Raw genomic sequence first — 144,179 nt, 5'->3', positions numbered from 1 at the left:
ATATGAAAAAATTAATGTTAAATGTTAAAAATAAAAAATTTGATTAAATTATTTTTAAGTGACATCATGTATTGAATTTTATTTTTAATAGATTAAATTTTATTAATCAATTAAAATATATTAAAATATAAGTTACTAAAAGATATAACGAGTAAATGCTTTTTTATTAAGTCAATTAGATAAACAATTAAATAAATTATTGTTAAAAATATAATTCAACGTATGTATCGATGCTTTGGGAGTAGGGTATAGCACAAGCTAACAATAAAATTTTAATATAATTCAGTTTCCTCGTGATTTCAAAGAAGACATGCATGGTCTTGTGGATCTGGCATAATGTTTATTAGGGTATTAGATCCATGTCTCCATTTTTTTTTTACTGTTTGTAATTTCTTTTCTTTATTTAACTTTGTCAGGTATTTAATTTTGAATATATATATATATATATATATATATATATATATTTTGCATTTTGATAATTATTAAAATTGATATCTACTGGATGTTATGATTTGCAGCATAGTATTAATCAACGTGGGGAAGAGGTATCTTTGGGAATATTTTTTTATTTAAATTTCTTTTAAAAGAGTAGTATTAAGAGATTAGTTTTTAAATCTTAATTAGGATGCACGTTGAATCACGTTTTCAATGATATCTTAAAAAAATTGAAGATTTTTAAAAAGTTAGTTTGACCAAGTTATTCATGGAGATACACTTTTAATTGAATATTGCGGAATATTACACTGAATTAAAGTTATGTTTAATTCAAGAACAAATGATAGAAAATTGCATAATATGGTATGGTGAGATGAGAAGAGAATTAATAGAAGCTTCGGTAAAAGAATTAAATAAAACAAAAGTTAATAAAAATAGGCAACAGAACTTTGAATTAAATACATAAGAAGTCTTTTTTTAGGTATTGAAAGAAAGGTTTTAATAAAAAAATATTTTGAACTATATAAATTAATTCAAACGTTCATTTTCTAGCTAATGGCTGAATGGGCACTCCTCAAACAACTCTCAAGAATTTTGGTCTCATATATCTCATTGTACCTAATTAATTAATTGATTGTTATTTTGAAAACGACCAACAAATGGGTAAGTGAGTCCGTCGTCAAAATGACAATATTAATATATCAGAATCTAAACTGAAGAAGCTTAGAACAAAGGCTCGATGCCATATATTAGGAGTTGACTTTAATTACACCAAACGTTGTTTTTGTTTCTATCAAATATATAATACGTTTAGTAACAACTAATTCAGAAACAAACCCATGCATATTGCAGCAGTTGAAAGAGATTTAATATCGTTTCTGGTTTATAAATTTTAAATATTAAAAATAGTGAAAATAAGAATTTATATTGTTAATATATATTACTAGCAGTCTTTTTCACTTTTCCTTTTTTATCTCCAAAATCTTCACACACAAAACAGATAAATTAAGATTGAATTAATTTTCAAAATACAATGAAGCATAAAAGGCGAAAATCCTTCTATAACAATACTGATATATGATGAGTTACTTCTTTTTTTTTTGTCGTTCTCTCCCTAATATTATTCTTGATAATTGCATTTGAAGAAGTAGACAAAATTTCAAATGAAATAAATCAATTGACTCTTGAAGGGTTTTTTTTTTATATCATCCAATCATTATATTGGTGTTCATTGTTTGCGACTCAAAATTTGAGCATAGCTGAAGTTTTTTACTATTTTCTGTGGGTATTTTTTAGTGAACATTTAGTTCTTTCAACAATTTCAACCTGTATTGCCAACTAAATCACGCCTCATGGGTGAAGAACTTGTTTTTTAATTTAAAAATTATGTCATTATATATATATATATCTGTGTGTGTACACACATTTAAATACAAAGTTTATAACTAACATTATTTTTAACAGAAATCTCAAATGTATTATTAATTATTAAACCTTATTATAAATAGTCATCAGTTTTTTTAAAAGTTATTACATAATTTTAAAAAAATTTAATTTTAATTATTAGTCTACAATTTTATGATATATATATGTATATCCTTCTTTATTTATTTTTTATTACCTTTAATTTTAAAATTATTTTCTCTTTTCATCTCTCCAAAGGGGTATACACTTAGTTGGAATGTCAAATTGTCTTTTTCCTATGTTAAATTCTTCAATTTGGTTTTAGTTTCACTAACCCACGTGAGCTACACGCGCGTCCCTGTGCGCTTTGGCCAACCAATTTTCACTTGAAGGAATGGAAACATTAGTACATTACCAACTAGGTTATTGGCCCTGCTAGTAGTACTAGTACTACATCGTCTGCAATGATAGCTTTTTGGACCATTAAAATGGTCCTCAATTTTATCTTAGGGTACAGATTTTGGATTATAATAATTGTCTATCATGTCAGCAATTTGTGAAAAACAAAAAAAAGGGGAGCTGAAAAATAAGTGCACAAAGGATATACTTTCGGCTCTTTTTTAAAAATATTGCACTGTTTTTAAAATAAATAAATTACAAACAAAATAATAAAAATATTTAATTTTTATTATTTAATTTATTTGTCGTAGCATTTAAAATAAAGTATATACTTTAAAATGAAGTATTAAAATGGACTTCATGACGCTAAATGTCACGAAGGGAGAAAATGATAAATCATTTAATTTTTTGATAAAGATAAAAAAAAGATAAAACATTTAATAAATTATATGATTAAATTTATTATTTATTATTTTTCTAAATTCAGTTTTTCATATCGAATTCACACTTGACTGAAGAGAAATTGAAACAATATTTTAAGAACTTTTCTGAAAGATAATGTAAAAAAAAAAGGTTGCTCCTCTAAAATAAATTAATTTTTTTAACAATTTATTTATTTTTTACTCAAGAACTTCAACCGTATCGTTCTATACAAATCATGACATGGCTGGAAAGGAGATCAAATCTCATCAAATGAATATCATTATACTCACATCCCTTCACACATAAGGAACATAAATTTTCCACTAGAAAGGTATTTTAAAACACAAACTTTGGGATATAACTATAATTTAACACAAAACGGCCAAGGAAGCTGATCACAGAAATAAACTCACTGCCATGTAATATATACACACACATGTATATATATATATATATATATACACACACACACATACAAAGAAGAATTGGAATATGATTCAAAATTCTCTCTCTCATTTGTCCAATCATCGCGTTGTAATGTCAACCGGATTCCGGTTATCTCCATTTTCCGTACCCTTCCAACCGCTTCATATATAAAAATCACTCAACCTTCAACCCTTTCTGCCAACAAGCCTATATTGTGTGATACCATTTTTATAGAGCACGTAACTCAGGAAGCAAATTTCAAAGATACAAACATATCAGCAATCTCAGAAGAGTAAATAAAAGCTTGCTATGGCTGAGGAGTTTCAAGCTAGGATTTGTGGTGAAAACTGGTGGAGTAGTATTGATTCAACAAGAAGTGTTTTCCCTCTAGGCTCAACTTCACCTTGTTCTGTTGCAGCTAATGATATAGGAAACTATAGCACTCGGCAAACTTCTGATATCATGGATTTGAAGGCAATAAAGTGTTCTGCTGAAGAGACTAACAATAATTTGGTTTCTGATAGTTACCTGGGTTTTGTTGATGCACAGAAGCCACAAAAGAGTGAATCAGCCAGTGAAAGTGGTAGCATATTGATAGATTCCACCATACAGATGATGGGTTTTGGCCTCACATCTCCATCTTCAGCGAATTGGAATCAGCCTCCATTATTGTAAGTTTCACATATATGGCCATCACAAAAAAAATATGATACTTTATTATGTTGGCTAATATTTTCTTTTGAGAGAAATTTCAATTTTAATTATATGTAACTTGTGTGTGAGTGGAAAGTTTATAGTATATGGTCCAAAGCTTCCACTAGGATGAAAAAGGTTTAGTTTTCTTAACTTTTTCCCATTGATTTCATTGAAAAAGGGAACTTCATCTTATCAAAGCATATATGGCGTATACTATAGCTCTTAACTGTTTCTTTCCCTATTGGATTCCTTCCCATGTCCTTATATTTTGTCATTTTATTTTTTATCCTATAGTCGTTGTAATGGAAGGTCAGAGAGCAATTTCCATTCCATGCTTCAAGAAGAAACGGGTATAGATTCTTCTAATTCACAAATTCAAAGGGATTGGATCCCAAAGAGCTTCTCATCAACTAGTGGTGGAACCCAAGTTTCCACCGTTGATACTTTCAAACCAATGAACCAAGACTTTTCCATATATCAACGAAGTCTAAGTTCTTTAACCAGCACTGAGATATCAGATCGTAGTTTCCCAATTGGATCAGCCTCGTATGGTAGCCCTTCAACGTTGATGCAAAGCTTATATGATGAACCTCAACCACAACTACAGCACCCACTTTTCACCAACCGTCCCATGTCCTATTCATCAAAAGCAAGTTATGGGACACCCTCCAATGAAATACCGCCAATATGGTCTAAAGTTTCCACTTTTTTGAAGCCCACACCAATTGCAAAGCAACACCCTATTGGACTTCACTTTTCTAACAATACTCCTTTCTGGAATGCTTCGGCCGAGGCACTTAACGACATAAGAGCAGGTACTTCTGCTTCATCACAATCACAGTATCAAACTCCAACTTTTGAAGAGAAACCCAATTGCCCAAGCTCTCTATTAAACAAGGTATATATTTGTGTGAATAAAATTTCGAGTTCATAATTATAATATATTCACGTCTAGGGTTTTCTATGTGGGACTATAATTTATACATATTGAAGTGCAGCTTAAGAGTGAAGAAACTCTAGATTCGGCATCAATGGAGAAGCAAAATGTTTGTGAAGCAGCATTAAAGAGGCCAAGAATTGAAACTCCATCCCCATTACCAACTTTTAAGGTATTGTACCGTTATTATACGTATACATATTTTTATCTCAAACCTTTTTCACTATGCAAGATTGTTCAACCTTCATAATAATTACACTTTAGATTTTAATCAAATTGATATACGTGTGGACAGGTTCGGAAAGAGAAGCTAGGGGACCGGGTCACTGCTCTTCAGCAATTGGTTTCACCTTTCGGAAAGGTGAATTTTTCGGATATGTCTCTTTCAACTTTTTATTTTAAAAAAAAATCACAGCGGCTACGACTATGATAAAATTGAAACATTTACTATCTTTAGACGTTGAAAGGTAAAAAAAGTTAAAGCTAACCCAGATGTCAAATTCTTGTTGATCTTAAACAGACCGACACTGCATCCGTTCTTCATGAAGCCATTGAGTACATCAAGTTTCTTCACGATCAAGTCAATGTATGTTTCCTTTAAGGAACCTTGTTTTGAAAGAAAACCCTAACTGTTTGGTTACCATATATAAATTCTTAAAAAATATAGTTTTATCATAAGCCTTTTCTTATGTTGTGTGTTTAAAATTAAATCTCCACGCCTTGAATTCCAGGTTTTGAGTACTTCATATATGAAAAGTGGAGCTCCCATTCAACAGCAGCAGGTACTCCAAAATGTTTATATCTAGCTGTAGGATTCTTCGTTAAGGATTCAGTATAACGAATAAAAATGATACATAGTAACGGTAGGAAATTAGCTCATAAAAAAATAGTAGTAGTTAATTTTACCTCCATTGATATATCTTACGTTGGTTAGGAATAGAATAAAAATACTACTTAAAAGATTTGGATAATCCTCTCCTTTAAACTAACTTTGGAAATGAGTTAAACCCAATTTTTTAATAAGCTCTGTTAATATAGACTAATTTTCTTTATCATAGGTTAATTTAATGCATTATACTGTATCTAAACTTTTGATATTCATGTTGATAATTAACATATATTTATTTTTAGACAAAGACTGTACTGATTTAGATAATATTAACGATAAATATGTTTATGCTTTTTTTAAGCAAGTTCTTGGAAGGGAGAATATTTTCAAACATTTATAAGTATCTTTGTTTGAAGGGCTGTGATGATGTGAACGAATCAGAAGGACCAAAACAAGATTTGAAAAGCCGAGGGCTGTGTTTGGTACCGATTTCAAGCACATTTCCGGTGGCAACAGAAACCACTGCTGATTTCAGCTGGACGCCTACATTCAGAGGCGCACTTCCAAGGTAGAGAAGATAAAGCCAAAGAGACTCGTCCAGTGGAGAAGTGATGACGTATTATGTAACTATTTGCATGTGTAAAAGGAGGATGAAGCAAATGTGAAGGCACAGTGGTGAATAGAAAAGCTGAAGAAAACAAAGGATGAAAAGAAGGAAAAGTGAGAAAAGAAACAAACGAAGTGACCCTTCAAAGTTGAGCTGGGAATGCTGGGCCAGGCACAAGCAGAATGAAGTGCGCTAGCAAATGATTAATTAGTGACCATTGGAAGAGAAAATATATAACTTGTAGATTATTAATCAGGTGCTTCAACATTAATTAATAACCCCAAATTGTTAATTTATTTGAGCTTGATGAGACTAGGAACAAATACTAAATTCAGCGACATTTGACATTAGATAATTTGTTGCTGTTTTTGTTAGCGAATACATGGAAGAATTCAGCGGATATGGGACTACTTAAATGCCTTTTGTTCCTGACAATGATTTTGTTGATGTAGTAATATATTTTATACCATTGTAAGCTTGATATAAGCCAAAGGCGAAGTGAAAAAGAAAATAAAAGAGGTACTATATTCACTTTTTCTTTTGTTTAATGTAATTTACACTCCACTTTTATTTGTAAACGACGTTAGCTGTTTTGATTTTTCGTCTTTCAGCTTGTCAATTTTCAGGTTACATATCGTGGTTTTTAATTTTTAAAAATTATATTTTAAAAAATATTTTTAAGAAAAAATAAAAATAAAACTTTTGTTAACAACCATTTTATGTTTTTTTTTTTTTTTGGCAATAAAGTGAGTGAGAGCAGGTTTATTATCAAATCGAATGTGCACTTTGTACCCTTAAAATGAAAGCTTAATTAAATCCGTCCTTAAAAATATTGAAGGGATATGTTCATTAAAATGCTAATTAAACCCGTAAAGATAACTTATAGTTTGTAAAAATGGATTACTTAGTATGAATAGATATACAAAATATAATGTGTTATAAACAATAAAATTACAAAATGAAAATTATTTTATTCTCATCATAATGCTCATGTTTATATTATTCTCTATCTTAGACGTACAGTTTTATTATTTAAACAATTTGAAATTATACAAAAATTATTTCCATAGCTACAAGATATATAATTGACTAATAGTGTATTTGGAATAAGGAACATTAAATACAACAAAAAGTAGAGCTTCTATATCGTGGAGCTAAGCATCCCCACAAATCGGGATGAAATTAACGTACGTACTCAAGTTGAGTGTTTACAAGTGATTGCACGCGAGCATGGCTTTTCAAGCAAGCATAAACATATCATATCTTATCATTTATTTCTGGCACATATTGAATTATTTTGCTTAATATATAGAGGCAACATTGTAGTGCATTTGCATCCTTATAAATTTGGATGGGACCCATGGTAGTTTAAATTATTGGATTATATAACCAAAAATATTGACCACACACACAGATATTAAAGGGTTTGATAGTTTATATATATATATATATATATATATAACAAAAAGGTTATATATCAGGAATACAAATGATACTATAATTAAGGATGTAACTAATCCAGTAAAGTTAAATAATTAAAGGTTATATATATAGATTTTACATGAAAAACATGAAAATTTATTTAAATTTAACTAATTTATTTGAATGAGTTAAATTTAAATTTTAAACTTAAAGTACGTAAAATTTGTTAATTTCAGCTTAGTTTATAGCTTGTTACGACTTGTTTATTTTTATTAAATATTTATTTGAATAAAATTATGTTTATTAATTTAATATTTAATAAATATATTTAAACTAAAAAGCAAAGTAAAATAATGATAAAATATAATTTTATTCATAAAGATGACTTTAAATTCAAAGTGAAATATGTACCGATAAAAATAGTAATTTATTTAAAAATTATTATTTATTTGTTTAAAATATAACTTTTAAAAAATTAAAATACATTGAACAATACACAAGAATGACGATTTAAAAATGAAGCCATCAAAAACGGAATATTTATTTCCCCGCACCATCAATATTTTTCAAGCAACTTCGATAAGAGCTGAGAGAAAGCTCACTGAGATTTATACAAACTAGAATGCCCAAATATTTAAAAGGAAGGCATCCAACCTTACAATTTACCAAAGAATGCCCAAAAATTAGTAAGTATATTTTTAGTTTAAGTGGCTTATTTGTTTAAAGTTGTATAGATCCTTAAGAATTTAAGATACATGGCCTATTTCTTTTTTATAAATACTTTTTTTGTTTGTTTTTAACTTGTTAATGTGAGAATTGTTCTCTAAAAAAAAATAAAGAGTTCTATTTAAAGCAAAAGTAATTTTTTTATCATTTTTAATTAAAATATACTAAAATTTTATTACAACTTTGTAAGTTTTTTTATTTGGTAAAAGGCAGAAAATTAAAACAAGATAAATTTAATGTTTTTTTTTTGCAAAAGTTAAAATTGGTTGCTAGTTTCTTTAAAAAATATCCTCAAAAGGAATACTATAGAATGACTTTTTATATGTTTGAATAAATGGGATATCGAAAGGTAGAGAAATCAATCCCAGCAACAAGTCAAGCGACTATCAGTCACAATTTTGCGAATTTTGAAAATTTCAAGCTTTCGTTTTGGAAGAATTTAAAGATAAAAACATTTCGCGCTATTTTCAAAAAAAAAAAAAAAGGAAATGTGGACCACTGGGGTCAAACCATTGTATTAGTTGAATCAAACATTACTCAAATGTGTTGAACTGTAACGGATCAATTTGATTGGGCCAATTCGGTCATTTAACTTTTATATATTCTAATGATGACAAATTTTGCTTGATTCTGTATATGAACTTAGAGATCTTTATAAAACTTGGTGTTTTGATAATATATCTTTTGTTTTTTTATAAACATCTTGAATTTTTATCTAAAATCTTAAAAACCAAAAAATATATTGATCTAAAATCTTCAAAAAGACATCAAAATTTTTATAAAAATAATTTATTTAAAATCCAGATAAAATCAACTGCGTAAAGCAAAATAAAAAATAAAATATATCAATTGCGTGTACAATTTTATTACACGCATTGACGTTTATTTCTCTTTTGTATGGCTTACTATAATAATAAGGGTGGTCCAATTTGAGGGTTCAACAATCAATTAACTAAACAGAAATAAGCTTAAAGCTGAAGAATTCCTCTATGAGAATTGAGAAGTGACTAATCTTGAAAAGGGATCACTTTAGTAATTAAAAATCTAATTGATAGTTATGTATTGGGACTCCTCTTTTCACTTCTATTTATGACATTTTAAATTGATCTGACGATAGGTACTACACAGAATAACTTTCATTCATATCGAGCTCATTAACATTCTCTCTCGATCTGGCGTAAATCTTAATTAGTTTCTTCATAAAAAGTATGGTTGATCACTTAATATAAGATACATAAAAGGAATTCCATAAAGTTGAGGAACGAAAAGGCATGAGGCATCAATGTTGTATTATTAAAGTATGCGTATCATAGAGTCCTCACACATCTTTCTTTGATATAAAACTTTCTCTTTTTCTTGTTTTGGCTAATCAATGACAATCTGTTTCTATCTTCTAATACAAGTTTTTCTTCCCACCTGAAAAGGGTTTCTTCTTTTCACCAAAGAAAAAGGTTATTCCTTCTTTGTTGGTACCTTTGAATCTGATTTTGCAAGCCCTTTACACTCCAAAATACCGCTTCAGAGCTTCTGAAGAACGTTGATGTATCAATATTATATTCTTCCGTGGCGGGGATGACAACCCTCCATTTAAAACTTTTTGTTGGGTAATATGAATATTTGAATGTTAGGAAGCAAATGATATAGAATACAAGTATATATTTCATACAAACAAAAAAAAGGATGGACGACAAATAATGAGGGCAAAGCAATTTTTTCTCTCTCAGAATTAAAAGAACTATGAAATGCTCCTTTTCTTTGGTTCTCTTCCATCAAAACATATATGTACCTAATCTTTTTGGTCCGTAACATATATACCTTTCAGTGCTGTCAAGTTGCAAGTTTGACATAAATGAGATGGTTACATTTGTAAAGGAGACAAAAAGGATTTTACTATTTTAGGGTGAAAGACGTACAGATACTGACTTAAGCATAATGCTAGTTGACATTGGTTATTCCCAAAGTTACAATAATAGGAAGAATATAATGTGGAATGTTGGTGTCTTTTTGTGCCACTTGGCGCTAAAATGAAAGAGAAATTGTACTTAGCAATAAACTGTTGAGCTTCTTTATTTTTAGGCCATTTCAACACTAAATTGTTGAGCTAGCCTGTATGAAGTTGCATATTGGGTTTGGGCTGACATCACTATGCTTTTTTGTGTTTTAGCCCAGAGAACATTTTAACCTATTAAGCATTAACAAAGAGGGTCTTGTTTATTGGTCTGAACAAATAGGTTTCGTGTTGCCCAAAAAACATAAATAGGTCTTCGTAAACATCAGTAATTCAAGCCCAGAAAAAGTGTTAAAAAAAAAAGGACACTTTATGTCTATTGAACTTTGCTATGCGTGAAGGGCTCAAGAATTAAGGCCCAAAGATTACGCGAGCCACAGCAACAAGTTACTTAAAACTTGACGTTATTTGACCTTAAAAAAAAATACTTAAAACTTAGAGCATATTTTGTTTCTCTTTTTAAAAATAAATTTTTAAAAATAAAATATAATTATTGTATTATATTTTATTTTTAAAAATAGAAAACTATTTTTAAAAAGGAAAATAAATATACTTTTAATGTTGACCCAAAAACAACTTAAAATTTAAGAGTTTTGAAAAAAAGAATAAAATACTTAAGAGCCAACTACATGTAAAATGTCCATGCACACAATACGTTTAATTGTCATTTTAAAACTAGTGACACTAATATTTTATGTGTATCATTTAAGATAATAATATATTGAACAATAAACAACCTAATAAACTAGCACTTAGTATATGGATTGATTGACGTAAATTATTTTAACTTAACTTATAGTCTGAGTCCTGCTTTCACTCAAACTTTTGCATGATAATTTTTTAAAAAATTGAGACCATAATCTACCCAATTATATAACGTTATTATACTGTTTTTACTTTTTTCTGTCTTATTTTTTTATTATTATTACATAATATTATTCATCGCATTTTCATTTTTCCTTTCTTTTATAATCTCTCATTTCTTTCTATCTTATACACCTCAAAAATGGGGTATATGACGTTTAATTGAAAAATCAATAATCATTCGGAATGTTGTGCATGAATGTGAAAAAAACAACAGTAAGAAAATATTTCATAAGAATAGTCATTTTAAATTATATGTTATGCCAAGTCTTTTTATTGTCTTTCAGTAATTTATAATATAAATTTTGTATTAATTTAGGTGATAACATGACAATTCAGTTTTAGAAGAATAATTGGGTCTATAATAACCAACATCTATTTAAATTGGCTAATCAACCATTCTTGAGAATGATTTAAGAGAACATGTCTTCCTCTTTTTCAACAAGATAGCTAGATAAGAATAAGGAACTTGCTCTCTATAACTATTTGTGACCTCATTGCTAACATAAAATCTGTCTACAATTTTTTATCTAATATTGGCTAAACCAATCTAGATCATGGAAAGATTTTTACTCTAGTTTAGGATTGGGAGACTCTCCCCAGAGTATTCACCTTCTTATATTGCCCACAGTAAGCTCCTTACTAATGAAGAAAGGTATAATCAGAAAATGGCTATTAATCCTGTTTGTACCAGGTGCATGGAGACTCCTAAAACTGTTATTCATGTACTCAGGAATTACTAGACACCAACAACATCTTGAATCATATTGTCCCTCCCAATAAATAGGCTACTTTTTTCAGTTTGGGTTTATCCAACTTGTTAGAGTTTAATATTTTCAAACAAAACTTTCCTTTTTATCCCATTTCTAGCACTTTTTTGGCATTGTGTCTTGGAATTTATGAATAAATAGAAATAAGGTTATTTTCCACAATCAACCTCTAGATAATAAGGGTTTGTTGAATAAAATCTTTCTTGATATTGATTATTTTCTCTATTATTGTAGGAACAAGGAAAAGATCACTGCTAAGTGGAGAAATCTTGACTTGGTAAAGTGGAATCCTTCGAATAGGTACTTAAAGCTCAACACTGTGGGGCTGTGTCCTTATTCTTGGGTTCAGCTAGCTGCGGTGGCTTAATTTGTGATACAAATGAAAATTCTATTGTTAGATTCTACAATTCTTTGGACCCTTGTCATCCAACTGTTGCTGAGCTTTGAAGTTTATATTGGGATATCCATCTGGTTATTGTCAAGAAAATTCATTTTGTTTATATTGAATGTGATTACAAAATAGTCATTTCTTAATAACGAAAATTCAGCATTGTAACTGCCCATTTTATTTTGTTATTATCAAAATCAAGTTGCTTGTTAGGAATGTTAAATTTGTTAAGTTTAATTATGTTTTTAGAGAAGCCAACCAATATGCAGATTAGTAAGCCAAGATAGAGCCTAAAATTGATGAGCCTTCTGCTCTTTTTAATGAGGTCCTTTCGTCTCTTCTCCCTTTCTTAAATTTGGATGCTATAGGTACTTTGTGGCCTAAGTTTGTATTTGTTTGGGCTTTAAACCTTGTTTACTAGAAAAAAAATTTTTAACAATCTATTCTTTTAAAAACATTTTTTAACACATTTATGACATGTCAAGTTTTTAAAATAATCTCATAAACAAATACTTGAACCCTTAACTAATTAATATATTTTGTCAACCAAAAATTGAGTCTTTTAATAAATAAAAGTAATGTAAAATCAAAATTTGTATTTATAAGATGTAGCAGTTTTTAAAATATATTAGTAACATTATTAACCATTTTGCTTATTTACATTGCATTATATTTTTAATAAATAAATTATTAAAATTATTTAATATCAATTTGGGTATTACAAAATTATGATGTCAAACAACTCTCTTGAATGGCGTCAAAATTATTATTCTATTTAGTTTTAAAAATAAGAATTACTTTTAATATTTTAAGGATTTAATATCATAAATGTTTTGAATGCTAAACTAATGAAGAGTATTAAAATAAGTTATATTTACCTATTTTTACGAAAGAATCAATATATAATATATATTAGGTTCATATTGATGCACGAAATCAATATTAAAACCACTTTTTTTTTATAGTTGTAGTCACGCATGAAAAATTAAAATAATTTAAAATAGATATTATTATTTTAATTATTTCTATTTATAATTTTTAAAACTTTAATTAAAAAAATTATAGTAAATTTTTATTCACTGCTTAGTACCGTTTTGATTGTAACTCATAATTATACAAATCTTTAATTCATAATTTTTTTTGGATAACAATCCGATTGATAAAATCTTGACTTGATTAATAAAATATAAAAATAAATTAAATAAATTTTATTTTAATTAATAAAAAATATCACTAAACACATGAATTAATTCATTAAAAGTTTTCTGGTTTAATTTATTTTCGAGTGTAAATTTTAGTAAATCTAAATATATTAAATGCTAAAAAAATGTAATCATTTTTAGTAGTTTTACTGTACTCGAACATGTTACTTCTAATATACACGTGGTTAAAAAAAATTAGAGAAATGTTAACAGAATTTTAATAATAAATTACTGAATATTATTGCTAACAGCTAGACCATTTATAATATAAATATCCTTGCCATCAATATAAAAGTGATTCATGATCTGATTTCAAGACAATGACAGAATAAAAATTTTCAAAAGTGTTGGAAAATAGATCATCACTTACTTACACTCATTCAATGTTTCTTATTTTTTAATTTAAAATTAATTCAAAAGTGTCCGTCAATAATACAATATTTACCGACAAAATTTTGTCCCTCAATTACGTAAATTTGTTATGAATCTTACGTAAAGACCATAGATAGATGTCAAAATTGTTATGAATCTTACGTAAATTTCATCCAATATAAAAGTGCTTTTAAAAAAATAGAGTAAAATTTAATTCTTAAAATATGTTAGGTTAAATAAGTTCTTTAACTTTTAATTTTAAAATATTAATTTTATAATTAATAATCATCAATCACATTAAAAATAAGCAATAAAGTGTTAATTTATCATATTAAATAGTGACATGTAAACTCTAAATGATCTCATATTTATGTATCATGTAATGTTTTATTTTCGTCTCTAAAATTAATCTTTCACGTTATAGTTAACAAATTATGTTTTACTCTAACTTCACTTTCTTTGATTTCTCTCTTTGAATTCAATTACAATTTCAAAATTTATAGTACTACATGTTGCTTTAACATCACCAACCAAAATAACATTCTTCTCTCTTACTTTCTTTAACTTGTTTTGGATTAAATTTTATCCCATTAAATGCATCTTCTTCTTTTCTTTTCATTCAGAATCATAACCAAAATACACTTTCTTCAACTTATTTTGGGTTAGATTACATCTCATTAAATACATCTTCTTTTTCTCCTTTCATTCATAATCACATTCGAAATATATTATTCACAGTTACTAAAGATTAAAGACAATAGTTGGATTCACTATGTTGAAGTTGAGTTAGTTTATTGCATATTTGCAATGATGTGTTCATTAAGTCTTTTAGTTGAAACTTTGTTCCATTTAGGTTAATGCTCAAACACTTGACATAGTTGTGGATTCATGTGTTCAACCATGAGATTGAATATTCATGTACAATAAACTCTTCATTCAGCTACTTCAGAGATGAATAATCTTAAAAGAAGAAATAAGAAACTTATATAATGTGAAAAAAATTAGAATTTGTTAACTTTAAGTTTTTGAGAAAAAGAAACTTATCCTATAAAAAAAGTTGTAAAACAATATTATTTGAATTGTATGTGAATATCTATATATCACTCAATATGACAAATTAAAAATCTGTTATTTATTTTTAACGTCTCTTAGTATAAAAGACTAAAGTGATTCACATTATTTATTATTTTCAAAGACTAGATTTTTAAATTTATAATTTTGAAAACTATTTTCTGTTTCATTAAATGTTTTAGAAATTAAAGTAAGAATATACTAAAAAAATATTAAAAGATAAGTTGAAAAATAATTATTTAATAATTAAATTAACCTTTGATCCACTACAAGGTCTAAAATTTCATTTCATTTAGTGAACTTTATTTATAACTCTCTCTCACACACACACAAGAGATTGTTTGGGAAAGGAAGGTGGACATAATTGATATTTTTTTTTAAAAATAAAATATATAATTTAATATATTAACAAAAATTTAATGTATTAATAATATATTTATCATTATAAATAATATGTAACTTTTTAATTTAAAATTAAAAAATATGTCCTCTCTCCTCTTTTTCTTTAAAAACTTCCTCCCAAACATATCCTAAGAAATTGATTAAGAAATTAAAAATATTTTTATTAAAAAACATAAAAATACATTCAGTCACATAATTTTAAAATATTTAAACAGTTTTTAATAAAAAATTACAAATTATTATTAATGTTTTATCCAGTGGCCAACACTCATACTTTTTATTCATTGAAAAAGAAAGGTAACTCTTTGAAAGCTCAACCATAATCTCTAATGTCAGGTTCCTTTATAAAATCCAACCATGCAATGATCGATTAAAAAATAATGTTTCCGTGTGAGGCGATCCATCAGCTATTAACAGGTAATAAGATGGATAGACAAGAACAAAGGCCAAGAGATGTTGGCACAGCGTTTGTGTAATCTAACGATAGTTTGCATGGTATCTATTCAGTGCCGACATGTTATCTGCTTGGAAGTGTATTGTCTAATTTCCATGTGAAAATATTTGAGCGGTTCCTTTTGCAGTTTCAACTTGATTTGATATCCTAACTTCCATTGCCAATAGGTAAAGAAGAATGGGCCACTTTATCAAGAAATTAAAAAAGTTGAGTGAAGTTGCTTCAAATGAGATGCAGCAGCATTAACAATTTGTAAGTAACATGGTAACTTTGGGTGGATTTTCATTAGGTGTGAGGTCATCTCTTACTAAAATATAGCCATCACCTTTTAAAGGAACAAGTGTTACTTCTTCTTGAACTTTATTGTTAAAAATATAGCAATATAGGTATTACTTTTGCGAATCATAATCTAGCTAGAGCTTCTTTGGATGCTAGTGTAGTCAAGCTGGGAGGGTGTAGCTCCAGGCCTAAGTCTCTTTCTCAAAGCGTACAAAAGAGGAACCTACAAAAACATGTACCCTCGTGGGTGTTGTTGATCTTTTTCCTTGTATTCTTTTACTTTCTTACTTAACCAAGAACGAAATAAAACAAAAACGAATCTCCACATTAACTCTTCATCCACTGGTGATTGCTCTTCTAATGACGACTAATGCTATTATTAGTTTCTAAATAACTAATCGGATGTTATTAAGGCCCAACTTGAAGATAAATATATTAGATTTTTTTGTATATATGATACTTTTAAAATAATATATACTGAAATATGAGATTTAAAAAAATTATAAAAATATAGAAACTCAAAAATTATTATTGGCTATTTTTTTTTATAAAGTTAGTTAATTTGTTTGGTTGAATTTAGTAATCGTCAATGATAATTTTTATTTTTATTTTTTTGAAAAATCGCCAAGTTTCATATTTTTGTATTTTTTTTCTAAAATCTCATATTTCAATATATAATATTTTTAAATTTTATATTTAAATTAATTTCCCAATACATTGAATGACCATTTTTATATAGTTTAATAAATTTTCAGAGGATTAAGTTTTTATGTTTATAAATGAAAAGCTAAATGTCAGATGAAATGTAACCTACAATGTATTGCTTATTCTAATTCTTCCCTTTCTTAAAATCTGTCTTTTTCAAATGAAAATTCAACATTTTCATCCAAGGTTTTTTTTTCTTGGTAATTTAATACAAAAAAAAATTCCGAGTCCATTTGAATTTTAAAAAAATATTATTTGAAAATTTTAATTTTAATTCTAACCACGTCAAAGGATCAATAATTCATCGACCATTGATGAGATTTGTTGTTGTTGTTGATTAAGTTTGGCCTGGATTAATCTTGAGAGAAAAGTCGCATTTTTTAAAATCACTTTTGATCAAAACAAAAAATGTAATTGCAATAAGTATGAAACCTCTTGCACAGTAAGCATGCATATATCTACTTACACCTAAAGTATTAACAAAATCAGAGTGAATATGTATAAGAAAAACATATTATAATTAAATGATAAAAATAAACAATGAGATTATGTGTATGCAACGTTTTAGCAGCAGCAGCATTCTTGAAACTAAGCTAAGTTAGTTCTTTTACTCATCAAGATAAAATGCAGTTAAAATGAGAAAGACTTATTTTTAATAGAAACGAATGAGGATGTCATTGTCAAATTAGTTTGATAATCAAGGTCATGGACTCATGTCTTGTCAATTTTATCATATTGAAATGACAGAATATACTTTCATCGTGATTGATTAGCATCATCTTACCGATATTATGCAAAACACTTTAATCTCAATGAAAATGGTAACAATTGCCAAATTCCTGTTATTGACAATAAAATTGTATTTCAGGATACACTATGATAAGTGACAACACAACTGTATTCAACCCAAGTATTAATTATTTTCTCTCTCACTCTCACTCTCTCTCTTATTAACATCTTATTGTGTTCAACATAATGAGAAATAGAAACTGAATAATATGATGCACATCACTCTTTTTTGCTTGAGCTGTATAGAGAATAAAAATCACTGAGATCCCTTGAGCTTCTTTGCAATGCCAGCAAAGTACTTGCCCTGATGAAAAGCTTGAGCCAATTCTAACTCAGAAGGTTGTCTGGAGCCATCCCCAGCATAGGTACCTGCACCATAAGGGGAACCACCCTTCACCTTCTCCATCTCAAACATCCCAGCACCAAATGTGTAACCAATGGGCACAAAAATCATCCCATGGTGAACAAGCTGAGTAATAGATGTCAACCTGCAGATTTTCAAAATCAGAAAAAGCAAATAAGGATCACTGGAATACACCCAAGAGAAATTACAACAACAACATCAACCAAGTTTATCTCACTAAGTTAGATCGGCTATGTGGATCACTAAAAGCCATGTAGCTTGGTCAAAAACATGCCTAAGAGAAACTGTTGAAAACAAATTTGAGCGAGATTTGGTAACTCACGGAGTAGTCTCTTGTCCACCTCCTTGAGAACCAGTGCTGTAAAAGATTCCTGCAGGCTTTCCTGCTAGTGCCTGTGTACGCCATAGGCCTCCAGTTGCATCCAGAAAAGCTTTAAATTGAGCAGCCATAAGTCCAAATCTTGTGGGAAAACCAAACAATAAACCATCAGCCTCAGGTAGCTCATTGGGTGTAATAATTGGCACATCACTCTTTGGAGGTGCTCCCATCTTCCCAAGGACTTCTTCAGGTAGTGTTTCAGGTACCTGTATGAATATAATCAATGAATAATGAAAATTCCAAAATTGTTCTGAATTACAAGTTATAATGGATTGTGGAAGACTGAAGGAAATATCTTCATTAGAGGAGTACTGACGACATATATTTATTGGGTGAAATTACTGTAATTAAAAGGGGAAGTGGCAAACATTTTTTAGTGGGCTCATATGAATGTTATTTAGTAGTAGATAGTGTGCCAAAAAATATGTATGGTTAAAGCATCTAAAAGATATAGAATGGTTATTTGAACATTTTAATTACTAGAGCCCAATCTTTGGAAGATAGATTGAAGACAGACTTTAACACATCTACAAATGTGCGGAATAACTTGAAATACTAGCCATTACAAACCTGCCATAGCTTTGCTTCTACTCCTTCCACGGAAGCTGCCCCTTTTTTAATCTCCTCAGCTAGCTTCTCAACATGTCCGTACATAGAATAGTAACTAAACAGTTAACATGTAATGCAAATTTTAATTAGATTCAAGCCAAAGCATTATGATAAACATTAAGTACAACTTCGGAAGGACGATATCATAAGGTACTGAATAATTATTCAAAGAGGAACCCAAAACAAAAAAGTGTTGAGACTTGAGACACTCTTTTTTACAAATGGATAGACAAAAGAACTCAGCAGTAAATGTCGAATTTTGGGTCAATAACACTAAAGCTCAAAGTCATCATTAAAATAAGGCGTGATTCACTTAGTCAGGAAAAATTACTATACCTACCACTAATGCATCAACAGAGGGTTATGGTGGCACTATGCTATCATCAAGGACAACTATAAGCATTTTAGTACCAGACAAGACATGATGACATTGACAACACATTCTCTACAGTGATAAACCATTTAATTTGGCTTGCCTCGTTTGCATTTGCATAAGAAATAATAGAAATGGTTGGGGCCTAAGAAACACTCTCAATACTAAAGTTAGATCAGAATTGCAAGCCAATAATGATGAATGTCAGGACCACACTCTATCCAAGTGCGTGGGGCTTACACTCTCTTCTCCATGGATATTGCCTTTACAACCTTCTTATGAAAAGGTAGCCTTAGGGGTCTTCACCATCATCATATTTTTCTTGCAAATTTCGCTTGTGAGCCCCTTCCTCCCCCATCAAGAAAAAACAAAACTCAACATCAAAACTCTCTCTCTCTTACTTATATACCCCCATTTCCTTCCAAAGAGGAACAAGAGACTGGAGAAATGACCAATCAAAAGAGAATCGAAAAATAGATCTGTGTCAAAAATTTTCCTTGGGGGAACCATAAGAAGGGCTGAACAATACATTAATTTATCCTAAAAATATTTATGGGTTAATTAATTGATTTGATTTGATTCTCAAATTTGACTCGATGGGATTCTACATAGGCACAGCAGATATAAGATACTGATTACAAAAGGCTAATTGATGACAAGCAGCACAATCCCCCAATTTTTGAAGATGGTAAAGGAACAGCATGAAATTCCGAGAACTGCTATTTATCAACACAAAAACTGAACAGCTTCAAATTACCAAAAATGAAATGATTAAAAGGTACTAACATGCAGAGTTGACTTTTAACCCAATGAAAATCGTACAATAAGAAAGACAAATAGTCAAATCGACAAACCGAGAAGAGGAGATTGATTCGATAACCAGCGAATAACATATACCGATCAACAAAGGGGAAAAACATATAAACAAAAAATCAAATCCTACTATCATTCATTATTATATGTATGTGGAAAAAATAAAGCAAATCTAAAATTCAGAAACAGAGAAATTAACAATCTTTAACTCAAATAAGTGAAAAGCATGGGGAGAAAAAGAAAAAGAAAAAGAAAAAGAAAAAGAAAAAGAAGAAGAAAAATGACTCAATGAAATTAGAGTGATGTTGGAAACTTGTCTAAGGGAGAGAAAAAAAAATGAAGAAAGAGGAAGAATGGCTTACACAATGTAAACTTTAGTGGTAGCCATTGATGGTGTCTGTTGCTGAGTGGCTTTCTCTCTCTAATGGAAACGGAAGCAAGGTATTTGTGATGGTGTAGGTGGATGGAAACGTTGACAAGGGTAGCTTGTGCTTTTATAGTGCATGCCCCCGGATGATAAGCTGTAATATCTCTTCATTTTATTTGTTTATTTTATTTTTGCCAAAAGCTGTACCCAATTAACAATTAAAAAAAATTAATCGTATAGATTATTGAAACTCACTTTGTGTTTTTTTTTTCTTTTCTGCAACTTTGCGTTTTAAATATATAAAATTTTCTTATTCGTAAATTGAAATTTTAACTTAGGTTTATGTAACATGATTATTTTATTTCCGTTGATTGTCGATTATTAAGATAGGATATCATTGATTTTATTTCTTTTTTGGTCAGTTATTATGTCCTATTTTATTATTATAATTTAAATTTTTTATTTAAAAATTGTATTTATTAAAATATAATGACACATGTCAACAACATGTAAGAGTGTTTCACCTCTATTATAACATGTGATACTATTTAAAAAAAAAAAAAAAAAAAAAAAAAGAGTGTCAACTATATTTCCTAAATCATGATACATGTCAAAATTCTAGAGATTCTTGCCTTTGTAGCCGTTAGACAAGTATTGCAGAGACAAGACTCTGTATCTATAGGCTTCTGATACGTGACATTACTTTCCAGATAATTTTATGCAATTCTAGTTTGTTCTTTGACCAAATTTTGCTATATAAACACAATTAAGTTTGTATTTCTACCAACATTAACAACAATAATTTATGAAAAACTTCGATGGCTTGGTAAAACCTATAATTATCTTTTAATTAAAATTTATATTATATTAGTAAGTTTTTATAGTATAATTAAAATAAATTACAATAATTATATGTAATAAATTTATAAATTATTTTATGTATATATATTATTTAATTTATAAAAAAAATATAATTAATTTTAATTTCAATAATAATAAAAATACTAATATTTATTATAATCATTATAACTAATTATTTTATAAATATAAGCAACCATTTTCTAATCAAATAAATATCAACTATAAAATATATTTTTAATTTATATGTACAAATAAACTTAATTAAATTTTATTTTAAATATTAATATTTTATTAATAATAAGAGATATAACACGATGACATTATAAGAGCTCACTCATTCTAATACTACTCAATAATTGCAAAATGTAAAATTTTGAGATTTGATGTATTAATAATGGTATTATCACACTTCCTTCTGAACATTATGGTATAAGAACATTAGAGCTTCCTATCATTTAATACTCTAGAATGTCCCAGTAGATTTTGTAGACTAAATGCCCTAGTACACATTCAGCGGACCATATATGAATAGCTACTTCCTATTATTCAATATTCTAAAATGTTCTAACAGACTTTGGGGACCAAATGCCCTAGTACATACTTAGCGAACCATATATAAATAATTCCAACAATGTAATGCTCTTGCTTGGGTCATGAGCTAATGCCACTTAGCTCGACATTTGATAATTATTATTATAATTATTTTCTATAATAATGTTATTATTTTCTAAATAAAAACTACTATTTTTTAGTTAAATAAACATCAACTATGCAATAAATTTATAAATTCAAACAAACGAACAATTAATAATTAAGTAATAGTATTATATATTTCATAATAATAATTTTTTCTATAATTATCTTCATTATAATAATAATATGATAATGTTAAAAAACCCTAATTATATTATTTTCTATATGCAAACTATTAATTTCTAAATACAAATAAACTAATAATTGTTAATTAATTAATAAAAATATGAAATTAATTACAATATTTAAACAAAAACAATAATCATAATCATAATAATTAAAATTAAAATTAATCCATTTTTAAATCAAAACTATTAATTTTAAATTAAATAAAAATACAGTAATTATTTTAAAATTTAATAAGTTTAAACTATCTAATATTTACTAACTCACATTTTATAATTTTATTATTAATAAATTAAAATATAAATTAATAATACAGAAGAAAAAAATTCATCCCTCACACAAAATATAAAATCAAGTATATTAATATGAATCTTTTTAAGATGTGCAACGTTACAAAAGGATAGAAGTTATTGTGTTATTCAATACATTTAAATAAAATTCAATGTTATTTAATGTATTTATAGTATTAAATGTTACAAATTTTCTATAAAATTTTACTTTATATAACTTTATATCTTGTGAAATGTTACGGAGGTTAAAAAAATTTATATTAATATAATCACAAAAATTTATACAAATAATGGAGTTGGAAGAAGAAGAGAAAAAGAAATTAAAATAATAAAAAAGAGAAGTAGAACGGCAAACTTAGCAGGGATTAATTGAGTAAGCGTTAACTGTGACAAATATAATTTAGATTATAATCTGTTGCAAGATGCCCATAGCAGGAGAGACACGTTAGGACTTACTCGGGTCAAAATCACATCAGTCTCATCTTTATTGTGAGACTGATTTAAAAAAAATAAATATTTTAATAAATAGCTTTTTTAAAAAAAGAATTAGTGATAATTTTTTTTAATTATATATATTGGAAATTAAAAATTCTAAATAAAATTATTTTTAAAATTTTATATTAATTTTAATAAAAGAGTAATATAAAATATTACAAAAATAACATAATATTATATATTTTATTATATTGATGTAATTAAACACAGGTAAAATCAGAGTTTATATTTCTTTTATCACATTCTCTACTTAAATATTTCTCTGTCTTATCATTTTTTATTTTATCATGTTCACAAATAAATTTAAAAATTTTAACTATTTTATAAAGGTCGAATTTTAAGAGTTTACTTCTTAATTTTCTTCGTTATACTCGTCAAATACTAATATTAATATTATTTACCCATACTATTATTATAAAGTTATTTTCATTATTTTACTATTCTTTCTTTTTCTAATTGAATTAAACATAAATAAAAAATAATAATTTTTGAATTTTTTTATAATTCAGTTTCATTATTTATACAATTGTCTAGTTATTTTTGTTTCTTATTTATTTTAATTTTTTTATGTAAATATAAAAAAATTTAATTTAAAAACACAGAGTGTCAATATTTTTTACATTATTTAATCAAATATTTTAGAAAATTTTGTTATTTTTTAACAATAATAATAAAAAAGTTATATCTAAAGTTATATTTTAACTAATTAATAACTCGTACAATATACATTTTATATATATATATATATATATATATATATATATATATATATATTATTAAACTCTTTCTAATTGAAGAAAAATACTTATTACACTAGCTCACAAGAGTGGACACGAGAGAAGTCCCGAATCGCCTATTCTATTAGTCTTTCTATTATCACTATAATTGACTTGACTAGCTAGCCTGTGAAATACTTAAATATTTTATTTTAAAATAAATGTGTTTTAATAATTAAAAATAAAATTTTATTTTTTTAAATAATTATATATATGTACAATAAAATTATATTTAAAAATATATTTTTAATTTATTTTAACTTTACTTTGTAACCTTCTCATAAAGCAATAAAAAGTTTTTACAAATGTAAATAAAAGTATATATGAAAAATCTAAAAGTTTATATAAAGTAATTGAAAAAATTAAATAATAATTCTCATTTTAAAAATTAGAATAAAATTAACAAAAAATACAAGTAAAAATTAAATCAGATGCAATAAGAAAAAATGTAGTTCACATATATTTTTGGACAATTTTAATTATATAAAATACATGTGACTAAATATGAAAAAATAAATTTATTAAATGTCTCACTTTGCAGTAAGAGTATTCTTATTTATAACATAAAAGTTGATTGATTACTTTGACATTTTATACATTATTATTTCTTTTTCTTTTAATTGAGAAAACAATAACTAATATCATCTTAAGGACCTAAAACAAAAGATAAATAGATTTATTTTCTTAAAAAAATACAAATAGAAAAATAAGAGTAGTTATTTCAAAGTTAAATACCTGACCTTGGTACAAACCATCATGCAAGTTAAAATTAAGGTTAACAAATAGTACCCTAACAAGATTCTTCATTTTTTTTTGTATACAAAGCAATAATAAACAATAAAGTCAAGCTGAATTAAAATGAGGAATTTATATAAAATAAAAAGGTAAAATAAATACTTGATAAAGCAAATAAAGGTAAAGGGACTGATGTTAATGAAATTTAATTGATCGGTGCTAATTGAACTATGAATCTATAATATTTGTATTATCACTATTATAAATTCAGGTTTTGCTTTTAATTAGTGCAAGGTGATGGTGAAAGATGCATTATTGGTGGGTCAATCCGTAAAATATCGCATCGTATAGTCAGTGGGAGTAGTTGAAGCCATGTCCATTATATCATTGATCAGCCATTGACTAATTGTTACATAAAACTGGTTTATAATTTCTTATAATAATTACTTTTATTTTAATACTCCATAATTATATCAAGGATACTTCTCTAATTACTTTGTTTGAACATTTAATCGCAAAACATGGGTCTATCCAACGCACAACAATCTTCTTAAATCTTAAGCAAGTTATTTAGTGGAGTTCAGTATGAAGTTTCCATTAATTTAATTTTTTTTTAACTTCAACAACGTTTTCTAATTAATTCATAAACAAAATTGAATATGTGTCCTATTCAATAATACAATTATTTCAATATTATGTGTTATTATTTTCTATTCAGATAAAATAACAATAAAAAAAATGTTTGAATTTTGAATTAAAATTATGCTTTGAAGTTGAAAAGTATTTGAGGACAATTATAATCTAAAACCAATATATTAATGATTTATTTTTTTATATTTAAAAAAATCATCAGATGCAAGTACGGGTAATACATACCACGACAAACACAAATAATCACTGTTTCGTGTACTCCAAGTTGTGCATCATAATTCACAATGTCCTAAATCTAGCTAAATTATGTCTTTATCTAAGTTATTAATGAACTTTAGAGCCTTCGTCTTCAAGCATGTTTCTTACTTCATGGAAATAAAATTGACGCATATATATATATATATATATATATACATACTAAAATGTATGGTGAGTAAATGGTAATCCACTCATACAATTAAAAATAAATAAATTCATAATTTGTAGCCACATGCCTGGCTTTATCAATATTTAAATGGATTATTTTAAATCAATCATCATTAAATGTAACATTGTATTTTATTCTATCTACCAAAAATGTATTTTACTCGATAATGAAGTATTCTTAAAGCATACAAAAGCTTTTATCTTCGCAATATTTTAGCATTGCTTTTCTGCCCTTGCATACGAACATCATTCAACGATAAGATTTGAAATCGCAATCATCAGATTAATTAAGTACAGTAATTTGATAATTAAAGCTTTGATAAATTTATGGCTTCTTAGCTGTATTAATTAATTTATGGATACGATTTGTGACAAAATCGTTCAGTGTATATCACATAAAATTCTTTTATTCAAACCATTCAAATTTTATATCGACCTGTATACAATTTTTTTTAACAAAAACTGTTTTCACATTTTAGAAAATCTTTTACACAAAAATATTTTTAAAATTTGATTTCTTATCATTATCTTAAGTAATTTTTTATATTTTTAATTTAATGTTAAATTAAAATTTTGAATTTTTATTTTTATTTTTATTTAAAATATATCTTTTATTTAATGTTATTTAACATAATAGACTATTTATCAATTCCTATATATAATTTGAGTATAAAATGTTAAACCATAAAAGTTTTCATAATTTATTTCTTTATTTAATTTAATAGATTTTTTATTTTTAATCATTATATACCCGCCTCATTTTTTTACAAGTCTGTTAAACGATTTTTTTAAATAAATTTATTTTTATTCGTAAATATTTATGAATATTTGTAGATATTTATAAAAAAGAGTTAGGAAAATTCATTCAAATTAATTTAATTTAATATAATTCATATATAACATTATAATTAACAAAGAAAAATAAATTATAAAATAATACAACATTTATTGCAACACACAATATTCATTTAACGACATATCAAAATTACCGTAAATAATAAAGTTAGAAACCGGTTTACTGCGACATTTTAATAATTGTATTACTTTACTGTTCACCTCATTAACAAGTGGATAAAAAAATAGTTGATTATATTTGTGAATGTTTACCGCTACAAATGGGTAAATGATTACTCAATTTTTTATTTTTTATTTTTTAGTTTTTTGATTAATTTCGTCCTTGTAAACGAAATTGTATTTCTTTTAAAGGTGACATTTCTATAGTTATCACACATGGCATAATCCTACAAATTTATTGAACATTACTGATGAATATCAAGATAATATTTGACATTCGTGAAGGGGTAGAGCTGGAATTAAAACTTAAAAGCGTCGAATATATTCATATCATTATAGATTTACTAACTAACTATAAGACAATTCTTAAAAATATAAATATATAATTTTTAGGCTTTATAGTGTGGATGGTTCCAGCGTTTCATACACTCTTCTGCTTTTATTTCATGGGAGTAATTATAATTATGATCGATAATTAATTTCCTTTCTTTTATTACGTACGCATGTGAATGTGTGTAACCAAGTCTGAGGCCGTACTTTGAAAATGCGTAGTGATGGATATAACGGTGGAACTTCAATGATTTTGGGACACTTTGGTCAAAGGTCAAACTAGTTCCAGACGGCAATCGTAATTGTTGAATAATGGAACGATTAGTTTAACTGAGAAATTAATGAAGCAAGTCAGATGGCACCCTCTTCCCATAAATGAAATAGAAAATTTAAGGGCATGTCTGCGCATAGCATCATATCAAATAGATTATTGCTTGCTTGTTTGGAGGGGAAAGAAGAAAGTCTTCTCCTATGCTCTTTTCGCATCTTTATGTTTCTTTCTTTTCCCTTTAATTTGTGAATGGTGGATGGACCACTCAACACTCTGCAGATCTAATTCGCAATCATAACCCCTGAATGCGTTTTGGTGCCTTTCATGGGCCTTTCACTGGATTCATGATATCACACTGTATACGCATTCTTCATATGTTAATTTCCGTAGTTCATCGCTCTCACACTGCATTTAAGAGTAAATGTTGTTAATTTACTTATTAATAATTTGTATCAATTTTAAATTTTACTAATTTAACTATTAAATCTATTTATACTAGATGCTACAATTGCTTCCTTGTATTAGTTTATATAGTGGAAAATTCATTAATCTAACTGTTAAATTGAATATGTTTATAAGATCAATTTGTAAATTTTTATACAAAACTATAATTAATAAAAAAACTTATTATATTATTTCATTTTAATGTATGATATTAATTAAAGTATAAGCAGATATCAAATATTGAATAACATATTTATAAATCTCTAAATTACATAAATTTGCTAGACATTATTATTAAAACATAATACATTATTTTATTTTTTTTTATTTATAGTAAACAAGGTCAAAAGACTCAGCAAAAACAAAACTCAAACCACGGTTCTAGAATATCAAGCACTATTAGCATCTAGATTCAAAAAGGGGAGAAGGGAAATAGGTGCAACAAAAAACTCAGTATATGGAGACATCTCCAAGCTTAGCTATTATTCAATTCTTAGATTGATATATTTTACATGTTATTAAATAGCGTAAGTATTTAAATTTAATACTTATTTTGAATAAATCTAAATAAATATTATTAAAACTATTATTTATTTATTTATATTTGTTTATCTTTTTATTAATTAATTATTTTTTAGTTTAAATGAAAGTGGTATTTAATATTGTATTAAATTTTTAAAATTGAAAAATAAATAGCATAAAAATTAAAGAAAAATATATATGGTTATACATAATTTGTGAGCTTTAATTTTTAAAAGTGAATTTTTTAGATATTAATTTTATTTTTATCATGTTGTGTAACTTTTTATATATTAAATATTTTATTTTTTAAATTTATTAATTTTAAATATATTTAAATTTTTATTATAAAATATTTTAATTTAATAATACCCATATAATGTGTAAGAAACTTATTAATGGGTATAATAAAATAAAAAGAGTACTTTAAATAATGTCAAAGTAGGTTTTCCCGAAAAGAGTGTTGAATTAAAAATAAACCAGTAATTTATATATAAAACAGCATTAGTTCAAATAAAGAAAATAGCATTACATCGTTATTAAAAAAAATTACTAGCCCCATTGATATTTAACAGTATAAGAAGTAGTAAACACCTTTTTATTTATGTCAACAATAATAATGAAACCAAATAACCATTCATTAAAATCCACCGATTCAATCTCATATTGATGGACCTAGCTGCAGTTGAATATTTTTTTTTTAAGGTTGATAGTCATATCTTCAATTGAAAAATTTTAGAAAAATAATAATCTAGCTAATAACTATTTAACTAACTTATTAAGTAAAAAAATTTGATAAAATTAGCCATTAATCTAACTAACAAATATAAAATTAAATAAAAATAATTTTATAATTTTTTTAGACTAGAAGTATCATCTACGAGAAGTAAATTTATTCGACTAAATATAACTATTGAAATTCTCCCTATGAATATTTAACATAGTTATGTTAAATATTTAAAGAATTTTTTTTATCGCCTATAGTAGTCTTATTTAGCTTAACAATATAGTCATGTTAAATTTAAATTTTTTAAATTAAAAAATAATATATCTTATCTCATCTCATTATTTCTCATTAGAAATATCTTTATCATTATCTATCTCTTATTTATTGCTATTCTTTTTATCTTAAAGGTCATTCTAGAATATATTCCTCAATTTCTATTTGTCTCTTTCCTCTTTTGCACAATTATAAAATCTATGTATATGATTTTGGTTTCTAGTTATTTCTAAACAAGAATATAAATTATTTATGTGATTTAGTTTGATTTTACATTTTTACGTGTTTGTCTCATTTTTTTATTTTTTTATTAAAATTAATCATCTTTAATATTTCTTAATTAATTAAAAAAGAGATGATTGTACTAAGAAGTATAAATGAGTTGAGTTACATGTAAATTACTTGAACTTGACTCATTAAATTCTAATTAGTTTATTTAATTAAATAAATAAATAAATTTAAATATAAAATTAGACTCAATTATTTAAATAAATAAAATTTAAACTTTGGAAGTTTGACATTAATAGCTTGTGAATAACTCGCATTTATATATGCATTTGGATAATTATAATTTTATTTATTATAGTTACTTAAAAATTATATTTTATTAAAGAAATATACTATTTTTATAATATTTTTTATTTTTAATCTTAAATCATCTTCATGTTGATAAAATTATATTTTATTATCATTTTACTTTATTTTTTAGTATAAAAATATTTATTAAATACTAAATTAATAAAAAATTGAAAAATTAAAAAATTTATGAACAAATTAACTTAGTTAAGTCTAAGCTTTAAAATTATTTATCAAATGAATCAAGTTTGGTATTTTTTTTTCGAAGTCAAGTTTGAATTTTAAATATTAAATTCAGCTCAACTCATTTACACTCCTATTTATACCATTAACTAGTTAGTGAATTGTTAAAATACATTAAACTTAAAGTTTTAAACAACCAATTAGAATTTTAAATTTTTTGGTCAGTTATTAAATTAACAAATTCGTTTATTCTTCATGATTTCTTTATTATTAGTTGTATTGCACGACTATTAAGTATATTAATAAAGAAAATAATATGATTACTGCATAATCATTAAAAAATAGTAAAATTAGAATAAATAATTAGCTATATGGTCATCTATGATGAAATGATAAAAACGAAAGAATATCAAAATGTTTATAAGTAAAACTAAAGCTCTTGGCCATTGATAATTAATTAATCTTTTAAATATTCGTGAAATTTATCCCTCTTCTTTGTCGGTTCATCCATTTTCAATTTTAATACATCTAATACTTGTTGCAATAGTCTGATTAAGAATTTTGAATACTTATTCTATTATTCTCAACAAGTATACTTGTCTAGAGGTAATTTGTTAATTTAGAAATCTCATTTTTTAAAATTTAAAAATCGATTATTTATTTATAAAAAATAAATAATGATCAAAATATAATAATTAAAATAACTAGCAAAATATCACATAAAAATTATTAAAATAAAAATATAATATAAGGAAAGAGGATTAAAAAATTAAAATATGAAAGATAAAAATAAAACGATAATAGTTTATAATCTTAACTATTACTTCACGTTACACTTGAAAAAAGCTATAAACCAATAAAATACTCGTTAAGTAAATATTTATATCTTGATCAACAAGCTTTTAAACTGGGTAAATAAATTATAACCTATCTAAACTGACTGGACAAAAACATTTTAATCAATGAATATACACACACAAATAAGAAATTACCAAATTAAAATTTAGTAGCAATAGTAGTTCTTGTGAAGTCCAATAGAAGCAACCCTTTCAATTAACTGTTTGGAAATGTACATTCTCCATCGATAAGTTATAAACTGCATAATAATTTTCTAATCGGGGAAGCATCTGAGAAGTAACACGAATACACGATAATGTAAAAAATTTTGATAGAAAATTCTAGGAACGCTGTTAAGCACACTGCACACGGTTCACGAGATTCGTGAGTGAGAGACATTGTAAATTATAAATGCAATCAGACTCGAACCAATTATTTAATAATCATTGCAATCATAATCCGATAATACCTGCTAACGTGTTAGAACTGTTAAACTTGAAATCATGCATGTAAACATTTTTTATGTACCTAAAATAAAACAAATCTAAGTCAACTTCCCAAATGAAACAACTCTTTTAATTTAATAATTTTATCAACTCCCACTGCCTTCTTATGTAGGCAAGGAATCGTTCAACTATAAATAATAATTATAATTATTTAAAGAAAAAAAAAACAGGGTTGGGAAGAATAAAAAGATATCAAGAAAGCTATCAAATGCTATAAAAAGTATGTTGACCAATCCACTCTCGTGACAGATACACTACTACAGTAAAACTCTTCGAGTGAATCAAAACTGAATTCATTGAGAATCATATGCTCTGCAATTTAAGTATTTATCAGACCATGTACTAAATTCGGCATCAATATTGTTAATCACACGGACAATGTACATTAAACAACCTGCAGTAACGACCTTCGGAGGCCTAACCAAATTACCTGCCAAATACCACCACAGAAAACACACAAAACAATTGCTTTGCTATCTACTATAAAACCATACAAAGTAGCAACTTGTCTCTTGAAAAATTGAGACATATACCGGGTGTTATCTGTGATGATGTTTAAGAATTGGACAACATCCTCAACATGTCAAGAAACAAGTATTTTATATGCAAAAAAATCAACAGAAAAATTTATGATTGCATTTCTCTATTATATCTGGCAACTAAATTTAAGAGCAGAATGGGATGCATAGTGGAAATCACTGAGAATAGCTCATACTTTTTAAACCACAAGCCAGACGACAACTGCATAAGCTATATATCCTGAGCACATCCTCAATCTTCAGTTAGAATCTCCTAGAAACTTTTAACAATATCACAATAGATAGACTATTTACACTTACTTAAACTGTACAGAAGCCTTTCAAATAAGACTGGGATTGTATACTCGCATTATTAGTAATTAAAACTTGCCACATGGCATGTGCACAAACCACTGAAACTCGTATGAATGTACTTCAATGGCCAAGCAAAGAGTTGGTCGTACTACTAAAGTATTATAGAAAGTAAATTTTTTGTTACAATCCTGAACCGAGTTGTGCAAGGACCAATTATTAATAACTCTTCCCCTACCCCCAAGACAACACATTTATTAGTAGATAAAAGCAATTATATTACATGGATGAAGTTCTTTATGCTACAAGCCAACCACCTATCCAAACACTTAAATATGCATAAAGCAGTACTGATCACATGATGCAGGGTCCTGTACCCCATTTGTCAAACATATCTTGTGAAGGATTAGCAAAATGCAGAAAATGCTTCAGACTAAACAATTCGTCCCCTCCATTTTCAAGTAGCACCATGTCAAAAGTAAACAATCAATCAAAAGTTCCTTACAAGCCACAACCCTAACAGTAACGCAAAAGGTCAAATATTAAAATAAAATAAAATAAAATAAAGAGGAGGGGAGAGGAAGAAACTAAGAAACCCTAAATATGGATGCCTATCTTAAAAAACACTCAGCATTACATTCTTAAATATCAAACAACAGCCATGGTAAAACCATTTAAAAAGAAAAAAGATTGATAGAAAATTGGAGTAAAATGTCAACCAGCGTATAAAACCATCAAAACATAAATCGGGAGTTTGAAGTATCTTCCAACCAGTGTATTTGAGTATAAAAGATGTTTCCAAGCGACCTTTTTATGTTCAGATCCAACAAAAGAGGTTACTAGTATACTTGCACAATGGTTCTTTCAATTTTAGTATTTTGTTTGTAGCCATCTAAAAATTCTTTGGTCAAAACTTTCGCTGATTAACTAAATATTTACTTATATCATGATATATTAAACATGTCTTTTTCCCAAAACGGTAGACCAACATAATTATTTGTTCATGAAAATTAATCTAAAATTTCATTCATTTGAAATTTATTCCACACATGCTTATATGCAAGAACAACTCAGTCCAGACGTAGAAATATTGTTGTAACACTGTAGCACAATGATGGATATAAAACTAACTGCTCAAATTGTACGCGTCTCACAATTCGAGAAAATGAGAGGTTGAACACGTGTCACAATTCAGGAGAACAAGCGGTTTTACTAATGAATTTTGTGGGAACATATATATATATATATATATATATATATATATATATATATAGGAAAGAAAATTTCAAGTGTTTGAAATTTTCTCTTGTCTGGTTTAAGAGAAAAGAAGGACGAAACAAAGATATAGAAACAAAACATTCAAAATTATATCTCTTCATTTCAAGCTTACTTTCAACCATTCTTTTTCTTTCATCTGAAGGGTAGTAGTGACACTACACTTCAGTTCACTACTACCCTTCAGTTTTTACCAGGACATATACACATTGACATTAAAATTTCGATCACAACATACTAAAAGTACTGCCCATATATAAAGGAAAGACTTGTCTGGAAAACAGCTTGGAAGTTGGAAATTTGTAATCAAGACGTTTAATTGTTAACCCACTATAGCAGAATTGAGAGGAAGCCAGTAGAAACTATCGAACTATGACACTACATTTCAAAGGATCAATCATAACCTTTCCCATTAGAAAAGCTAAACTAACACCAGAGAGCTAGCCCATCATCATTATTCAATATACAAGATACAAAAGAACCCTATCACATTCACAACCAAAAAATTGATCTTTTTTATCCATTTTGTACAGAGGACCCACCCAACAAGGCAGAATCAACAAACCCCAAAAAAAAAAAAATTAATAACTCACCTCCACAGAGGATACAATCAAATCTTTCTTCTCATCAAAACTGAGACTTTTCGGTTTCCACCATCATCACTTCAGCCGGTGGTGATTGTTGCCACGCAGAACCCGAATCAAATTAGAGGAATTCCTCCTCACTTTCTCATTATCATCTTCCAACAACCCAAAAGAAACTTCCAGAACCCCTTCTTCAAGAGCCACCAAAACCATTCGCTGGCTATAAAAACAAAGCGAAGTGAGTGCCAACAGTGCATACTGAATCCCCCTTGAGCTACCATTCCTCAAAACACGACCCAGAATCTGCACGCATCCATCATAACCTTCCATCTGTTCCCTCCCTTCCTTACACTTTGCCAAAACGCCAATAACCTCAACACCCCTTTCAAGCCCACAATCCACATTCCTCAGCAAAATTGGCACAGCCCCGCAATCCACCGCTCGTCTCCGGTTATCGGTAAAAGAGCAGAGCGCGTAGAGCGCCGTCGCCGCCTCCTTCTTCTCCCTCCCCTTGCCTTCCCGGAGAATCGCCACCAGTGCTCCGATCGCCGCCGGGAACGCGCCGATCGTCGCCTTGTTCACCTCCACCACGGCGAGGCTCGTGACGATCGTCGCCGCGACTGCGCGGCAATCGGGCGACGCGCCGCAGAGGAGTACGGCGACGATGCGCGCCACGACGCCCTCGGCGACGAGGCCGACTTTGGAGTCGTCGTCGAGAGTGAGGTTGAGGAGAAGCGGGAGCGCCTTCTCCTGCAAGAGGGGATCGTCGACGGCGGCTAGGACGGCGGAGACGGCGCCGAAGTCTGTTAATCGGCGGCGGAAGACAAAGTCGCGCTTGGAGAGGCGCGTGAGGTGGCGCAGCGCGTCGATTTTGGAATCGAGGGTTGAAGAGGGAGAAGCCAGGGTGGAAATTAGGGTTTCGGGGTGGGAAAGGGAAATGTTTTGGTGAAGGGGTGAGAGCAAGGTGTAGTTGGAGATTAGGCTTCGGAGAGCGTGGTTGGGGATGAGGGAAGGTTGGTCTGGGAGGGGTAGTTTGGTAATTGGACATGTGCGGTGGCCAGCGTCGAGCCACCGTTGGATTGAGGAACGGTCGAAGGTGTGACCCGAAGAGAGGATGACAGGGTCCGACATTATTTCTAGCGAAATTGGACACTTGAAGTGGTCGGGAAGATGAGTTGCCATTAATGAACGAAATGAATGATTATGCTGTCCCTCTGAGAAGCTTCGAGGTTCTTGTTTGTGCCTTTGCGCGTGCGCGTGCGCGTGAGTGTGTGACAGAGAGAAGAGGGTTTATGAGGTTTTTGGAGGCTCTTCCATTTCTTTTGGTTCCGCCATTGTTCCTTTTTAGCTTCACCAGGAATTGTGTTTCTCGGACGATTATGCCCTCCGTCAAACACTGTAATCTCCACCAAGTGAATTTCATGATTTCCGGATTGCTTTTTCATATTTTTAAATCATTTATTCCTGCTGTTATTTTAATACTTTTATGATGAAATAACCTTAATTAAATATTTGCATACTGTGCTGAATTCCAAAATATAGAAATAGGATAATGAATAAAAATATATTATTTTATTCAATTTAACCTTGAGACAATTATAAAAAAAAAAACACACGTTAATATTTTATATTGCTTTAATATATTAATTTATTTAAATCATTACGCATAGGACAATATTTAAATGATTAAAAATATTCTTTTATTAAAATATGTAATATTTCATATTATTAATCTGTCATCATAAATTTTCAAAAATATATTTTATATTAACTTCTTATATGTTACCTTCAAGATATTAGTTTAAAAAGTATTGCTTCTAAAGGTATTGGTTAACTAATAAATTGACAAATTTTAGTAAAAAATGGATTAAAAATTATTAAGAAAGCCTGATAATAATTTTAATAAAAATAATTTTATCCTTTAATTAGTATCTTTTGAGTATTAATTAACATTTTTTTAATAAAATTATTGTTATGATCTCTATTTCTTCTTCTTTTTTTTTCTAAAAGAGAAAAGAAAATTATTATTCTTACATATAGTAGTTAAACATAATATTAATTATTTTCTGAAATTATATTTTTATGTAATTTTTTCTTTCTCTTTACAAATAAATAAAAAATAAATATAATATTTTTAAAAATAGCTTATAGACACTTTGATACAGATGTTAATCGTAAAATATAGTGTATAATTAAAATATGAAATAGATAGAGTATAATAAAAATATTAAAATTATATCTTCATAAAAATAATAACAGTAACTTCATATTTAAATTTTAAATTTTTTTATCTTAGTACAAATAATAAATATAGTGTAATATATAAAGGGAGCGTTCATCCACTAATTCAATTTAATATAAATCGTAAAAAGCGAACCAGAAATTAAAATCTGAATTAATAAGAAAAAAATTGAACAAGCTAAAAACTTGTAAAACGTAAATATTTTTTATTAGATCAAATTGAATTTGAGATCTTATTTTGAAACTTTATTTAATTGAAACTAAATTTATATGTCTATATAAAATTTTATTTATGAATTTAACATTTCACTCATATGTTTAAATTATAAATTAATAAGAATAATATTTAAAATTTTTATTTTAATTTTAAATTTATTATTTATTTTTATTTTTAAAATATAATTATTATATTTATGATTATATTAAATATATTTATTAGAATAATTTAAAATTATTATATATATTATTTTTATATAAGTTTTATATAAAAAATAATTTTATTTTAAAGCAGTGTAGAAAAAATTATAAAATAATTTATTTTTTATTTTTAAATAAATTCAAAATAATTTTTTATTGAATAAAATTAAATTATTTTAAAATATAAAAGAATATTACTTTTATTTTCAGAGATTTAGACAAATATGCATTAATATTAGAAGATAATTTTTGACCGATTAAATTTTATATTATAAATTATCATATTTTATTTTAAAAATAAGACATATGATTACTTTCTTTTATAGTTAAATACTTTTTAATTGAAATTGATTGAAAATTATATATAAAATATTTTATTTCTCGTCGTAATTAGTTTAATATTTATTTGTTATTTTTATTAATTTTTTCAAATTTTAGAAATAAAAGTTATTATTATTTTGTTATGCATAAACTTTTAAATTTTTTATGAACATTTATATTGATAATTATTTTTATTGTTTTGTATTTTGGAAATAATTTTAAAAAATTGTTATTTTATATTATATATAATTATTTAAAAAACTTATAAAATTTATCTTTCTATTATTGAAATATATTTTATTTTAAAATAAAATTCGTGTGAATTACAAACTTTACTTTAAAAAGTAAATTTACTTTTTGCTGATGTTAAAAAAAACCAAATTCATTAGATATGTTTATGACTCAATTAATACTTTTAAAATTTAACAATAATTACATTAACCACACTTTAATGGTGATTATATACTCTTTTATTGAAAAAAATATGTTTATTTTTTTTTTTAATTATACACATATCCCCTATTTTGATATATGGGCTAAATACTCTTAAAATGACAAGTTAATAAAATGTAAAAAATATATAATTTTAATGAAAACATTATTATGATTAGAAATGATAGTACTATGATTACTATCTTTGTTATAACATTCGTTTCTTTTATCTGTCTTAGTGAAATTCATATTATCTCTGTTCATTTGTCTTTTTAAGTATACAAAACAACATTAATTTTTGTATTCCTAATTATAATATTGTTACATAATTATTGAATATTTTACACATTTACCCAAAATAAAAATGGTAAGAGTTCAATCGATAAAATATATAAAAAATATAATAAAAAGTTACAAATATATATATTTTTAGTCAAATTACATATATTCTTCTTTATAAAACTATATTTATTCAAATTTAAACTCAAAAAATAATCATGTATTAATTAATTTATGTGATTAATAATAAAGTTTAAAAACAATTTTATTATAAATAAATATATTAATAATATTTTTTAATTTATATACCCTAATTTTAAAAGACATGCAGTGTGAATATCAAAATTTAAATATTTTGTATAAATTGTTTTTTTTTTCTAATAAAGAGGACTTTATTAAGAGAGAGAAAAAAAGAAATGATATTTTGTTTTCAATTCGCAAGACACCGTATAAAAAAAATTCCTTAAATAGAAGTTTATCTTTGGTGTAACTAAATTCATTAAAAATAAATATCTACTGTAGCTAATAATCACTATTGGATAACATCGAAAAATAAGTGTATGTAAAATGCAATAACGAATTAACATTCTTTATAAATATTTTTTTAATATTTTAAAAGATTAAATACATAGTAATATTATTTACTTTATATGTTTAAAAAAATTATTTTAAAAATATTTTAATGAATTTATAATAATATTACTTCCTTTATTTATCAAAGATACTTGCTTTTTATTTTAAATTTTATTTAAAAATTTAGAGAAAGAAAAAATAAAAGAGTTTAAGAAACGAGAAAAAAAATAAAAATTAATAAAATAAATTATAATTTTTAAAAAAATTAAATTTTGAATTTATACAAATTTTAAAGAATTTATAAAAACTTTTCACATTCAAAAACTCTCAAGTAAAAATTATTGTCAAATCCTTTTTTCCTTAAAATCAACATATAAACAAAAGTTTTATGCAATTAAAAGTATATATATATAGAATTTGTAATTAACTAAAATGCTCCAAATAAATGAATTATTTAGACTAACAAACATTATTATATAATATAAATTTATGTTTTATTTTAAAGTACTCTTTATATTAAATGAATATATTGATGTCTTATATATTAAATAATTAAATATATTTATTTGTATAAAAAATAATAAATACTCAAATAATAATTTTTTAATAAAATAAAAAGTTAAAAAATTTATTAATCAATAATATAAAAACGTGTATATTTTACATTTTATTGTAATTTAAAAAATATTTTTCAACAATTTTTTAATAAATATATAACATCTACACTGTAAGCAAAACTTAAACTATCTTAACAAGTAATAATTCTCCTCTGGAGTAAAAAACTGAAGGTCTATTTATCATTGATTCAAAATTAATTATTTTTATAAAATAATCAAATTCAAATTGATAAATAAATTTGATTTTTCTATTATATATATTTTCTCTGTCTTATATTCAATATTACATAAACATACAATAGAACCTAGCAACAAATTGGTCATGGTCATCCTTGATTAGACTCTCGCATGCAGCTTTCTACATTTAACGTCAACTAATTATTGAAAGGAAAGAGTCATTTAATCTAAATTTAATAATTAATAAGCCTTAAGAGTGATAAATAATTACCCCTATAATAAACATAAAATAACTTTAAATCACAAATAGCGTAAGAGCCTGAACGGAGAAATTTTGAGATATAAAAGCATATCTTATTAAATATAAGTTTTTATTGTACAATCTTGTGTAATATTCCACAAGTTAGACACATATGTATTAAAATAAATTTAAAATTAATTATTACTTAACTAATTTAATAACTCCAACACTTTTAATAAAAGACATTTTAGTAAAACTATTTTATTTTATGATAGTGTATTAATAAAATGAGTATTTTCTTAAAACAAGTGTATTATAATGACATTTAATATGAAAGTAATAAGTATATATATCTTTTACATCTTAAAATAGCTAAAATATATTATATTTTAAAGATAATTTTTTTTAACTACATATCCAAAGGCACATAAAAAATGTTAATCAAAGTCTCAAGGGCATTAATTAAAGGATACAGAATAAAAATATTTTGTTAAAAAACATAAAATACATTCACTTTTATATTCTTTTTAATGCCTTTCAACTTGGTTAGTAAAGATTAATAAAATAAATCAATAAATAGTATATTTGAAAAATTAAAATTTTAAATTTTGTAATTTCAATAAAAAAATTGGTGTCTAGATAAACAAGTTAATTAGTTGTATATTTAACAAACATTTTTTATATGTGTTGACATACAATTTTATTAAAAATAATAAAAATTTTATTTTTTAATAAATATTTACTATTTTAAATATTTAATTCCAATCTTAATGATTCTAGCTAATAAAATTTTAAATTATATAACAAATGTAATAAAAAAATTATAGAAATGTTTCTTTTAAACACAATAAATGATTAAAAAATTAATAAATAATACACTTATAAAAAATTAAATTATTTAATATTATTAATATATTCAATTTAGTAATATCATGTACTTTACAATAAAAATCACTATATATAAATTTTTTTATCACTTTTGTTAAAAAAAATATTTTCTAAATTACTCATAAATATTTAAAATAAAAATTTTCACTGTGTGTATTAAATATATTTAAAGACATTGTTAAGAAATGTATTTATTGAGTCAAACCTGTAGCTATTTGGTTCATCTTGTGTGTTAAAAGTCTAGATAGCATTAAAGATTGATAATTGCAGGATGATTAGAGAAGGGCATTTGGGGCATTCCAAGGATGCTGTGCTATCGCGTTTTCAACGTTCTTTTGTTGTGTCGGTTACTTTGCCGGAAACAGGAGGGAAAGAGAATGGCTTTTCTTTTCAAAGGACTAAAGTATTTCCATTATCCTTTTTCATTGTTGACAACAATGCCCAACTTTTTCATTGTTGACACGCAAGAGTTTTTGTGTGTGAATATTATGAGAATAATACGTATTTTATCATCAATTTTATTTCCAATTATTAAAATTAATATTGTAATTAATATCAAATATAATTTTAGAACTTTTTTTTCATATATATATATACATATATAACATTTATCATTTTGTCACTAAATTATATATATATATATATATATTACATATTTTTTAGATAATTTTTAATTATTAAATTATTTGATTTATACAAATAGTTGAAATTTGATGTAAGTTATTTAGACTTATACCTGATGTTAATAAATTTTATTTCATATATATATATATTGAAAAGTATCATTTTTTTAATATAGTTAAAATTATTAATTTTAATTTTATTAAAAATCATTCAAATCATACTATTTTGTTTTATTCACAGGAAAACTTTAATTTGAAATTAATTTTGTAATATTAAAAAGCAAAAACATAACAAACTTCACCTAAAATCAAATTTAGGAACAAGAAATCTGGAGAGTAAATATTTCCAAAAACTATCTGAACTTGGTTGATGATCAATATAAATAGATTTTGAGTTTCTAATTTGATTCTAGACCCTTTAGAATTGAAAGGAAACGAGCGCACACGAGCACTGTGTTTACCTCACGAAAATTTTGTTACCTTTTTAGGTAAATGAAATAACTATATTCAAATGTGCATTTATAATATTTATTTAATTCATGATTATTTTTTACATTAATTTTTTTTCACAAGTTTACTCAGAAAAGTTAATGTAAAAAATATATAATTTTTTTGAGTAAACTTGTGAAAAAAAATTAATGTAAAAAAAAAATATATATACATATATAATTTTTATTTTTATTTAAGATTAGACTAATATATAATAAAAGGCATGATGATTTTTATATATGTTAAAACTTCAGTGCTATTATTATGTAAAAATTATTTAAAGGAAATATAAAATAAAAAAAATTGATTCAACTCTTGCCCACTGTATCGTAATTATGAATGGCATATAAGAAGAGACTAACGTGTTAAAGGAAGGCATAAACGAAGATATCAGACCCCTAGTAACTTTAATCAAATCATTTTTAAATGATTAAATTATAAAAAAATTAAAATTTATTTAAACTAAAAATAAAAAATTACATTTGGTTCAATTTTTATTATTTTTTAAATTAATTATTTTCAACATTTTAAAATTAATTCTTTTTATACAAATATAGGTAGATTTATTTGAATTAATTATTCATATTTTTCTTGTAAATTAAAAAATATTATTTTAATTTGTATCAACGCCTATATTATATATTTGATTTTTTATTCTTAAAAATCGGAAAATTTATTATTGAACTTTTTATTCCTCACAACACACGAATTGACCATTATTCATCACTTATTTTATATTCTTTTATATAATTTTTCAAATTTTTTACTGTTTAAAATTTTTCTTTCTCAAATCTCAGCCTATTTTAATGCATTAACATTTTTATTTTTGGTTCAGATGTTGTATAACTAGCCTATTTTTGTTTTAGCTTTACATGTTTTAATTATATTTTGTTAATATATATAACTATAACGGGCTGGTATCCACAATTCTAATGTTAACGAAAATAAAGCAAGTTCTTAATAATCTCCTATTGACACTGGTTACAATCTTAAAAATAATTTTTTTCAAAAATATATTAATACATCTTTCATATATTTTTATTAATATACCTAAAGAAAAAAAGTACATTTATTCATTTATTGGGGAGAAATATAAAGAAATGTTAATAATGTCTTTGTAGTGAAAGTGGAATGGTATGCATGGCTGTGCGGGCCAGGAGTGAGTGATTGAGTGAGTGGCGGGTAACTGCAGGGGTGGTAGTCATCAATTAAAATTTGACCCAAAAACAAAATAACAATTATAAAATTCCAAATTTGCGAGCCAATCTCGCATGCTCTCTTTCTACTTTTTTTTTTTTGTTTGGATCATTAATTGTCTCTTTCTCTCATTATTCACCTATATACACAGCACAACTATATCTGTCCCAAAAATCTGGATGTAGATCCCCTTTCTTACTAAAGAAAATTAATTTTAAACTCTTTTACCATTTTTTCTATTACAAATTAGTGCCCTAAGATTTAGATTACATGCAATTTAGAGCATATTTGTTTATATTTAGAAACCTAAGTCTTCACGCTTTTCAAGACTAATATTTTAGTTCCATCAGACATTTATCAAAAGGAAGAAATTTTCAATTATAATGAAATTCTATTATGTTGATATCTTATGTATAAAAAAACTTTTTGAGGTGTTTAATATATGTAGAATATTTTTAAAATTTTTCCTAAAAATACAAATTAACATCTTAAAGTTTAATTTATACAATTTTTTTAAGTCTATACAAATTAACAGAATAGTTAATCAACAATTCTTGAAAAACCAATTCCATAAACATTTCTTCAAATAAGGAGAGGAAGAGAGGGGAAATTTAGACTAAACAATTATTTGATACATTAATTAATAAATAAATTAGCACATCTATTAACCTCTTTTACTAATGACAAAGACAACTTATTCTACAATATTGCATTAAGCTTTTGATTTCTCCAACTAGATAAATATATTTTTTAATTCAATCTGATTAAGTCTGATGCAAATTAAACTCGTAAAAAGCTATTAAAAATTAGCTTATTTTAAACACTATTTTTGTAAACTTAAATTAGATCTGATTTTTTTCTTGACTGGCTAAAGCTTTATCGTATTTAAGATTCGTCATCAAATGAAAATTTAATAAAAGAGTCCATAACTCAACCCTGACATAAAAATTAGTGTTTTAAAAGTATTTATATTTAATTATTTTCTTATAAAATTTTAAAAATATTATTAAAAAGATACTGAAAAAAAATATATTTATCACATGTATTATTAGCATTTTCCTATGCGTTAAATAATATATAGGGAATAATATAAAAAATAGGGCGAGGCATAATATGATGAAAAGCTAACGAATTTAATTTTAGAAACTATTTTTCCATTTTTATTATAAAATGTTCACATTATTTTTATTTTATTGTTAAAGATCTATACAAAATATAGTAAAAGTAATTTTTTCTGTTTTCACTATTATTTGTTAAAAATTTAAAAAAATAGAAAAGTTGATAATTTTATATTAGAAATGAACATAAAAATATTTCTAAAATTAATAATAATTTAATTTAATCTTTAAAAAATTGTGTGTCCAATCAAAGGGTAAAATTACTAAAATAAAATAAATGAATGTTAAAATATTAAATAAATTAAAATACTAATTTAATCCATCAGATATGATTTGGTGCTACCAACTTTCAACGTGATCATGCATGAAATGGTAGAGGAGTATAAGGAGACGTGCGGGGTACGGTGCTCTTGGTGGTTGGCCTGAAAGGGAGCAAAATTAGAGGCATTGTCAAGAGCTTTAGAACTATCGCCCATTCATGCACAAGCTTACTCTGCAGTGGGGCATTATTATTTCGTCACCCTTTTCAAAATTCATGCACTGCTTTACATAATATCACATCAAAATATTATATAAATAAATATTTAATGCAATCATTATTATTATTTACTTTAATAAGTTTGGCTTAAGAGGATTTTTTTATTGGTTTTTAAATTGAAAAAACCAATGAAAAGTTTTGTCATAACTTAGTTTCTGAATAGGTATAGCTTGACGTACATTTAATATGGGGTAGGCCAGACCAAATTGTCTGCATGTTCCCATCTCTATCTGTGGTATCAAGGGTAACAATGTCTATTACACTCAATAGCTTAATAAATGTTTATATAATAAACTGATAAGAAACTCATGCTATCTTTTTTATTTAATAAAAAAAGACTTCGACTATTTTAATAATTTCTATACTTTTAAAAGAATAAATATTATATTTAATTGTCGTCTAGAAGATATACTTGATACTAAAAAATTAAGGATACTGCTACGACAGGAGTTAGATATTCCCAAGTAGGGTCCAGAACAATTTTTTTTAATAGAGCGTCACACATAGTGGGCGTTTAAATTTGCCTGATAGACCATTCTTTTGAATAAAGTGGTAAGTTAAGAGCTCATATGTGTCTTTTTTAATTTTGAAAGCCTAATTATAAATAAAAAAGTTAAAAGGTACATGTAGTCTAATTATAAACCTTCAGCAATATATATATATATATATATATATATATATATATATATATATATATATTATTTAATTATTTTTTATAAAATAAAAATTAATTAATCTAACCGTTAAATTATTTATATTATTTTCTTATCAAATTTAATGTAATTTTAACCGGAGTATGTTATTTAAAATTAATATTTATTCATATTTTAAAATTATATTATTTATTAAAATAAAATAATGTGATAAAGTATTAACTTATTTTATTTATTTATAAAATTTATAAAGTTCATTTACTTAATAAAATTTCTAAATTAATGATTAAATTAATTAATTTCATATTTTATAAAAAATTTATTAAGTAATATAAGGGTGTAAGTTTAATATCTCAATATTAATTTGTATAGATTTTTATCAGGTATGAAATTATGGTCTTCTCTTTGATTATCTGAACATTTCTACAACATTTAATCGTTATTGATAAAATATATTTATTTTAGAAAAATATTAAAATTTAAGGGAAGTTTTCTTTAGTCAAAGATGGATGGATTAAAACTAATAAATAGCCAAACAATAAGAGTAATACTGCAATAATGTTACAAAATAAAATATTACAAATATACTTGTTTAAAGATAGTTGAACAAACTTAAGAAAAATAAAAATAAAAATTCCTAATCTCCATCATGAGTGAAGTTGTCTCTAAATTGTATCTCTAACTCAAAGTGAATGTTTGAGTTTCTTTTGTTTTTTCATTTCTTCTTTCTTCGGCCTAATCAACTCTGCTAGAGCTTCAACTCCATTCAAGTTTAGAATATGCCAACAAGCATCAATACAATGTTGCTATTAACGCAAGAGAAGAGAGGAGAGGTAATGAAAAAGTAAAGTATCATCTCAAATTAATTTTCCGTGGTAAATTAATAATCAGTAATGCAAAAATATAATTTTTAATATTTTTTTTATCTCTATATTTTAAAAAAACTTAATTTTAGTTTATCAATTTTTTATTTTAGTTTTTATTTTTTAATGATAACGTGACTCAATAAAAAAATCAACATATTGTGTAAAATATTAAAATAAAAAACTCATAAAAAGATAAAAGTGAAAAACATATTTAAATAAATAAAAAATCATCTCCCGGTGTCATTATTTGCAGGAGAACACGTTCAAACAGGACAAACAGTTTTTGTTCACAATGGACCATCGGCACAAGTTCAAACAAAAGTATGTTTCCACTTGTACGATTGTATCAGTTACCAAGCAACAAAGAATGCTGTTAACATAGCCAATAATATGTTAAATATTGAAAAGGACATGTCCAATATAGAAAGGGATATAGGGATTATTGAATATGAATCAGCATCCAAGTACCAAAGAAGATTCTCATCTTTTGCCAAAATTGCATATCTTTGTCGATATATTTGTTGCCACGAAATGTGAGAATACATAAAAAAACCTAACATTAGAAGATGATAAGGGAATATGATATTTTAGAAGGTCGTTTTTCTATTAATTTGGTACATAATATATAGTTAAATTAATTTAAACGGAGCTAATCAATCATATAGGAGGACCTAATCAAGTATTTGCTTATGAAAGCAAAAACTTGAAGCGGAAATCAAATGTTTTTGTTATCCACATTAATATTTTTTAACACCTCTACCCAATACATGTGTTTTTTAATTATTGTCTTTGCAAATCGGATGTTTAGCGCATGAAATGGATAGATGTACTTGGTAATGAATAATTTAAACCAAAACGTTTCAAGTACCCTTTGTAATTTCAAGCTAAAGATATGTACCATTAATGAAGCTGTAATTTGATGGCTTCATAATCTAAATAAAAATTTAATTAAATTAGTTATTCTCATAAGTAATTATTTGCATCAAAATGAATTTTTTAAAGTATAATTTTGGACATATTCAATTAGTGAAGTCATGATTTAAAAATTAATACACTTCTTTGATTTAATCAATTAGGTGATTTGAAAATCTTTCTACTACAATGTCATTTTTAACTTTGTTTTGAACACCAATTTAGAGTTTATGATGCTATTTTGCCTTTAACAATGTACCAAAGTCCATGTTTCATTTAGCATCAACACATTAAATTCTAACAATATGACTGCTTTCCATTATAATTTTTCTAGTACTTCTTTTATATTTTTAGGTTCATGCTCTTTTTTTTTTCTTTTATGTTGGACTTAAAAATATCAGCTTTGCTCTTGATTATCATCTGCTGTTGATTTCTTAATTTTGTATTGGTATTACTAATGTCATGACTTAAGTATGTAGTAGACTAAGGATCTTGATATGAATTATTACTGCATTTGTTGTTTGAATCATTATTGTTATGACTATCATTTATGATAATAGACCTTGAAATTGTCTCAACAACTGCCTCACTAATTTTTGTAGTAACTTCTCTATCATCTAATCTCTCATTAGTTGCTTCAAATTAAGCAGTAGTAATGTAATACAAAAGACTAATGATATTAGTAGCTATTTCAGTTGCCCTCTTTATTGTTTAGGAAACCATCATGAAAGGGAAAATATTTTTCATTAAACACTACATATTGTGAGATGAATATCTTTTCTGTTGAGGTTAAACATTTATACCCTTTATGAGATGTGTTGTATAAAAAAAAAATATTTTGAAGTGTGAAATTGTAGTTTGTGCTAGTTGTAGAATTTTAGACACAAATAACAAGCACAATCAAATGTTTTCATAGCATTGTAATCTAGTGTCTTACTAAATAATAGTTTATATAGTGATTTATTTTTCAAAGTTTAACTTGACAACTTATTAATGAAATATATTGTAGTACCAAAAGCTTCCCACCAATAGTGCAAAGGCATATTGGCATGTGCTAAGAGAGTCTAAGTTTATGTTTTCTCTTAACTCTTCCATTTTGGATAGAAGTATATGGACAAGATTTCCTTAATTGAATTCTAACCTTTTTTAATAGTTTGTGCAATGCCTTAAATTCACTTCCACCACATTGAAGGATTTTAATTTTATTATTAAATTGATTTTCCCAAGATTTTTAAATTAGTAAAGGCTTGAAACATTTCAGATTTTTGCTTGAGTGGATAAATACATGTAGATATACTATAATTATTAATAAAATAAACATAATATTTGAAACTAAACACAATATTTATTGGTGTTAGATCTCATACACCAAAGTATATCAAGTAAAGGGGCTCTAAGGCACGAGAATCATGATTTTTAAATGGCAAAATATAGGCTTTTCTAAGTTGATAAGCTTCACATAAATCAAAAATTATTTTGTGTTGGAATTTTAATATTGCAACTTTTAAACACTTCACTAATTGCTTTGTTGTAAGGATGTCTAAGTTTCCTTTATTGCTAAGAGGACATAAGAATGTTCATTTGCCAACTCCAAAGTACTAAGTAGCTAATAGAGACCATCCTTAATTGTCCCTTCCATTAGGACCTTCCTTGTCAATTTTCCCTCTTACAAAGCAATATGAATAGTGAAACTCAATATAAATGTCATTGTCACATGTCATATAAGATATACTTAAAAGATTCTTTGTGATCTTGGTTACATATAAAATGTTCTTAAGATTTAGGAGTCTTTGAGAATTATTAAGAGCATTATTATCAATAGGATGGATTTTAAGACTTGCACTACTACCAATAGTCAAGTGATTCTTACCATCATGTTCACTCAATCCTTATAATTTGTTTGAATCAAGTGTAACATGATTGCAAGCTCTACTGTCAAAATCTAGGCTAGATCTTGAATGGTATTGGGTGAGGCTATACAAGTATTGTAGATGTGGTTCTAGCCTTATTAACCTTCCTTAATTTGATTGGTGATCTATGTAATTCTTATCAAATATGTAATAACAATAAGATGCAACATGACCAACTTTGTAGTAGATCTGACAAATAATGTCGTCTTTATAGGATCTGTCACATCCTCTTCTTCCTTTTAGAGCTTTCTAACTTGTTCCTTTCCATCCTCCATGCTTCTTCTAATGTCTCCTTTGGTTGCCATGTTAGCCAGAAGATTCAAGGTGAAATAGGATAGCCTTTTATATGCTTTAATCTATTTTTAAATGCAAGAAGTTAAGCATGCATTTCAACCTCGGTGAGGTGTTCCTTGTCTAACAGTTGAATAACGATTAGATTGTATTCATTGTCCAAACCTGAAAGTGTTAGAGATATTAGTTATTAGATCCACTTTTGAGACAAAGCTTATAACATGTGAAAGATCATTTGCTATGCATTTCATTTTAGTCAAATAATCTTTCATTTTCAAGCTTCTTTTTCGGGGGTTCTATAGCATTCAATTATGAGGAATGCAATCTTGGACCTTGTATGCTCTCTAACCAAGTTTTGAGCTTCTTCCCAAAACTTCTTTAATGATTAATAGTGAAATAATTGAGTTATAATCTCTTGAGTCATAGAGTTGAATAGCCATTCAAGTTAAAGTTGATTTGTTGAAGTCCACTTTTCAAAGGTTGAATTTGACTATTAGCCAATCTCATTTAGTTTCATGTTATTTTTTTTTCTATAATAATAACGATGATAATACAAAAATTAATGAATACAAAACCTATATAAATAATACAAATTCAAATTTAAAACCATCATTTTTATTTTAGTGTTTATTCTATTATTATTATTATTATTATTAGTTTTATTTTGTATAATATAAATTATATTTGATCTAGATTTTTTATATTGTCTCTTTATTTCATATGAGTTAATTATATATTTTTTCTAAAATTATATAACAAATATAATAAAAAATAAATAAAATCAAAATAATAATTTAATAATATTAATGTAATTTTTTTTATCATCACATATTATAAATTATTGAGACCTATATATACTTATATTATGTTCTCATGCAATATTAATTTATTTTAAACTAAATTATATCTTAAACTTTAATTTTAACATATTTTTATAATTAATTTGAATTAATCATTATTTAAATATATATATATATATATATATATATTATATTATATGATGCCATTATATTTCTTACATGTAAATATTTTTTAATTCATATTTAATTTCAAAGATTATATTTTTTTAAAAAAAATTTAATTTTTTAAATAAACATGAATGGATATTCTCTAATTTATTAATTTTTTTTATTTTTATAACTCACTTGTCATCTCATCACAACCTTGTTATCACGTATAAACAAAAATATTATTCACTAATCAAGTTAAAATATTTAGGCTCTAAATTAGATACTATGATAATTAAATATTTTTATTTTTCAATTAATCACTGAATAACAAACTTATATAGTTGCGAATTAAGTTATTAAGTCAGAAGACTTTATATGTATTAAATAAGATGACTTCAGAAAAATAAATTTTAACTATTAAATTTAATTATGAATAATTAAAATTAAAGTTTTAAGTCATATAATGTTTTAAAATAATCATATATTTGTAATCGTAACACGTTATACTTAGTTATTAGGTAAAGATTTATAATTCTCATTCTCACACACATGCATATAATTCTCCCCTTAGATAAATTTGTTATCAATTAATTAAATTGATTTTATAATCATTTAATCTTTAAAAATTAAATTTGAGGTATAGTTAACTTTGTTTAAGTTAAAAATAAAATAAATTTTACTATATGGAATAAGAAAAATTTAATTACTCCAAGTATTAAAATTTTAAAAATTATTACATCAATAAATAAGAACATAAACATTTAAACTCCAATTGAAACTTTCTCCCCGAAAAAAGTGTTTGCTGTGATTTGAACTTGTATTATCTTTCAAAGGGTGAGGTGACGTAGCATATATGAGTGAAATCAACGTTGTTTCTTATGTGTTTTTTTAAGAAAATGAAGACACGTGTTTCGTACAATGATAGTGTAACAGCTGTTCAGAGGGCGATGGCTTTGAAACTAAATATAATAAAAAGGAGTCTGACATAAAGAGAGGTGCTCTGTTTGAATGGATAAGAAGAGCCCTTAAGTCTCAGCCTCAAAGGCAAAGGTTGAAAAAGACGGATCCGGTCAGTGCAGTAAATGCGTCATCTCGTTACGTTATTTTATATATTTTTTTAAATTTACATATTTTTATTCGAGTAAAAGTATAAAATTTTACCTTCAATTTCTGCGTTAAATGCACTGAATCCGGATATACTCCACTTAGTACCCTGAATGTGTCGATCTTAATGCCAAAAGATTAGTGTAAATAACACATGTTTACGTATAATTTATGAGCAATGGTGAATTGCTAAAAATGAGATAAGTTAAACGTGCATTTTTAGTTTAGCTTATTTAATTAATCAAATAAATAAATTTAGATTTAAAGTTAAACTTAATTATTTAAATGAGATAAATTAAAATTTAGTAAGTTTAATATTAATTTTTGGGAGTGATATTTAAAATAAACAATCATGATTTCTAAAATATATTATTTTTATAATTATTTGTTCTGATCTTAAGGCATCTTATTCTTAACGTAAGTATAATTATATTTTATTGTTATTTTACTTTACATTTTAGTATAAAAATATTTATTAAATATTAAATTAATATACAGTTGATTTAGATAAAAATATAAAATTTTGCTTAACTGAATTATCTAATTCGCGGCAAAATGGGTGAGAATTCTTGTCCGTGTTTAGACAAAACAAACGATGCTTCATTTTTTCCGCCTTTTTTTAAAAATTGCTCTTTGATTCCATTTTTGGTCAGGCTTTCAGCAATGGATTCATTTCTATTTTAGACAAAGGGCGTCACGCGAAATTGGTATGAATATGGTATTCTTTTCTATTTTATTTTTGAAAACAAATAAAATAAAATAAAATCAAAGTCAATTTTCTCCCCACTTGGGTCTTTTCTTAACACTTTGATTCCATTTTAATGTTCTTTTATAAACAGTTCTAATATGAGATTAGAAAAAAAAATAAAGAACAATTCTAATGTTTTATACAAGAGAAGTTACACGAAATTGGTATGAATTATGTGGCGTGCATTTCTATTTTAATTTTCTCAAAACTTAAACCAAAATCAAAACCATTCATCACGCAGACAAATTCGTGAAGATTTCGCACCGAAATCATTCGTGCAATTTATCACTAATCACGAATGGTTTTAGTTTCATCTTTAACAATTTTTTGCAATGTTCTTTTTTTTCATATAAAAGGAATATTATTAACACTTTCGTCTATACATTTTTTAGTATTTTATTATTGGCTTTATAAATCAGTGAGTTTTTCAATTGGAATGGGGACCATTGGCATGTTTTTGGACTACTTGTTTCAGTCAGTGTACTCGTTATACATAGCCAGCCATGGGCCTACTATCTTAACTACCACAGAAAGGCCGGTCGCTTCAAAGACGTTGTTGGTTTACACAAACTTACCCTTTTTAGAATGACGCTTTGGACCACAAAAAAGATAATGATCCACTTCTATATCTAGGATAAGATTATAAGATCTAGCTAACCAACTCCTTCAACTAGATCTTATGTATATAAAAAGAAGTAATTAGTTTACCAAAACAAAAATAAAGTTCAAGGAATTGAAGTTACTCATTCTTATTTGGATTAAATATTTAATTTAGTTTTTGAGATGAATAGCATTAAGTATTTAAGTTTCAAAATTTTAAATTATCTTCAATAATTTTAGACATTTTACCTCTGTTAATTAATTTAATTTTAATTATTGGATACAATAATGAAACAATAATATCATATTAAATGATATATATGATTGATTTATGATAAAAACAAAGTTATATATAATGTGATATATGTTTTTCTTCTATTTTAGTTATCAAGTTTTTAAAAATTTTCATCAAATCTATATTCTTTTTTAACACTACTATTATTATTTGTTATAATTTTTTTCTTCTCCCAACCAACTCAATGTTATTAATTCTTTATTACTACAATCTCATTTTGCCTTCTTTCTCTTCCTTTTTTCTCATTCTCTCTCTAAGAATTTTTTTTTTCCTTTCCATTCTCAAAATCCAAATAGAGCTTTGGTGGTCTTCAATGGATTGGAGGTAGCAACATAAAACTGAAACCTTTCAACAATGACAATAGAGTGTGAAGGCCAAAGATATAGTGACGAAAAATAAAGAAAAATAATGTCTTGTTCAGTATATAGTTAATATTAAGATGAATGAAGATGACAAATAAGTCATAGAAGAGAATGTCTTCTTAGGAATAGCTTAGATTATACTTACTTAAGTACTATCGAATATAAGGCAAATCATACTAACTTCTAAAAGTTTAGTCACTTATTTTCTAACTTCTTTTATAGATGGAATTTAGTCTTCTTTGTGGTTGTATCATATACTTAAATTTATTGTTTGAATTAATTTCATGCATATAAAATGAGGGCTAATCCCTTTCAAATCATTTATGGATCAACCTATTACTTTCTTATACAATTTTAGAATTTCAAGCAACTTAATCTTTTGTTTGCTTTCTAAATTACCACTTATAATTACAAGTTTTTGTATTTCTTCATCTAAATAAATATATTTCAAATGTGAAGGTAGTTTTGTTAATTCTAACTTGACTTTTTCCATTTTTGTTTTTTAAGTCTATGTTTAAATTTGCTACCTTCAAATTTTGGTTATATAAAATATATTTTTTTACTCAACTTTAGCTTAATCATTTAACTCATATTTAACTTATTTTTTTACATATTTCAATTCTTTTGGATCTTCAAACACTTCCTCAGCTTTGAGGAATTTTTTAATAATCACATTTTCAATTTTTTTTTTCATTTCAAAACAATCATAAACAAAATTAATATTTTTAAAACCTTCTTTTGTATCAAATACAATTTTCAATGCGTCTATGTTGTAATACTATGCATTTTCATTAAGATGTTGCATTACTTTAAAAACATAAAACGTTACCTCTTTTTTATTTTGTACTCTTAAGCACTAATTTACCTTGCTGCATATCAAATTGTGTTGAATCAGTGACTAGAAATGGTCAACTAAGTATTAAAAGTACTTCAACATCTTCTATATTTAAAATCACAAAGTCTATTAAAAAAATAAATTTGTTAAGTTTGACTAGCACATTCTCGGTGATTCCATAAGGATGCTTGATTGATTTATCAACAAGTTGTAATGTCATCTTGGTTTGTTTTATTTCTCTTCCACCTAGTTTTTTCAAAATAAAGACATTATATTAATATTAGCTCCCAAGTCATATAATACTTTACTTATAATCACTATTGTAAAATTTTCTAGATCTTTTAGCTTTGAAAGAAGTTTCTTTTGTAGAATTACACTGGTTTCTTTAGTAAATGTAATGATTTCATTTTCATTTAGTTTTCTTTTCTTAGTTAGAAACTCCTTTATAATTTTACATATGCTAGTATTTGCTCTAAAACTTTTATAAAGAGAATGTTAATATAAAATTATTTAAATTTTTTATATACTACTCATCATTTTCTTTTTTCTTCACATCTTAACCTACATGTTAGCAAATTATTGAGTAAGATTAGTCAATTCTTGATTAATTAACTTATTCTTAGTCAACAATGCAACAATATTATTCAATTCTAAAAAAATATAAACGCACTTCAGTTTAATTCAAAATTAATAAATACATATTCAAATTATCTTATTTTGAGAAAATGTTGGAAAAAGGGAAATTTGGGCATCATTAATTAAAAATTAATTTTGAAAAGAAAAATTCAATCTCTCATAAAAAAATATTAGTTAAAAAAATCAGACGTAAAAATTTAAATAATTTTAACTTCTGCAATTTTTTATTAATCTCATACCCAAAACTTATTTATCTAAAAGTTGGCCCAAAAAAAAACAAGATTTTTGGAGAAACATTTAAAACAAAAAATTCCTTTTTTAAAAATCAACACAAATTATTTATCCAATATCGTAAATAAGTAATTACTTAAAACTTGTTTTTTAGCATCTTTGTCTTTTAAACCCACATCACTCACCAACATAATCTCAGACACGAGGGATTGAATTTTGCGCGCAGCCACTCACGCTAAGAAGTCAGAGAAAGGTTGAGAGAAAGAGAACTCATAAACCTCAATTGTGCTTGATTGGAAGTAGGAGTGTTCAAGAAACGAACTTCCTTCATCTCCGCTCACGCTCAGTGCTTACCCCTGCATCTTCGTTCCCTGCTAAGTCTTTGCTTTTGAGATCTGTTTTTTCAAAGGTTTGTATTGTCTTAGTTTACTATTCACTATTCCTTCATATTCAAGATTTATTTGGTGTACTGCTTTGTGCTTTGATATTAGGCGATGATTGTTTTCTAGGAGAATAATTAATTATGAGTTGTCATCAAAATTCCAGCTTGATGTGATTTCTTTATCTGATTTTGGTTAATACTATTGAGTATGATGTTGTTACTGTTCTTAATTTCAGTGTAGTTGCTGAGAATATACATGCATTCTTTATCAATTAGAGATACACTATCTAATTTCTAGATTGGAGACAAATATACATGCATGTATTTCAGTTGACACCTTTCTCTTTCTTCCTTTGTAACATAAATATGTGTTGATACTAACTTGTTATAAAACTTTATGCTGAGGTGGCACAATTAGTTGCAACAGAATCATAATGTGCAGTATGGTGGTGGTCTTAGAGAGAGAATTTTGTAAATAAGGTGTGAGAATGGGGGGTGAAGAATTAAGAGGAACTTATATTTCTCTCTGTATCTTTCTCTCTTCCTCTTCTATTGTATATTCCTTCTTCCTTGAAATCATTTCTAGTGTTCATTGTTAGTCACCATTGTACTGAGCTAATTTCTCTTGTTTGATTAATAGAAGTATCGTTATATATCAGTAATGGGCACGGCTAACCATTACACTTATGTAATGAAGCTTCTTTTCAAATATGCTTATCTCCTTAACAAATGAGCTTTTATTAATTTAAAATTTGTTTAGCTTATTCGTATAGTTTGTGTTTATTTTTGTTGATGAAAGTTAGGCCGAAAATGACTTCTTCAATGTAAGTCAAACCATTTTGGCTCACATATATATAATTTGATAAGGATAATGCATGAGTGAAAAGGATGAGAATTTAGAAAGGGTTGTGAAAATATAGTTAGTTAATAATGTCTCTTAATTTCATGTGCTGATTTTCCACCAGAATTTCCACTTTCCACATTCCTGCATAGCAGGAGGCATTTACAGTGTATAGGAATTAAGTGAAAAATAATATATGCTTTACAAAGCCAAGACACTAAATAAGAGACAAACTTTTTGCTCCTCAAGACATTCTCATGAGCTATCTTTTATTCCTTTGAAGCAAACAGGAGTGATTCATTCCTCGAATCTTTCTAAAAAGACAAAGAGAAAAATATAATAATCCTGAAAAACCACATCACAAATGCTAATTATTTCAGTTTAAAGGCACCTTAGGCATGACAAAGATGGAAGGTGAGATATCAGTAGCACATCTTCTAGGGGCTGTAAATGGAGTGAAAAGATGATGTTTTTAAAAAAAAATAGAAAATGACTCTTCAAAGTTTAAGGTTTCACTTAACATATGAACGTACCAATACTTTTCACTAATTATTGTCATAAATGCCATAGTTAAAACTCAAACCATTTTTTTGAATTGATATTCCCTCACAATGAATGGAAGCTATAAATTTGGCAATATTGACTTTAGGTCCAATTTAAAGGGAATGGATATGATCAAAATAAAATAGTTGGCTCAAATTATGGGCAACCATGGCTTTCTCTATTGCGGCTCATCTACTCATCTTAGCTGGTTAGCTGGATTGACCTAACTCTGGTACTACTGTTGGGCAGAGGAGTTTTAGGCAGGGAACCAGACAATGAGTAGGACATCATAATGCAATCCTAAAATCTTAAGGTAAAGGGTGCATGAGTCCATCCCCTTATAGACTCTTAACTTGTTTATATCCCCATATGAGACTCAATTCACACTTGATTCCAACACTTCCCGAGTATCCATGGTCTACACTAAAGCAACCCTTGCTTTCTTCCGCGTAGGGTATCGTCCACTTAACGACATTTTTTGGACTTACACTCTCTGCACATGGGTGTCATTGGCTTTTTGTTAGGGCTCATCTAGTGTCACTGTTTCCTCTATGGTGTATTCTCACACTGACCATCGGTGCCTTGGGGTAGAGAACTCTTAGGTAGGGAGCCTTACAATGAGTAGGACATCACAATGCAACCCCAAAATCTTAAGGCAATATGTACATGGGTCTATCTCCTTATAGACCCCTAACTTGCTCATATACTATTTCATGTGAGACTAATTCACATTTGACTCCACATAACTGGATTGGCTCTACTTCATTGGCTAGGTCTGTCTCCAAATAATTTGCTAGAGCAAGGTGGTTTGCCTTTTGTTTTGCACTTCTGTTAGCAGAACCCTTACCTACTCTTGCATGTTGATATAAATCATTATATTTGTAATCGTGTTTTCTCTTCCAAGCACATGTTGGAAATGATGATAAAAATAAAAAAGAGGATTTGTCTAAGGGAGTGATAGGAAAACCTCTGGGCTATATAGAATTTATGATTCGCTCATGTTTCCAAAAGAAATATATTGAAAAAAAGTCTTTTCATTCAAAAGAGATATTACCTATTTTTTAAATTGATAGAATGCATGTCTAATTATGTATATAGGCATGGTTAAAAGCCTTGACTAAAGTTTGTGTGTCCTAATCTTGGAAAATACTTGGAGTCCAAGCTTCTTGTCAAATACTTTACTGATTCTCTATTTTGAATTTATCTTTGATTTTTCTTAGTTCTTGCACATTTTTGAAACTTGCAATGTTACTATGCCTCAGTGAACAATTCGTACAGGACCATGCTCTACTCTATCAATACATGTTTTTCATTTTTACTGATACTTAGAGCTAACATATTTCTAGTCCATGCATTTAAATTTTCTATTAGGTATAAAAAATTACAATGTTCTACCTCTAAATTCTAGTGTTTATTTTATCAAGCTCAGTGTGATGCTGTTGGCCTAAGCTGGAGTTTGATCAACTGCACCTAATTTACTTTGAAGAATGAGTGAGCTTCTTTTTTATGAGATCTTTAAGGTTGAGGATGTAAACCCTGATGGTAAAAAGTATGACAAAGGTATGTGCACCTTATTTTTCTTTTACTATTTTTTTAAACTGGATTTGAGTATGGGTGCTTTGGATATGCAAAGTTGTGGGAGCGACATCTTATGACTTGAAGGTTGTTTTAGTATAATAAATCATTGATTATTAGGTGCTATGGCTCTATACTCTCTACTTTTAGCGCTGTAGTAGTTTTGACTAGAATTTTATTTTATTTTTATTTGAAGTCATAAATGGGTTTGCAAATGAATAAATAAAAGGTTAAGCTTTGTTGGTTGAGGAATTATAACGTATGAGTAAATTAGAGCAGATGTTGAGTTAATGTTATATAAGCAAATTAAGAAAAAATTATGTTGTGCTTCGGCTCCAAGAGTTAATTGCACTTATATAAAAAATTATGAAAAGAAAAGTCAAGTATTTGACTATGAAACATCCACTACATTGGATGCAGATTTAGTAGTCCATTATAAAAATCTACAATTCAATTCAATTTAGTTTTATCAATGTTGTGTTATACAAATCGCAGTATCTATTTTGTTCTTCAAATGCCCTTTAAAAAGATATTAAATCCCTTGCTTGATTACATTTAGTGTGATATAACTTTGTCATATTGTGTTTGTATGTATGCTTTTTCCCTTTTCAGATTCCTTTGAAAACTATAAGAATCCTCAAAAACAGATCAAAAGGTATTCTGAAGTTGTCTCAAGAGAAATATATCAAAAAATTACTTGATAGATTTAATGTTGAAGATATCAAGACCAGAAATACCCCTTTAGGAACTCATTTAAAGTTTTTGAAAAAGCAATCTTCACAGACAGATAAAGAAGAAAGTTACATATAAAGAGTACAATATGCATCAACTGTAGAGAGCTTAATGTATGTGATGGTGTGTACTAGACCTGACATAGCACATGCAGTGGGAGTTGTCAGTAAGTTCCTATCAAATCCTAGAAAGGAGCATTGGGAAGGTGTGAAGTGGATACTTAGATATTGAAGGGCACTTCATAAATGTGTTTGTGCTTTGACAAAAGTAATTTCACTTTACAAGGATTCTCTGATGTAGATTTGAGAGGAGATTTGGATGGTAAAAAAAGTACCACATGTTAAATTTTTACTTTATGTGGTACTGCTGTGAGCTATAAGTCTAAACTTCAAAATAGAGTTGCTCTCTCAACTACTGAAGTCGAGTATGTGGCTATCTCAGAAGTAGCAAAAGAGATGCGATGGCTAAAAAATTTTCTCAAAGAATTGAGAAAAGAACAGGAAGATTCTCCTTTATTCAATGACAGTCACAGGGTTATATGTCTTGCTAAAAATTCAATTTTTCATTCAAGATGCAAGCATATTAATATGAAGTATCATTTTATCAAAGACTTGATAAGTGTTGGAGACTTGTCTTTGTTGAAGATCTCAGGATCAAAAAATTCAGCTGATATATTGACCAAGACTATTACAATTGATAAGTTGAGGCTTTGCATTGCCTCAACTGGCCTTCGAGGATAATTGATGATGAAGGCGCTACATTAGGTGAAGAGCACATAAGCTCATTGTTTACAAGGACCTAATTAGACTCCAAGTGAGAGAATTGCTAAGATTATATAGTCTTATTTAGTCCCACATAATATTACATAAAAATCAAATACTTAACAAATTTTTAATTATTTAGTCCCACATAATTAAAATATAGCTTATTTTTAATTCACCTGTATATCATATAATATTACATAAAAATCAAATAATTTTCTTTAATTGATAAACATAACAAATTTTAAAAACCACAAATACTTATATAAAATTAGAAGTCATACATAAAGATCTCATAATACACACTTATAATAATATCCTAATTAAAATAAAACATGTCATGTCTTTCATTCATAGATGAACTACTACTATAATCCATAAGATAACTACTCTTCAGCTGGAGAATTTGAAGGAGAATAATCAGTCACATTAGTTGGTTGTGCACTTCCTTGATCAGATACCTGAAATGTAGTAATTAAGAACAAGTTAAAAATTTGAATTATCATGTAATTTTTATAATATATTATTAAAATAATTAAATTTAAAAGGATTACTGGTGAGGTTTGACACATAGCTAAGTCTGGAGGTAGTTGACCTTGAAAGTTCTGAATGAAAAAATTCATCATTACATCAAATTTTTTATTTTGTTCATCCATTTGTGACTTAAAAACATTTACTTGATTCCGCAATTCCCTATAAGAAGAAAGAGATGAGGACATTCCATTATATGAACGAGAAGGATATCCAAAGACTTGAGATGGATAAGGACCCAATCCCAAACCTCAGACACGACCACAATGCTCTTTACTTCCTAAAACATGAGCTAATGAATCTTGAGTAGATATTTCTTGGAATAAAGATATGCTTGATTCATATTCTTGAATTTTTTCCTATAAAAGCACCATTAAAATAGTCAAGCTCAAATTACACAAACAAGCAAATGTTAATGTTAACATACTTGTGTTTTGTGTTTAAAGATAAAAGTAACATAAAACATAACATACACTAATTTCCTTGGCCTCCTGACTAATAAAATCAATACCATTTACTTGTTTAATGTGTTAATATTTCTCTTCTCAAATAGATAGGAAAAGCAAATGATTTTATTGCTACCACTCTTGTACGTTAGCTGATAAATCAATAATGTATCAGTAATATATAAGGAATGTTAGTTATAAGTAAACAAGAAATATATATTTACTAATTTTTAAGATTAAATTAAATTTAATATATAAGGAACCTTATGGGAGGATATAGAGCCATCTTATGGTAAACGAGAGAAATTTATAATTTTATCACAATATCTTATCATTCTTTCTGAACTGAGGATAGTTGGTCTGATTAAAAAACCTTAACAAATCAGATTCTCCAAAAGAATAGTACATAAAGATTCTCACACTTTGTTTTTCCAAATCCTGGTGTCCATAATGAAGGCATTTTCACAAGGCCATTGACATTATCTGCCTGAATATTATCTATATATTGGTCAGCCTTAAAACCTATAATTCAGTCCTTAATTTAAAGAGGTTAGCAACAAGAAGTAGCCCCACCTACTAAGCAAATTTATTTTCTCAACCCCTAAGTAATGGGCAATTTTTGTCTATAAATTTTCATGGTACAGTTCTCATGCCTTGCTTAATTTATTATTTTAAGATTAAATTAAATTTACTTGAAATTATAAAGTTTCCTTATTTAATATATATTATATACTCGTTATTGCTCACTTTCAACAGTGGAGTAGATGATTGTCAATCTGTATAGCAATAACCTTTCCTCTCTCTATTCGCAGCCATAACTTTCAGATGATCAATACAAGGGTCTTTAATGGCATTATTTCTATCACATTAAAATTGCAACCAAAACAATTATAAAAGTTCATCTAAAACCCTAAACATAAAATCTCAAACATAAAATAGAAATCATACCTTTGCACGACAACGAGAGCAAAAACAATAGCACCAAATTGATTCAAAGAGAAAGGATTTGTGAGCGCAGGAAAGGTTAGGCAATAGTCGGAGTTGAGAAAGAGGGCTTTTGCTTCATGTTTTTGGGAGAAGATTTCTGAGGCTTCTTAGAGAGGGCTTTGGCAACAGTGGATGTTCAAATAGATTCAATCAATGATATTGGGAGAGAAGGATTTGTGAGCGCAGGAAAGGTTAGGCAATGGTCAGAATTGAAAAAGAGAACTCTGTTTCACATTTTTGAGAGAGAGGGATTTCTGAGCACGCGAATGTTAATTACATACCAAACTGCGATAAATATTTAAATTTAACTACGGTTACTTAAACTGCGGGTAAAATTCAAACTTAACTACAATTATATAAACCGCAAGGAAAAAACCATGGAAGAAATAAAAAATTCTAGTAGTGTGGTTACGCACAGTAACAGTTGTTTCCTGCGCCTATAGAGTCTTTCATTGTTGAAAGTGTCTATGTGTAACAATTTTCTCTATTATGTGTCTTTGGAGTGATCACTCTTACTCTTCAAAGTGGCTACGCACATTGAATGTGATCACTTTAAGAGAGAAAGGTGATTACATAGGGGGTCTTCTTCATTCTTTAGGCCTCAAATTCATGCATTTTTGCAATTAAAATAGGGTCAAAATAACCAAAATGCTACAAAACTGAACTAAGACTCAATTAAGATCTAATCAAGGGAAAGTAGTCCAAACCAAATCAATTAAGCAAAAATGAGGATTAATGAACAAAATATAAAGAACAAAAATTGTAGAAAAATCCAATTCATCAGTTAATGATGTGCATATATTCATTTATTATTTGATTTATTCAAGCTAATTATGTCATAGAAAATGGAATAGTAAGGTAAAGTTTCAATTATTGATTTTATTGACAGAATCCTCATAATATGAGGGGTCATTACCATGAGTTCTAGTTTTTTTTTTCTTTTTGCATACAACTAGCTAGTCACAATGTGGTACAAATATTTCATCGATAATTATATCCAAGAAATTTACTACTCGTTTGTTTTTAACTGCTGTTGGCAATGCCATCTTCCATCATCAAGGGAACCATAGGATTTGCACAAGTTGTTGCATCTAAAAACATGATTGAATAGCATGGCCATATTTGTAACGTTTTATTTTTCCTTTTCTTAAATACATGATATTTTTATAAAAGAATCAAGAAAATAAAGCTAATTCCTTTGAACATTCTTGTAAGTGAGAAAGAAGTGTGAAAATAATATAAACCATTGTGTAAAAGTTCCATAAATTCATAAGTACTTTAGAAAACAAATATTCTAAACTTTCATCTACAACAAAGAAAATAGTAGTTTTATAATTGTTTCAAAAGAATGTTATAGAACTGAAAATATTCATTACATAACTAAAAATAACTAAATTTTTTAGCAGTTCTCATCCATCTATACACTGTGAGCTTGGTACTACTCATCTTGGTTTCCTGAAGATGTTGTGTAAGGGTGAGTCTCTACCTTACCTCTCATACATAGCATATATTCATCATAACACACATCATATTACAATTTAAGAAAAGATCATGGTATTATCTATCACAATATCATATAAAGCAAGTTCTCATCTCAACACATATTACATTCCATAGATTCACAATTTCTCTTTCTTTTATCTTCCCTCACCGCGCTTTGTGGCCACAATTATCCAATGCCTCTATCCTGAGGTCTTACACATCCATGTAAATAGTTGTCAAATGACCCAATGCAATACAAATACAACACATGCAATAGGCAGCCTCTTAGCAAAGGTAATGGTCAGGAGTCAAGTCGGGAAATAAGTGTGCGGCCATGTGGTGCATTCGTACACAATATTCCATGCATAACTCCGAATGTCACTCACTACCCTGTATTTCCCAATATATCCTATATTGTTTTCGTCTTCCACCCACTAGTATATCTTTGTAACTATTTACATTATATCTATTTCTATCTCATACTTTTTTTTTAGTATATTCACATGTTCACATATATCATTTTTCATGTTCACACATACTTTTAATCATATACATCAAACCATGGCATATTCACAATACACATCATTTTTACATAAATCACAATATATTCAAATATGAAACATCCATCTCTTTGTACATTTCATATCACAAAATCACAACATCATATCAGCCATCCTCAATTTACCTTATCATGCACTATTTGGACATAATAACATGTTTTCACCATACAACTTCATTTATTCATCATATAATCACATAAACAAACAATTGTTCTTACTTTTCACTGATTATTTTCACAAAACAACTATTATTCCACATATAATCACACATATAACAAGATCTATGAGAACACATGTAATAAACATAATAAAATGATAAAGTAGAGCTCCCTTATCTTAAGATAAGAATTTCTCAAAGATTTAACTGAAGATTTTACTCTAAAATCAAAGTTTATCCTAAAAACCATAAGATACCTATAAGAAATTTGAGATGAAGAGAAATGAACGGTAAATCTAGATTCAAACTTAGAGAAACTTTGAATTGCTTAAAATGAACGTACGATCGCAGATCTAAAGAGAAATCTAAGTTTAAGATGTTTAGTATGAGAGAAAGTAGTAGTATATGGCCTTAGGTCTCTCTAGAACCTTTGAGAAATGTGAAGAATGAAAAATTTCATGCAAGACCTCCTATTTATAAGCAAAAATTTTGGGTACTATTTACGTCGGAATCACTGTTCACACTGGAATCATTGTTCATGACCGACTTACTGTTCACTTTTTTTATAAATAATTTCAAACTCCATCTAAATCTATTCCAATCACACTTAATATCAAATAATTATTTACTTAATATTTAAAAATACTGGATGTTAAAATATTGGCTACAATGAAGGTATGCCATATGTAATCCTTCACACTTGATATGGAACCAATGATGTCTTAGTTAATTTGTTATAACAATTGCCTTGAAATTTCTATAGGCACTCTTGCAAACTTTCCTTTATCTACTTTTAGTATGTTCATGTTTATTTTAATAGGTTTGTCTACCACCAAAGCTAGCGCTATAATAACACTTTCTTAATAGATTTCTAAACTTAAGCTCAAAATGGAAACCCAAATCAAGGTCTTATTAATCTTCTCTCTCAAGAAAATGTATCATATAACTCATGAACTTATAGTAAAGTAGTGATCATATATCATCCATGGACCTCTAGAACCAACCTTCTCGTGATCTTCTACCATAAAAAGCTTCACAAAAGTAACTATAACCCACATCGAATATGTCAAATTCATACGAGAATGACCATAAATTATGAAGGTTCTCTTATAGTTTCATGTAATTTATGCTCTTCCCTAGTATATTAATGATCAATGCTTCCTTCTATGATCTATAAAGTTTTTATTAGACTCTATCATCAATGAAACACTTTGTTAAAATCTTATTGCAACCCTTGTTTAACTTTAAAAAGTTTATTCTTTATCAAATTGACCTTCCTTTTACTTTCCATGTTTCTTTTACCTAAAAGCATGTCTTTGAACAAATGTTTTTATTTTAAATAGATTATTTCTTTTATAAAAATATCAACTTTTATATATAATTTGAGTATTGATTCTTGAACAAGAATATTTTAAGATTATTATCAAATTAAAGAATTTTTAAGAGTTTATTATTTTTTCATCATGTTAAATAATTTTATTTCTATATTCTTTATTTTTTTTAATTTTATATTAATTTAAATTCTGATTTATTAATAATTATTTTTTATTTATCATAATGAATTTTTTTATTAATAATTATAATATTTACTTTCTTTAAAATTTATTAAATTCAAAAATAGTTCTATATTATAATTTTAATTATTTATTTTAAATAATTTAATTTAATGATACTTATGCTATGTAGTGATAAACAAATAATTAGTTGTTTAAAATTTATAAACTAATATTAATCTCTTCAAAATAATGTAAATAATACTTGTTACATTTTTTTATTTTTAAATAACTACAAGAAATAATATTTTGCAAACACACTAAGCGAAGATGTGTTACTTTTTAATGAATAGATTTGTATTTTAATTAAATAAGGAATCAAGCTAAAATAAGTTTATAATTTCATTAATATAACTTAATTCTAATGATTTACAAAAATGTCTATATTATTAATTGAATAATTGTATGAAATACATGTCACATACCTATTCAAAATGGCTTATATAATTAGATGCATAGAGTATGTTTAGCAAAACATTTCACCTGTTTGAAAAATTATTTTAAACTTAAATAGCATTTTAATTCCTAAAATTATGTCTTTTAATTTAATTTCCAATAAAATCAAATAAATTTTTTATAGAAACTAAAACTAGAAAATATGATATTTTTAGGCACTAAAATATTATTTAAGCTTTTATTTTATTAATTAAAAAATTTATTTAATAAAAAATATTATTTGATAAAATAGCTTAAAATAGTTAGTTGTTAGCATTATTTTAATGCTACTAATGTTATTATTTTTTATTTTCAGCTACTAGCTGAAACTAACTTTATTATTTTTAATTATTTTTAAATAATATTTTTTACCTGTTTAATTTCTTAAATCATATTTTCTTTACTGAAAAGGAAGAAAATATGTCATAAATAAAAAAAATCACAACATTCTTTATTTAAAAAATAATAAATTGTTAATGCCTTAAAAAATTATTCATTTGTTCTTTTACAGTTTTACCTACTCTGTTTTCTGAACAAAAAATATAGTAATATTATAGTTCATTTTGTTTAACCCATTTAGCTCTTTTTGTCTATCTCTTATCTCCAGCAACTATTGTTGCCTCCAACAAGTCTTTTGTAAGTATTTTTGATTCTTACTCTTCTCTTTTCTCTCAAATCAGCACCTCTGTTTTTTGAATACAAAAAGAAAATAGGGGGTAGACTTGCAAATTTAGCTCTTATTAATCAGTTTGTTGAGTGCTTGAATATTTGTGGTCTTCAGGACTTGAGATTTAAAGAAAATCCCTTTACCTGGCAGAGAGGTGATATTAAGGAAAGAATTGATAAGGTAGTTGTTAATGACCTTTGGCATATAACTTTCCAAAATAGCTCCCTTATTCACCTTCCCCTCCTAAAATCTAATCATGCAGGCCTTTGATTAAAAATTAGAAATAAGGATTATTTTTGACCCCACCATAGGAATTTTAAATTTCTGGCCCCATGGGTATCCCATAAGAATTTTTGTAATCGGGTTAGAACAGCTTGGTTGGATTCTAGATCTTCGTTTGAAAATATTTCTAACTTTCAGAATAGTATTTCTAGTTAAAATCTCAATATTTTTGGACATATTTTTAAAAAGAAAAGATGCATGTTAAATAAAATTAGAGATATTTCTTGTAAATTAGGTTCCTTAGAGAACCTGTTCCTTAGCCAACATTATTAAACAAAAAAGGAACCCATTTATTACTATAAACATGATCCTGTATTAAATGAGACAATCTTTCAATACACATAACAAAGATATAGGGGGAAATGAGATCCCTTTGCCTAATTTCCCTAGAGGGGTTAAAGCACTTAGTTCTATTATTATTCCAATTTATAGACATGAAAAATGTGGAAATACAGTTAACTAAAATATCAGAAAATTTATGGCTTAAACCAATTAATTGAAGAGTTTCAAAAATAAAATTTCATCTAATTTTATCATAAACTTTTTCCAAATCAAGTTTAGCAATCATATAAATAGACTTATTTTTAATCTTATCAAAAGAATGAATAAGTTCTTGGATGATCAGAATGTTATCAACTAATATTGCTCCCGACGAGCCCCCAACGTGCACTGTTGTCGTCGGCGAGTATAGTAGACAACAACTACTACTGCAATTTTCTCTTTTTTTATTTTTCGTAGTATGACAAGTGAATAATCTTCAAGTCCTTCAAGTGTTGGTGCTAAGATTGACCCCAAATGGAAATATTGTCATCCAGCACAAGAAAATGACACCAATATTATGTTTATAATTTTTGTGGTAAGGTCACGAAAGGAGGAATTACTTGAGCCAAATAACAGTTGATGGAAAAAAAAAGATAATGTTGCAGCTTGCACCAAATGTCCAAAAGAGGTTAAAGAAGAATTGTGGGGATATTTTAAAGATAAGAAGAAGCAAGATAGTAAAGCATTTCAAAGGATGCACAATGATTTTGATGAATTTGGTGATAGTGATGAAGAACGTGCTTTTGATGAAGGGTTTAGAGAAATAGTGTATAATAATGCTATTGGAAAGAATAGTACTTTTAAGGGCCCTATTGATCTTTATTACGAAAGGCTTAAAACTGCAATTGAGAAAAAGCAAAAGGATAAACTAAGGCAAGCAAGCATAAGGGAAGCATGTGACAAGGAGGCTACTATAAGAGTTCATCAATACATTATCAATTTTGGTATCAAGCTGGCTTATCCTTCAACATGATTAAGTTGCAAAGTTTTCATGACATGCTTACAACTATTGGAAGCTTTGGGCCAAATTTAAAGCCTCCTTCTTACCATGATATAAGAGTTTCACTCCTCAATAAAGAGTTGGGATACACTGAAGATTTGTTGAAGGGTCAAAAGGAGTAATGAAGAAGATTTGGATGCTCTATCATGTTTGATGCATGGACAGATAGAAAACAAAGATCTTTAATAAACTTCTTAGTGAATTGTCCTTCAAGCACTATATTCATTAAATCTATTGATGCGTCAGATATTGTGAAGATTAGTCAGAAATTTTTTGACTTACTTGACTCTATTATTGAAGAAATTGGGGAAGAAAAGATTGTCCAAGTAATAACGGATAATGGAAGCAATTATGTTCTTACTGGTAAGTTACTAAAAGAAAAAAGACCTCGTTTGTATTAGACTCTTTGTACAGCCCATTGTATAGATTTGATGTTAGAAAACATTGAAAAGCTATCTACGATAAAGAAGACAATTCAAAGGGCTTGACTTGATTTCTTTATTATAGGTAGCTTTAACTGTTCACTACTTAATACCTTAAACTTCATTTTATTAACTTCAACACTTAAAACTAGACTTAAGTGTGTAAAAGTGATAAGATTTCATTAAAAATTATTTATTATATTAAAGTTATAAAAGAGTATTAAATTTTTTATTTTAATAAAATTTTACTAGTTTTTATTCTTTAAATTTAATCTTCAAGACTAATATTAATATTTTTTATAACTTATAAAAAAATAAATAAAATTTGAAATTTAATTAAATAAAACTCAATTTTAAAATTTATTTTAATTAAATAAAAAATAAATTAAAATATGTAGTTTTTTTATAAATCAAGCTTAGACTTAAAATATTCCATTCAATTCATAATAACATAAAGAAGTCGATGCTACAGAATAACAGAGCGAAGAATAACTCTTTGTAAATATTTTGGAGCCAACGTCCCAGTTCAAAAGGGTGATTGGATAGTCCAGAGGAGAAAAACCCCACAAATGATGAAATAAGTTTAGTATCAACTTTTGAGTTTAGAAAGTTGCCCACAACTTCATTAGTTTCATTAAGCTGCTCCTAAACCATTGGCTGTTATACCTAATTCATTATACTAAGCTTTCTTACCTTTATCCACCGCCTTTTCAATTTTCAATAATTCAAGCTATATTTTGCAGAAAATTAATTTAAATATGACATTTGAAAATATTATCTATAAAAATATCAGATTTTTAATAAACTATGGAAAAATGTAAAACTTCACAATTTTTAAATAAAATAAGTTATTTTTAAATTCTAATAAATTCATTAATTTTATTACAAATTACTATTCTTATATTTTCATGATTTTTATATTTATTATACATTTTTAAATATTATATTTAAAAAATATTTAACTTTGTAAAAAAATTAATAATCCGATTATCCGAATAATAAAAAATGACACATATACGATTTCTTTTCAAAAATTAAAACATATCTTAATCATGAATGGCTGGATTACATGGTCCCCGATAAAATAATTTATCCAACTCTGCCGTTTATTTTTTCAATTGCTCAGCGTGACTTTCCTACTTTCTAGATGACTTTAGGTGATTTGATGCATACTAAGGTTGCTTTTAATTTTTTTATTTATGTTTCTTTGCTATATTTGGAAGAAGATTTTTGGAGAAAAAAATAAAAGAAAGATATATTTTTTAAGTTTAAATAAAAAAGTATATATTATTTATTATGATAAATATATTATTAATAAATTAATTTTTTTGTTAATATATTAATTTATATATTTTATTTTTAAATATAATTTTTTTTTCTAAAACTCTCGTTCCTAAACTTTTAAAGCTTGCAATGCCAATTGAGTTGTAAGCTGCCAAGCTCTTTGATTTCAAAATGTATATTTATTAGTAAAAGTATTATAATCATTAGAAATTAATATATTTTTAATTGAAATAATCGTAGTAGCAGGAAATAGTCATTTCTTTGGGGGGGGGGGGGGGGGGGGGAGGGCCTTCAGTGACGGGCCTGTCCGTACATGATCCAATCACATAGGGCCAAATCTAACCCAAAAACCCACTTGCTCTGTTACTCTGCTCCAAATCCTCGATTCTGCTTCGCCATCTACGCGAACACATAGCTGTTTCAGTTGCCGTTTACGCTCGCTCTTTACCTCTCACACACCGTGTGAACACAAGGTTCGTCATTTTCACGTCTTTTCATTTTTTTTAAATTTCATTTCTGTTGTTTTAGTTGAATTATTTCAATGTTCGAGGATCCATTTTCTTTGTTTCGTTTCGATTCTCGCTGAAATTTTGTTATTTATACATCAGATTAAGAACGGCTTTATTTACACCTGGAAACACCTTTACTGATTTGCAATTCTGCATTATATATCGATTAGGGATTTAAATTAGAAATACACGTGATTTGATTTGCTGCCACTGTATCTTCTTATCCATAGTTGCATCAAATTTGTTTCCGTTATTAGATTTGTAGAACTTCATTATTGGCTTTAATAATTCTTTTGATTGGTCATTTAATCCTTTTTATTACCGTAGGAAATTAATCCTTATGCACTAGTACAAAAAACAATTTTTACAACAGGATTTTACATCTATTTTTTATAAAACAAGGTAGAAAAAGATGCGGTGAGATTTTAAAAATTTTTGCAAACTTTTCTACATCTTTCTTAAAAACTGATGTGAAAAAAGTACTTTTTACATCGGTTATAAAAATAAATAACCGATGTAAAAAAAAATGTGGTGTCATTTTTAAAATTTATGCTAACTTTTCTACATCGGTTGTTTTTACAACCGATGTAAAATGTATATTTTACGTCAGTTATTTCTGAAAATCGATGTAGAATCAATTCAAATTTTAAATTTTTAGATAAGCACTAGCGAAATAGCATAAATTGTATTTTCTTATCCATAGTTGCATCAAATTTGTTTCTGTTATTAGATTTATAGAACTTCATTATTGGCTTTAATAATTCTTTTGATTGGTCATTTAATCCTTTTTATTATCGTAGGAAATTAATCTTTATGCACTAGTACAAAAAACAATTTTTACAACAGGATTTTACATCTATTTTTTAGAAAATGAGGTAGAAAAAGATGCGGTGATATTTTTGAAATTTTTGCAAATTTTTCTACATTAGTTCTTTCTGGAAATCGATGTAAAATCAATTCAAATTTCAAATATGCGGTAACTAAATAGCATAAATTGGAGACTCAAACACATATTCTTTTTTTTAATTTTCTGAAACTTCTGTTTTATTAGCTAGGTGAACAACAAACATGCAAAGATTTTTCAAGTACATCAATTATTTTAATTTTTTTTATTTTTTTGTTGATGACAGATTTTGGGTCCAGCATTATTAAACAAAAAAGGAACCCAGTTATTACGATTAACATGATCCTATGAACATTTATTAGGCAAGTTGGAGCTTGTTTGGGTTCAATGCTTAAAGTTGATTTCTATACTTCTTTACTATCTAGAGGAAAGTTTGCTAGGATTTGTGTTGAAATTGATCTTAGGAGGGAACTAGTTCCAGCTTTTAGAGTACTAGGACATGAATTTAAAGTTGAATATGATGGGCTTCATTTAATCTGTTTTAAATGCGGAAAATATGGACATAGGCTAGAGCACTATGGAACTACTGAGACATATACCCCAGCTGATATGGAACATAAAAGTTCCCAATCCAAAAATCCTAAGTGCATTGAGGGAGAGCAACCTGATTCTGGTAGGATAAGCAAGGATAATTTGGGTGAAGCTCTAGGTGGGGAGAATAGTTATAAGGATGATCCTTTTGGTCCTTGGATGCTAGCAAAAAAGCAATTTAGGAAAAATCCTAGCCGTAGTCAATACTCTGGACCCTTCCCTAAACCTGGAAAATCTAAAGATAGTAATTTGGGATCTTGATATGACATTTTAGGGGATATGGATAAGGAGATGGATCAGTTAAAACCTGTAGGACAGAAGGCCATATTACTGATAGGAATTACACTGATTCGCAGAAGGTTGGTAGCTATACTAAAATGGATAAGAAAACCTTTAGTAACCCTAGATTGGGTGAGCCTACTAAAAAGAATCCTAAGGTTAAGGTTACATCTAAACCTATGAAGTCTGGAAAGGATAAAGTTCATTTGCATCAGGCTGAAATCATTAGTAGTGACAATTGCCACCTTGATGTAAGAAATCATAGCCAAGAGCAGGAAAAGAAGTTCTAAAACTTACGTCTTATTTTCAGGAAAATATTCAAGAAAACTGTAAGGGAAACCATAGCATCCTTGATCTTCTGGGTGTCAATGGTGATGCCGTAGGGAATTCTAACACTTCTCGAGTATCCATAGTCTACACTAAAGCAACCCTCCATGTGGGTTGCTTTCTTCCGCGTGGGGTGTTGTCCCCTTAACAATATTTTTTGGACTTACACCCTCTGCACGTAGGTGTCATCGGCTCTCTGCTAGGGTTCATCTAGTGTCACCATTTCTTTTATGGTGTATTCTCACAGACCATCGGTGCCTTGGGGTAGAGAAATTTTAGGTAGGAAGCCTCACAATGAGTAGAACATCACAATGCAACTCTAAAATCTTAAGGCAATATGTACATGAGTTTATCTCCTTATAGACCCCTAACTTGCTCATATACTATTTCATGTGAAACTAATTCACATTTGACTCCACACAACTGGATTGGCTCTGCTTCATTGGCTAGGTCTGTCTCCAAATAATTTGTTAGAGTAAGGTGGTTTGCCTTTTGTTTTGCACTTCTGTTAGCAGAACCCTTACCTACTCCTACATGTTGATATAACTCCTTATATTTATAATCGTGTTTTCTCTTCTCAGCACAGGAAGGACATCTATGAGTGCCATTCAAAGTTTTAAGTTTAACCTTATGTTTTCTGGCCCTTAACTGTTCATATGGTTTCTCTGACAAGTCATCAATTTCAGATTCACTGAAGTCTTCTTCAGAGCTATAGTCCATTGGAGCTCAGCATACAAATACAAAATCAGTTTAGAAAGAAGGGTTGTGTACAATTTGAGAGGGTCAAAAAGCTCAAAGCGAGTCAGCCAAAACGTGCATAAAAAACCAAGGGACATGTTGATTAATAGTATTACACCCACAATATGATGCCCCAGTTTTTTTATAAAACAAACAAAAGAGAAGTACCACCATATAGGTAAATAATATATACTGACTGGATATTCAGAATTTGAGTAAAAGAAGAGAATCCAACTGTACTGGGTATGTAAATGGGCATCTTATACATGTACTGTATATGTACTATGTACATGTATGGCTTGCAGGTTAGTTTAGTTATACTGCATAAGCTGCCTTATTATCGTCCGGATTAAATACATAATTTTCAATACTTTTTACAAAGAGATAAAAATAAAAAACAGGATTTGTCTAAGGGAGTGATAAGAAAACCTCTGGGCTATATAGAATTGATGATTCGCTCATGTTTCCAAATGAAATATGTTGGAAAAAAGTCTTTTCATTCAAAAGAGATATTGCCTATTTTTTAAATTGATAGAATGCATGTCTAATTATGTATATCAGCTTATCAGATGCCAATGGGGGTTGGTTCAACTAGTAAAGACTACTGATCATGAAAGGGCATGGTTAAAAGCCCTGACTAAAGTTTGTGTGTGTCCTAATCTTGAAAAATACTTGGATTCCAAGCTTCTTGTCAAATACTTTACTGATTCTCTATTTTGAATTTATCTTTGGTTTTTCTTAGTTCTTGCACATTTTTGGAACCTGCAATGTTACTTTGCCTTAGTGAACAATTCGTACAAGACCATGCTCTACTCTATCAACACATGTTTTTCATTTTTACTGATACTTTGAGCTAACATATTTCTAGTCCATGCATTTAAATTTTCTGTTAGGTATAAATAATTACAATGTTCTACCTCTAAATTCTAGTGTTTATTTTATCAAGTTCAGTGTGACGCTGCTGCCCTGAGCTGGAGTTTAATCAACTGCACCTAATTGACTTTGAAGAATGAGTGAGCTTCTTTTTGATGAGATCTTTAAGGTTGAGGATGTAGACCCTGATGGTAAAAAGTATGACAAAGGTATGTGCATCTCATTTTTCTTTTACTGTTTTTTTAAACTGGATTTGAGTATGAGTGCTTTGGATATGCAAAGTTGTGGGAGCGGCACCTTATGACTTGAAGGTTGTTTTAGTATAATAAATCATTGATTATTAGGTGCTATGGCTTTATATTCTCTACTTTTAGTGCTGTAATAGTTTTGACTAGAATTTTATTTTATTTTTATTTGAAGTCATAAATGGGTTTGCAAATGAATAAATAAAATGTTAAGTTTTGTTGGTTGAGGAATTATATCGTATGAGTAAATTAGAGCAGATGTTGAGTTAATGTTATATAAGTAAATTAAGGAAAAATTAAGTTGTGCTTCGTCTCCAAGAGTTAATTGCACTTATATAAAAAATTATAAAAAGAAAAGTCAAGTATTTGACTATGAAGCATCCACTACATTGGATGCAGATTTGGTAATCCATTATAGAAATCTACAATTCAATTCAATTTAGTTTTATCAATGTTGTGTTATACAAATCGCAGTATCTATTTTGTTCTTCAAATGCCCTTTAAAAAGATATTAAATCCCTTGATTGATTACATCTAGTGTGATATAACTTTGTCATATTGTGTTTGTATGTGTGCTTTTCCCCTCTTCAGATTCCTTTGAATTAATCAAGTGGTCAGTGGGCATGAACTTTACAGTTTCATGGCTTTCCTCTTGTAGTTTCACGGATTGTTGCACGGAGTGAGAAGCGTGACATGTACATGCTTCTAGATGTAAATACTGAGATTTATCCTATGAGAAAAAATGAAAGATTCTTGATGGCTTTGTCTCCTTCACTTGTTTTGAAGACTAAGGTAAACTTAATTCATATATGGTTTCATTCTTTACTGTGGCTGTAGACAATATGATTCCTTTAACTCTAATATAATATAAAACTTTATTGTCTGCTTGAGTTATCTGCTTGATCATTTGTGGGCTGGGCAAAAATAAACCATGCTAGCAGTCACTTGCTCCTTACACTATGTAGCTGTTGCTTTCTAATGTTCCTAAGTAAACAGTTTTTTGTCTCACTTATTGTTGATACATTGGATTTGACAATTCGGAAAACTCTTACCAGCATGTAGCTTGCTTTTATTTAGTAGCATGGATTGGCATTGGTAAATTTGTCTTCCATACATTGATATATAGAAGTTTATTTTGTAGTTGACAATTTGAAGAAAGATCCAAAAGACTATGTATGTCACAGTTGGGACCTAGGATAATATTTGTTGTGTTATCTATGATAAAGATATCTGCTGAAGTAGTTTGAACTTTGGATGAATTATATTTATCTCAAAACTAGTGGATATTGCTTTTACACTGAGTTTATTTCTCTCCAGGATGGCTTAGTGTCTATTCAAGACAAGTTTGAATACATCATGCATGGAAGATTATATAACATTACGAATGAGGGAAGTTCAAAATCTCAGCTTGAAGTGTACGTAAACATTTCCCATCTTTTACTCCATTTTGTTCTCATGAGAAGTATCACCTGGGATTCTAGGATGTTTAACCGAACCCTATTTTACATGACAAATTAAGCTACCGGACAAGTAGCTTAGGCATTTGCAAGTGTTATGTTTCTCTGCTTATTTCATGGATCTTGGGTAGAAAGAATATAGTTTACATTTTGCTTAATGGAATCATATCTTTGCAAAGCAATATGGTGCACATTGAGGGTTCCTCAGGGATAGGGATAATCTATGTGCAATTTCTATGATATTGGAAATAAATATAGGCTAAATTAGTAGATTGACTCCTTAGCTTAAATTTTTTCAGTTTGGTCCTTTAACTTTTTTTATTTTGTTTTGGTCCTTTCATTTTCAAAAATATTTCAAATAGGTCAGTTTTTGTTCAAAAACATTAATTCCATTAAGAATTGTTGTTCGGCTTCTTTCTGTGACTTTCTTGCTCCTCTTTTCCTCTTAAACATTAACCTTCTTGGCTCAACTGCATCCCCTACACTTCCCCCGCAGCTGCATGCTGTAGATCTCAAGTATCCCTTGCAGAAGACAACTTTCAAACACCGTTGGGGGATCCCCTGGCTTGACCCTTTGCCACACCCACACCCACTTCCAATACCACAGTGTGGATTGTGGAGAACCAGCACAAACCGACCATGAAATAAATATCCAAACACAAATCCAAAAGCATCAATGGCGTCAGCAACAAGGAAATCAACGGGAGAACAGCTCAAAAGAAGGGAAACAACTCTAGGAGACTCAACAGGGAACAAAACAGTGTTGTCGCCATTGTTTGTGTTCAAAGGTGGACACTGTCAAAGGATGTCACAGTAGCGCTGATGGAGGCAATCAGAACTTGCGGTCATCCAAGTTCTCAACCATGGAAAAGAAAAAGAGAGGCTGGAAAAAATTCAAAGAAGAGATTTTTGTTGGTTGAGGAAAGGGAAAGAGAGTGAAGAAATTTTAATGGTGGGGAGTGGGGAGGATATGGCGTGTGTATGCTGAGGGTGAAGGAGAAAAGGAAAAGGAGTATAAAGAAGAATAGTTGCAGGAAAAGAAAAAGATTTATTTGAAACACTTGAAACTTAAAAAGATTATAATGAAACAAAAGAAAAATATTCAGATAAAGGACCAATCTATTAAATCAGTCATAAATATACATTTATTTTGATGTCAATAAGATTTTGTCTTCCACAGCTCTTCTTTTAAGTTTATACTTTTGTTCTTGAGATTGGTCAATTCTTTGGCTAAGTTCTTGTCTTTGTCCAGGGAGGTATATGCATCATTTGGTGGGCTTCAGTTGATGCTGAGAGGACATGCTTCCCATTGTGTTCAGTTTGTAGTCGATCAAAAGTTGTTTTTGCTACTAAGGAAGGTTGAAAGTTGAAACTGCTGATTATGTTGGCGATGGGCTGAAAAGATAAAGATTCTATCATTTAGTTTCAAGTAATTACTTATTTATGATATTGGATAAATAATCTGTGTTGATTTTTTGGACAAATGAGTTTTTTGTTTTAAACGTTTTCTCAAAATTCTTTTTTTGGGCCAATTATTTAGATAAATAAGTTTTGGGTATGAGATTAATCAAAATTTGCAGAAGTCAAAATTATTTATATTCACATCTGTTTATTAAACTAATATTTTTTCATAAGAGATTGAATTTTTCTTTTCAAAATTAATTTTTAATTAATTGTGCAACCAAATTCTCTTTTTTCCCTTTGGTTCAGGGTTTTCTGGAGAAATAATTATAAATGACATAAAAAAACATTTTCTCAAAATCGGATAATTTGAATATGTATTTATTAGTTTTGAATTAAACTGAAGTGCGTTTATATATATTTTTTTTTTCAATTTTATAACTAATTAGTTTCTGTCAACTTAATTCTTAAATCTTAATTTATGATAGTTTAGTGTTTGAATATATCAATTTTATGATAAATTTAGTCATCAAGTGTGGTTAACTTTTCAAAGGGATTATTATGAAGTTGATAAGTTTGTAAATTAAAGTATATACTTTTATATTTTTAAAAAATAATTTGAGATGTAATTTTTAAAGTTGATTGTGCATATTAATTCTCGCAATGTCAGACAGTTTATTTGGGCAAACGGATGTTTTTCCACATTTTAAAAATAGTCTAATATGTGGTGGAATTTTAAGCCTTCCTTTCACTACACTTGTTGCAAGATTTATTGTTCCCATGATTTTTCGTACCTGAAGGTGGATGTTTCACCGAGTGAATATCTGTATAAAACTTAGACAATTTATGGTACATGGAGGAGTTATTTTGTTCAGAACACAATCACACCAAAATTATATTATGTATTGCTAGATACGTTGCAGATGACCTATAAAATAAGTAAATTATTACTTTAATTGTTGAAATTATAAATAATTTTTTTATTTTAATTCTTAATTTTATAAAATGTTATAAAAAAACTTCCCTATAGTCTTTATTATTAACCATAAAATGTAATAAAAAATTAAATAAAAAATATAATGTTTTATAAAAACGATTATTAATATAAATTTGTTATAAAATTAAAGATTAAAATAAATAACACTTACAATCTGAGAATTTTTTATCCAAATAAAATAAAATACATATTACATACATCTGCAAAGCTAATTTGTTTACATACATATTTTGTTCCGTATATATGATAAAAGTTGGTTGAAATAATTTTTCATACAAAATAAAAGTAAATTTTACTCGACTGTAATTCCAACCTTCCTTGTTGCTCCTTTACTTACATGTCTCTCTGTGTCAAGCCATGAGAGAAATTAATTACAATAGACTTTGATGTGTGTTAGCATTTGTGAGAAGTTAATGTAATTAACTTTAATTTATGTAAGAAAAATTGATTATAATTAACTTTAAAACTTAAGTTTAATCGACTTATGTGTCTATTTATTTCTCAACTTGAGTCATCAAAAAGGGTGAGAGCTCCTTTGTATTTGAATCCTGTCGCACCATGAGGCGCTATCCAGGAGTTAGGTCGTTTGAAAATATAGTCTAAATAGAACAGTAAATCTGTATAAGGCTAAATATTAGTAAGAGACTGATAGCAAAATTTTTTTGGAGAGAGGCTCAAACATAATATATTCATGTCTACAAAATTTTATAATTTTTTTTCAAAGGATGATTTTATTATGAATTTTTGAATTGACAAATTCTGAAATACTAGAAAATAGAAAAAAGATATCTAGAAATTGAATTTTGAGACGAAGTAAAACTCACTCGGGAAGAGACCTAGTACAAACAAATGCAAAGAGAGGAGGTGGAGCAGATATTTTCAAACACAGGTGATAGCACGAAATGCTATTATGTGATTGACACGGAGATGAATTTATTATTTATATCAAATTAATTTTGTTAGTTATACTGCAACTAAACAGACAACATAGGTAATTTATTTTTTGTTTTAAAATTTTTATTGTATTTTATTTTAATATTTAATTTGATGTGTCATTAAATTTTTATTTGATAGTTTAGAAAGATTTGTAAACGTTAATTTAATTATTTGTATATTTAATCAATTGTATGTTATATATTTATTTTTTATGGCAATGTATATGTACTGTTTAGTTTTATTGTAATTTTAAAATTAGGTAGCATATGTTAGTTGATTTGAGAAAAAGTAATAAGTAAGCTGGAATTTTTTTAATTGCTTGTTAAAAAAAATGTTGTAATGCATATAATTAGGTCAATTTAGTAATAGTAACTGGGATAAAATTTTACTATCAGTGTATCAAATAGTAGTTTTTTTTATGTAATTTAATATTTGTTAAAATAAATTAAATATTCTAGTTTTAGCTAAGCAAATATTTAAACTGTAATTTGGTGAATTTTAATAATTTTAAATTTAGTTACTGTTAAATTTATTTTGAGAAATTTTTAATTTATTTTCTTATTGTTGTAATTTTATTTATTTATTGCAATGAAACTTTATACATTAATACAATTTTATTTTAGTATATTGTTTGATGTAAGGTTAACTTTTGATATAATTTTAACTTTACAACTTTGGGAGTACTTTGTTATAATTCACAAAATTTAATAAATTCAATTATAGTTTTGGTTAAATTTATTTTGTGAGGAATTTGATTCAAGTCTAATTTTATTAACTTGTAACCAATTTGTTATAATTTTTAGGCATAAATATATATACTTTTCCTAACATTTTAGCAATTTTTTAGTTTTTGGTTTAGTCCTTTTAAATATATTTTTTTAATTTCTACTTTTCTATAAATTTTCATTTGTAATCTCTGACATTGAACTAGTTAAACTAAAAAGTAAACATAATAATATCTCAATAGATCGACTAAAAATAAAAATTTATAAGAAAGTGAAGACAAAATAATAATATTTATTTAAAAATACTAAGCTTAAAAATTTGTTAAAATATGACAATAAAAAACATATTTAAGCTAACTTTTAATAGTTCTTTATGTAAAATTTAGATTCAATTAATGCGAAAATTGAATATTTAATTCTATTTTTGTTTAAGTAAAAATAGACTTGTTTAAGTGAAAATATAAAAAAAGACAAAAATATTTTATACAAAATTATCTTAAGCAAATTTTTTAAACTTAAACAATTTTGCATATTAGTTTAAACAAACTATGTTGACTTAAACAAATTTTGCATCTTTATTTTTAATTTTCTTAACTCTTTTTTCTCGTATTTAATACTCTTTTTTCAACTTTTATATTCAATCTTTTTTAAATTTTATATTTAATCTTCTTTATTCTCTATTAGCCGACTTCTCTTTTTTTTCTCCTAAATTCTTTTTCCTTCCACCCATACCCAACTCTTTCCTTTTTCATTTCATTCTTACCTTACCTCGTACCTATATTTCCATTCCCAACTTTTCACCCTCCTCTCCCTCTACCATCACTCTTATAACAGTCTTTTCTTCCTCCCACACCTAGCTTCCTCCTACGCCACTCTCCTTAAGCTAAAAAAAAATGTGCACTGTATTACTACTGTTTTATCAATCCAAGTAAGGTTTTATACTGTTCTGGGGTAAACCACAAGTTCCAGAACTTATTATCCATTTTTTAATTCAATGACTCTGACATAATTTTCATCATCTATTCTACTAACCACATTATTAACCTTGTTTCTTGTATGAAACTTATGGCCTGAAGGATATCCGTGTTTCTTCTAGCAAACACTAACTATATGTCCATTTCTTCCACAATATGTGTACAACTTCATAGTTCCTTTGCCTCCGCTTCCACGATAGGAATTTCTACGTGCATCAATAGCATTCCCTGTTATTCTGCCTTCATCAAAAGTGTTATAACCAATTTGCCTTTCTTGTTGGGGCACCATGGAAAGCACCTTATTCAGGTTCGGCAATGGATCTAATAGAATTTGTGAATGCACTTCTGCAAATTCTTCAAACCTGTAAAAGATATAATAATATAATGTTGTTGACGAAATAATGGTGCATTCCTCATTGCTAAACAAGTGAACTACTCTGAACAAAAAATTGTGGCATTAGTCTATAATTTTCCAATTCCTCCCAAAGCGTTTTGAGCTCAGTGAAATAATCAGTAACATTCAATGAACCTTGCTTAATGCTGGAATTCTTCTGTTGTAGTTCACAAACTTTGATCAGGATCCCCTAGTGAAAACCTCTCTCTCAGATCTTTCCACACATTGATAGCATTGTCTATGTATATTATACTCTGAGCTATTGATTCAGAGAAAAATTAATCAACTAGGAATAAATCAAGTTGTTATAGTGTTCCTATGTTCCAAAGCTCGGATAAAAATTAGAAGGAATATGTATTGAATCATCAAGAAATCGAAATTTGTTCTTGGAGATCAATGCTCTTTTCATTGATCTTGCCCAAGAATGATGATTGTTACCTGTCAATGCAGGTGAGACCATAGCCAGTGATGGATTTTCACTAGGATGAATGAAATAGAGACTTGCAAGATTTTGTGAAGGATCAGAATGCTATTTATTCCTCATTACATGACGCCATTTTACAGGCTAGATTACATGAGAGGGTAGAAACACAAACTTCTCGTACTAACCAACTTAAGAGAATTAATGATCGAGTTGGTTGTAATAGACTTCTCCTGGTAATTGAAAACTAACATTCTAACAATATCCTCCATTGAAGACTCCACTGTTGGACTAATTCGAATTCATGTTTCTCAACATTAATGTTTTCTGCGCAGCAGAGCTCTAATACCATCAAACAACCACCGAGATGGTTATCCACTGTTGAACTTTAGAGAGCAACACGTAGAGAATGAGAAAGATAGAATGCAAAGAAAAGAGTTATTTTATTCATACTAAAAAATGTGATCACATAGCTTTATATAATCGTACTAACTCTGACTACCTAAAACGCTACATATATGTGTATTACATCAGATTATAACGCTTTACTAACTAACTAAATAAATGCTGACTAACTCTTTGCATTAAAATTGATTTGTTCACTTCCAATTTAAAGAGTGTGATTTTAGAGGAATAAGAAAGAAATAGGAAGAAAAGAAAAAGAAAGTAAATAATATAATAGATGGTACGATATAAAAGGATAAAAAAATAGAGACAAATAATAAATGCAAGAGAAAGTGAGCTTAAAATATAATTATATATCTATAAAGAATATTCACTCGTACACTTAACCCCCTAGTTATGCTTCGTTGTTTATTTTCGTCAAGGTGTATGCTAGTGATATAACTATAAAAGTAACAGGACATTGTTTATCTTTTGAAGAGAAAATAAACCTTGTGTCCCATCCCGGAAATCCAGGCTCTATAGTTACTAGCTAATTAAATACTACGAACACTATATACACATTACTCGTATCGACGTGCATTAACAAAGTGAAAGGAAAAATTATTTAGATAAGGCAATTTTGACTAATCCTGAAGTATCTGATCTGTCTATCTATCGTCTAAGCAAGCCGCATGGAAAACCCCAGTTTTAATGTCAAGCAACTACCAATAATTCAATTTTTAGTTGTGTGTCTTAATCACACTCCCTTTACATGCAGGACCTGACAATAACAACTCATGAAAATCAATGATCACCTAAAAATATCAGCACCCTCATAAATAACATGTATCAGAAACTCAGTCGGTCATTTCCACGTCCAATCTTTTTATAAGCTTTATCCGAATGCCATTCACATAACTGACAGACACCATGAAAATATTTTCCGCTACAGAGCTTCTGATCTGTCCGTTTTTTCTGCTGTTGCTACTTTACCTTTCTTGTCAGTGCTTATCACTTGATAGCATAACCATAAACCAACCCATGAAAGACGGCGACCGTTTAGTCTCCATAGACCGAGGAAACTTTGCACTCGGTTTCTTTAGCCCAAGAAACTCTACAGAGCGTTACATCGGGATATGGTACAACAAAATCTCGGAACAAACGGTCGTGTGGGTTGCCAACAGAGACACTCCTCTGAACGACACTTCCGGTGTTCTCTCCATCAACAACCTCGGAAACATCGTACTCCACCACCACCACAACAACCCAGACCTTAACCCCGTTTGGTCTTCCAACGCTTCCACCTCATCTGGCAACGTTTCAGCCAAGCTTCTGGACACGGGAAACTTTGTTTTGATCCAAACTGACAATAATAAAGTTCTGTGGCAGAGTTTTGATTATCCAAGCAACACTTTGCTTCCGTTCATGAAACTCGGGTTGGACCTCAAAACCGGTGTGAACTGGTTCCTAAGATCTTGGAAATCCCCGAACGACCCAGGAACCGGAAACTTAACTTACAGGATCGACCCGACTGGGTTTCCCCAGCTCTTTCTATTCAAGGACAATACTCCGTTATGGAGGGTGGGGTCGTGGACGGGTCAGAGATGGAGCGGGGTACCCGAGATGACTCCGAACTTCATTTTCAGCGTTAGCTACGTCGACAATGAAAGTGAAGTTTCCATATTGTACGGAGTGAAGGATCCCACGGTATTCTCGAGAATGGTGCTTGAAGAGACAGGTCACGTGACAAGGTTCACGTGGCAAGCTCACGAGCACAGGTGGTTTCCAATCTGGGATGCTCCGAAGGAGGAGTGCGACAACTTCAGGCGGTGCGGGTCGAACGCGAACTGTGATCCGTATAACGCAGATAAGTTCGTATGCGAGTGTTTACCCGGATTCGAACCCAAGTTTGAGAGAGAATGGTATCTTAGAGACGGGTCGGGTGGGTGTGTGAGGAAGCGCAACGTGTCCACGTGTCGAAGTGGTGAGGGGTTTGTGGAAGTGCCACGTGTGAAGGTTCCAGATACTTCCAAGGCGCGTGTGGATGCAACGATGAGTATGAGAGAGTGCAGGGAGAGCTGCCTCAAGGATTGTTCTTGTGCAGCGTACACGAGTGCCAACGAGAGCTCCGATAGTGGGTGTGTTACTTGGCACGGTGACATGGAGGATACAAGGACTTACACACAAGTCGGACAAAGTTTGTTCGTACGAGTGGATGCACTTGAATTGGGTACTCTCTCTCTTTCTCACTATAATTAATTAGTGTCCCTGCATGGGTTTATTATATACTAAATGGTTGCCTTATTATGAGAGTATATATACAAGATTTTTTTATTATTATTTCTTAAACTCACTTGTTATTTAGTATGATTTGCCTGATCATTGTTTCTTCTACATATGATATATCTTGGCTTTTGCATTTTGCAGCTAAATATTCAAAACATCCGTATGGTTCCCTTGGCAAGAAGGGGATGGTAGCAATTTTAACCATTGCTATTTTCTTGTTATTGTTTTTGGGGATCACTTTCTTGTATTGGTTTGTAAAAGGCAGGAAAAATGGTAAGTTAAAATGATTTTTATTTTTTTTTTATTAAACTGGGGTTTCTTAACTCTATTGACATATTCAAATGTGTTTATTTCCTTGTTTGATAACAGGGATAAGAAGGGATCGAAAGTATTCCTTTCGTCTTAGGATTGATGACTCTCCCAGTCTTCAAGAATTTAACAGTACGCAAAATTCAGATTTACCATTCTTTGATCTTAGCTCCATAGCTGCTGCAACAGACAATTTCTCTACAGATAACAAGCTTGGTCAAGGTGGTTTCGGTTCTGTTTATAAGGTAACCATTCTTCTAATCTTTAACAAGTTCCAAATTTAACAACATTATGCACCGGTTTTCATGTATTGTACCCAAGTCACCTTTGAAAATCAATGCATGTCTCTAGGCTTCCCATATAGTTGCATTAGTTACAAATTTACCAAGAAAATTATGTGTATTGTAATATGGTAAAGGCAAACTATTAAGTTTACTTTGGATGATGACTTCAGGGTACACTGAGTAATGGAATGGCAATAGCAGTGAAGAGACTGTCAAAGTATTCTGGACAAGGCATAGAAGAGTTTAAAAATGAGGTTGTTTTGATTTCAAAGCTCCAGCACAGAAATCTTGTGAGGATCTTAGGCTGTTGCATTGAAGGGGAGGAGAAGATGTTAATCTACGAGTATTTGCCTAACAAAAGCTTGGACTCTTTCATTTTTGGTACTATGCCAAATTTTTTTCATCTTTGATACATTAGTACTTGATCTTTCACTTCAGATAAAGCCATTTCACTGCACTACCTAATCATATTTATTACATCTTCATACATCAAGTAACTGAACACAGTTAATCTTAACGTGCTTCACTCATGATCATACCATGAATTTTCGGTTCAGATGAATATAAAAGGTCACAGCTAGACTGGAGAAAACGTTTTGATATCATCTGTGGGGTTGCTAGAGGGATCTTATACCTTCATCAAGATTCACGATTAAGAATCATTCATAGAGACCTAAAGGCCAGTAATGTCTTGCTGGACTCTTCACTGAACCCAAAAATTGCAGATTTTGGCATGGCTAGAATATTTGGTGGAGACCAAATTGAAGCAAACACAAATCGTGTAGTTGGAACCTAGTAAGTTTCATTACATTAGATGTTAGATTCTTCAGCCAGCTTAAAAACTATTCACACATGACATAATAAGTAAATAGTTCACTCCGAGAACCCACCTATGTCCTAACTTCCCATGAATATTAAAAACAAAACTTTACTGATTCATTTTTGTTTTGCTTTTGCAGTGGCTATATGTCACCAGAATATGCCATGGAAGGACAATTTTCAGTAAAATCTGATGTATACAGCTTTGGAATTTTACTTCTAGAGATTGTTACCGGCAGAAAGAATAGTGGTCACTACGAAGACATTACATCCACAAACTTAGTTGGACATGTCAGTATTTTATGAGAACTACACTCCAAGTTAATCATACCCTTTAATAGTCCAACTAACCTAGTAACTTTAATTAATGTAGATATGGAATCTATGGAAAGAAGGCAAAGCCATGGAGATTGTTGATCCATCATTAGGAGAGTCATGCTCTGACCGTGAAGTCCAAAGATGCATTCAAATTGGGCTTTTGTGTGTGCAAGATTATGCTGTAGATAGGCCATTTATGTCAACAGTTATTTTCATGTTGGGTAATGACTCAACTCTTCCTACTCCAAAACAACCAGCATTTATTTTCAAGAAAACTAATTATGAGAGTTCAAATCCATCAACAAGTGATGGACATTATTCAGTAAATGAGGTAAGTATGACTATGGTTGAAGCTCGCTGATGGCCAAGGCTCGTAACTATGATGCTAGTGGTATGAATAGAAAACCAAGATTTGCCAAAATATTGTATATGAAAATTCACTGGTAATCCGATTCAAAATGATGATTTAAAATCAGGGTTCATATGGGGATGAGGCTCAGTCCCGCATTTTACCTCTTGTTGTATAACTATACAGCGCTAATTATATTTCTGTGTAAATAATAATAATAAATGTACCACCTTGTTAACAAGAGTCTCTTCTTTCTTTATTCTATTGTTTTTATTTCATTTTTTTGGTTCGAAATTAATCTAAAGTTAAATTGTTGCTGTAGGCTTGTCATAAAGCTACAACTTAATATCAAAAGAAGAGGAAAGTTAATGTTGTATGCATATATGATGGTTAACATTTTATCTTTGTAATGAAAGGGTGAATATCATTAATTAACAATTTTATTTACCGTAGAGTTACAAGTCATTTTTTTCGCTAAAACGACCCCTTGGACATATACTTATCATCATGGGTAATGTGTTCATCCTTTGGTTTGAATTAGTTTTAGATAAAAAGTTGTAGAAAAAATATGTTGAGATTTAGTTTGAAATGATTTAAATAAAATTTTGAATTATGAAACACGAGCCATACGATATTTTATTATCTCTTTCTTACTATTTTTTATATAAAAAAATTTATATATTAAAAATTATGAAACACGAGCAACTTTAAAATTATCCTCGAACTAACATACCTATGAACTCACTAGAAAAATAAACGTATCTATAAAAAATAATAATAAGATACAACTTTAATAGTAAAATTATAAAAAAATTAATCAAGTATTACAGTATAATTTTATAAATATGAATAATAAGTTAATCTCATAAATAAAATTATGTACGAATGGATAAGTTTAGTTTGAATTGAATTGGATTAGTTTTTAAAACTGAATCTATTGAAGGAAAAAAGTTCACTTTTTACGACTTTTGATTAGTTTAAGTTTTAGTTTTTCAGTTTTTTTTTATACTTATTTTGCATTGAAATATATTGATCTATGGACACTTTTAGATGTAATAAAATAATTCACGCCGGCAATTCTGATCAATCGACACTCTTACGATTGATTGATTTAACCACGATTAAATTGATAATAATAAAATACATTACCTCTATTATATAATATATTAAATAACAACTTTATATAAAATAAAAATTAATTAATAATAAATAATTAAATCATAGCAATTCATACATGAACTTCTATTTATTTAAAAATAGTTTAGAATAAAACTTAATCACAATCAATTATTTTAAAAACTTCAAACTGGTTTTCTATTGGTAATTTTTTAATTAATTCTTGATCGATTTAACTTTTTTTTTTTTAATTGTTCCAAAAGATTTGTTTTAATCGGTCCAATTTGATTTTGGAAATAATAACCATTCTAGAAGTGGAAGAGGATTTGTGCCATCGACAATACACACATACCCGTGAAAGGAGCTATGTTCATAATACATTCTCTTAAATATATTTTTCATTATATATATATATATATATATATATATATTATAATCAGTTAGTTTTTCAAAAGGTTAAGTATTTTTTTTAAATATCAATTAATATGTAAATAATTTGATATTCTAAGTATATGTTAAATAGTATATTTAAAAAATTGCTAACACTTTCCATGTTAAAATTATAAACTAGAATAAAGAAAGAAATAGGCACCCACAATTATATACTATAGTAGGGTAAAATACGTATTTAGTTATTATAAATAACTTCAATTTTATTTCTCTAGTTCGTTTTTCAGATTTTGATCTTCTTACATTTTAAAACTTTTTAAAATTATTTCCATACCTACTTATTAGTAACATAGCACGCATTATATATCATGTTATTTTACCACTTCAGAATAATTGTTTTGAAACAATTATTCTGAGGTGTGTCACATCATTAAAAAATAATAAAAGATACATTGTAATATTTTAAAAAAATTATAAGAACCAAAATCATTAATTTTTTTAGGAAACTAAAATTATATTTAATTATATTTATATAAACTAAAAATATATTTAAGCCTATATCTAATATTATTACAAGTTTAATATATTTGTCCAGTTTGAAGTGCACTTATATATACAATTTATTTAAGTATTTATTGAATAATTTTTTAAATAATAATTTACGTCAAAATTTATTAATGAAACTTATTTGATTAGTCTGAAAGTAACTTATTTAGGTAAATTATACTAAAAAAATTAGTGAAATACGTTAAAAATAACTTACGAAAATTATAAACTCTTTTAAACGGGGCCTAAACAAATAAACGAAAACACTAGCAAAAGATGATGTTGGACTCTAAACAAGCCAGTCATTGATTATTACAAAGACTACTGGACACTTCAAATTGAAAGTCCTTGTAAGCAAATTGAACGAGAATAGTCCTTGCAAGTTAGGAGTGTTTTATATCGTATATATATTCTATGTTAGGAGCTTAACATGCAGGAACAATTTCTTTACCAGTTTGGATCTTTTAAATGTTTTTGTCACATAAATAAGCCACTTGGATTTACCTTCAAACTCCAAAGGTCAAAATTTGATTCTCAGTGATAAATTCATTGTTTCCAAGTCTTTTACCTTCATTTTGAAGCCTTTTTGCCACCACAATTTCAATGCATATCAATACACAAATTATAATTATTTATTATACAAAATCATATGCTAAAAATGATTATAACTACAATAGCTAACCTGGAAGTTAGAAAATGTGGATCAAAAGCATATTGACAAAATGCTAAATATGTAAACACAAACACATTTTAGAAAGAATATCAAGCACCCTAAACAACTATAGAACATAGATGTTCAACTAAACTCACGTACATTTGATGCAAAAGTATGAGCCGATTGCCTATTCAAGGTAGCTTTAGCGAGCACTGATGGTTGTTTCTGTTACTTCATTCATTGAAGATCCTCCTGCAGATATCGATGACTCTGGCAAATTTTGGTTCCCATTGAATAAAAATGCTGGCTTTTGGGGTGGGGGAAGAGGTATTTCATTGCCTAGCATGAAAACAACTTCCGACATGGATGGTCTATCAATGACATTTTCTTGCACACACAAGAGTCCAATATGAACGCACCTTAGAACCAGATCAGGAGGATAAGGGTCCAATGTAAAATCAACTATATCCAAGGCCCTGCTTTCTGTCCAAAGTATCCACACCTATGAATTTACAACACAATCTTTAAATGAGTAATAGTTCATCAATGATTTGTTGACCAATTTTAAGGCTAACTCTAGTTTTGCCTTTTCAACTTACATGTCCAATTAAATTTGGGGAGGCTCTTCCAATTTCATAATTTGTATTTTTCTTCCCAACAATAATCTCTAATAGTAAAACTCCAAAACTGAACACATCAGATTTTGTTGAGTACCGTCCTTCCATTGCATATTCAGGTGCCATATAACCACTAAAATTATATAAAATTGTCATAAATAATACTAATCAATTATTTAACTCTTAGGTGATTATAAGTGCATGATACTTACTATGTTCCAACAACTCTATTCGTTCTAGCTTGTATTTGATCTTCTCCAAATATTCTAGCCATTCCAAAATCTGAGATTTTGGGATTCATTGCGGCATCAAGAAGAACATTACTGGCTTTTAGATCTCTATGAATTATTTTTAGTCTTGAATCTTGATGAAGATATAAAATACCTCGAGCAATGCCCAAAATGATTTCAAAGCGCTTACCCCAAGCCAATGATGACCTTTGATTTTCATCTAAATTAAACAATTAAAGTTGATTAAATATTGAACATGGAAAATAATAAATGCATACTGAATCGATTAAACAAGAAATCGGAAAAGAAGTAAAAACTTTCTTCAAATTTGGATTTGGTATAATACTTTGCAAAGTCATTTTTTCTGCTTAACAATGAGAGGATAGTATTTAAGATGAAAGTTAGTAAAGTTTTTTTTTAGATAAATCTTATTATGCTTGAGACCAAGTATAAATTGTGTCTCTTTATTTTAAATCATGCACACATAAATATAGATTGGATAATGGTCAAATTAGTGTTTGGGTTCCAATTAGTGAAAGAAAGATTTTTTTTTTTATTATTATAATTCAGTTAGGATAAACTTCCATAGAATTTTTTATAGAAGAAAAAATAATATAAAAATTGACTAAAACTTTTCTTGTAAGTTATAAATAACTTATTCTTTAATTTTTTTTTAAAAAATTATTTAAATTCTCTAAAATTTTAAAAAATTTTAAGAGATAAATTATTTCTAACTTATAATTTTTTTTTCAGTTTTTATACTAATTTTTTTTCCTATGAAAACTTTTCTAAAAATTTTGTCAAAACTAAGCCCATGTTTCCCTTATTGATGTAAGCCGACTGTTAATATTTAAAAGAAAGTAAAGGTATCCTGTATCATATGCAACACATTGCAGTACTTTAAAAATTAGAATTGGTGAATTCGCTTCATAATTATGTAAAATTTTAGTTTTGTTTTATGAAGTATGTTAAAGCTAGATGTAGCATTTGTTTTTGAGGTAGAGGCCTTAGGAAGGAAAAAGACAGATAGTGATTGTCAGGAATTTTAATGAGGGGACCCATTAAATGGACCATGCAAAGCTTTGTAGTAAAGGGATGGACTAAGTAGATGATATTAAAGCTAGGACCAACTTGCTCTGATGATTCTTAATCTTGTCTCCCATGTAATTGATCTGGTTGTAGTCTGCGCAGCCAATACGGTATTAAAATTTGAAAGATGCCTATTTAAGTGGATTGTTCATAGTCCATCTATTAAAACTTTTTCTTCCAAACGTCTCTCATTATTTTCATTTTTGACAAATTGGCAAGAAAACCTCTTCAAAATTTTCCTCCTCAACTCGGTTACTATGATGCTATGATTTATGTCAAAATAAATGCAAATTTATATATACAAGCTAAAGAGAACAAATAAATAGAGAAATGCATACCAAATATAAAGAAGTCCAAGCTCTTCTTTTGTAGGAACTCATAAACCAGCATCCTTTCTTCCTTTTCAAAGCAACAACCGAGTAACCTCACGAGATTTCTGTGTTGGAGTTTAACTAGTAGTCTAACTTCATTTTTAAACTCTTCTGTTCCTTGACCTGAATGTTCAGACAACCTTTTGACTGCTATTTCTTGTCCATCCACTAGGCTGCCCTGGAATATTTAATTGTTATTTATAACTTTATATCTCATTTTCTAAATTTTTGCATCATTTTTGTACAATTCAATTGAAGGAAAAATAAAAAAGTAAAATAAAGTTTTCACCACATTTGCTCATGGTAGAGTTTCAGTTACCTTATAGACAGAACCAAAACCACCTTGCCCAAGCTTATTCTCATCACTAAAATTTCTTGTGGCAGTCATTATGACTTTAAAGCTAAAAAAGGGAAGATTTGGATGTGTATTGCTTTGAACATCGTTCTCCTCTGTAAGGGAGTCTTGGTTAAAATGCTGCATCATTTTATCTGAAATTACAAATACTTTGCAATAAAGATTTCAAGCAACTCACAAATTTGATGGATTTTATTTCTTTGAATGATATGATCATCTTCTTTACATAAGAAAGGAAAAACCAAATCAGTAAATAGAGTTAAGTATATTGACATTATAGATTTAATTCCTCTTACATTTTTTTTGTGCTGTCACTACAAATGATTCTATTTTAGAAAACAAGTTCTATCGTTTGTTGTCCTTTTTTAAGGGGGAATATTCTTTAATGTGCTATATGATATAAGGAGCTCCCGGCCAGTAATGGTATCAAAGCCTTCAAATTATTTGACACTCATATCCTCAGAGTTTATCGGCTGGACAGTTGACAGACACCTACCGGAGAGACTGTCTTCACAGTCACCCCTGTCTGTAACAATGCCACAAACTCCTGTATTTATTCAGAGCTTAAAGTCTCTGTTGAAGGAGGGGATAAGTGTGATAGTCATTATAAATAAAGTAAGTAAGAGTCTCCACAATATCATGAATACAACCACAAACATTAGTCAACCCTCTTCCAATGAAATTTCTCCTATTTTCTTAAATTCACCAATCTCGTTACCAAAGGATTGTATCAGAACTGCTTCTGATAGAATTGAGAACCTAATAGAATATACTTATGCTCCTGAAGATGCACAAGTCCAGGAATCCATAGCCCCTTTGCTAAGTTTAGAAGAATACTCTGAAATTAAAGAGAAGCTAAAAACTTTATGTGCAGATGGTCATGAGAATTTTTCTCATTTCAATCCGATTTGGAACAATCCAAATTTTTTTATAAAGCTTCCCTTCAAACTCAATGAAGATATAAATCCTACTAAAGCCACTCATCTTGGAATGAGTTCAAGTGATCTCCAAATGGCTAGACAAGAATGTAATGAACTTCTTCGTCAAGGATTGATTGAACCAACCAAATCAGAATGGGCATGCCAGACATTCTATGTTGAAAAAGATCTGAAAAGCTCAGAGGAAAGAAGAGGTTAGTAATTGATTACAAGCCTCTTAATCATTTTCTCAAAGATGACAATTTCCTATTCTAAAAACTTCTTCTCTTCATACCCTAATTAAAGATGTCATAATCTTCTCGAAGTTTGATCTAAAATTTGAATTTTGGTAACTTGGTGTTAATCCTGCTGATAGATACAAAACTGCTTTTTGCATACCTAATGCTCAGTATCAATAGAAAGTTCTTCCATTTAGCTTAAAAGTTGCACATTCTCTATTCCAGAAAGCTATGACCAAAATCTTTAAGCCTATCCTTGATAGTATACTCATCTACATAGATGATGTATTACTTTTCTTAAAAGACACAGAATCTCATAGAAATCTTTTAAACAAGTTTTTTAATCTTGCTAATACCTTCTAATTCCCACATGATGAAAAAAAGTAAAATGTCTCAAGAAGAAAATGATCCTATTTGACCACTATACATTGCTAACATCAGGAAATAAAAAAATGGTGATTCTCGAGTAACCGGCTGAGCTGCTAACGTAGCTAAAGTGGTGATAAATCCTGTCAATAAAATGGGTCCTAAAGAGAGTCCATCTATTTTCAGTTGACTCAAACCCAGATAGATTTTTTGGGAATGCATTTTTCTCAGAAAAATTATCAACCTCAACCTCATGTTGCAGAAGAACTTCTGAATTTTTCTAATGAAAATTTCACAATCAAACAAATTCAACAGTTTCTTAGAGTTTTGAATTACATTAGAGATTTCATTCCTAATGCAGCCAAGTATACAAGCCCTTTGTTAAAACTTCTAAGAAAGAATCCTCCACCATGGAGTAATAAGTAGACTAAAGCTTTTTTTCATCTTAAAAACATAGCTCAAAATCCTCCATCATTGAAGATCTCTGGTGATGGTAAAAGAATTTTACAAACAGATGCTAGTGATCACTATTGAGGAGCTGTTTTACTTGAAGAAATCAATGAAAAAAAGGCATATTGTGGTCATGCCAGTGGAAAATTCAAAGAATCTGAGAAGCATTATCATACTACTTACAAGGAAGCCCTTGCAGTTAAAAATGAGATCCAAAAATTTGACTTCTATCTTAGAGGTCATAATTTTGAGATTCAAATGGACAACTCTGCTTTTCCTGCACTCTTTGAATTTAAAAATAAAATACCACCTGATCCGCAAGTTCTCAGACTAAAAAATTAGTTTTCCAAGTATGATTTTACTTTTAAGCATATTAAAGGAGAAAAGAATATTGTCCATGATCTATTGTCCAGACCCAAAAAGCCCATTTCTATTGTTACCTCTATAAACACCTATCCATTAATTTTTCCACTCAATATTGTGGAAGCCAGTACTAGTCATAATCCTCTTCAGATATTTCCTTCTGATATGAGGAATGATGGTCCCATTACCACAAAATATATCAAAGATTTTGCTCGGAATCAATGTTCCACTATCTGGCTCTTTCCCTCCATAACCATGGTGTCAAACTTAAACCTTCCTGGTTTCATCCTGATGTACCATACCTAAACATTTTTGCTTTATTAATGAATTTTCCTATGATAGAAGATGTATGGTATCTTTGTTGTGTCTCTCTTTTATTCCATTATCCCATAGTTTTTCCCACATTCAGAATGTTTGAATTTCTAAATGATCCTCAAAATAATTCCTCTTTATTGTGGAAGTTCCTAACTTGGTTTCAACCTATCCATAATTGGAAAAGAGATGTTCAATCTGAAATAGAAAGGCTTAGCATATGGAAAGAAATCAATTTGCCTCTAACTGAGTTTCCAAAGCATGTGACTGTGGTGATTATTCATAGACCTTATTTTGAGCATCCAGTTTCAAAATTACTCTATACTTAGAATCAAGTAAAGGTCTATAATACTTATGAAAATATACTTGAAATATCTGAACCAGATAGACCACCTTTCAATCAGGCATATCTGAATATCCATCTTCATGTTGAAAATGGAACTCAAGATGAAATGATCAAGGTTAAATCCACATGTTCCAAACTGAAAGCAATGGATATCATTTGTCCCTCTGATACTGATAATCCAACTATGTGGGATAAGATTCAGCAAGTTAATCCACCTTTAATTTGCTCCAGTATTACTTTTGAAAATTGAGAAATAGAGAGTCATGTCATAATTCGTGATGAAGCTGAATCATCACATACTGCTACAATAATAGACTCATAAGATTCATATGAATCTGTCATGGACCAAGAAGGTTGGGGTACTGATGGTGATCCCAACTTGTTGCCAAGTTATGAGCCTATCTTCAATGACTGAAGAATCTTTGATAAAGCAACTTTATGTAATAAAGTATCTTTATATATTTTATATAACTCGGATGTACTTAAAGTTCTTGTTTTGTTTGTTAGCGCAAAGTTATTTTGTAAAAGGTTGGATTTTATCCAAACCTATCTGGTGTTATAATTATGTTTGTTGTCCATCCTCTATATAAGGAGGAACCCTTGTCATTTGAAGGCAGATCGAACTAAAATAAAACTTGTGTGTTTTTCATATATCATGAGTTGTTTCTAAATTTCTCTCTCTGAAAGCTTTGTTTATAATGACTATCTTCTAGTCCCTAACTAGAAAGAAGTATACTCTGCACTTGCCATGTTAATAGATCCTGTGCGTCAGAAAATTTCTAAATGAAAGATCTTGTTGCTACTGTCCTCTTTATTATGATTCAGAAAGAATAGTTAGCACGAGTATAAGAAAAATGCATATGAGTTTACTCCAAGTATTAGAAAGTGCTATTGTTCTCCATCTGAGTTATGATATAAGGGGTTCCCAACCATATACATACATATATATATATATATATATATATATATATATATATAAATAAATTTAGTGTTGCAACGTAATTATTTCTTCTTTTATATTTTTTAAATTATTATTATTTATTTTATTTATAATTTATTTTTATATTTTTAAGTGAAATTTTTATTAACATTTATGACGATAAATTTATTTTTAATTAAAAATATTTACTCTTAATAATATTTATAGACTAATTAATACTCTTTTTAGAGGCAATTTTTTTTAGATACCTCAACAAAAGCTTAGAGCGGCTCAATATGTACTATGAATAAGAGAAAAGATTTTTTTATGTGACATGAAGATCATGTTAATGTATTTTTTATATTTTTAGTTATCATGGTTAAACTAAAACAAGAGAGGATTCAGATTCCTTTGAATAAATAATCAAGAAATTATTTATTTTATAACATTATTACTTTTCATAATGGAGAAGAGAAATGCTACAAATATATTTTTAGCATATTTGAGTTATTAATTAAAAATAGTTAAAATGTAAATCTTAATCTTGATTCAACGATTATGGTATTTTTATAACTTCATAAATTTTAACTATTATACTAAAGGAGTGTACTTAAAAGCGACGTCGCTAGACTATGGCGTTACATCATCATCCTTGAAGTAAATGACATACCTTTGCCTTTTCTTTTCCACAGGTAGTACACGCAACAGAGGAGGAGAATGACACCTGCAGCAGATACAGAAGCTACCACAATTGCAAGCATCTTCCTTTTACCGTGTGTTCTTTCTGTTTTATTGTAGTAAATTGCTGAAAATGAGAAATCAAACGAGTCAGAAAAGGTTAAATTAGAGCCCAAAAGTTCAACGTGATGTTAAAATTCACAAAGAAAAGACAAAGTGGTAAAGAATACCCAGTTCAGCCGCGTCAACACGCACAAATAAATCTTGGCCTTGACCACTAAGTATTTGCGAGTCAGTTAAATTCCCATGCCAAGCCAAGCACCCACTTCCACCATTTCTCACATCAGCAACAGCATAAGCAGTGCAAGAACAGTTTCTCAAGCATTCATTCTCGCACTCATCCAAACTCAAATTCGCTTGGACAATGGCCACAGAGGTATCAGGAAGCTTCAAGCTTTCAACTTTGACAAACCCTTCTCCATTCCTACAAACGGATGCACCTTCATTCCTCACACAACCTCCTGAGGTATCTTTATTTTGGTACCAATCATTTGGGAACTTGGGTTCATACCCGGGAAGACAAGTACACCGAAAGTCATCGAAGTTTAAAGGGTTACAGTTACTGTTTGATCCACAGGTTCCGTAGTTATCACATTGATTTGCTGGCTCAGACCAGTACCTGCTCCATTGATCATTTTGGTTATCCCAAGTGAAGGCTTGAAAGAAACCTGGTTGCTGAACTAATGGCCTAATGATGAGGGACTTGTCAATAGGGTCAAATGAGAGTACTACTTGGTTGTCATCTTCTACAAAAGAGAAGTTCAAACTCGACAAATCTCGTATCATGTTGGGTACACCCGAAAAGTATTCACCGTTCCACGATCCACCTCGCCACAAGGGAGTGTTCTGCTGGTACAGGAACAACTGTGGTTTCCCAATGTTGCTGAATTTCAAAGTGTAAGCACCTGATCCTGGGTCATCATCTGTTTTCCAAGATTGGATGGACCAACTCTGGTTGGTTCTTTTGTCAAAACCAAGTCTTAGAGTTGGAAGAAAGGTGTCTGTGGGATGATCAAAGCCTTGCCATATGACAGTTTTGGTGTCGTTTAGAATTAGAACAAGGTTTGCTGTGTCTAAGAGTTGAGCTATAACGTTGGTGTTGTTTGATTGGGGGAGTGAAACATTGGTAGACCAAATGGGAATGGTACTGTGGTTATGGTGAAGGACTAGATTTCCATGTGGGTTGATTGAGAGAACCCCAGAAGTGTCATTGATAGGATTGTCTCTGTTTGCAACCCAAACAACAGTTTGGATTGGCAAATTGTTGTACCATATTCCCACATAGCGGGATGTGGACTTGCTTGGACTGAAGAATCCAAGAGCAAATTTGTTAGCTTTAGAAATAAGGAGCTCACCATCTTTGATGGCTTTATCGGTAGATATGGTATCAGAACAAGAGCAAAATGAGAAGCTGAGAAGTATAATCAAAGAATAAAGGTCCCTAATGTTGTGTTTATGATTTTGGCGCATGTGAACGCAGGGAAGATTCTCAGGTGATTGCATAGAGTTACTCTTTGATGCCCCTGTTGCATGCTGTGAAAAGAAATACCATTATGAAGGGTAGAGTGGGTGCGGGAACAAGTTATTTCCCATCCCGTTGACTTTAATTTTCCCCTTCTTCTGCTTTGGATCGTGTACCCCTTGATTTTTGGGATCTTTTTATATTATCTACATATTTTAATTAAAATTTATTGCATATAAAAAATAGAAAATTTAATAAGGTAAGGGAAAAATAAAAGTAGCGTCCTGCATTTTATATTACTGTAGAGGCGGCTGAAGACATAGTGCGTTTGTTTTTCTTTTGGTTATAGACATTGTGCGTTTGACTGCATTATTTTTGTGGATTATGCGAATAACGCTTAAAAAATATTATTTATCGTAGTTTGATAGTTTTTATAAAAATAAGTTTATAGTTTTTAATTATTTCTATAAGGAATATAATTTATTTAAAATATAACAAATTTGAAGCTTATGATTAAAGAGTATTAGCTTATTTTTAGTTAACACTTATTTATTTATCTTTTACTCTTCATAATTTATTATTTTAAAGAAGTGAGAAGAAGTGAATTCATCGAATGAATAATTGTTTATAACAAGTTATATCAATTATTTATTTCATTTTGATATTTTCTCCCCTCAAAATAGGTTTAAATAAACAACTTAGAACGTATGGAATTAATTCTAAATTTCTTTATGGCAGAGAAAACCTAAAACTGGTTGATGATGATAGTTTACAGCAATATAATTGATGGTTCTGATGTACGGATTTTAAATTTAATTTTTTAAAATTAAGATTAATAAAATAATATTTGCGTTAAATATGCTTTAAAATTTGAATAGTTATCAATTTTATTAATTAAAATATATTTAATTTATAAATTTATTTAAAATAAATTTTTAATATCAATACCCAATAAGAATATGGAATATAATATCATCAATTTTTTATTTAATGTATTGATAAAATTAAGTGTAATAGTTTTTAAAAATTCTAACTAAAATATTAAATTTTTTAAAAGATAGACAATATTTTAATTTAATTCTAAAAAAAGTAAAATATTAAAATTTACTTTTAAATATGTATTTTATCACTGAATATAGTAACGTGATATTTTTAATGGAGTTTGACATATTAAAATATTATATGATAAAACGATTTAAAAAAGTCTTTATTAGTATACTATATTGCAGTTACATTACTATTTTTGTTAAGGTTAACTAATAAATTTTAATTAAAAACAAATAAATTATAAAGCAAGTATTTATAAATTAACTTTAATATTTCCATCTATTACTGATTAAATTAAAAGAATTTATTTTTTAGAGGCCAATTTAATATTTTAATAATGAGTTATTATTTATTATTATATGTTGTGAAAAACATTAAAAAAATAATACTTTAAATTATAAAATTATAATAAATAAACAAGTACTAACATCTGCTCTTAAAATACAATTAGGTAAATAAACATTAATTTTCTAACTGTTGTGTGTTTAATTTATACAATAATGATAAAAATATTAAAAAATTCACAGGAGAACATAACCAAATTGTACAAGAAACTATCTAATTAAGATCATGATTAAGTAACATAAACAAAGTCAATGATTAACATAATTGACGGTACTTGACACTCATGGTTATCTATGAACAAATAGGCCAATAGGAGTTGACTCCATGGCAGATGAACAGGTCCTAACTCACAGGTGTTAAGTTGACTGCAAGGAAGTGACAATTAAAAATATAAATTATGAGAGTCGTCTTAATTACCTTATAAAAAAATATTAATTTTGATTTTTAAGAATGGATTTATAAAACTAATAATATTAAAATTTTAATTAAAATACATATTTATAATTTTAATATAATATATATATTTTTAATAAGAAATCATTTTTAAAAATGTTTAAATTCAAGTTTAAAAAGTTGAGATTAATCAAACTTTTATTTTATTAGTTTTATTAATTTTAATCTTTAGACTTAAATTTTAGTATTTAAAAATTATGTGCTATATTTCAAATATTTTTAATTTATTCAATCTGAAAATCCATATACTATATTTTAAGTTTTCAATGAAACAAATGTATTTAAATTTAATAAAATATATAAGCAAAAAAATTACTGATATAAAGTTATAAAAGTATATGTTGTAAATTATAAATTTTATAATAAAAATAATTACATAATTCTTTATGTGTGATTTTTCAAAAAAAAATATCATGCAATTATTGATAAAAATATTTTATTTTAAAAAATTTTAAATTTATTTATAGATATTAATATTTAATTGATATTAATGACTTATCAACAAATTATACAATTAATTTTTTATATTTATATACTTTAAAATATAATAAAAATACAAATAATTACTAAAGCATAAATTTAAAATAAAAATTTTAATAAGAAAATGTACACTAATAAAAAAAATCAAGTACACAAATATATTTAGATACTGCATGAAACCCGAAACTTTAAAAAGAATGTTAACAACACAATATTTAGCATACTTTTTTTTAACATTTTTCTAACTATTATTCACTAGTAAAACATTAATTTGGAATTGAAATTTTAGTTAATATTGAATTAAATTTTTAATGAAATATTTACATCGATAAAAAAAAATAGCAACTATACAAAAAAATTTGAATACTGCTTTGAACCCAAAACTTTATAAGAGAAATGCTATTAACATATTCTTCAATACTCTTTTTTTTTTAACACACTTTTAAGTATTAACTAAAAAAATTATTGAATAAAAATGAAAACATACTTTCTCTCAATGATTTTATAATATCTTTCTAGTGTTGGAAATTTGAACTTCCGTTACTTAATTTGAGGTGCTATTAGCACCTAAATATATATTTATTACTATTTATAATTATTGTGTTTAGTTTTTAATATTACAAATATAGTAAATAATATAATTTTGATTATATATGATTTATATACTTATTTAATTACTTGAAGTTTAATTTTGGTTTTCATCAACTTAATAATTGATCCATTTTTTAAAACATTGATGTGGATTGTTCCTTTCTTTCTAAAACAACTTTAATGAATATCAATACACAAAATTCCAACTAATTATTTTACGAGACCATATTGAACAAAGTATACGAGCTAACCTAGAAGCTTAAGAGCTTGTGTCAACATCATATTGGTAAAATGCTATACATTTACACATGGAAATCAGAAAAAGTCTCAAGCTAAACAACTGTAGAACCTATCTACTACCAAACTCACATTTGATGGAAAAATGTGAAGCAATTGCATATTTGAAGCAGCTTTCAGCGAGCACAAATGGTAGTCTCTGTTACTTCATTTATTGAGGATCCTCCTCCCGATGTTGATGACTCTTTCAAACCTTGGTTCCCATTGAATAAAAATGCTGGTTTTTGGGGTAGGCAAAGAGGTGTTTCATTACTTAACATGAAAACAACATCTAACATGGAGGGTCTATTAGTGGCATTTTCTTGCACACACAAGAGTCCAATTTGAATGCACCTCAAAACAAGATTAGGGGGATAAGACTGATCCAATGTTGTATCAACCATATCCAAGGCCTTTCCCTCTGTCCAAAGTGTCCACACCTACAAATGTATAACACAATCTTTAAAATGAGTAAAATTACATTAATAATTTGTTGACCATTTTTAAGGTTACATCGTCTTTTTGCCTTTTCAACTTACATATCCAATTAAATTTGGAGAGGATCTTCCTATTTCACAATCTGTGTTCCTCTTGCCAGCGATAATCTCCAATAATAAGACACCAAAACTAAAGACATCAGATTTTGTTGAATATCGTCCATCCATTGCATATTCCGGTGACATATAACCACTACAATTATTAAAAATGGTTAGGACATTTTGAATAACATAAATCAATATAAGAGTATGAAACTTACTATGTTCCAACCACTCTTTTCGTCCTTGCTTGGATTTGATCTTCTCCAAATATTCTAGCCATACCAAAATCTGAGATTTTAGGATTCATTGCAGCATCAAGCAGAACGTTACTGGGTTTTAGATCTCTGTGGATTATTTTTAGCCTTGAGTCTTGATGAAGATATAGAACACCACGAGCAATCCCCAAAATGATTTCAAAGCGCTTATTCCAAACCAGTAATGACCTTTGATTTTTATCTAAATTTAATCAATAAAATTTTCAGAAATTTAACACCATGAAAGACAGTAATTGCACATTTAGTCTTAGCTGAAAACCATAGGAATTTATCAAAATATACAATGAGAAAAGAATATAAAATTTTCTTTTATTTGCATTTTGTATATTTTAGAATCTCATTATTTCTACTTAACAATACAAGTATAGTATTTAGCATGAAAATCAGTAAAATATTTCTGTTGAATAAATCATGTAGCACTTGGCAAAGGGTATGGTGAATTTAGTGCTAGTGATCTAACAGGAGCACATTGCATTTTGTAACATGTGTAGCACATTGCACTTTGTTATTTGAAATTTTGTTTTAATGAATTCCTGTTTATAATTATTTAAAATTTTAGTTTGTTATATGAAGTAGTTGGTGGAAATATATAGCATACTCTTGAGGCAGAGGACTCTAGCTTAAAATATGTACAAAAATTATATATGCATACTCTTGAGGCAGGGGACTCTTGCTTAAAATATGTACAAAAATTTTATATATATATATATATATATATATATATATATATATGCGTTATGATTTCATTTTTTTAAAATAGAAAATTAAGGGTCAATTTGTTTTTTATTTTTAAAAATAAAACTTGTTTGTTAAGATGAATTTTTAATTTTAAAACAAAAAAAAGAATAACTTTAAGATATTTTATTTTCTCATCTTAAAAATAATTTTGAAATTTATATAATACTTTATGTTAACCTAAATGCAAATTTATATATACAAGTTGGAGAGATGAAGAATGAATAGAGAAAGTCATACCAAATATAAAGAAGTCCAAGCTTTTATTTGGTAGGTATTCATAAACTAGCATCCTTTCTTCTTTTTCAAAGCAACAACCGAGCAACTTCACCAGATTTCTGTGTTGGAGTTTAACTAGCAGTGTAACTTCATTTTTAAACTCTTTTGTCCCTTGCCCTGAATGTTTGGACAATCTTTTCACCGCTATCTCTTGTCCATTGACTAGGCAACCCTAAAATATATGTAAGTATTAAATCCTATTTCAACATTTTTGCATCATTTTTCTACAACGTAGTTGAAAGGAAAGTAAAGAGAAATAAAAACATGTTCTCACAATATTTGGTTAAGGCAGAGTTTTAATTACCTTATAGACAGAGCCAAATCCTCCTTGTCCAAGCTTATTCTCATCAGAAAAATTTCTTGTGGATGCCATTATCAATTTAAAGCTAAAAAAGGGAAGATTTGGATGTGAGTTGCTTTGAACATCGTTCCCTTCTCGTGCAGATTCTTGGTTTAAATGTTGCATCATTTCACCTGAAATTACAAATGTTCTAAAATAAGATTTCAAGTAACTCACAAATTTGAAGGGTAATTTTTTATTTCATTGAGCAATATGACCACATTCTTAAAGAATGGTAAAAAAAATAGTTCCTTGAAGTAAAAATATACAAGACTTGATATTATGGTAGAATGCATTCAACACACTCACATTTGTGTTGCTGTTACTTTCTATATGAAATAAGAAAACAAAATTTCATTTGTGTTGTTTCTTTGAATGAGGGAAATATTCCTAAATTTGCTCTATATTTCTTGCTTACAAATTATTCGTGAATGTTATGATTTTTTAAACTGAGAGATGAACGAATTTTCAAGCATATACATAGCGAGACAGACTGCAAACGTAATGAACTTATGAGAATAGGGGACATAATTGCACAAGTAAAAGAACAGGGAAATGTGTTCATTCTTTTGAAAATTCATATGGGACTATGTGAACTGAACTTCCTTTAGCAGTTTGAATCGCTTCCATTCTAATATCTAATGATGTTATAAAAGTCTGAACCCCAATTTTCAATACTCTTTTGATCTTGTTACTTCCCGTATTGGTGACTGGTGTACAACTAAACATCATCTTTGGAAGTAAATTTTCATTATTTAAACTACTTGAAATTAACATGTTATACAACACTCTATATTATCAATTTATCTTTTACTTGTATTTTATCTTTTCTACGTACAACCAAAATACAAAAATTATATAAAAATATCAACTTTTAGCTATACATAAAACATTTTCCATAAATTACATACCTTTGCCTTTTCTCTTCCATAGGTAATACACACAGGAGAAGAGAATGACACCGGCAAGTACAGAAGAAGCTACCAGAATTCCAACCATCCTCTTTTTACCAAGTACTTTTGTCTTTTTGTAGTAATTGGCTAAGAAAAAACAAGTCCAAAGAGGTTGAATCAGAACCCTTAAAGAGATATACATGTTGTCAAATTTACAAAGAAAAACATAGTGGGAGAGTGTACCTAATTCAACTGCATCAACACGCACAAATAAATCTTGGCCTTGATCACTTAGTTTTTGCACGTCTACTAAATTCCCATGCCATGCCAAGCACCCACTTCCACCATTCCTCACATCAGCAACTGCATAGGCAGTGCAAGAACAGTTTCTGAAGCATTCATTCTCACATTCTTCCAAACTCAAACCCCCTTTGGCATTTGCCACTGAGGTATCAGGAATCTTCACACCCTCAACTTTCACAAACCCTTCTCCATTCCCACAAATGGATACACCTCGCTTCCTCACACACCCTCCTGACTCATCTCTATTCTCATACCAATCATGTGGGAATTTGGGTTCAAACCCAGGAAGACAAGCACATCGAAAGTCCTCAAAGTTCAAAGGGTCACAGTTACTATTTGATCCACAGGTTCCATAGTTATCACATTGATTTGTTGGTTCAGACCAGTACCTATTCCATTGACCCTTTTGGTTATCCCAAGTGAATGTTTGAAAGAAACCTGATTGCTGAACTACTATCCTAGTGATCATGGACCTATCAAACATGTTATATGAGAGTGCTACTTGGTTTTCATCTTCCACGAAAGAAACGTTAAAAGTTAACATATCTCGTTTCATGTTGGGTATACCCATCAATAGTTCACCATTCCATGATCCACCTCGCCACCAGGGAAGGTTCTGATTGTACAAGAACAATTGTGGTTTCCCACTAGTGCTGAATTTCAATGTGTAAGAACCTATTCCTGGGTCATCATCTGTTATCCAAGATTGGAGGAACCAACTCTGGTTGGTTCTTCTGTCAAAACCAAGTCTTAGATATGGAAGCAATGTGTCTGTGGGATGATCAAAGCTTTGCCATATGACAGTATTGTTGTTGTTCACAATCAGAACAAGGTTTGCTATGTCTGAAAGTTGAGCTATAACATTGGTGCTGTTTGGTTGGGGGAGTGAAACATTGGTAGACCAAATGGGAACAGTGCTATAGTTGTGGTGGAGGACTAGGTTTCCATCAGGGTTGATGGAGAGCACCCCAGAAGTGTCATTGATGGGATTATCTCTGTTTGCAACCCAAACAATAGTTTTTTCTGGCAAATTATTGTACCATATTCCCACATAGCGGGATGTGGACTTTCCTGAACTGAAGAATCCAAGAGCAAATGTTTTATCTTCAGAAACAAGAAGCTCCCCATCTCTTAAGGCTTTGCCAGTAGATATGGTGTCAGAACATGTGCAAAATGAGAAGATGAGGAATAGAATCAATGCATTAAGCAACCAAATGCTATGTATATGATTTTGGTGCATGACAAAGCAGGGAAGGGTTTTAGCTTGGTGCATGGAGGTCCTCTTTAATACCACTATCGCATTTTATGAGAAGAAATACACTAGGAAGAGTAGAGCGGGTAAGTGTGTTCACACTTCACTATAACCCTAATCTTGGTCTTCAAGAGTCCAGAGTCGGAGAAAAAAAATTAACAAACCGTTATTGCGATTTGTGAAGTACATTTAATTAATGATTAATTACCAGAAACTATTTCTGATAAAGGCTGCTTTCCACATACATGAATCTAGCTCGCAATCGATCAAAAAGAAAATTGACTTGACAGCCTTTAGAGACCCACACGTAATTAGGGTTCTAAACATATATTATTTGTCCCATCAAAAGCTATAACATTCCTTGTAAAATCAAAGGCCTAAGGAAAATGTTTAATACAACACTGTTCTTAATCGCGAACGAAGGGTTGGTCTTGTCGACATTTTGGAGACGAATTGATGGGATGTTGGTACAAAATATTTCAATGTCAAGTCATTTATCTAAGTGTAATTAAGAGGATTTCTTACTATCACACTGATCCTCATCTGTTGTGGCCAGAATTATACATTAAATTTTATTTTTATTTAAACAAAAATAAATTTACTCAAAAAGAAAATAATAAAAAAATACACAAAATTTACTTTTTTTTAAGCAAATTTTGTGACACCTCTCCTCAGTCTCCTGTCTAACCTTTTTTATTTTTTTATTTTTTATATATATATATTCAACTCCTTTCTTCCTCTCTCAACCCTCTCTTTCTCCACCCCACTCCCATCCCAATATCCAACTTACCCATTCCCACGTTCAGTCCCTTTCTTCTTCTTGAAAAAGCACACAAATTTGTTTAAACAAATTTTATATAAATTTTTTTTGTCATTTGCAAAAATGGAACTTAAAGTCTAATTTTTGCCTTAGCAGAAGATAATCTAACCCTAATTATTTGTAGCAGGTTTGCTTCTATGAAGGGGGTAAGGTCTCTTGGTATCTTGACAGCTGGAGTGGGAACAATGGTTACAGTTGAAGCTCAGAGATTCCACGAGCTTAAGATCTTGCAAGCAATAAGTACCACTATTAACTACGATCCATGATTTCAAACATGGGTTTGTTTTTTCTAAATATATTCCGTCTCATCACTTTGATGTGACAGGATTGATCTAATTGTTGGGTTTGGCATTGATGATTTGATAGTTTTCATATGGAACATGATTGATCCTCTTAAATGTGCTTGTCAAGCTTGATTTATTGATCGATAATTAAATGCATTAAAATGGAAATTTTTAAAACCCTCTAATTAAATTAGTGTTTGAGGATTTTTTTTCTATTTCATATTCTGGTTAAAGAAAAAAAATGATTTAGCAATGCGAGGGTCTAGTCAGCAGGATCGATTTTTCTAAGTGGAGTTGCGACTTGAAGTTAGTCATTCATCAGGAGTGTTTTTCTTGTCTTCTCTTCTTTTAGTCACTTTGGTGTTACATGTAGATAAAGGGCTTGGAATTTTCTCAAGTCGTGTGATATTTAGTTAATGCAAGGATGTATGTGTAACTACAATAACTTGCCATATTTTTCTTGACCCTATGTATTTTAAAATTTTGAAACAATTTTATTAAATAAACTTGATTTCTTAAATGAATCTACAAGTAATCTTGTCTTTATTTTCTAAGTAAATGACCTTTCAACCTTGCTTTAGCGTCACTTAATGTACAATCCTCAACCATGAATAATCATGCAACCACCAGATTTAACCGTGATTTTTTACTAGGAAATATAGCTGTTAATTGGATATGTGGTGGATCTACCATTCGTTTATCTAGTCAAAAACTTTTTTTAATAACAATAATTAGGATATTTGAGCTCAAATATATTAAGAAAAATAATCATTTTTGTATAAAAAAACACTATTTTTCAGATGACCAGTTGAATTTTTGCATATTGACTAATGGGCATTTTTCTTGGCTAAAATTTCTTGCCGACTTTAACTGTAACTTGCCCCAGCTGTCAACTGATTATATTAGGCTAAACATTGATTGGCACATAATGTCCAATTTGGTAGCTTGATTCAGTGTTAACACATGCATATGGAAAGTGAAAAAAAATAAAAAGGAAATACAGAAGTAGTGCCCATTATAGATACTCAGAGGATTGCTGTGCTGCTTCACATTATAATTAATGCTATATTCATTAGGTAAGCATTTTTGCTTTATAATGTTTTCTTTGTTTTCTATAAACTTGATGTTACAGATAGATGTCAGAATTTGGTGTTACAAAAGGTTATGCTTTTAGGTAACAAAGAACACATGAATGAAATGAATATGGATGACTTGCAGTTATCGTTATTGGATTTTAACACAATAACAATGGCTACAAAACTACTTCTTTATGTAAATAAGCTTGAAAACAGAGGTTTTCACAACGCTTTTAGTCTAAACTGCAGTTAAGTTACTACTTTTTCCTCATATTAGATATTATTTAATATTAATGTACATTTGTTAAGAAAATAATTAGTCTTATCAATTATTATGGTAAAATAAATTAATTTTTCTAAAATATCTCTATTAAAAATTGTCCTACTACGAGTTACATGAAAAATACCCTTGGTTTGATTTATTTGGTGAGTTGTTTGAATATTTGAACTTATAAATGTTTCTTTGCGAAAATATCTGGATGAATGAAACTCGTATTCGTAAAATTGATCTTTGCAATATGTTGATAACTAACCAAGAAATATTTCTTGCTAGATTGACAAATGCATTTCCATGTTACATGCGTTATAAATTGATGAATATGATTATAATTGACAATAAATATCTAAATGAAGTCAACTTATAAGAAAAGAAAATTATATTAAAATTGTTAATTCAGTATTAAAAGTTAAAGAATCATGATAGTAAGATTTTATTAATATATATATATATATATATATTATATTTTTATAACTTTAATATAATTAAAGTATTTTTTTAATAAAAATATATATTCATTTTAAATTCTCAAACTCAGTTCTAACTTCTGAGGTTAATCAAATCTTTAAAAAATCTTGATTTGGATGTAAGAGATACTTTTGTAGTCATTTAAATACTTAAACTTGATACCACCAAACATGTGGATCAATTGAAAGGAAGTATTCCGTAAACTCAACTTTAACGAATCGTATAAACGAAATTCTTAAAAAACAAAACTTAATTTAGACATAATATTTTTGTAGCCATTGGAGATGCGAAGTGCGAATTTTTTATTATTATTTTAATTTAGGTGTTAGTATTGAGGAAATGCTGAATTTAGCATGATTTTGCACAATTGTTGGCCCATGCAAATCACCACAATTTTGAGTCATAAATATCCAACATGAGGTCTTCAACATGGTCGTGCAACTAAAATAACATCCATGTACATGCCTCGTACGAAATAGGTTGGGTTGGGCTTCACACCCTACTTACAAATACCTTCATATGTGGCTAATTTTCTCATGCAAAATTGTAAAAGCTAGTGCCAATTATGAAGGGTGGAAACACAAATCTTGATCTAAAGAAAAAGCCTAAATATGTTCCCTATTAGTTTTAAACAATGAGATCTTCCTGAAAGAGCAAGACAAGGATAAAAAACATGTGTGTGTATATTGAAGCCGGATGTCAGAGACAACAAGTATCTCAAACTTCTAGATTACAATTTACTGAAGGCATCTCTAATATATTACACCAAAACAAGATCATATTAGATCTCAAAGGTATCACAACTATTAGATGAAGGATTACTTAAAAGAATTTTTGGAACATTCTGTAAATATACTCGTGATAGATGAGGTATTAATTCTTTTACTACCTAGCATCTACCATTGTGACTGTGACTTGGTTCACAGTGCATGATTCATCTTGTTTACTTGAAGAAGTATCAGTTTCCATAGGATTTCTTCCTAAGCAAAACCCAGGATTTTTGGGTTGTGGCATTGATGCAGTATCACTACTCAGCATCAACACCACTGAAGACATTGTTGGTCTGTCTTCTGCACGTTCTTGAACACATAAGAGCCCAACCTGTATGCATCTATGAACATCAGATGGTGAATATGAATTGTCAATAGACGAATCTATCAGTTCCAATGCATTTCCTTCTTTCCACAGCTTCCATGTCTATAAAAAAGGTGCAATCGATTATTTGTTAGAATGCAGGACATAATATTAGAACAAAGTAACGTACTAATAAAAGCAATTCCTCCACATACATGGCCTAGAAGATTCAATTCCTTGTTTGCATAATAGAACCCTCTATTTTTTTTTCCACTTATGATCTCCAGCACAAGAACCCCGAAACTAAAAACATCGGATTTAACTGAGAAGATTCCATCCATAGCATATTCAGGGGACATATAGCCACTGCATATAAGAAATAATAGTAAATATCATCAATTCATCATTATGTTTGGCTGTTTTAGGGAGTAGTATTATTATGTCATGTTGTACTCACTATGTACCAACCACTCTAACTGTATTTGCTTCTGTCTGATCCGTGCCAAAAATTCTTGCCATCCCAAAGTCTGATATCTTTGGGTTCATCTCTTTGTCAAGTAGAATGTTGCTTGCCTTGAGATCCCTATGGATGATCCTAAATCTGGAATCTTGGTGCAGATAAAGAAGCCCTCTTGCTATTCCACATATAATGTTGAAGCGCCTTTGCCAATCCAATGATGATCTTTTTGCTTTGTCTGGATCATGATTATTATAAATAATATCAAGTTTTTTTTTAATACACATTAAAGCCTGAATGAGCCAAACAGGTGAAGAGAAAACATTAACAAGCTTAAGAATCAGAATGTTGAAATGATTTACCAAACAAAGTGGCATCAAGGCTTCTATTTTCCATGTATTCGTACACTAGCATCTTCTCATCCATCTGAATGCTGCAACCAAGTAGTCTTACAAGATTCCGATGTTGAAGCTTGACAATCAACTTGACCTCATTCTTGAATTCTTCAATGCCTTGCCCAGAATTTTTTGATAATCTCTTCACAGCAATTTCTTGACCTTCCATCAAACAGCCCTGGTATAACCACAATTATTCCAGTTATGTTTTAATGAATGAAAAGTGTTTTACAAGGTTTACTTTATGGCAGCTATAAAAACAACGTACTTTGTAAACACTTCCAAAGCCTCCTTGTCCAAGTTTATTCTCTTCAGAGAAGTTGTTTGTAGCCGTTGTTATGGTATTAAAATCAAAGAATGGCAACTCTAGATCTTCCAAGTTCCTTTCACTTGATTGTTCTCTATTACTTGAAAACACCACGTCACTCATTAACAAATCTTGACTTCTTTCCGGAAAACCTGGTTTTGGAACAACAAGGAAACATCTTAACATGCAGCATAGTTTGCACATACAAAGCGTGTGCAATTGTATGTCGGAAACTAATTGTGCATTACCTCTGTGTTCTGTCTTCCCTTTCAATATACAATGCAATTTCCTCTTCTTCCATAAGATAAAGAGACCCACTGCCAAAAGCATAAAAGCTGCAGCACCAACTATGATACCAACAGCTTTAGCTGTATCAATCGCCTTGTGAGAACCTCCTTCAGACCCTATGTCATCTGATATATAGTTTTTTTTAGTTGAGATATCCACTTTACATTTGGTCTAGTTCTTAAAAGAAGTAATTTTCTGGCATTAAGATGACCAAGTACAAAGTAATTGATAATTGAACGTAAGCAAGTAAAATATTGCAGGCATAAAGGCATGTCACACTTCCGGCTATTTTTAAGTACAAGGGAACACATTTCATGTGCTTCCATGGAATTAACAATATGATATCTGCCAAAGAATCTAGAGAAGGACCAATTAAATTCAAATTGATTCTACTTTTCCTTTGTGTCCTGGTAAAATCAAACACTGCTATATTTTAATCAAGGATTTTTCAAATAGAAAAATAAGTCACAAAAAGGCTAGGAAGAAAAGAATGGGAATGAGATTTTGTTTGTTCATAGAATTTCATGGACTATCCTGTTTGAGGAAGACGTGCAACTTTTTGAGGACACCTACTCCCACCAAGATGGATGAAATTCCCCTTTTGGGTGCCACCATAGAAGGTGGTGGGCTCCTTTTTATCCTCCAGATCCCTATCCTTACCAATTTCATGGTCCCGTTAGTAGATGATTCAAACATTTTTCCTCTATCATTAACCTTTTCTAATTCCCTCTTAAACTCATTTTTTTTTTCAAATTTCAATAGGATCATACTTCTTCTTGATAAGACAAGACGTGACTTCAGCAAAATTGTGATCGTGCATTTATTACGAGTTGTCACATTATTATAACATACAGTGGAAGTATTACAACCAAATAGAGGTCCACTATTTAATTTAGTTTAGATAACTATGAATCGGAAAACGATTTCATACAAAATAAATGCAAAATCTTCATTTTGAAAATACAATACAAAGAACGCGTGACAATGCTATCTTTTGCATTAAAGTGTAGACAATTACTTTTTATATTATTTTTTATTAGTTTTATTAACCTTAATCCTAAATAAGTAGTTAATAATAATAAGATTTTATTAAAAAAGCATTTATTATATTTTTATACTTTTAATACAATAACTATATACTTTTTTTATTAAAAAATTATTTACGAATACTTAAACACAATATTAAAAATTAAAGTTAAAAAAAATTCTTTATCCCTTTTCTATTAGTCGTATTACACATTTTGGTATTCTAAAAATGTAAACTAATGAAACCTTACAAGTCAAAAAGGGTTGGCCCACATCCCACGGAATAGAGGCGAACATTTAAGTAGAGAGGATCCATTGGTTGTTGGACAAAAAACATAACACCGTCCTGTACAGTAGACACCAATCTACGAGAACTATATAAATGTCTTATAGTGGGCCAACAAAACTTTAAGAAAGTCCTCTAATTAAGCATTTAATTTCATTAACTCTCGCAACAAATCAAGGCAAAGGCGGCACCACCACACTCATGCATTCAACAAACGCCTCGATATGCGAGTTTATCTGCTATTCGCTATCCCTTTCTCTCTCAAATTTTCAGGGTTGTTCATCCGTGTAGTTTTTTGCGAAAAGAAACGTTTCTGTCAATATTATTATTTTATTTTAAAATAGTCACATCAATTTTTACAATTAATTTTAAATATTTTAAAATAATATTTTATTATAAGTAAAAATAATCATATTTTTTTCATAAAACAAAACTGTGTTATTCAATAACATCGTCATATGGGCATTATATTGACATTTAACCTACTACAACTACCATATCATTAGATGAAATCTTTAAAAAAATACAATAAGTAATTTTTAATAATTTCATAAAATAAAAAATATTTTTCATAACGAAAATATGAAGATTCGCAGAATCCGAAGTATCATAGGAAACATTTGGTAGTCATTGTCCGCAACAGATGCGCTTAAGCGAACCACAAATCTTATTGACGACATTGCAGGAGTCGTCGTCGTCAGTGTTTATAACTGTTGGTTGCAGACCCGATTACTACAATTGTGGGTACTGTAATGCGTGTTGCTTTTATTCATTTAAAATGTCACACCTTCCCTTCCCTTCTCAATCTCATCTAATATTGTTTACCATTTTATTCATTTTTCTTTTTAGACTTCATTTTAATTACTTACAAATAATCATTTTTATTTTTTTATTTTTAAAATAATAAATATATCTTTAATCTTAAAAACTTATGTTAGTACTTTCATTTCTTTTATCATAAACTTCCTATCATTTTAAAATTTCCTTAACCCTCCATAACAAATTCACTCAAAGTTAAAGTTTGGATAATTACATAATCAAACAAAATTGTTTTTGACAGAAAATATATAAATTAATGTAACTTATTGTGTATTTAAATCTACATTTGATAAATCACATATTTACATTTGATTTGGGTTTGTTCTAAGTCTTATACTTTTTAAGATTTTTTTTTTGGTTTCATCCAAACTTTCTTTTATGACTTTCTAACTTTCTAACTTTGTTAAAGTTGATATTTTTATTTTTATCTTTAATGATTATAAAAGAATGATATGACTAACAAAGAGGTGATCACATATCAATTATTCAGGTAATAATGTCAATAAGATAGATAAAAACACCTAAATTGTATAAATATAAGGCCAAAAGCTTAAAAAAATAGAAAGTAAAATTAAGTACTAATAAAAAAACTAAAAATATATTTAAAATTTTTAATATTTTATTTGTGGACACGCTATAAGCACATCAATAGTGATATGCCAAATAACCAATGAAGGAGTAGAGGAGCTGTCTAACGATGGTAAAGTATTATGAGAGCAATCCTTAGACAAAGATATAAACACTCAATCTCAAGCTATATTACTTAACTCGTTTACTTATAATTATATTTGGCTTTATGCATCTTGGTTTTATGTACTTTCTACAAGTTTGCACTCAATATGCCAAAAATATAAGTACTGCTATCTTCCCCGTCAAACTTAATGTTTTAGACTCAGTCTTAGAGGAGAAATTGCTAAATAATAAAATCAATGTTTCTTCTAAAAAAATTAAATAAATTCTAATATATTATACAAGAGATATAATATGGTCTTTTGGCATTTTTGGGTGTGAATGAGATTTGAGAAAAAGAAAAATATATAAATATGCGGTATAATTATAAAAATTGAAATAATAAATATTATCTGAAAGCAATAGAAGCCGAAACATTAAAGAGCACGTGGGGCAGCTATAGCAGGCTGCGTACAACGCAACACTGGTGGGTTTTTGTCATTCATATTTTCCAAATGAACGTTGGACTCATTCACAACGCAACGTCTCAGTCAGTCCCATTGCAGGGAAAAAAACTCTAAAACGGACCACCAAGGTGGAACACCGATCTTCAGTTTCCAACTCATTCATTACATTCCAAATACCAAAACCAATTACTTTGTCCACTTTCAGTGTTCTCAAACTATTATTTCATAACCAAATATAGTTCTTGTTTTCTCATTATTTTTTCATAAAATAATAATATATGTAGAAAAAACAATTCGATTTTGTGGGTATTAAATTGATTTGATATATATAATTTCAATATTTTTCCTTATTTGAATATTTTCTAAGATAAAATGTCTATTTTCATTAACTATTTTGTAAATTTTCTTTTGATCCAGTCTTTTATGACACATTAAAAATAGTTACTTCGCCTGCTGCAACTTAAATCTTATTTGTCACTTTAATATTTCGCCTACCTAAGGTGACTTAATAAAAAAGTTACTTTCTTTTCAAAAGTTTTTTGTTATTATTATTTTAGTTTTAAATGTACGAATAAGCTGCTCTAGGCCTATAGACAGATTGAGCACAAAAAAGCTGAGGTGTGCATGTCAAACAAGTTCTATTTCAGTCTTCGTTTTACCGACACTAACTTTTCAACACAGAGTTTGACTGTTCTCCCCAGTAATTCAAACAATTGTGAAGTTTATTACTATGAAGTCCCCCAAATTCTGAAATCACACACTGTATTCAAGAACCGTCCCCTCCTAGTGTCGGGTTTGAATTTCTAGTCATTCATAGCTTATTTTAAAAAAAAATTAAAAAGTACCCATCTTTATTAAATTGAATCAACCAAATGCATATGTTCTCAGCCCCCTTAAATCCATAAAAAAGAAAATTAAACCCAGAATGCAAACATATATTCATAAAAACAAAGTATAGAATTAGAATCAACATACCTACATCAGAAGCTGCTAATCTGACATAGAGATCTTGGCCTCCTGCAGGGTACTGCCTCATGTCTAAGAGCTCCCCAACCCATATAACACAACCAGTTCCTCCATTAGTGACCTCAATGTTGGCATAAGCAGTGCAAGAACAATTCCCGTGACACAAATCCCCACATTCCATTAAACTCATGCTCCTATTCACGAACACCGAGGTTGTCTCTGGCAACTTCACGTCTTTCAGATGCAAGAACCTGTCGCTCTCGCACCCCAATTCTGTGTTCCTTACACACCCATCAGACCCATCTCTCAAATTCCAGGCTTGCTGGTTCATGGGTCGGAACCCTTTCACACACTGGCAAACCGGTGAAGCATTCGTGTCACAGATCCCGAATGGACCACACTCTTTGTAGTTATCACATTGGTCTTTCGGTGCATACCAAAACTTGTTCCAAACCTCGCTGCTTTGTATCCACGTGAGGCGTTGGAGTTCCCCAACGGAACTCACAGAGAGTCTCGAAAACAAGGATTGATTCCCAATTGAGAATGTGTAGTACACCTCGTGTTGATCCACAAAGAACGAGAATTTAATGGAATCTGTAACGGGATGCATCTCGGGTACCCCGCTGAATCTCTCTCCATTCCAAGGTCCACTTCTATAGATTCTCTCGTCTTTGTTCCACAAGAAGATCTCTGGGAGGCCACGGTAATCTAGCTTGAAGGAAAAATCTCCGCTTGAAGGGTCTCGGCTTGTGGCCCTCCACGAGGTTATGTGTCTCTCCATGCCTGTGTCGAAGTTCCATCCAAGCTTCATCCCGGGTAAAAGGGTATCTGTTGGGTAATCGAAGCTTTGCCAAAGAAACTTTGTGGGATCATTGTTGTTTGCTTCTCTGAGAACCAAGTTTCCAGAATCCAAAAGCTGAAGAATTGGGTTGATGGTAGTTGCGGTGGTTTGATTCGAGGACCAAACAGGTTTCTGGGATTGATCGAAGAGGACGAGGTTTCCTTTGTCGCCTATTTTGAGAAATCCAGTGGAATTCTCAAGTGGGGTGTCTCTGTTGGCTACCCAAACCACTGTTTTATCTGTGTCATCGTGAATGGTTTTGTACCATATACCCAAGTACCAGGTGGAATTGGTGTAGGAGAAGAAACCCAGTTCGAAAATTGAATTGAGTGACACGAGGGTTTGGTTGGTTCTGAGGAACTGGGATGATGTTAAGGTGTCTGCGGAGATTGGAAGAGCGGAGAAAAGAGTGAGTAAAATGGTGAAGAAAAAAAGGAAGAAACTGAGGAGGGTAGTGGAACCTCTCATGTTTGGAGGGGCAAAGTAAGTGAGTGTGTTTGTTAGCAGTGGGGGTAGATTTAAGTACTTTACTTACTTGGACTAGGTTTCTTCATGTCCAAGACAATTTCAATTTATTCCTCTTTTGCTTCAGTAAACAAGAGCAGGTTGACCTAGCCACTCATTTCCTCCTCCATTTTATTGCTTTCCCTTTTCTCTTTTTCCCCTTTTCAATACGGCTTTCTCAACCGTAAGGCTTCACAAATAAAGAGAGAATGTCTGTATTCTGGGCTTTGTGCGAATCTGGGCTTGATATCCATTGGTCAACATTAAAATCATCATCTCATTTCGCCAATGATAACTTTTCCGACAAAAAAATATGATAAAATCAAATAGAGTTTGGATCCGATAATTTGAAGTGAAAAAACTTTTACAATCTATATTAAGATTACACTCATTTTGATAAGATGGGGCCTTACTTTATTCTTTCTTTATTTTTCCTTTTCAGTTCAAGTTGATTGAATAAAATTTGAACAAATCTTATGTGCAGTATTTTACGTATTATTATTATTATTATTATTATTATTATTATTATTATCTAATTAAAATTAAAATTTTACTTCAATAATTGAGATGGCGATAAAACATGAAATAAGGAAAAAAAAAAAACTTAAGAGAAAATAATGCCTTACAGGTGAAAACTCTCACTTGTGAGAGAAGAAAGGGTTCCTTTGAGAGATGAGAGAAGCCTGTGGAGTGATAAGCATCCCGAAGATAGAGTTCTCACTTTTTGATTTGTACAGGCGAGCCATTAATAATTGTTATTTACACATTTCCTTTTTATTATTCACATCATTCATTTTTCTTTTACTTCTGAAATTAAATTTCAGAAGGTATAAATCATTTCTAATTTAAAAATATGAACCATATTTTTAATTAAATTTTAAATATAACAATAAAGTAAATAATGCAAATAAAAGAAAGTGCTGCATGTCATGAAGGATTGACACGCAGCCCTGAACTATGTGCATGTGGGTCTAAACATAAAAAGACTCTTTCTTCTGTTTCCGTGTATTGTCCTCCCTTTACAAATTGCTTTTAACTTGTTTTTTAACAGTCCAGTTTGCTAAACGAAGAATTGCTTTTGTCATGTAAATAGAGCATTAGTTTATCTTACAATTAGAACCTATATTTCTTTAAAATTTATTATTTTGTTTAAAAAAGAAAAAGAAAAATTTATATTATATATATATATAATAGATTGGCTTGGTCTATATAAATCACCTTATATTTTATCCTTCGTTTGATATGAAAGCGAATAAAGGAAGGAAGTTAGACAAAAATATTCTACTTTATTCGTTTAATTATAAAATTTAATTTTAATGTAATATTAATATAACAATTTTTACACTATTAATTAATTAAAATAAATAATATACCAGACTTTTCTTAAATATGATAGAACCTACATAAAGAAAAACAATGACAAAATTTCCGAGAAGAAAATGTACGAGACTATGAGAGATATTTCTTTTGTTACATATTTACTTCAACAGATAAGTAAAATGGCCTTTATCAATTCTATTTTATCTACAACCCTTAATCATTATTTTTTATCTAAATATTTGAGAAATTTATGAAATATTCATGATATAAAATAAATTTTTTTTAAAAGAATCCATGCACATTTGATAATTTTTGAATTTTATAAGATGTGAAGCCAAATTTTGAAAAAGGAAATTTTAACTTTTTTCACTTTAGCTGAAATTGATATTTTGATCCGTGAATTTTGAATAGAAAAAAAGGTTTAAAACAATTAATCAGTTCAGTTTGTGAAGACTTTAATTGGAAAACAATAATTTGAATATTTTTGGTAGACAGATTAAAATAATTTAAATTACTTAATTCTAAAAATAAATAATCTTAATTTAATATATTTTAAAGCAAGGAAACCACTGAGTATATAATTAACTTATAAAAGTTTATTTTAGGGGGAGATACACGTAATTTAGATAAACAAAAAATTAATCACAGAAAAATAATACACGTTAAAAGGATTAAAAAAATTAAAGAACCCATTTCTTTTTCCTATATATGAATTCCAGAATCAAACTTATGACATTCTTGATACTTAAGGTTTGTAACACCTTTCGATTGGACTAACACAAATAAGAAAAACAAAATTATTTTCATCTTTTCTTTTTTATCCTCCTAACAATTAACAAAACCAAATTAACATTTATTTAATTTTCTTTTCTCTTCGTTCTCTTTTAATTTTTTAGTTCATGTCTTTCTCTCTCTCTTTTTTTCTTCACATACAAACAAAACATTATAGTTAAGAAATTAACTGTTAAAAGCAAACACATATAAATTAAGTTCCGTTTACTTTACCGTTAAATAAAATTAATATTGATCCAATTAATTTTAAATTGTTAAATATAACCAAGACGTGTCTCTAAATTATTCTCTATCACAAATTTTTATTAAAATATGTTACAGTAGGAAAAAAATTGTGTACATAATTGACCTGTACAGTAAACAGGTGAAAGATAATTACGCTGTTTAGCCAAATTTATATTTTAAGAAATTTTTATTTAAACTTTGAATTTTTAGTAAAAAAATACTAATTAATATTGATATATATTTTTTTAATTATGGAATAACATACAAATTTAAATTAATTGAAAAAATAATTGAAATGATAAAAAAAAATGTTAAAGTAGGCTTAACACTTTAAATTAGTATTTTAAAATTTTAGTATGCTAACTTATAATTTATACATTTCAAAGTTAAGAGATATTAAAGTAGGTCAAATAGAATGGGTAAATCCAAATATCTTACAATGCATTTATATCAATTTAAAAAAATAATGCACGAGAAATGTGTGGCCAAATTTACCTTACAAGTATAAAATTATTATAATAAGTTATATTAATAATTTGAATAATTTAATTTAATTTAATTTAATTTTTTAATAAACTAAATTATTTTAGATATATGTTTAATTTATAACATTAACATTAGTAAGTAAATAAATACAAATTAATGAGATAACTTGAAGAGATAAAAATCCATAAAGGGCTGAGCAAGTTCAACATCTTTTATTTTCAAATTATACTTAATTTTGAATGTGTTAATCTAACAAAAATTAACATTTATTATGATGAACTTGAAACAAAGAAAACATAATCACTCTTATACACATGTGACATTACTATTAGATTTGTGAATTTAAAAGGTTATAAACATATATTTATGATTTAGGATGGTACAATATTAGATGCTTTTAATTTTTTAAAAGTGTAGAAGTAAATTACTATTATTTATTTATTTGCTGCATTTGTCCCTAGTTCCTTAATCCTTGGAGTTTAGTTGTATTTTGTTTTTCCCCTTATTGTATTTTTCCGATTCTAATAAAACCAAACTTTCTTCACGCCACTTTTATTCACTGTCTAAATAAGTCTAATGCTGTACGATACTTTAAGGCTCTTTTGCAAAGTAATCTAACAAGCTATACAGATTATTCAAAGTTACTTGTTACCATCCAATTTGATAATTTAGTTCTTGCTAATGTTGCTTTTCTTTATCAAAACTGCATATCCACTCATTGTCCCACTGAAAATTTATAAAACCAGCAATTTGTATATAATTAGCAGCAACGTTTCTTATAATATGATGTATGGTTGAAAATTTTGTGTCATTATTTCTTAGTGCTAGTTGGTTTAACTTAATTTTGAGAAAATATATTTTTTCAAGATATTTTAGAATATTGCATACAAATTATTTTTTACGAATAAATTAGACCATACACTAACATTATGATATGATTTTTCCATTCACATTGTCATCCCATTCTTAGCTGTAATGCCCTTTTAATAAAAATATAAATGGTATTTAAGATGATCATTAGCTAAATAACTAGATCAAATGAAATACTGCTTCAAAAGTAGAGAGATATATCTCGGTTGCCTTAGATTCTATAAAAAGTTAGAATTTATAAATTTAAAATTAAAAAATAAATAAAATATATAAATAAATTTATTTAAAAAATAAAAATAGAAATTAAATTCTTTAGAGAGTTAGGATTTATGAATTTAAAAATAAAAAATAAAAATTAGATTCTTTAGATTTAAAATTTAAAATAGATAGATATTTTTGTAAAATAAGTAAGTTAGTATAGGAAAAATCAATAAAAAAAAATAGTAGATTAAGAGAGTAGATTAGTGATACTCGAAAAAAGAAAGTTTGAGTTTCTTTTAATAAACAATAATAAAATTAGATTTAGGATATCTAAAGTGACTATAAATAAGAAATGACAGCTTTCTTTTAAGAGCATGAAAGATAAAAATAAAAAGAAAGAAAATTGAAAAATTTTGAGAGAAAAACATTACTAGAAAAGTACTATCTTTGTAAATACAGATGAATTTTTAGATTTTTATTTTTTTTAAATTTTTAAAAAAAATTGCCGATAAATTTGTCTATATTACAGACTGATTTTTATCCTTTTATAATGACTGTCTATAGTTGGTCCGCCATTTAGCATAAAATATTATAGATAGGAATTACAGATGAATTTTTGTGTCTGTAATTTGAAAATTGGAGAAAAATTTGGAGCGTGAGTTACAGACGGAAAATTTTGTCTATAAATATTGTCGTTTTTTACCGACTTTTTATCTGACAATTTACAAATAAATTTTTTTTGTAATTGTATTTGATAAATTTATAGACGAATAAACCTGTTTGTAATTGAAACTTTAAAATGCACCGTTTCATTAAACCATTTATAGATGAATTTTTTCGTCTGTACAAAACACATAAATCTACATCTCTTCCTTCTTCTTTCTCATTTTGCATAATTTCCTTTCTCTAGGATCTTCAATTTTTTAACCTTTGCGAGTGATTGAATATATAATTGTGTTATTGGTATGAAACTGTAATTTTTAATCGGTTTAGTTTTTTTTTTTTTTATGTATTTTAGAGACTTAAAATTTTTAAGATAGAGTTGTAGGATTGGAGATTGTATGACTGGAGAAAAGGCGTAAAGGTCCTTCGAACCTGATTATTGTGTGTTGTGGGATTGTTTATATTTGCTAAGTTTGTAAAATATGCATATTGTAGAGTTATAAGGAGATGTGCTCTAAAACAGTTTAAAATTAACTTTTTTTTAGCCCTAAAAATTTATTATTAAATAACACCCTATGTAAAAAATTATTCATAAAAATGATAATAAATATTACGTTAAGTAAAATAAAAAATTCAAGGTGATAAAAGTCATAAAATTCTGCTATGTTAAACATTTTTCTTGTTTTTAAATAACAAAATTTGTACATAAAAAGGAAAAAGACTAATAACACATTTTTAACATATTTTTTTAATATACTTTTATTATTAATTAAAATTTATTAAAAATATAAAAAATGTTACCACTTTTATAATTTTTAATAAATGTTAACCGATAATAAAGAATATGTTAATAGTCATACTAAAAAAATAATTAATTTTCCTGTGGCAATACTCTGTAACTTAGTATTGCCTCATGACGTGTGAGGTTTTGTGAATCACGGATTGGTACTTTAATCGGAATAATATAGTCTTCGTTTCGATATTAACTCTCACGTCCTTTATGGTAATTCACAGCTCTGCACTTTTGTAACTTGAAAAACTCACATAAATTTGAAATGAAATGAATTTTATTATAAGAGATAATAAATTAGGCTGAACTAATCCAAATTATATTATAAGAGAATGAAATGAATCTTCTCTTTTATTATTTGGACAATAAATATTATTTATATTTAAAAAATATTAATATTATTTTTTATTTTTATTTATAACCATTTTATAATAAATTTAATGTAATTCAGTCCCTACAACTTTAAATATCAAAATAAAGATAATAAAAAATATTACTAATTTTTTCATTATTTACTACGAGATTTAGTATTTTGATAAATTAAAACAGAATAATAACAAAATTCATGAATTATAATAATATTTTGTTATTTTATATATTTTATAGGTATGATATATGTTTTTAATGGATCACAACAACATATAAGATTTATATATTTTTTTAAAAAAGCAACAACACGTATGAGGCTGTGAGTTATGATAAATATTTATGCGATTAAATTTATCATATATTAATTAAATACTTTTTAGTTGTAAAAACTATAACATATTTTACAAGTTTGAGTTCTTATTTGAAAAACTATCACACGAACCAACAAAATGACATGAATGGATTGAATTCCAAGTAACTAATCCAGAATAGCATATGCAATCTCACCTTTATAAATTTTAGAAACGACTACATATCATAAGCAATATAATAATATTTTCTTATATTAAATGAAATTAAATAAAGAGATAATTTTAAATATTAAAATACATTAGAATTTAAAATTAATATAAAAATAAAAATTTAGATTAATATTAATATAATAAATAAATACAAAGAAACTCGTAAGATAAGAAAAGAATTAATTCTTAAATTTATTTTTTTAAAATATTCTTAAAAACACAGTCATTCAATGACTAATATTTACAATTTATATATAGATATTAATAAATATTTTTATTATATAAAACAAAATTAAAACAAAGAGTTATATTTTAAAAATTAAAAATTATAAAAATATAAAAATTTAATCAATATTAAATTAAAATTAAGTTTTTTTATCTAAAAAATCATTTAAAATATTAAAAACATAAATAGGTCTTCCTTGCAAATTTTAGTTCTTAAGAAAACCTTCGACAAACGGAAATTGTAAATGGAGCATTTTTATCAATTACAGTGAAATTGATCATTAGAGACTTTCTGAGCATTGTTTCTATATAAATTATATAGCAAATATTTATTGCTATTTCTTAACAAATGTAAATGTTATGTTTGGATTAAAATAAAATTTAGGATTAAAAAAATAAAAGATAAAATAATTACAAAATTAATTTATATAAATAAAAATAAAAAACTTTAGTTTTTCTTTTTTGTAATTGTACGTATATTTTTAATTCAATTTTATTTAATTATATTAAAATAATCATCTATCATCAATTACTAGTATACAATGATCATATAATAATAATAATAATAATAATAATAATAATAATAATTTTATTTATAGGTTATCCTAATGATAATATAAAATAAAAACATAAATAAGAATACTAAAAAATATTAAATTTATTAAACTAAATTAATTGAATAGAAATGTAAATAATACATTAATTTTTTTAATTTATAAATTCAAATTATCTCTTAGTCTTTTAATTTTATTAACCTATTAATAATAGGAAGATTTATCTTTAAATGATTAATTTAAAAAAATAATAATAATAACACTATAAAAATAACTATAATTAACAAATAATTATAATGTTGAAATCAAACTGGTCAAATTTTAAAAGAACTTAAATTATAATAATTTATTTTAGTTGCATAAGATAAGGTATTTAATTACACATAATCATGAAGATAGAAATTAAACACAAAAAATTTATAATAATAAATTTTAAAAAAATATAAGAGAAGAAAATAGAAATTTTTTTATTAAAAACAGTGAAATAAGAATATAGAATGTAAAATAAAAATGATATAATTTAACCTAAAAATATATTTTTTTAGTTAAATTAAAATTAAAATTTTAAACTTTAAATTCAAAATTTTAAATTAGAATTCATCACCATTTTCTATCATGAAACTAAGAGAATTTTCGTTAATTTTCAAATAAAATAATAACTCTAATAAAAAGGTAGGTTAAAATTTCATAGATATAATAACAAAATCATATATTACCATCTCATTTAATATATATATATATATATATATATATATATATATATATAAATCTCTCGTTTAATAATTAGTATTTTATAAATAATATATAAAAATTAAAGACTAACAAAGTGAAACTAGATATATGTGTTGTAAAAATAATTAATTAATTTAAAATAGAATTTAATTCAATTTAAAGGTTTTAAGAATAAAACAAAAAAGAAAGACTACTTTGAATCGGATGACTGATTTAAACTTACGAAAAATTGAAATAACAAAATTTTAAAATAATTTTTATCTCCAAATAATTAATATTATCTCAAAATAAGTAAATTTTTTTAAAAATTTAAATAATCAATTTTTTTTAATCAATTAGGCTTAAAGAACCTAAAAACAGAATAACAAACTAATAAAAAATTCTAGGTCAAAAGATATTCATAAAATCAAGCCTAAGAAAGAGTTTCAAAAGAGGGGGCTTCATCTCAAAATAAACCAAAAATAATCCGATATTATTAATTTTGTTAGTGTATAAACATTATTAAATTAAAAATTATTTTTAAATAAAATTATATTATATTTTTATTTTAAATTTAATAAATTTTATAAAATCAAAAGAAATAATTTTTTTAATATAAAACACATGTATCTCTACTAAAGGTAATCATATTGAACCAATATTAGTGATAAAGTTTTTTGTATTTAAATCAAAGATAATAAATTAAGCTGAACTAATCCAAATTAGTATTTTATAAATAATATATAAAAATTAAAGACTAACAAAGTGGAACTAGATATATGTGTTTGTAAAAATAAATAATTAATTTGAAATAGAATTTAATTTGATTTAAAAGTTTTAAGAATAAAGTAAAAAAGAAAGACTACTTTGAATCGGATGACTTTTAGTTAAGATAAGAGATTTAAACTAACAAAAAATTAAACTAAAAAAAACTTTAAAAGTTTTTTATCTTCAAATAATTAATATTATCTCAAAATAAGTAATTTTTTTTAAAAATTAAATAGTTATTAAATAGTTTTTTTTAATCAACTAGGCTTAAAAAGCCTAAAAACAGAATAACAAACTAACCAAAAATTCTAGGTCAAAAGATATTTATAAAATCAAGCCTAAGGAAGAGTTTTAAAAGACTAACAAAGTGGAAGTAGATATATGTGTTTGTAAAATTATATATAAAATAACAAAATCAATATATATATATATATATATATATATTATATTTTAAATAAATAAAATAATAAATTTATATGATAATATATTATTTAAAATATATTATATAAATATTTAAAACTCTTTATACAATATATAAACTCTTTATATAATATATTCAAAAAATTTAAATAAAATTATATTATATTTTTTAAAAATTTAATAATTTTATAAAATCAAAAGAAATAATTTTTTAATATAAAAGAGATGTATCTCTACTAAAGGTAATCATACTAAACCAATATTAGTGATAAAGTTTTTTTCTTAAATATTTAATACAGTTGTATAAAATCAAAAGAAATAAATATTTTAATTTTTATTAATAAATATTTTATTATATTAAATTTAAAAAATTAAAAATTAAAAATTATAAAAAAGTCAGAATTAAAATCAATTTTGTAATATATAAATGTCCAATCTAACAAAATTTAGTATAAAATTTATATCTAGGTCAGGTCAGTTATGTCTTGGTATACAACGGCATGGAGAGTTTCTAAACCAGACTCTAACTCTGGTTCCATAATTATTTTTAGTTTTAATATTCTATTTATATAATTTTTTAAACTAGCTTTGATTTGTTATTAATATTGTTAAAATTGATCTAAAGAAATTCTAAAAAATATATGCAAATTTAAAATTTAATTGCAAAAGATTGACAAAATATAAACAGCAAAACGTTAAAGTGGTTTGTGGAGAAACAAACAGAATCTCATAACTAATTCTAAGCTTGAAAATATACCAGATAAAGCTAACTTTTATCCATATATTCGAAATTTAAAAATTCAGAAATACTTGCTATATAAACACACAGGGCGAAGTGAATCTTCACATCTGTTCCTCTTTCAAATTTCAATCAAGAAAATGAACATCACGAGAAAAGCCCCTATCTTCTTCCTTCTTTTGGTGTGCCTTTTGGCCACATTCACATCTTGTTGTAACTCGATGCCTCTCTCAGTTCAGAAGAGATGGATCATGGATGATGCAACAGGGAAAAGGATGAAGCTACATTGTGCACATTGGGTGGCACATATCAAGCCAATGCTTGCAGAAGGGTTAAATAAATTGCCCTTGAATAATATTACGGCTAAAGTGGCCGATGCTGGATTCAACTGTGTTCGTCTCTCATATGCCACTTATATGTTCACTCGCCATGCCAATGAAACTATTGTGCATACCCTTTATTCTCTAGACATTCCGGAGATTGTGTCAGCAATTGAGCAACACAATCCTTGGGTCTTGAACATGACCCATCTTCAAGCCTATGAGGCAGTGATTGATGCTTTAGGGGCACGAGGTATTATGGTGCTTATTGATGATCACGTTAGCTTGCCAGAGTGGTGCTGTAGCAATGATGATCAAAATGGATTCTTTGGAGATAGACATTTTAACCCCCATGAATGGCTTCAAGGGTTGGCTTTTATTGCTCGCTACTTCAAGGGAAAACCCAATGTAAGTATTAATCTAACTCTAAAAGAAATTTCACTCAAACATGTTTTTTTCTTGTATTGCTATGGAATTTTGATTTTAGTCTTTCAATTTTTTTCAGTTTCAATTTTTATTTTTAAATTTATCACTTTTAGTTTTAACGATAATGTAATTAGCTAAAATATTATTATCATGTGTTCGATTATTTGTTGCTTCATGTTAATCAGTATGAAGAATCAAAAGTGTTAGAATTAAACAAAGAAGACCTAAAATAACTAAATTAAAATTAAAATCTTACAAAAATATAAAGATTAAAAGTATATTTAGGTAAAATAATAATAATTTATTTCCTCATGCATGATATATGTTAATAAAGTGATTATTTTTGTACATCAATTTTTTATTATTCTTTTTTACACTCATTGAAAAACTAGTTTTTTATTTGTTCAACCGTACGTACATGATAATGTCGAAATAAAGTGCATTTTCACACCAGTTTTTTTATTTCTTTCTTTTAAACCCATTAAATGTCAAGTTTTTTACCCCACTTTTCTTGTCAAGTAATTTTACACTTAAAAAAGTGTAGAATAAAAGTGGATCAGCTAAGCATTTTCCCATATCATTTTCCTTCTTTTTTTAGCATTAATGACTTATTTTCTTGCATGTGGTGTTCCATGTATTACATAGGTGTTCGCTATGGACTTGAGGAACGAGCTTAGGGGTTCACGTCAAAACGTGCTTGATTGGCACAAGTACATGAGCCAAGGAGCAAAAACAATTCACGAAATTAACCCGGATTTGTTAGTTATTGTTTCAGGGCTAAACTTTGATAATGATTTAAGCTTCTTGAAGAAAAAGGGTCTTGACCTAAACTTCACTAACAAAATAGTGTATGAGGCACATATATATTCCTTCTCAGGAGATCAAGGCAGGTGGAATGAGCAGCCAGTGAATAGGATATGCAATGCCATGCTTAAGACCTTGAACGAGCAATCAGCTTTTCTTATGAGTGGTAAAAACCCAGTACCTTTGTTTATTAGTGAATTTGGGTATGACGAGACTCTTGGGAATTCCGTCGACAACAAATACCTTCCATGCTTTGTGTCCTTTGCCGCCTCCGTGGACTTGGATTGGAGCTTGTGGGCTTTTGGAGGAAGCTATTACTATAAACAAGGTCAAATTGACGTGGGAGAGTGGTATGGTGTAATGGACGATGATTGGAAAAATTACAGGGACCCAAATTTCCTCCAGAAATTCCAGCTTATAGAAAGGAAACTCCAAGGTATATATTCATATAATCAGACATTTAAAATTGTAAAAACCTAAACAAAGAAGTTAATTTTGTAGAGATATAATCAAAATTTAGTATATTTTGAAGGATAAAAAACATGTTTGTATTATGTTACATTGTATGTTTAAAATAATGTACCTTAATTAATTGTTGTGATTTACTTATGCAGATCCAACTTCAAATGTCTCAAAGACCCACATAATGTTCCATCCATTGAGTGGCAACTGCGTGCACGTAAATAATAGTAATGAAATTGTGATGGGTGATTGTAAGAGTAATAGCCTATGGAGTGCTGAAGGAGAGGGATCTCCAATTAGGTTGATGGACTCTGATCTGTGTCTAAAGGCAGTGGGTGAAGGGCTTTCTCCAACTCTCTCAAAAGATTGCTTGTCACCACAAAGTTCTTGGAAAGCAGTTTCAGTCACTGGTCTTCACTTAGCCTCCTTTGATAAGGACGGGTCACTCTTGTGTTTGGATAGAGATTCAAATTCTACCAAGATTGTGACCAGAAAATGCATTTGCATAGACGATTATGATTCTTCATGTTTGGACAATCCCCAAAGCCAATGGTTCCAGCTTGTTACAACCAATGTTTAGCTGGAAATTATGGAGTTTGCTAGTAGCTAATACCTATCTATCGTCTTTTATTTTTTTAGTAGTAGTATTAAGGTTATTTAAGCAATAAATTTGGTTGTATATGGCAACTAGGTGCTATGTTAGTTGAAAATTAATATAAATAGATTTTAGATTTATTATCTACCTCTCATCCATGAAATTTAAGATTCTTTACTTCTTCCCTGATAATTTCTGACGACCTTGAAAATATATAATAAACATATACTGCAACATAACAAATATGTTTTACGTTTCCCAAAAATATAGATTAGAGCAACGATGAAAGGGAACTGATATTAGATAAGGTGGAAAATAAAGGATGTGGAATACAAGATAAAACAAATTCTTTGAGCTTGTTTGTAAGCAATTTTTAATTTATAAAAATTATATTTTAAATTAATTTTAAAAACTATTTTTAAGAAAAAATAAAAATAAAACTGGTTGGTTAATTTAGTTTTCAAAACTCTTTCTAAGATGAGAAAATAAAAAAAACTTAAGTAAAAACTTTAGAGGCTAAATTATTTTTATTTTAAAAACTGAAAATAAAAAATTATTTTCAAAAATAGTTTTTAAAAATTTAGGTTGACAAATAAATTATTATTTTTTATTTTAAAAATAAAAAATTATATTAAAAAAAAAGAAACAATTAGACTCTTAGGTCTTGTTTGTTTTCTCTACTTGAATAGAGTTTTTTGTTTTTAAAAATAGAAAACAGAAAAACTTATTTGTTAATATAAGTTTTAAAAATAATTTTTTATTTTCAATTTTTAAAACTAAAAAATAGAATTACTATTTAGGTTTTTTGTTTTATTTTTCTGTTTCTCTTTTTACAAATAACAAAAATTTAACTAAAAACAGTTTTAAAAACTAACTTATCAAACAATTTTTATTTTTATTTTTTATTTTAATTATTTTAAAATGTAATTTTAAAAATAGAAAATTAAAATTAAATCAAACAAGCCGGTAGTTTCTTAAAATTAAATTTTTTTTTAATATTGCAAGGAGGTTAAAGGTCTTGAGTCTGATAAATTTTTCAAAGATTTTTGAATTCCAGATATAGCGGTCAAATATGCATAATCTGCGTTGTAAGGTGGTTTCTTTCAATTTAGAATATACAATAAGTGTCTTCCGTTGATGGTTTAGTGGTAAAGCTATAAGGTAAGAATGTCATATACAAAAACCACAACTTTATCCCCTCTCCTAATTCTAACTCTATTTTGGACAAAAAAAAAACATACAATAAGCTATCGTATAATTAAAAATTATTAATTTTTATAATTATTATTTTATATTTATATCTAAATATTTTTTAATTAATATCAATTTATAAAAATTATATTATTTTTTCAATTCTTTTTATAAAAAATAAATAACTAATTCATTAAGACTAATAAAAAATAGTTATATATCCTAAATTTATAGTATATTTTAAAATACTCATATTGACGAACGGTCAATCACTCATATATTAAATGAATAAATATATAGTTACATAAATAATAAATAAGTATTTTGTTATATAAATTTCACAATAAATAAAGATATAAAAAATATAACAATAAATACATTTAAAAAAATTATTTCTTATATTTTGAAAAAAAAGATAATAATTAAGACCAAAGAAAATAAATATATTATTTTACGAAGCTTAAACTTGATCTTATATAATTTTCATTAATTACTTTCTCAACTAACAAACCTTAAACCGTTTAACTAATTATGTAATTCTTTTTCGAATAATAACCATATCTCTTATTATTTATTTATTTTTCTCTCACTTCCTTATGGTTTCTCTCTCCTCAGGAACTAATAACTCGTCATTCTCTAATGGATTTTTCACTTTTTTAGGTTACTTTATCATTTTTCAGTATTATTTTGGAAGTAAAGTCAAAGCCGAAAGTCCTCAAAGACACCACCGTTTCCTTTTATTTCATTTCTTCCTCCTCTCGGATGTTTCAGAGAATGACAGGATCTAATTTTTTAAGCAAAGCTCTGCAACAATTAAAAGCTATAATTTCATTCTTTATACTTCAAAAATCTGCAGTTGACTGGTAATGTTAATTTGGATACAAAGGTAACTAGTTTCAAGCATTTTCTCGAGAAACTAACAAAGAGAACAGTATTCATTTGTGTTATCAAAACTAAGAAAGTAATATAGACGAATACAAAAACTAATTTACCCGTGGTAAACCAAGCACTCCATACCAAGAGCATTTTATATATATGCAGTTCAAGAAAAATTTTGGCAACAATTGCCTGGTAATACTCACTGACGACTACCTAACATTTAAAATCAGGCAACTTTATAAACCTGCACGCCAGCAGACCATCTTACAGAACATTGACCTCTGGTCCAGAAATACAGCTCTCGGCCTTTAGTAGTCATTCTCTTACCAGTGCAAACACCTGACCAATGCCCACTATTCGATTGATACACGTGCCTTGGTTCAAGCCCTTTTATTACTTCTCGGTTGTTCATCCAATTGATAGAAGAATATCAGTTCATCCAATTGCTAAGACCCTGCTTTAAGCACCCGGCTTCAACCTGCAAGGTCTCCCTTTTACTCCGTTGCATATAATTGATTCAACACAAATTGTCCCCATAATATATCTCCCACTTCCACATTAAGGGACATAAATACTTCCGTGATCAGCATCGTGGTGTTTATATGCATATGTTTGGGTACCTAGACAATAAAAGGCTTGAGAATATCATTAAGTACAATTGACAGATGATCAGAATTCAAGAAACTAATAAAATATATTTTAGATAACTAAACAATCAAAGAAGAAAACTGCAATTCAAAATTACTTTATTTGATGTGTTACCATTCATGAACTTCAACTAAATATCGTTGTATGGGAATCAAAGTTAGATAGGGAAGAGGACAGGATATAAAGAGAAGTAGATGAATAAAACTGTACTTCCCAAAACAAGAGCAAATGACTATTTATATGGCAGTTGTAGATGACAATATTTTCAGCTAGATGCATTGTTCTTGAATAAAATAATTTAAATGGAAAATTATCATCTGGACAACATTTGGACAACATTTGATGTAATTGGTAAATTGAGAAATTAAGACAAAGAAATTCATAAAGTAGGAACCAAAATGAACACAGAAAATACAAGAGATAAAATCTTAATTAAGCCTAATATGAATGTATTATAAACTTGGGTTCGTTGGTGAACCTTAAACATGGTAACATATCCAGCATTGAATTAAAATATGCACATATTTATAATTTTTTAAATTACATTTTGAATAATGGATATGATGTCATGTAAAGAGTTCACCATGAACCTCAGCTGGACAAGTCCTTATTAACACTACTGGATAAGAATATGAAAGCCCCTGAATCATCTATTACATATCACCATATAATAAGAATTAAAGAAAATGCAGATAACCAAATAACCTTTCCCTGCACATTCTGGCTCAAGTTTCATAATCGCGTAAGGGGATAATGTTGTAGTATTACAGTTATACTATTAATTTATACCTATAAAATTGATTCACCTGCGCTAAAGCATTTCAGCCACATCAAACATTATCTAGAAAATTCAATCAGAATCAAAACATTCTGGATCAGAGATAGAGATCTTTCCTCCGTTAATGGCTGAGAACAAAGAGAAATCCCAATTGTTGACTGTGGTCCAACCTTCAGTCATTATAAAGCCAAGGAGACTCCCAAGCATCCAAGAAGCGAAAAGAAAAAGGGTCCTTTCTCTAAGCCATTCAAAGTAGACCAGGGACCCACAGGGCAATAATCCCAAGATAAAAGATGTTCAACCATTATCAAACAACCTTTCTGTTCACTTCCCAGAAAATTAATATTCAACATATATACAAGAGGGAGAAATTTTACATCAATATTTGCATAACTCATAAACTGGGTTTTGAATTAATTTTTGTTTCGCTTATTCTTAGCTTTGAAAGGACCAATAGACTTAAACGAAAACCTGCTTTACTTACAAAGAGGTCTTCAATATCTCCAACCTCAAACCTTTTCATTATCCTATCTGCTACTCCCTTCTCTTCCCACCTCAGTGGTTGAAACTTAAAGAAAAGGGTAAACATACCCCATCACAAACAAACCATTAACCACTAATATCATAGTCATCAAGGAAATCACTGCGCTGAGACTGCAAACTTGGTATACTTCCTTGACCCCAGCCTTTCTGTACACGCTTCAGAGTTTTCAGTGCAATTCCACTACCACCATCCCTGTCAAGTAGTAGGTAACAGATCATCAGTGAAGATGGAAGGATATGCAGCATAGGTAAATTGTGGATACCATTCATTAAAGAACCATAGTCATTATAGAACTTACATGACAAATGACAATCATAGTTTTGAAGATAATAGCAGGATCCAAGTTTACATTTAGTTTGATAGAACTGATTTATATGATACCACAGCAAATAATATAAGATAATTTTAAATGTCACATGATAAAGCAACTCTTTCAAAGATGGATCAAAAGCAAAATGAATGTCTTTGTGTGAGTTTGTAAATCAGGTTGAGTTGGAAACTGTGTACCTAATAAGGTTTAGAAATGAAACTCTGATTCTATCACATGGTGATGTTTCGTTCATCCAACAACAAATTTTCAATCATATAAAATTCAGTAATTTGAGCTGTCATTGTTCAGAAGTTCTAAAGGAATTTCATAGATCATGTTTAAGAGATTAGTGGTCACATTAAGAAATTCAGGATGCAAATTAAGGAATGACTAACCACAGATAGAACAGAAAAAGAAAATATATAATTTAACCCAATAAAACACAAGCTATCAGATTAAAAAACCCTTGTTTAAACAAAGATGAAGAGAACCCAATAAGTGGAATGATAAATCATCTTTATCACCGATATGCCCATACCTGTTAAGTATATCCTGCCAATCACCTCCACCATCCTTATGGAGTTTTCGAGGAATGATTCTCTCCCCTATTTGATAAGACTTATCAGCAGTTCTATCTTCTAAACTCAATTCCATCATTCTCTTTGCTAGTTCATCCACTTGTTGCTTCTTTCCTTTTTTACTTAAGCCTTCAATCACTGGCATGAATGATGCATGATCGAAGTTATATCCCTTATCAATCAATTTATGAAGAAGGCTATTAGCATCATCTAGCCTTAAATCCTGGCAAAGTCTTTCAATCAAATCTTTATACATGAAATTCTTCAACGTGAGAAATCTATCTATCGAAGCTTCAAATAGCTCCTTTGCTTCAGCAAGTTGTCCTCCAGCAAGTAATTCGTTGAACATCAAACTGTACAAGGGTTCTCTGTGCCCACATATACTCCAAGCTACCTCAAATAGTTCAAAAGCAACTTTAAAATCACTAGACTTGCAGAAGGCTTTAATCAATATCTTGAAGGAAGAAATATTGGGAGATATGCCCTTTTCCAACATTTCATTTAAAAGAGAAGTGGCATCCTTTGCTTTTCCTCCTTCGCAGAGGCAACTGATTATGTTATTATAAGTGCAAATATCTGGACGTATCCCTTTTTCTCTCATTTCATCCACCAATCCGTATATTTCAAATATTTGGTTTTTACTTCCTAAGCCCAGGATCAATGAATTATAAGTTTGAAGAGTCTTTCTGCAACCATTTCTCTCCATATCCTTCAAGACACGGAAGGCTGATGATATCTTCCCTTGTTTACAGAAACTCAATATGAATGTATCATAAGTCACAGAATCAGGGTGCAAGTTTTTAGCCATCATCTCAATAAACTTTTTCTTTGCTTCCTCTAGCCTCCCAACTTTGCAAAGTCCATTAATTAAAGTTGTATATGTGATTACATCAGGCAAGCTATTTGATACATTATGGATTGAATTAACTAGACTGGCAAATGAGTTTCCTTTATCAAGGGATGTTGGTCCATTAGTCCACATCTCACTTACAATGTCAATTGCTTTGTCCAGTTCTCCATTTCTACAGAGACCATTGACCACAACATTGCAGGTCACAGTATCTAGTTGATAGCATTTCTCATTCATCTTTTGCAGCATTTCCTCTGCTTCTATTGTTCTCCCCTCTTTCCACAGGCTATGCAGCAATGTGTTGCAAGTATAAATATTAGGATGACAACCGTTCCTTTTCATTTCACGTAGAACATTTTTAGCTTCAAAAACCTTCCCTTTGCTACAATATCCATGAAGGAGAGTGCTATAAGTAACAGTATCTGGGTAAATCCCATTGCTTATCATCAGATCCATCAACCCTCTTGCATCTGACATCATACGGTTCCTGCACAGCCCATCCATCATAATGTTATACGTGTAAGCATTAGGTTCAATGCCTTTCGCCACCATTTCATCAAGAACTAACCGAGCCTCCAACAGTTCTCCATGCCTAAGCAAGCCCAACAACCATATGTTATAACTTTCCAGACTGACAAAGTTACCAACTTTCTTCATGGTTTCAACCAAACCTCTTGCTTCCTCCATCATCCCTTGCTTACAAAACCCCTTAAGCATCAAATTATAAGTTACCACATTGGGTCTGGGAAGTCCCAATTCTTGATCCATCTGCATATCTCTGAAAATCCTGGACGCCTCCAAAACCTTCCCGGCTCTACAAAGTGCCGAAATCCTCGAATTGAAGGTAACAACATCAGGCAACACACTCTTCTCTCTCATCCTCTCAACCAATTTCTCAGCTTCATCATTCAACTCCTCTCTACAAAACCTAGAAACAATAGTATTATACACAACCCTATTAGCATTATGACTAAACCTGTTAACAAGCTGCAAGGCTTGTTTAGTGAGGCCAGCTCGGCACAATCCGCGAACCAAAATCCCAAGAGTGAACTCATTAGGGTTACAACCTTTTTCAGACATTTTATCGAACAGTTGCAGGGCGGGATCAAAAGCACGTGACTCGCACAGGGATTGAATGAAGAGGTTGAAGGTGTAGGTTTGGGGGCTAACACCAGCGGCAATCATGTCGGAGTATAACCACGTGACGAAATCGGAGCGGTTATGTTGGAGGGTTGAGCGAAGGAGAAGGTTGTAGAGGTGAAGGGAAGGGGGTGTTGATGGGAATTGAGTTCTTAGGGATTTGAAGTGTGAGAAAGCGTTGTCGATGTGGCCAGTTTGGGCTAAGACTCGAACGATGGAGATGATGGAAGAATGGGCAATGTGGTTGGGCTGAGAGAGAAGGAGTTGGTGGAGATGGTGGAGTTCGGGATGCATGTTCGCGCCAACAAGGATGCGTGTGGTGGTAGCAACAAGATGTTGAGTAGAAGTGGAAGAAGATGATGAAGACAAAGGGGAAGATAAAACACGCTTTAGCAGATGCCATGCCAGCTTTGGATTGTTGCTGTTCTTCAAAATGGCTTCTATCAGCTTCTTAGTTTGACCCATGCACACACTTGTTTGGTTTGGCAGAGGGAAAGAGGATCAGAGTGCAACGACATGAGTTAAAAACCCTTGAAATTGAAACGTAAAAAACCAAATTTTTTTTAGTTCCCCAAATTCTAGTTAGAGACACATACAAAAAGTCATAAGTGAGTTCTTCTATGAGATTTATAACGTGTTTGATTACGCATCAGAATTTACATGTATTTTAACGCTCTAGTTATATTGTATACTTTCTACAGTATTTCCAAATATACACTTAAACGATGTACCACTAAACATATATAAATGCAAATCCGACATAGTACATAAGATTGCACTAGTTTTTCTATGATGTTCCAATATGAGAACCATAGACCGAGAAAAACAAGGTCTCAAAATAGAACTTGGTTTATAAATTATATACAATCGACTTAATATTTAATGGGCTTCTTTCGGGAAAATCGAAGAGAAATGTATGCTGTGTACTTTGGTGGTAGAATGAACGGGAGTCTTGAGCAAAATTGAACTGAAAGGGAAAGATTAACACTTGTATCTATCTCCCTGTCACCATTGTAACTGACAAATCATTTGACACATCAAGACCTTCGGTGTAAAATTCTTTATCTTCATATCTCCTCATGGAAGTAAGCAAAGGTTGTTTTGGCAAGGGAAGAGTTGTGGCTTCACTTTCCAGCATTAACACCACGGATGACATGTTTGGTCTATGAGCAGCTGAATCTTGCACGCATAGCATCCCTATGTGTATGCACCTCAAAGCTTTACTCTTTGGGGTTGAATCGTGAATGGAAGGATCAACAAGCTCCATTATTCTCTGTTCACTCCAAAGATGCCAGGCCTACACCCAGTTTGTCATAGAACATTAGCTTCTACTATTCTAATAAAGTGGACATCTAAAATAATGCTAATTTCACATTTTAGGAACTCTTTCAAATTCAAAACACGTTAGGAAGTTCAGCAAAGTAAAGATATGCATGCACCTTTCAAGCAATACAATAAATCCACGACTTGCTAACATGGGTGCTAAAGCTCCTACTTAAAAAAGGAGTTACTTACATATCCTATGAGGCTTGAATCGTCTGAGTGCCGGAAGCTAGTGTTCTTGCGACCACTTACAATCTCTAGTAATAATACTCCAAAACTATAGACATCAGATTTGACTGAAAATAGACCTTCCATTGCATATTCTGGAGACATATAACCACTGTGGCACAAATGTTGAGTGTTATATTGAGATTAACCTAATGCTATTTATAATTAAAGGATGATTTGTCTAACAAATTAAACCAAAGATTACTTACTATGTACCAACCACTCTGGTTGTATTGGCTTCATTTTGGTTTCCCCCAAATATCCTAGCCAACCCAAAGTCTGAAATTTTTGGGTTCATGTTTTCATCCAACAAAATATTGCTTGCTTTTAGATCTCGATGAATTATTCTAAGTCTTGAATCCCGATGCAGATAAAGTAGCCCTCTTGCAATGCCCTCAATGATTTCACAGCGCCTTGCCCAGTCTAGTTGTGTTTGCTTGACTGGATCTGCATGATGTTTACCAGAGATCACACAATTATTATAAGAACAAGCCAACTGCTATGAATAAACACTGGAAGCTTCTAGTTCAATCCTTGTTCAAATTAAGAATGCAGAAAGAAAATGCATGCGGTTTATGAGAAGAAACATACCAAATAAAAAACAGTCTAAGCTTTTGTTTGGCAAGTATTCATATATTAGTAATTTTTCTTCCCCTTGAATGGAACATCCCAATAGTCTAACCAAATTTCTGTGTTGTAATTTGGCAAATAGCATCATTTCATTTTTGAACTCCTCTAAACCTTGGCTAGACCGTCTTGAAAGCCTCTTGACAGCTATTTGTTCTCCCCCTGGAAGCTTTCCCTGGTAAATAGAACAAATGAAACTCTTTACTCAAACATTTATTACAGTAAAGGGTAAGCGTAACAGTTAAATTTTTACCTTGTAGACAGGACCAAATCCCCCTTGTCCAAGCTTATTTTCTTCTGAGAAATTGTTTGTTGCTACTAAAATGCAACTAAAATTGAACAATGGAAGTTCTGCTCCACTTAGTTGATTCCCTTCCAAGCTGAGCTCGGCTGATTCTGAAAATTCTGCTGATAAGTCTTTACTCTTGGTTGGTTCAAAGACTGGTATATTACTACTATTGTTGCGAGCAGAAACTGAGGAAACTATTGGCAAATAGAAAGGAAAATAGAATACGTAGAAGTCAATATTAAGAAACAATATGTAATACCTTGTCATTCATCAAAGAGGGAAAAAATATACTTCAGAAAATAAATATATTACCTTTGAATTTTCCCTTAAACCTCCATACAAGCAATAAAAGGATTCCAAGGCAGATCAACCCCACCACAACAGCTAATATTATCCAAATCTTGGTCTTTTTCTCCCCATCACCTGTATTTTGAAGACAGAGAAATCATATCATATGCTGTAAATACAACCTGACAATCAGGGAAGCTTGTGAGAATTTTTGTGAGATTTGAATTGATTTTTTCTATCTCATCATATTCGTACTCCACAAATTAACAGATAAAAAGTTAATGTATATAGTCGTTGAGGTGGCTAAATAACTACAAGATGAGCTTAAAATGACAAGAACTTCATATACTTCAATCTATTTTGAAAGAACTGTTCAAGACAACAAACTATTGACCACACATGATTCTCTGCAATGTCTAGATACATCACAGCCTATTATATAATTGTTCACGAAGGACCAAAATTGCAAGAATAATCAAAGAAAATCAGTTATTCAGCAATTCATTGTGTAATTGTGAGAAATGAAATTTTACTATTATGTATTTGCATATTGTACATGTCCTGCAGATTTCTTCCCCCTGTATATCATATGGGGAAAAAAATTCTAATTTAAGGTATATAAAAAAAATTATCTTGCAAATTGAAATTTGTTAATCAAAATTTTTAACTTAATCAACATAAATAAAGACCAAACCATACCTAAATCAGATTCAGCAAGACGGATGTTCAGTACATTTCCAAGATTGTCTAAGTGTTGAACATCAACCAACTCCCCATACCAAAGCAGGCACCCAATTCCAAGATTATTTGCATATGCAGTACAAGAACTATTTTGCAGACAACTGCGCTCACAGTCCTCATTGTCAAAAGCATTTACCAAATGTCCAAAATCTGGCAACTTCATAAACTTTCGCTCCGAGAAACCATCTTCTCCAACACTGACCATTGTTCCAGAACCATTACTAGCTCTCTCAGCCTTCAGCGGAGTCATCCTCTCACACCCCCCAGACCAATTCCCACTATTCCATTCATCCCTATTCCTTGGTTCAAACCCTTGCATGCAACTACAGACAGGTGAATTAGACAAATCACACACTGCAAAACTTCCACAAAAATTATAAAACTCACATTGATAATAAGGCTCACTTTGTGTAACAATCCATCGTTTCTCATCTTCATTCCACAAGAACCTCCTTTCATATCCATCCCAACCTACCTGAAACCTCACCTTATCATTTTTATTCAATTTGTCATATACAATGTACCTTCCACCGTTATCATCAGTATTAAGTCTAAAACCATATAGATAACTTCCTGTCATATTGGACACACCTGTGAATACTCTACCATCCCAATACCCACTTCTCCACCTCCTTTTCTCTCCCTCGAAAATCACTATCTGTGGTGGTGCTGCCTCAGAATCAACCCCCATTGTGAAGTTCCCCGGTGAAGGATCCGTTGCTGATTTCCACGACCTGAAAGAAGGTTCATGCCTCATTCCACCACTAGCAGGAACTTGCATACCTGGCAGAAATGAATCAGTTGGGTCCTCGAAGCTTTGCCACACCAATTTTTCTGTGTCTGAAAGAACAAGGTTGCCATCATCTTTAAGAACAACCTCTGAGTTGTTCATAGGAATTGACACGTTACTCGACCACACTTCTTTGTTCTCTCCATCAAGGACAACCAAGTTACCATCACTTTTCATTGTGATAGCACCTCCTTTGCCGTTGACGGGGTTTTCTCTATTTGCAACCCATACATACGCTAAACTAGGAATCTTATAGTACCAAATCCCAACGTATCTTGAAGAGGAATTATCAAAACCGAAGAAAACCATTTCGAAGTTGAGACCTTCTGACACCAAAGTGTCACCATCTCTGATAGATTTTCCCCGTGTGATGGAATTGGCTGCATGTGAAAACAGAGTATAAAAACAGAGGAAGGAGAACAAAGAGAACATAAAAATTGCATCTTTGGTTCTAATGGTCATGCCCATATCCTTGAGATTGCAGAGAAGACTCTGCAGATTGATGTTTTGAGAATAACAATGATAAAAAAGTGAGTAAAAATCAAAGAAGAAGAAGAAGGTTCAAAGCCGCCAAATGCTGGTGTTATCCAACCACGAAGGTGCAACGTTGTGACGAAGGGACAAAACAAAGAAAATAATTTTGACCAGTTTTGGTTTTGGTGGTAGTGATGAATAAGACCTTGTTGAATCGGACAATTGATTAGGTGAAAAAAATGTGACGAAATTGAGAAACACGGTTGTTGAAGCTTGAAGATGAGAATCTTCTTCGTAAAAGTTTCATCTTCTCGATTATATTTTCATTTTTCTTTTAGAATGAAGCAAGTTGCATTGAATTTCATTTGAATAATATACTGACTTTATCGGCTCCCACTGAAAATGGGAAGACTCCAGGTTAGCACAATCAGAATGTTTTCCACTTTTCCTCTCCAGCTGATGCAAACATTGCAGATTTTTCAATCATAAAGAATAATTGATAACACACTCTTTATTATACATTTATTATCATTCTTTAAAATTTATTAAAATTATAAATTAAGCTCATTAATTACAATTAAGATCTATATAATTTTATAATCTTTAATAAAATTCAGTCAACAATTAAAAATAATATAAAAATAAAATAATAAACTCTTATTTATGAAAATTAAATACTACCTCTATTCTTATTTATATGTAACAACTATTAATATTTTTTTCATAAATATAATAAATAAATTTTTTCAGATATATTAATTGTTAAGTTTCTTTTGTAAATTTATATTAACTCACACTTTATCTATAAAATGAGTATATTCAATCATTTAATATATGACACATCAATTTAATCATTTAATAACGTGAGTATTTCAAAAATAAAGTATAATTTTAAGCTACATAATAAATTAAGCAATTATTTTTTATAAATAAATATAAAATCAATACTTAATTTATCAAAATTAATAAAAAATAATTATATATCATAAATTTACATTACATCTTATCCCATTTACAAGGGAGAACTAAAAAGTATCTATAATATTAATTAGTAACTTGTATATTAAAAAAAATAATGAGTTTATATAAGGCTTCATTTAATACAAAACTCATAATAAGAAGAATTATATATATATATATATATATTGCTGGGCTTTCCAAAGGATGAGGAAACGTAGGTAAGGGTGGAGAAGAAGAACGGCAATCTGGAGGTGTAATGCAGGCTACTCCTTCTCAAACTACGGGCGTAGTCTTTATGTATTAATGAAATATTAAAAGTAAACACGTGACTTTGAATAATGATAATTTATTATTTTTTTAATTAGATATTCACAGTATATGTTCTTCCTCATTTTAAAAGCAAACAAATGCAAAGCGATCAAAGTCAAATTAGCACCTGCATGAACTCATTTTTATTTAGTTTAAATTAAAATTTTAATTTCACATTTGAATTAATTTTTCATTTAAGGACATATTTTAGTATAGTAAAATCTAAGATACTTTTAAAAGTATTATTCTTCACTGTTAATTTCATGTTAATAAACAAAGAAGTCAGTAGTTTAATTTAAAAATATATTAATATTTTATAATCTTTAAGATATTAAAATAATTAGTTCATCTAAAAGAGTATAAAATATTAACAGTAATATCAAACACTTTTTAGTGATGGTTAAAATTTCATTTATAAAATATTAAAAAATTAAACTCATAATATTAATTAAAAATCAAAACAAAAATAAACAAATCCTAACTCTCTAACATCGTTACGATTTTGGCAAACAATAAGGATGGACCGGTAAATATTGTTTAATATAACAATAAAAATGTTGAAATAGATCGGATAAAAACTAGGGGGAACAAACTATAGAGCTTTCTAGAAGGATTTTAGTTTTTCAGTTCCATGAAATGTTTATCTTTTAGTTTATAATAGAATGAAATATTATTTATTTAATTATTTTTTCAATTTATTTAATATTTTACAATCGATACTAAAATTAATTTATTTAATATTTATTAAGACGTTGTTAATTTAATGAAACAAAAAAGTGATACATGATAATCGCTTAACATAATTAACGGGTAAAATCATTCTTTTCACTACTACTCAGTATCATTGGTTGAGTTTGCATAACTAATCGGATTATAAAATTAATGAAGCACTTTGAATATTAATTATCTCAGTCAAGAGGGAAAAGAGATAATGAAGCAGGTATTTAATTAGTGCTCTTACAATAATTATTTACAGTAACAATATAATATATCATTTTAATAGATATTTCATTGTTATATAAAAATGATTAAATTCTACGTCAAATACTAGTATGATACGTCATATTGTTAGGATAGATTCTTAATATTTACATCAATACTTAATTTTTATTAAACAAGAATAACAATTCTAACATTTAATATTTTTGAACTTATTTATAAATGACTATTCTTAAAATCAAGGTTGCAGTCTCTCCCATATGATAAATCAAAGGTCATAGCAGTTTGAATTTAACTTATAAAAAAATTATTAAATTTTTATATTAACTTTCATCATATACCAAATCCCTTCTAGTGATTGATTGAGTTTTGAGGGCTTAATAAGAATGGTCGGTTCCACGATGAAAAGAGATGCGATTTTTAAGTCAAACGCACACACAAGAAATGGTAAACAGTATGACAAATTTGAGGAAAAGTAGAACAAATAAGATGCTGAATTCTTCGTACTTTGTTGGCGCGTAATTGCACCAGTATGACTATTTTTTTATGCGTAGTCAAAGAAATGTAAAAAATTAAAATAATAATTATAGTGTTTAATTAATATTATTTATTCAATCAATTATGTAGTATTTTATTATTTTTATTTAGGTTTCTATTGTACGTTGTTAAATATACGTTAAAAAATTAAACCTATAAATAACTTGTTGGTTCCACTTGATTCTTGTCATCCACATGTGAATAATTAAATTAGGAGTTTGAATTTTGAAAATTGACAAGAAAGGTAAATCTATCTAAATTAATTAACATATTAGAAAATAACGTATAGTTTTGACTGATATATTCCAATAGAAAGATATGAATAAAAATCTTTATTTCTTCTTTCATATAGATAACAACATGTAGCTATTGGCATGTATGTACTTAACAAAAGTTCCTTCAATGTATTGTTTTAAAGCCAAATCTATATAGCAATGTCAGTACTAATATCTATGTTGGATCTCTACTAAGGTGGTTCATGATTAAAGAAAAATAAATATCAAAGGATTATGTTAATCATGTATTTAACGAAACATTGACAGTTCACTTAAGTCACTGAGTGGGAAAGAAGGGAATTCCTAATATAAAATCAATTCAATTTTAATAATTAATGTACTCCGCAATCTATTTATTTATATCTCTCCCAGGAAAGCACCAGCATATATTTTGTAAACTAAGGTAATCCATCAATTATCCTCTAAAAGTCTAAAACCATTCCTTTCACTCTTTATTTCAATTTTGGGATAAACTAAGATGTCATTTTCAAGGTTAAGGTATGTTCTCTCCCTCATTATTCTCAAGTTTCGCCTTTTCGTCATTTTTACTTTGCAAACCCTATTTATTCACAATGTCGACGATGCTGTTGCCTCATCCAATCGCATGCTCACTGTGCGTCCTTCCCCACCCATCATTGAATTTAATAAGATTTTGGGGTCGCTTGTCAAGACTAAACATTTTCCACGACTGGGATTCGAGGGAACTATGCCAAACATTGTTACTTTTGACATTCAGATAAATTGTTTATGCCATCTGCATCATATGACCTTAGCTTCTTCGGTATTGGCCAAGATCTTCAGATTGGGCCATCAACCAACTACCGTAACCCTCAATACACTTGTGAACATTTTCTGTCTTAACTGTAGCGTTAGAGAAGCACTACATGGCAAAATGGTAGCACATGGGTTTCAGATGAATCAAATTATGTAAAGTGGGCGAAACAAGA

The 144,179-nt window shown here is 28.6% G+C and overlaps 10 protein-coding genes across 17 annotated transcripts; 4 read left to right on the top strand and 6 right to left on the bottom strand.

Annotated features, from left to right (window-relative positions):
• The first annotated feature begins 3,170 nt into the window (after positions 1–3,170).
• LOC113858356 (transcription factor bHLH112-like) lies at positions 3,171–6,579 on the top strand. Its single transcript, XM_027490973.1, has 8 exons — positions 3,171–3,758; positions 4,078–4,681; positions 4,782–4,892; positions 5,016–5,081; positions 5,241–5,306; positions 5,452–5,502; positions 5,966–6,117; positions 6,196–6,579. The coding sequence occupies exons 1-8, from the start codon at positions 3,397–3,399 to the stop codon at positions 6,212–6,214; spliced, it is 1,431 nt and encodes a 476-aa protein (XP_027346774.1). The 5' UTR covers positions 3,171–3,396; the 3' UTR covers positions 6,215–6,579.
• An 11,049-nt stretch (positions 6,580–17,628) lies between these two features.
• On the bottom strand, positions 17,629–20,642 carry LOC113857725 (NAD(P)H dehydrogenase (quinone) FQR1-like). Of its 2 annotated transcripts, none has more exons than XM_027489883.1 (4): positions 20,509–20,642; positions 18,922–19,015; positions 18,295–18,557; positions 17,629–18,096 (listed from the first exon to the last, which is right to left on the bottom strand). In XM_027489883.1, exons 1-4 carry the CDS (start codon positions 20,532–20,534, stop codon positions 17,865–17,867), a joined length of 615 nt encoding a protein of 204 aa, XP_027345684.1. In that variant the 5' UTR covers positions 20,535–20,642; the 3' UTR covers positions 17,629–17,864. The 2 variants fall into 2 exon arrangements, with proteins under 2 accessions (XP_027345684.1, XP_027345683.1); XM_027489882.1 differs by lacking the exon at positions 20,509–20,642 and adding an exon at positions 20,120–20,229.
• A 13,100-nt stretch (positions 20,643–33,742) lies between these two features.
• Positions 33,743–35,360, bottom strand: LOC113858689 (U-box domain-containing protein 8-like). The gene has a single exon (XM_027491419.1). The coding sequence runs from the start codon at positions 35,175–35,177 to the stop codon at positions 34,071–34,073; it is 1,107 nt and encodes a 368-aa protein (XP_027347220.1). The 5' UTR covers positions 35,178–35,360; the 3' UTR covers positions 33,743–34,070.
• A 34,345-nt stretch (positions 35,361–69,705) lies between these two features.
• LOC113859000 (DNA-directed RNA polymerases II and V subunit 8A-like) lies at positions 69,706–76,857 on the top strand. Of its 3 annotated transcripts, XM_027491817.1 has the most exons (5): positions 69,912–69,973; positions 73,735–73,870; positions 74,565–74,698; positions 75,224–75,321; positions 76,616–76,857. In XM_027491817.1, exons 2-5 carry the CDS (start codon positions 73,798–73,800, stop codon positions 76,731–76,733), a joined length of 423 nt encoding a protein of 140 aa, XP_027347618.1. In that variant the 5' UTR covers positions 69,912–69,973; positions 73,735–73,797; the 3' UTR covers positions 76,734–76,857. The 3 variants fall into 3 exon arrangements, with proteins under 3 accessions (XP_027347619.1, XP_027347618.1, XP_027347617.1); XM_027491818.1 differs by lacking the exon at positions 76,616–76,857 and having other exon boundaries at positions 69,706–69,973; positions 73,740–73,870; positions 75,224–75,997; XM_027491816.1 differs by lacking the exon at positions 69,912–69,973 and having other exon boundaries at positions 73,448–73,870; positions 76,616–76,751.
• A 4,785-nt stretch (positions 76,858–81,642) lies between these two features.
• Positions 81,643–86,337, top strand: LOC113859667 (G-type lectin S-receptor-like serine/threonine-protein kinase At1g11410). Its single transcript, XM_027492379.1, has 7 exons — positions 81,643–83,825; positions 84,023–84,154; positions 84,251–84,435; positions 84,645–84,855; positions 85,032–85,269; positions 85,434–85,584; positions 85,667–86,337. The coding sequence occupies exons 1-7, from the start codon at positions 82,526–82,528 to the stop codon at positions 85,970–85,972; spliced, it is 2,523 nt and encodes an 840-aa protein (XP_027348180.1). The 5' UTR covers positions 81,643–82,525; the 3' UTR covers positions 85,973–86,337.
• Positions 86,338–88,869: 2,532 nt separating this feature from the next.
• On the bottom strand, positions 88,870–105,270 carry LOC113859914. Its single transcript, XM_027492575.1, has 15 exons — positions 103,938–105,270; positions 103,713–103,841; positions 102,766–102,935; positions 102,423–102,633; positions 101,391–101,628; positions 101,173–101,260; positions 100,801–101,073; positions 96,150–97,512; positions 95,912–96,046; positions 91,826–91,876; positions 91,294–91,463; positions 90,942–91,152; positions 89,497–89,734; positions 89,267–89,417; positions 88,870–89,169 (listed from the first exon to the last, which is right to left on the bottom strand). The coding sequence occupies exons 1-15, from the start codon at positions 105,268–105,270 to the stop codon at positions 88,870–88,872; spliced, it is 5,061 nt and encodes a 1,686-aa protein (XP_027348376.1).
• Positions 105,271–108,537: 3,267 nt separating this feature from the next.
• Positions 108,538–116,464, bottom strand: LOC113860154 (receptor-like serine/threonine-protein kinase SD1-7). Of its 4 annotated transcripts, XM_027492822.1 has the most exons (8): positions 116,305–116,443; positions 114,938–116,149; positions 110,656–110,820; positions 110,369–110,559; positions 110,068–110,278; positions 109,706–109,943; positions 109,464–109,614; positions 108,844–109,371 (listed from the first exon to the last, which is right to left on the bottom strand). In XM_027492822.1, the coding sequence occupies exons 1-8, from the start codon at positions 116,321–116,323 to the stop codon at positions 109,060–109,062; spliced, it is 2,499 nt and encodes an 832-aa protein (XP_027348623.1). In that variant the 5' UTR covers positions 116,324–116,443; the 3' UTR covers positions 108,844–109,059. The 4 variants fall into 4 exon arrangements, with proteins under 4 accessions (XP_027348622.1, XP_027348621.1, XP_027348623.1 ...); XM_027492821.1 differs by having other exon boundaries at positions 108,538–109,371; positions 114,938–116,464; XM_027492820.1 differs by having other exon boundaries at positions 108,842–109,371; positions 110,369–110,820; positions 114,938–116,384.
• Positions 116,465–126,067: 9,603 nt separating this feature from the next.
• On the top strand, positions 126,068–128,519 carry LOC113859913 (glycosyl hydrolase 5 family protein-like). Its single transcript, XM_027492574.1, has 3 exons — positions 126,068–126,655; positions 127,319–127,913; positions 128,092–128,519. The coding sequence occupies exons 1-3, from the start codon at positions 126,068–126,070 to the stop codon at positions 128,517–128,519; spliced, it is 1,611 nt and encodes a 536-aa protein (XP_027348375.1).
• A 2,526-nt stretch (positions 128,520–131,045) lies between these two features.
• On the bottom strand, positions 131,046–136,166 carry LOC113858061 (pentatricopeptide repeat-containing protein At2g17140). 2 transcript variants are annotated; one of them, XR_003503331.1, is made up of 3 exons: positions 133,423–136,166; positions 132,059–132,766; positions 131,046–131,224 (listed from the first exon to the last, which is right to left on the bottom strand). XR_003503331.1 is itself a non-coding variant. In XM_027490492.1 (2 exons), exons 1-2 carry the CDS (start codon positions 135,915–135,917, stop codon positions 132,640–132,642), a joined length of 2,622 nt encoding a protein of 873 aa, XP_027346293.1. In that variant the 5' UTR covers positions 135,918–136,166; the 3' UTR covers positions 131,959–132,639. The 2 variants fall into 2 exon arrangements, 1 of the variants encoding a protein (XP_027346293.1); XM_027490492.1 differs by lacking the exon at positions 131,046–131,224 and having other exon boundaries at positions 131,959–132,766.
• A 280-nt stretch (positions 136,167–136,446) lies between these two features.
• LOC113859912 (G-type lectin S-receptor-like serine/threonine-protein kinase B120) lies at positions 136,447–140,206 on the bottom strand. Its single transcript, XM_027492573.1, has 7 exons — positions 138,907–140,206; positions 138,232–138,342; positions 137,884–138,113; positions 137,595–137,805; positions 137,213–137,450; positions 136,968–137,115; positions 136,447–136,749 (listed from the first exon to the last, which is right to left on the bottom strand). The coding sequence occupies exons 1-7, from the start codon at positions 140,204–140,206 to the stop codon at positions 136,447–136,449; spliced, it is 2,541 nt and encodes an 846-aa protein (XP_027348374.1).
• Positions 140,207–144,179: the final 3,973 nt, after the last annotated feature.

The sequence above is a fragment of the Abrus precatorius genome, unplaced genomic scaffold (assembly GCF_003935025.1).
Source record: "Abrus precatorius isolate BTA unplaced genomic scaffold, Abrus_2018 Scaffold2, whole genome shotgun sequence".
Classification (NCBI taxonomy): domain Eukaryota; kingdom Viridiplantae; phylum Streptophyta; class Magnoliopsida; order Fabales; family Fabaceae; genus Abrus; species Abrus precatorius.
This window is presented reverse-complemented; position numbering and strand designations above follow the sequence as displayed.

Excerpts from the sequence above, each read along its gene's own strand:
- LOC113858356 (XM_027490973.1), top strand. The coding sequence starts at position 3,397 with ATGGCTGAGGAGTTTCAAGCTAGGATTTGTGGTGAAAACTGGTGGAGT. Across the intron at positions 5,307-5,451 it reads TTCTTCACGATCAAGTCAAT|GTTTTGAGTACTTCATATAT; the intron begins GTATGTTTCCTT and ends CTTGAATTCCAG. Across the intron at positions 5,503-5,965 it reads CTCCCATTCAACAGCAGCAG|GGCTGTGATGATGTGAACGA; the intron begins GTACTCCAAAAT and ends CTTTGTTTGAAG.
- LOC113857725 (XM_027489882.1), bottom strand. The coding sequence starts at position 20,226 with ATGTTATTCGCTGGTTATCGAATCAATCTCCTCTTCTCGGTTTGTCGA. Across the intron at positions 19,016-20,119 it reads GTTAAAAGTCAACTCTGCAT|TTACTATTCTATGTACGGAC; the intron begins GTTAGTACCTTT and ends TTAACTGTTTAG. Across the intron at positions 18,097-18,294 it reads GGTGGACAAGAGACTACTCC|GTTGACATCTATTACTCAGC; the intron begins GTGAGTTACCAA and ends GAAAATCTGCAG.
- LOC113858689 (XM_027491419.1), bottom strand. The coding sequence starts at position 35,177 with ATGGCAACTCATCTTCCCGACCACTTCAAGTGTCCAATTTCGCTAGAA.
- LOC113859000 (XM_027491817.1), top strand. The coding sequence starts at position 73,798 with ATGAGTGAGCTTCTTTTTGATGAGATCTTTAAGGTTGAGGATGTAGAC. Across the intron at positions 73,871-74,564 it reads TGGTAAAAAGTATGACAAAG|TTTCACGGATTGTTGCACGG; the intron begins GTATGTGCATCT and ends TTCCTCTTGTAG. Across the intron at positions 74,699-75,223 it reads CACTTGTTTTGAAGACTAAG|GATGGCTTAGTGTCTATTCA; the intron begins GTAAACTTAATT and ends ATTTCTCTCCAG.
- LOC113859667 (XM_027492379.1), top strand. The coding sequence starts at position 82,526 with ATGAAAATATTTTCCGCTACAGAGCTTCTGATCTGTCCGTTTTTTCTG. Across the intron at positions 83,826-84,022 it reads AGTGGATGCACTTGAATTGG|CTAAATATTCAAAACATCCG; the intron begins GTACTCTCTCTC and ends TGCATTTTGCAG. Across the intron at positions 84,436-84,644 it reads GTTTCGGTTCTGTTTATAAG|GGTACACTGAGTAATGGAAT; the intron begins GTAACCATTCTT and ends TGATGACTTCAG.
- LOC113859914 (XM_027492575.1), bottom strand. The coding sequence starts at position 105,270 with ATGCACCAAGCTAAAACCCTTCCCTGCTTTGTCATGCACCAAAATCAT. Across the intron at positions 103,842-103,937 it reads TGTTGATGCAGTTGAATTAG|CCAATTACTACAAAAAGACA; the intron begins GTACACTCTCCC and ends GTTTTTTCTTAG. Across the intron at positions 89,735-90,941 it reads CTTGGACTTCTTTATATTTG|ATGAAAATCAAAGGTCATCA; the intron begins GTATGCATTTCT and ends TGTTTAATTTAG.
- LOC113860154 (XM_027492820.1), bottom strand. The coding sequence starts at position 116,237 with ATGAGAGGTTCCACTACCCTCCTCAGTTTCTTCCTTTTTTTCTTCACC. Across the intron at positions 110,821-114,937 it reads ATTAGCAGCTTCTGATGTAG|ATGACATAGGGTCTGAAGGA; the intron begins GTATGTTGATTC and ends ACTATATATCAG. Across the intron at positions 109,944-110,067 it reads CCTTGATGCCACTTTGTTTG|ACAAAGCAAAAAGATCATCA; the intron begins GTAAATCATTTC and ends ATCATGATCCAG.
- LOC113859913 (XM_027492574.1), top strand. The coding sequence starts at position 126,068 with ATGAACATCACGAGAAAAGCCCCTATCTTCTTCCTTCTTTTGGTGTGC. Across the intron at positions 126,656-127,318 it reads ACTTCAAGGGAAAACCCAAT|GTGTTCGCTATGGACTTGAG; the intron begins GTAAGTATTAAT and ends TGTATTACATAG. Across the intron at positions 127,914-128,091 it reads TATAGAAAGGAAACTCCAAG|ATCCAACTTCAAATGTCTCA; the intron begins GTATATATTCAT and ends TTACTTATGCAG.
- LOC113858061 (XM_027490492.1), bottom strand. The coding sequence starts at position 135,917 with ATGGGTCAAACTAAGAAGCTGATAGAAGCCATTTTGAAGAACAGCAAC. Across the intron at positions 132,767-133,422 it reads TGGCAGGATATACTTAACAG|GGATGGTGGTAGTGGAATTG; the intron begins GTATGGGCATAT and ends ACTACTTGACAG.
- LOC113859912 (XM_027492573.1), bottom strand. The coding sequence starts at position 140,206 with ATGGGCATGACCATTAGAACCAAAGATGCAATTTTTATGTTCTCTTTG. Across the intron at positions 138,114-138,231 it reads GTTTAAGGGAAAATTCAAAG|TTTCCTCAGTTTCTGCTCGC; the intron begins GTAATATATTTA and ends ATTTGCCAATAG. Across the intron at positions 137,116-137,212 it reads ACCAGAGTGGTTGGTACATA|TGGTTATATGTCTCCAGAAT; the intron begins GTAAGTAATCTT and ends TTTGTGCCACAG.